At 52.6% G+C, this 102,342-nt stretch overlaps 8 protein-coding genes across 14 annotated transcripts; 6 read left to right on the forward strand and 2 right to left on the reverse strand.

The window, feature by feature from the left end:
- The first annotated feature begins 333 nt into the window (after positions 1 to 333).
- Positions 334 to 13,207, forward strand: Ecsit (ECSIT signaling integrator). The gene is made up of 9 exons (XM_026399691.2): positions 334 to 422; positions 621 to 756; positions 7,598 to 7,716; positions 9,320 to 9,737; positions 9,991 to 10,214; positions 12,113 to 12,170; positions 12,293 to 12,441; positions 12,557 to 12,662; positions 12,867 to 13,207. The coding sequence occupies exons 3-9, from the start codon at positions 7,621 to 7,623 to the stop codon at positions 13,112 to 13,114; spliced, it is 1,299 nt and encodes a 432-aa protein (XP_026255476.2). The 5' UTR covers positions 334 to 422; positions 621 to 756; positions 7,598 to 7,620; the 3' UTR covers positions 13,115 to 13,207.
- An 87-nt stretch (positions 13,208 to 13,294) lies between these two features.
- On the forward strand, positions 13,295 to 29,401 carry Znf653 (zinc finger protein 653). Its single transcript, XM_026399690.2, has 9 exons — positions 13,295 to 13,818; positions 17,898 to 17,941; positions 19,872 to 20,087; positions 25,637 to 26,248; positions 26,383 to 26,563; positions 26,662 to 26,773; positions 27,774 to 27,888; positions 28,788 to 28,887; positions 29,075 to 29,401. Exons 1-9 carry the CDS (start codon positions 13,520 to 13,522, stop codon positions 29,250 to 29,252), a joined length of 1,857 nt encoding a protein of 618 aa, XP_026255475.1. The 5' UTR covers positions 13,295 to 13,519; the 3' UTR covers positions 29,253 to 29,401.
- Positions 29,402 to 33,482: 4,081 nt separating this feature from the next.
- On the forward strand, positions 33,483 to 48,236 carry Elavl3 (ELAV like RNA binding protein 3). The gene is made up of 7 exons (XM_026399844.2): positions 33,483 to 33,554; positions 40,302 to 40,518; positions 40,750 to 40,853; positions 44,105 to 44,258; positions 44,394 to 44,619; positions 45,452 to 45,490; positions 47,906 to 48,236. Exons 1-7 carry the CDS (start codon positions 33,483 to 33,485, stop codon positions 48,234 to 48,236), a joined length of 1,143 nt encoding a protein of 380 aa, XP_026255629.1.
- Positions 48,237 to 51,744: 3,508 nt separating this feature from the next.
- On the reverse strand, positions 51,745 to 62,087 carry Prkcsh (PRKCSH beta subunit of glucosidase II). 3 transcript variants are annotated; one of them, XM_026399665.2, is made up of 18 exons: positions 62,018 to 62,087; positions 61,537 to 61,688; positions 61,248 to 61,364; positions 60,482 to 60,577; positions 60,326 to 60,383; positions 59,089 to 59,206; positions 57,797 to 57,926; positions 55,814 to 55,898; positions 55,067 to 55,145; positions 54,337 to 54,423; positions 53,921 to 54,097; positions 53,757 to 53,853; positions 53,192 to 53,261; positions 52,918 to 53,007; positions 52,652 to 52,726; positions 52,478 to 52,577; positions 52,238 to 52,394; positions 51,745 to 52,050 (listed from the first exon to the last, which is right to left on the reverse strand). In XM_026399665.2, the coding sequence occupies exons 2-17, from the start codon at positions 61,610 to 61,612 to the stop codon at positions 52,248 to 52,250; spliced, it is 1,602 nt and encodes a 533-aa protein (XP_026255450.2). In that variant the 5' UTR covers positions 61,613 to 61,688; positions 62,018 to 62,087; the 3' UTR covers positions 51,745 to 52,050; positions 52,238 to 52,247. The 3 variants fall into 3 exon arrangements, with proteins under 3 accessions (XP_026255450.2, XP_026255451.2, XP_077652504.1); XM_026399666.2 differs by having other exon boundaries at positions 62,014 to 62,076; XM_077796378.1 differs by having other exon boundaries at positions 53,942 to 54,097; positions 61,537 to 62,062.
- Positions 62,088 to 62,217: 130 nt separating this feature from the next.
- On the forward strand, positions 62,218 to 71,607 carry Odad3 (outer dynein arm docking complex subunit 3). Of its 3 annotated transcripts, XM_026399663.2 has the most exons (13): positions 62,218 to 62,925; positions 64,698 to 64,819; positions 64,902 to 64,979; positions 66,613 to 66,783; positions 66,887 to 66,988; positions 67,071 to 67,196; positions 67,369 to 67,491; positions 68,016 to 68,168; positions 69,362 to 69,522; positions 69,603 to 69,759; positions 70,364 to 70,519; positions 70,959 to 71,043; positions 71,206 to 71,607. In XM_026399663.2, the coding sequence occupies exons 1-13, from the start codon at positions 62,679 to 62,681 to the stop codon at positions 71,322 to 71,324; spliced, it is 1,800 nt and encodes a 599-aa protein (XP_026255448.2). In that variant the 5' UTR covers positions 62,218 to 62,678; the 3' UTR covers positions 71,325 to 71,607. The 3 variants fall into 3 exon arrangements, with proteins under 3 accessions (XP_026255448.2, XP_026255449.2, XP_077652503.1); XM_026399664.2 differs by lacking the exon at positions 64,902 to 64,979; XM_077796377.1 differs by lacking the exon at positions 64,902 to 64,979 and having other exon boundaries at positions 66,616 to 66,783.
- A 462-nt stretch (positions 71,608 to 72,069) lies between these two features.
- On the forward strand, positions 72,070 to 84,819 carry Rgl3 (ral guanine nucleotide dissociation stimulator like 3). Of its 3 annotated transcripts, none has more exons than XM_026399805.2 (19): positions 72,070 to 72,102; positions 72,515 to 72,628; positions 73,269 to 73,495; positions 73,660 to 73,713; positions 73,875 to 74,089; positions 78,290 to 78,429; positions 78,516 to 78,731; positions 79,290 to 79,393; positions 79,483 to 79,567; positions 80,703 to 80,759; positions 80,865 to 80,951; positions 81,144 to 81,176; positions 81,257 to 81,378; positions 82,054 to 82,149; positions 82,247 to 82,319; positions 82,384 to 82,494; positions 83,107 to 83,235; positions 83,322 to 83,436; positions 84,387 to 84,819. In XM_026399805.2, exons 1-19 carry the CDS (start codon positions 72,070 to 72,072, stop codon positions 84,503 to 84,505), a joined length of 2,130 nt encoding a protein of 709 aa, XP_026255590.2. In that variant the 3' UTR covers positions 84,506 to 84,819. The 3 variants fall into 3 exon arrangements, with proteins under 3 accessions (XP_026255590.2, XP_077651899.1, XP_026255591.2); XM_077795773.1 differs by having other exon boundaries at positions 82,247 to 82,315; positions 82,401 to 82,509; XM_026399806.2 differs by having other exon boundaries at positions 82,247 to 82,315; positions 82,401 to 82,494.
- A 4,927-nt stretch (positions 84,820 to 89,746) lies between these two features.
- Epor (erythropoietin receptor) lies at positions 89,747 to 95,288 on the forward strand. Its single transcript, XM_026399835.2, has 8 exons — positions 89,747 to 89,861; positions 90,885 to 91,020; positions 91,456 to 91,634; positions 91,713 to 91,870; positions 92,353 to 92,506; positions 92,588 to 92,675; positions 94,496 to 94,583; positions 94,677 to 95,288. Exons 1-8 carry the CDS (start codon positions 89,747 to 89,749, stop codon positions 95,286 to 95,288), a joined length of 1,530 nt encoding a protein of 509 aa, XP_026255620.1.
- Positions 95,289 to 97,036: 1,748 nt separating this feature from the next.
- On the reverse strand, positions 97,037 to 98,725 carry Swsap1 (SWIM-type zinc finger 7 associated protein 1). Its single transcript, XM_026399808.2, has 2 exons — positions 98,480 to 98,725; positions 97,037 to 97,961 (listed from the first exon to the last, which is right to left on the reverse strand). The coding sequence occupies exons 1-2, from the start codon at positions 98,723 to 98,725 to the stop codon at positions 97,458 to 97,460; spliced, it is 750 nt and encodes a 249-aa protein (XP_026255593.1). The 3' UTR covers positions 97,037 to 97,457.
- Positions 98,726 to 102,342: the final 3,617 nt, after the last annotated feature.

The raw sequence follows: 102,342 nt of genomic DNA on the forward strand, positions 1-102,342 counted from the left end.
CCGCAGATCCCAGAACGCACCTGGCATACAATAAGCGTTCAACGTTTGCTGAGTGAACGAAGGAATCCGCGTCTCTTCCACCTTTAATAATTCCTCTCCGCGTTTCAGGTGGGAGAACGAGGCTTCCCGCTGCCTCACAGAACTGCAAGAGCAACACCCTCTTCCTCCCCAGCCCCGAAGTTCCCGGCTCCGGCGCCCACTTAAAGGTTAGGGGCGTGGCCTGGCTTGTTACGAGGCGGGACCAACGTCTTTCCTCTTTCCTATTGGTGATTCTCACTTCGTGGGCGGGGACCAGCTAAATCTGCTTTCTTGATTTGCTGTCTTTCCGGAGGACCGTGACCCGGAAGCCTTCTGGGCCAACATGGCGGCGCCCAGCAGCGACACGGACCCGGCCGGGGGTCCTCGGCCTGCTGCCTGAGCAGGTAGTTCTCGCTTGGGAAGGCGAACCCGAACCATTGGGATGCCGGGCGTTCAGTTCCGGGCATGGCAGCGCGGAAGGACATCGTCAGAGAGACCCGGCTGCAAGGCCAGGGCGCTATGACCTCTTGGGGTGCGGGGCGGGTACGTGCCGGGAAAGGTTGCCGTCCTGTGCTAGCTGCCTCACTCCCTAATCTTTGCAGATGGGATAGTTGACTCAGAAGTTAAGGCTCTCGCTCGAGGTCACACAGCAAGTTGTCAGTGAGACGGGAATTGGAATCTGCGTCTGGCTGTTTCTTCAAGGGACCCTGAATCCTGGCAGCCAGCCTCAGAGTTCAGGTTTGTAAAAACTTACCGCTTATTCCCCTTTAATTGATATTTGTTGGGCATTTACCATGTGCCAGGTTCTGCCCTGGATGCCAGACACACAATAGTGAGCAGGACAGACAAAATCTCTCATTTCTTTGGGGAGCCAAACATCGAACAAGTTAGAAGTAAAGAAACGAAATAGGTGAATTCAGATATTGGTAGTTGCTAAAAATGCATTAATCAGAGTGATGAATAGAGACCTGAATGAACAGCATGGGAGACCTGGAGGAAGAAAGTTCTAGGCAGAGGGAAGAGCAAGTGCAAAGACTCTGAGACTGTAGTAAACTTGGTATATTTCCTAAACAACATAACTGGAACTGAGAGTAGTACGAGTTTTGTTTAAAGGGAAGACTCTGGCTGATTTTAAGTTTGAGATACCATTAAAAATTAAAAATTTTAGGCGTAGAGCCCTGAATTTAGTTTATATTTTTAAAAGCTCTCTGGCCATAGAGGGAGAACTGACTGGAAGGTAGGAATGGGTAGGTATCTAGTAAAGAGAGCACATCTATTGGGGCATTGGCCAGCAGGTGAAAGAAATGGGCGCATTTGGTATGGATTTAGAAATAGTCAACAGGACTAGTTGATGGCTTAATTGGGAGAGTGAGGGTCATAGTAGACTTCGAAATGACTCCTAGGTTTGTGGCCTGAGTGACTAGGAATTGTGGTACCAATGAATAGCATTCAGAGGAATAAGTTAAGCAGGGATATCAGTATGGGACACATTAAGTTTGGGATGGCTGGGTATGTGCCAGAGTGATAGTTGGGTAAGGAGGCTGGAAATGAATATTTGGGAGCCATAAGCACATACATCATCACTTCTCAAACTTTCACACACATAGGATATCTACATGTAAATGTTGTTAAAATGCAGATACTGATTCAGTAGGTCTGAGTTAGGGCCAGGATTTTGCATTTCTAATAAACTCCCAGATGATGCCAGTGCTGCCAGACTCTGGAACACATTTTGAGAAATAAGGTTTAGATTATTAATCTTAGTTGCATGATAGAGTCATTGGGGTGCCTTAAAATTCTGATGCCTGGGCTCTACTTGCAGTTACTCTAACTTAATGTATCTGGGATATGACCTGGGCATAGGATTTTAAAAGCCCCCTAGATTATTCTAATGTTAATCAAGTTTAGGGACCACTGGATTTACATACAGGAAATATATATAGAGAAGAACAAATTGAATGACATCTCTGGGTAGCAGATAGACAAATCCAGAATATGAGAATCTGTAGCCTCATTTTTCAAAATGGTCTCTAGTCCACCAGCATTATCATCACTCAGAAGCTTATCAGATGTTTAGACTATGTCTCTACCTCAGACCTGCTGAATCAGAACATGCATTTTAACAAGATCCCAGGGGATCTTTCTTGCATCTTCAAGTTTGCAAGCTCTACAGACTTCAGAGAAGGAAGCATGTCTTGCTGATTGGCAGAAAAACAGAGACCTGGGTGTCCTGAAGAGAACCAAAAATGTTAAAAGGGGATGGTCGGGAGGAAACTTAACTGTGTCAGGCACTTTTGAGAAATTAAGCAAGATGAGACCTGAGAAGTAGCCACATAGTGCTGGTAAGATGTTGAACACACAGGGGCCTTTACAAGACTGGTGTCATTGGAGTGATTGGGGCAGTAGCCAAGTTGGTGAGTAAGGCAGGAGATACAGTATGCAGACACCTCTTGGGAGAAACTTTGGTATAAGGTGAGTAAGAGGCTAGAGGGAGACTTTTGGTCAAGATGGCAGATGGTTGAGGCTGTGGCTGTGGCTCAGTGGCAGAGTGCCTACCTTGCACATGTGAGGCACTGGGTTTGATTCTCAGCACCACATAAAAATAAATAAACAAAATAAAGATACTAAAAAAGAAAAAAGCTCAGCCTGACTTTCCCATAGCCGTGCAAGTGACTTCCCTGGTCACCAAGGCAGTGCATGCATATTGGGGTTACCTTTACCTTTTCTATAAGTTGTACCAAAACATCCACTTATGTTCTTTAATTTGTACCATTCCTTCAAATAAAGAAATTTGGTACCCCCCCCCAAAAAAAAAAAGGAAAAAAGATGGGAGATGGTAAGATAAGAATGATCCAAATTCATTCTCTGAGGTTCTGATAGAAAATCTGGACACCATAACAAAATTAACCAATATTTCTTTATGAATAAAGATGTTAAATTTCTCAACGAGCACTAGAACACATACAGAAAGAATTGTACATCATGACTAAGTAGAATTTATCTCAGAAATGGAGGGTTAATTTAACATTTGAAAATTAACTAATCTAACACACTATAGAAAACAATAAGAGACAAAAACCACTGGATTATCTCAATAGATGGAGGAAAAGTCTTTAACAAAATCAATATCCTTTCTGACAAAAACATTCAACAAACTAGGAATAGACGGGAAATTCCACAATACAATAAAGGGCATCTATGAACACATGTAGCTAACATCATACATCATGTTGAAAGATTGGCTATGGGGTTGGGGTTGTGGTTCGCTGGGGTTGCAGATCACTCACCTAGCATATGTGAGGCCCTGGGTTCAATCCTCAGCACCACAAAAATAAAATAAAGATATTGTGTGTCCATCTACAACTAAAAAATAAAATATTAAAAAACAAAAAAGATTGGCTATGTTCCTTCAAAGATCAGAAGTAAGACAAGAGTATGTTTTCACCACTTCTGTACAATATTGTACAGGTGGTTCCAGCAGGGGTACGGGCAAGAAAAAGAAAAGCATCCAGATTGGAAAGGAAGAGGTAAAACTATCTCTATTTGCAGATTACTTGATCTTATATATAGAAAACTCCAAGGAACTCAATGGTGAAACTTTAGAACTAATATACAAGTTCAGCAAGATAGCAGGATATGAGATAAAAACAAATTACAATGCAAAAAGGAAATTAAGAAAAATTCTTCCTTATACAATAGTGCTCTACCACTGAGCTATATCCCAGTCCTTCCTCCTCCTCCTCCTCCTCCTCCTCCTCCTCCTCCTCCTCCTCCTCCTCCTCCTCCTCCTCCTCCTCCTCTTCTTCCTCCTCTTCTTCTTCACTAGGGATTGAACTAAGGGATGCTTAACACTGAGCCACATCCCTAGCCCTCTTTACTTTTTATTTTTATTTATTTATTTATTTTGGTGCCAGGGATTGAATCCAGGGGCACTTAACCACTGAGTGACATCCCTAGTCCTTTTTTAAAAAATTTTTATTATTATTGTTTAAAAAATATTTTTAGTTGTAGAATGGACACAATGACTTAAATTTTTTATGTGGTGCTGAGGATGGAACCCAGTGTCTCACACGTGCTAGACAAGTGCTCTATCACTGAGCCACAAACAGTGACAGCCTCCTTTTTTATTTTTTATTTTGAGTCAGGGTCTTGCTGAATTGCTTAGGGCTTTGCTAAATTGCTGAGGCTGGCTTTGAATTTGCAATACTCCTGCCTTAGCCTCCACAGTCACTGGGATTATAAGCCTGTGCCACCATGTCCAGCACCCTTTTTATTTTGAGACAGGGTCTTACCAAGTTGCCCAGCTGAGCTCAAACTTGGTGATTTTCCTGCCTCAGCCCCAAGTAGCTGGGATTACAGGTACTACTACAACCAGCAGAATAAAATTCCTAAGAATAATTTAACATGAAGCCAGGCATGGCATACTATTGTGTTCAGATGAATTTTAGACACTTTGAAGGGATTAGCTTTATAGTATGTGAATAAAAGTATTTTTGAACAAAACAATCAGAGCTCTGCCCCTTACCAAGTAAGACTAGATTTCAGTCACCACTGTTTACAATGAATGCCTTCAGGGTAGGGGGTGTAGCTCAGTGGTAGAACATAGGCCTAGCATGCAAGGTCCTGGGTTCAATCCCCAGTACTGCAAAAAAAAAAAAAAAGAAAAGAAAAAAGTCTGCCTTCAGAACATGTACCCTCTAAAGCCTCTTTTCATGCTTTTTCCACTTATGCTTGTGACCCTATCACATTGTCACTGCCACTGATGTTACTGATGTCTGAAATACTTACATTCAAGTTTATTTTTAGAGCAGTTTAAGGCAACCATTAAGAAATGTGCTATTAGGGGCTGGGGCTGGAGTTCAGCAGTAGCTGAGAATCGAACTCAGTGCCTCACGTAAATAAGTAAAATAAAGTTCTATCAACAACTGAAAAAAAAAAAAGAAAAAAGGAAATGTGCTATTGAACTGGGTGCTGTGGCTCCTGTAATCCCTGTGACTCTGGAGGTTGAGACAGAGGATTAAAAGTTCAAGGCCAGTCTCAGCAATTTAGCGAGGTCCTAAGCAACTTAGTGAGATCTTGTCTCAAAATAAAAAGGAATAGGGTTATAGCTCAGTGGTAAAAGCCCCTCTGGGTTTAGTCCCAGTACCAGGGGGAAAAAAAAAAAAGAAAGAAAGAAATTTGCTATTGAGCCGGGTCCAGTGGCCATGCCTATAGTGCCAGCTCCTTGGGAAGCTGAGGAGGAGGATTGCAAGTTCAAGACCAGCCTCTGAAATGTAACAAGACCATGTCAAAATAAAATTTAAAGAAAAGGGCTAGGGATGTTGCTCAGTAGGAGAGTGCTTGCCTAGCATGTACACAATTATGAGGTCCTGAGCTCTGTCCCTGGCATCAGGAGAAAACAAGAAATACAGAAAAATGAAGTCAGTGCTTGAGTTTAGACATGTGACCAGGATTGGTTTGGACCATAATCCCCAAAGGTACAATCCCAGATTGCCATAACCTGAAATTTTGAAGTTCAGAAAAGATAAAAATCCTTAAAGCCCAAAATTCAAAAAATAATTTTAAAAAAATCAAAAGAGGAGCTGGGGTTGTGGCTCATAGGTAGAGCATTTGCCCAGCATGTGTGAGGCACTGGGTTCCATCCTCAGCACCACATAAAAATAAAATAAAGGTATTGTGTCCTCGTGTCCTCCTACAACTAAAATATAAATATTTAAAAAAAAAAACAAAAGAGCTGGGCACCATGGCGCATGCTTATAATCTCAGTGATTCTAGAGGCTGAGTCAGGAGGATCACAAGTTTTAAACTAGCCTCAGCAACTTAGGCCCTAAGCAACTCATTGAGACCCTGTCTCAAAATAAAATACAAAAAAGGGCTGGGGTTGTGGCTCAGGGGTTAAGCACGCTTGGGATCAATTCCCAGTTACCCCCCGCCTCAAATCAAAATACATTTATTTATACTTTTAGGGGCTAGGGTTATAGAACATGGGCTTAGCATGCCCATGTTGGATGGGCATGATTGGATCCTGAATGGATTCCTGCCCCCCCTCCAAAAAAAAAAAAGAGAGAGACATTTATTTGCCTTTATTGTTGTTGTTTTTTTTAGCTACACATGACATTACAATGATCTTGGCAATTCATACATTAGAATCAGGGTATAATTTCTCTTTTTTCTGATTGTACAGATTGCAGAATCACATTGGTCATACAGTCACCTATATACATACAGCAATCATAATGTCTGTTCTATTCTACTGCTCTTTGTATCACCCCTTCCTATTTCCTACTCTTGTTTTCAGTACCAAATGGCCTATATCCACAGCCTCTTTCTTTCATTTATTCTTTTAATTTATTCTGATGCAGGGTCTTGCTAAGTTTCATAGGCTGGTCTGGAATTTTTTTCTACCTATATCAGACTCATGATTTACAGTGGTGTGGTACTTCACCCAGTATTTATTTAAAAATTTTAAAAGGGATATGTGAGCCAGTTGTGGTGGCATATGCTTGTAGTCCTGGCTACTTGTGAAGCTGAGATATGAGGATCATGTGAGTCTATAAGTTTCAGACCAGCCTGGGCAACATAATGGTTCCCTGTCTCAAAAGTAAACACAAACAGAGCTGGGGTTGTGGCTCAGTGGTAGAGTGCTCACCTAGCATGCATGAGGCACTGGGCTTGATCCTCAGCATCACATAAAAATAAAAAATAAAGATATTGTGTCCACCTAAAACTAAAAAAAATTAAGAAAAACAAACACAAACAGATATTTGAAAAACAAAATGATAGAGCCAGGTGTAATGCATGCTAAGCAGCTGCTCTACCACTGAGTTACAGCCTCAGCCCAGTCACACTACTACGTGAAAACAGCAAAAGGCCAGGTACAGAACATGTATATACAGTGTTCTCTCAGCTCGGTGCCATGGCACACACCTGCAGTCACAGCCACTTGGAAGGTTGGGGCAGGAGGATTGCAAAGTCAAGTCCAGCCTCCTCGACTTATTAAGACCCTGTATCAAAATTTAAAAAAAAAAAAAAAATTTAAAGGGCCTGGGATATACCTCAGTGGTAGAGCACCTGCCAGCACCATGGCACTGGGTTCAATCCCCCCTGGGTGAGAAGCACACTTTATAGATCTCTTTATGTAATAAAATAGGCAATAAATTAAAAAGAAGAAGGAGAAGAAGAATGTTCCAGTAGTGAGGTGAGGGAACTGTTACACTAGCAAATTTGTGAAGACAGTGAAAGGTTTGGCGCAGCAGAACCTGGACCCCTGATTATAATAGTCACCCAAGTCCATTTTTTTAAAATATACTTTTTTTTTTTTAGTTGTTAAAGGACTGTTATTTTGTCTATTTATATAAGGTGCTGAGAATCAAACCTAGAGCCTCACACATGCTAGGCTCTACCACTGGGCCACAACCCCAGCCCTTACCCAAGCCCATCTTCTGGATCAGAAAACCATTTGAAGTCACAACAGGGTCATGGCAGGGCTGGTAAGGAAGCCATAGAGTCTGGAATACACCCTCTTGTTTCTGTTAGTAGCTAGGCTGCCAGGCTGATGCATCTCTTCTGTCTTGGTCAGGTGGCTGTCCAACCGGCGGAGGTATGAGCTGGGTGCAAGCCATCCTTCTGGCCCGAGGCCTCTCAAGGGGCTGGGGAGGCATCTGTGGGGCTGCCCTCACTGGAGCCCCCTTCTCTCAGGTAACCAGCAGGTGGGCATTGCATGAGGATGGAGGGAGGAAGGCTTGGGACTTGCTTTTTTTAAAATTTGTTTTAGTTGTAGATGGACACATACCTTTATTTTATTTGTTTTTATTTTTATGTGGTAACGGGGATCAAACCCAGTGCCTCACGCATGCTAGGCAAGCGCTCTACCCCTGAGCCTGGGACAATCCCTGCCCCTGCGACTTGCTTTTAACCCTTCTAAAATCTACTCAAAGAAGTCAGCTCTGGTTGGTCTGAGCTGGCCCCTCTGTGCTGAAGGCCCGTAAAAAGTCCCTAATTTATGTATATATTTACTGGTGCTGAGAACAGAACCAGGACCTTGCATATGCCAGATGAGTGTTCCACCCTAAGCCCCCTCACTTATTTTAAGGGTGCTAGTACCCATGTGGGCCAAGCCATTGACTTTGAAATTAAGGACATATGAGCTAAGGAGATTTGGGTGATAACTATGGGCACCTCCTGCAAGCAGGTATAGAGATGGACACAGACAATTGAACTTACTTCCTATACCAAAGTGACCTGAAAGTAGAAGCATGTCAGTAGCTATAGGTCACAACAGCAATGATGGAAGGGTAAGCGCTGCCTTGATGAGCAGTTACCCAGCCTGGACCTGTGCTGTCCGCTTCACTTCCAGCATCCCATTTGTGGGGTTTCCCCTTCACTGTGCACTCTAGTGTTTCCTTTCTGATTTGTGCCCAATGCCCACACCACCTGTAGTATTAATTGGCTGAAATTTCACTTTAAATGAGTGCCTTTTTTTTTTCTTTTTGCAGTGCTTGAGATGCAACTAGAGCCTCACATGTTAAGCAAACAAGCGCTCTGACACTGAACAGATGGAGAATCACGCTCCATCCCTATTTTATTTATTTATTTATTTATTTATTTATGGTACCAGGGATTGAACTCAGAGGCACTCCACCACTGAGCCACATCCCCATCCCTTTTTTGTATTTTATTTAGAGACACGGCCTCACTGAGTTACTCAGCACCTCGCCATTGCTGAGGCTGGCTTTGAATTCCTGATACTCCTGTCTCAGCCTCCCAAGCTGCTGGGATTACAGGTGTGTGCCACGGCCCCCGGCTCCAGCTCCTATTTTACATCTGATTTAATCAGGACATGGGCTGGCTGTTGGGGGCAGCAGCAGAGTAGAGAGTGGAGAGCTGCAGTCTTCACTCTGTTGCTTTGCAGCCATGTGGTCCCAGGCATCCCACTTCATCTCCCTGTTCCTCAGTTTCCTTGTCTGTAAAATGAACATGAAAATGCTTCCTCTTGTGGACAGTTATAAAGATTAAATGAGCCTCACATTTATAACCTGCTCAAGGACTGCATTGCTTGCTTAGTATGTGTGTGGCCCTGGGTTTGATCCTCAGCACTGCAAAAAGAAAAAAAAAGTTCATAAAGAAGCTCAACAGTTCCTGGCAGGGAAGACTGTCAGTATTGCACCTGCATCGTGTTTTGTCACTCTGTATTGGTGTCTGATCTTGGGTTTGTAACCCACTACCGAATTCCTCAGAGACCCTCAAGATGCCAAGGGCCTCTCTCAGGAAAGAGATTACAGCAGCTGTCCTCTGTCCCCAGGTGCTCCCCCAGGCCTTGCGGGGCCTCCACTGTAGTACAACCACCCACAACTCTGAAATGTCACTGGTTCCTCATCCACCTGAGCCCCCGAAGAAGCCCATTAAGGCCCCGGCGCCCCATGAGGAGCTGTTTAGGCAGGAACCAGGTGGGGAGCGAGACAAAGCAAGCTTTGTGCGGGCTGTGCAGAATTTTGGGCAGTACAACGTGCGCAAGCGTGGCCACGTTGACTTCATCTACCTGGCCCTGCGTAAGATGCGGGAGTATGGCGTTGAACGGGATCTGACCGTCTACAACCTGCTCCTGGACATCTTCCCCAAGGAGGTCTTCCGGCCTCGCAGCGTCATCCAGCGCATCTTCCTCCACTATCCTCGGCAGCAGGAGTGTGGGATTGCTGTCCTGGAGCAGATGGAGAATCACGGTGAGGCCTGGGCGCAGCTCAGGGTGGGGCAGTGGTTGACCCTCACAGCAGGGCCACCTCCTGCTCTAGTTCTTGGGCCCCTCCATCACTCCCTGGCTCCACTTCTTTCTCTCTCTCTCGTCTTTTTCCTGCCTCCTCCTGTCTTTCCCTTTGATTTTGTTATCTGTCCCCTGACTTCAATTTTCTATCTTCCTCTTCTCTTTCACTCCTCTCCCTCCCTCCCTGAGGTAATGTCTGCATTTGCCTGGCACAGGAGTGATGCCCAACAAAGAGACAGAGTTTCTGCTGATCCAGATATTTGGACGTAAAAGCTACCCCATGCTCAAGTACCTGCGTATGCGGCTATGGCTCACGCGCTTCAAGAACATCAATCCCTTCCCTGTGCCCCGTGACCTGCCCCAGGACCCTGTGGACCTGGCTAAGCTGGGCCTGCGGCACATAGAACCTGACCTCAGTGCCAGGATCACAGTATACCAGGTATCTACTCCTGTCTACTCCAGCAACTCTTGCCCCTGGTTGGGTCACACTGTTGCTCCTAATAGTCCCCTCACCCACCTAAGTGACTGATTGCCTGGCTGAGCCCTCCAGTAGATTCCCATGGCCCTTACTCCTTACCACAGCTTGACCTCTTAGAATCCATTTGGCTGCTATAACAAAATATTGTAGATTGGATGCATCAGTTCATTTTCCTGTTGCTATAACAAAATACCTGAGCATGGGTGCTTTATAAAGAAAAAAGATGCTGGACTTAATGGCACATGCCTGTAAACCTAGCAACTCAGGAGGCCGAGACAGGAGGGTTGCAAGTTTGAGGTCAACTTTAGCAATTTTGCAAGATTCTAACTCAAAATAAAAAGGGCTAAGAATGTAGTTTTGAGGCAGAGCACCTCTGGGTTTAATTCCCTGTACCAGAAATAAAAAAGAAAAAGGTTTATTTAGCTTGCAGTTTCAGAAGCTGAAAATCCAAGATCAGACAGCTCCCATCTGTTTGGCTTATGGTGGAAGCACACACAGAAGAAATCATACAGCAAGACAGAAAGGCAGAGAAATTCAGGGGCCAGCCTCACTTATATTTTTCAACCCACATTAAAGAGCACCAATCCAGACCTGGGTGGAAACCAATCTGGGATATCAGTCCTGCAAGAACTACATATGGTCTTTTCCAAAGGGTGATGCCTCCAGTGACCCCATGACCTCTCCCAAGGCCTCACCTGGTTTTGTTGGTTGTTTTTTGCAGTACTGATGATTGGATCCTGGGCTTTGCAAAAGCTGGTAATTATTCTACCCCTGAGCTACATCCCTTTTAATTTTATTTTTTGAGACAGGGTAATTGCTAAGTTGCCCAGCTGGCCTCAAACTTGCCATCCTCTTCCTTCAGCCTCTGGAGTAGCTGGGATTTCAGGTGTGTGCCACCATGCCTGGTTGGGAAAGCATTTTATACACATATTCTATACCTCGCCTTTTGTTCTTTTTACTTAATGGCCTAACTGGGCTGGGGGGATATTTAGCTCCTTGGTAGAGAGACTCCCTTGCATGCACAGGGCGCTCCATCACATTCACAGCACCACTAAGTGGGGAAAATCACTACTGGGAGACATTGATCCATCTCAGCTCTTTATAACTTGAAAGGACACACAATATGCATTACAAATGTTGTTCAGTCTGGTATTTTAGTCAAAGAATTGTGGATGTTGCAAAACATTGTTTTATTTTGTTGTGTTTTTAAAATTATGTTCAGGGTATAAACTTTGAAAAGATACAAAAGGGAGTTCCTCCTCACTTTGGAACACTGTCTTTTGTTTTTCATGTCTCCTTCTTGAGATATCTGAATGTGAATTATTTTTCTTTTTTTCCTTTTTTTGAGACAGGGTTTCACTAAGTTGCTGAGGCTGGCTTTGATCTTATGCCTGGCTGTTTTTCTTTAATTCACCAGCCCTAAGCACTTGTTCCATGCCAGGCACTCAGTGTTTTAGTACCATTTGAAGAGCCATTATTGTCCTTGTTTTGCACTTGGGAGGAACGAAAGGCTGAGGTTATGCAGCTTGTGACAGAGCCAGGATTTTTAACATAAGTGTGCTGGCTCCAGGGTTCCCTTGCTGTGAAGGTCTTTGATGTTGGTGGCTCTGGCCCAATTGGATAGAAAGGAGGAGAGAATTTTATTTATTTTTATGTGGTGCTGAGGATAGAACTCAGTGCCTCACCTGTGCTAGGCAATTGCTCTAACAGAGCTACAACCCCAGACCTGAGGATGGGTTTTTAGTGACATGTAAGAGACCCCATGGAGGAGTACTGGATTTGCTGGCATCCCTTTCTTTCTCCTGGCCACCTCTGTAGAGGCTGAGGGTCACAAGCTTCTACCCCGATCCTTTTTGCAGATGCCTTTGTCTGATGATTTGACAGGTACAGAAGATCCCGTCCAGCCACACATCGTAGGTAAGGACCCAAGCATGGGGAAGCCAGGCCACTGACCTGTCCCAGCCACTTCTGGCTTCTACCAGGCCTGCTGGGTGAGCAGAGCCTCTCAGGACAGCAGGGTACATGTGTGTCCATACCAGGTATCCAGAGTCCCGATCAGCAAGCAGCTCTGGCCCACCATAACCCAGCACGGCCTATCTTCGTTGAGGGTCCCTTCTCCCTGTGGCTCCGCAGCAAGTGTGTGTATTACCACATCCTCAGAGCTGACTTGCTGCCCCCTGAAGAGAGGGTAAGAGTCTAAGCATGTACAGGGCATGGGTGGTGAGCTGGTAGAAAGGGAGGCTAGGCCTCCTTTACTAGATCCTGGGCCTCTGACCCTGCCTCTACCCTGCTTCTCGAGGTAGAAAGTGGAAGAGATTCCAGAGGAATGGAACCTCTACTACCCAATGCAACTGGACCTGGACTATGGAAGAAGTGGCTGGGATGACTATGAATTTGACATTGATGAAGGTAAAAACTTGAGCATGGTAGAGTGCTTTCCTAGCATACACAAGGGCCTATTCAACCTGGAAGAAGCAGGAGGCATGGCCCACGTGATGAGTCTATGTGAGGGACCACTTGTGCAAAGGTCTTCACCACAAAGTCCTTCAAGAGGTATGGGTAGGGAAGCCGCTACATCCCACCGCTAACTCTGAGGGCCCTCTCTCCCAACAGTGGAAGAAGGACCCATCTTCGCCATGTGCATGGCAGGTGCTCACGACCAGGCAACACTAGCCAAGTGGATACAGGGCCTGCAGGAGACTAATCCAACCCTGGCCCAGATTCCAGTGATCTTCCGCCTGGCAGGGTCCACAGGGGAGCTCCTGACATCTTCAGGGCTGGAAGAGCCACCCCGGCCCCTGTGCGAGGTCCAGGAGGAAGATGATGATCACCGGAAGCGACAGCAGCAGGGCCGGAGTTGAGTGTGAGCGGGCAGGAGGGCACAGGCAGAAGACTGGTGCGAAAGCACAAGATGACCTTTGAGTGTACAGCAAATAAAAGTTTTCCTGCTTGGGGCTGTCTTCCCTCCTTGGCTGTGAAGCAATCCCTCTTAAAGATCGCAAATGCTGGGGAGTCAGCGATGGGTCCCTCCCACTCGGCAGGCCTACAAGCTCTACTGCCAGAGACTTCACGCTCTCTAAGCGAAATTGAAAAATAACGAAAAGAGGCGGGTAGAGAGAGCGCATGCGCATATTCTGCTCTAGGTCTCCTTTTGGCGCTGCCGGTCAGTGAGGGTCCGTGAGAAATTTCCCGGTGGCGCCCAAGATGTGCGCCACTTCCGGTCGGGCTCCTAACAACGGGGGAGGCTGGTAACTAGGGTGGGGGGGATGGCGGAGCGGGCGCCGGAGCCCGAGGCGGAGGCGGAGGCTGAGGCGGGCGCAGGCGGGGAGGCGGCGGCTGAGGAGGGAGCGGCGGGCCGCAAGGCGCGGGGCCGACCTCGGCTTACGGAGTCGGACCGAGCCCGACGGCGGCTGGAGTCCCGGAAGAAGTACGACGTGCGGCGCGTGTACCTGGGCGAGGCGCACGGGCCCTGGGTGGACCTGCGGCGCCGCAGCGGCTGGAGCGACGCCAAGCTCGCCGCCTACCTCATCTCGCTGGAGCGCGGCCAGCGAAGCGGCCGCCACGGGTAAGGGGGCCCGGCCGGAGGGAGGGGGAGCGAGCGAGCGAGCGAGGGAGGAGACGCCCCCATCCCCCGCGGAGCTTGGCCCCGCCTGCTCCGGCTCAAGGACACGCCCCCGGCACCTGCGAGCTCCGCCCAGGGGCCAAACTGCTGGTCTGGGTCCGGGACTACTGGTGCCGCCACCCGCTGGGCTCGCGGCTCCGCCTCCCGTGGCTCCTGCTGCCCAATCCTAAAATGCTCCCTGCCTTTCCACCCGCCTTCTGGTCGCTCGGTCCCGCCCTCTCAATCTCTGGCTGCTCAATCCTAGGATGAGCCGCACCTCCAGGCGTTCTAACTACCCAATCCCTGCAAGAGCCCTCCCTCCCCTGGAGGCCTCGCTCGGGCTCCAGGTTCCCGCTGGGCCTTGGGATCTGTGGTCACGTTTTCCGAAAACCCACACCCGCGCTTGGGTTCTGGACATCCTGGAACATCCTGCTCTTCCCCTCAAGAGGTCCTGGTGTCCCAAATGGGATTAAATATGACCCCATCCCCTCAACCCTAGGCCCCCCACACATCTACACCTTCTGGTTCCTGGGGACAACTGCACCTTCTGGTTCCTGGGGAGCATTTCAAGTGAAGGGGAAATCCTGAAATAGTTGGTGAAATGGAGGGAGAGATTTGCAAAATCTCAAACTTGAGCAAGAGCAGTATGAATGGAGTTTTTCCCTTCCTGCCTTATAGGCTAATGTGACCATTAAGTGAGTTAAAATGTGCAAAGAACTCAGAACAGCACCTGGCAATATATTAGCTGTTATGATGAAAATATTTATTCCTGTTTTTATTGCGAAAAAAATCGCAATCAATGAAATGTTCTGCTCTGGTTTTCACTTTCACCCATATGCATGTTTGTCTAGAGCATGTTCCTGAGGGTTAAGACTCAATCAAATCCTGCTGAATTGTATTCGCCCCCTCCCTAGGGTGGCAAGACTTTTTATGCCCAAGAGTATGTTCAGAAATGCTAGGAGCTGTAACAAAAATACATGCTTCATGAAGCTGATATTCTACTGGACAGAGGGAATGGCTTATGCAGTGGCTTGTCTACTACAGACAAGAAACAAGGCTGGGTACAGTGGCATATGCTGTACTCACAGTGACTCAGGAGGCTGGGGCAGGAGTATCATAAGTTCCAGGCCACCCTTGGCAATTTAGTGAGGCCCCAAGCAACTTAGACCTGTCTCAGAATAAAAAAATAAAAAGGGGGCTGGGGATGTGGCTCAAGTGGTAGCGCGCTGGCCTGGCATGTGCGAGGCACTGGGTTCGATCCTCAGCACCACATAAAAATAAATAAAGATATTGTATCCACCTAAAACAAAAAAATAAATATTTTAAATAAATAAATAGGGTTTGGGATGTGGCTCAGTGGTAGAGCACCCTGGTGTTCAATCACCAGTACCACAAAAAAGAACATAATAAACAAATTGCACAGTATAAGAAAAAAGGAATCACGAGTGTGAGTTAGAAGTTTATTTTATTTATTTATTTGTTTGTTTGTTTGTTTGTTTATTTATTTTTGTTGTCCTGAGAATTGAACTGAGGGTCTCACACATACCAGGCAAGTGCTCTACCACTGAGCCATCCTGCTAGCCCCTAAGTTGGAAGTTTAAATAGGGCCTGAGGGTGGGCCACTCTGAGAAGATAGCTTTGAGTAAAAGACCTGAGAGAGGAGCCATGCACATATCCCAGGGAAGAGTGTTGAGCGGAGGGAATAGCAAGTGCAAAGGTCCTGCAGAAGAGAAGTCAAAGACAGAGATGATGTGACTAGTCTTGCAGTACCTTGGCAGGCCTTGGAGAGGACTCCAGACTCTCCTCCCAATGAGGAGAGCCCTGGCAGGAATTTTTGCTCTCCTTAAGCAAGGGAATTTCAACAGAGAAGTGACATGGTCTGGCTTATATTCTAAAAGAAGCGCTGTTCAGGGTGTATGTGGCAGAAAGAACGGGTGAAGTATGAATAGAAATAAGGTTGGCCAAGAGTTAACAGTTCAAGCTGGTTGTGTGTCCAAAGAGGGCTCTCTAATCTTTTCTGTGTGAGTTTTTATATTGAAGAAAATAAAAAACTTTTTTTTTTTGTCTCTGGGAATTAAACCCAGGGAGCCTCACATATCTTAGTTAGACACTCTACCACTGAGCTACACCCCCAGCCCAATATTTTTAACAGCGCCTTACACCGAGGCTGTAGGGGTGAGCATGGGAACTAGAGACCAGGAAAGCAGCCAACCCCAAGAGAAAAGTACTATTAGGATCCTATGCTGCAGGTGAGCACAGGGAGGGGATGTCACTTGCCCAAGGTCACGGAGCCTGCTGCTGTGATATAGAAGAGGAAGAACAAGGAGGCAGGTAGAGCGCTTGCCAGCACGGGCAGGACCCGGGTTCAATCCTCAGCACCACATAAAAATAAAGGTATTGTGTTGTGTCCATCTACACCTAAAAAATAAATATTAAAAAGGCTATCTTAAAAAAAAAAAAAAAAAGAACAAGGAGGCAGGTGGAGTGGGAGGAAGGGAGATGAGGGCCCCCAGAGACTCAGATAGATTGGCTGCAAGGTACTGGCCTTCAATTTATAAACCAGGTGCTGGGTGACAGTAGGGTGACCTATATGGGGTCAGGAACCTACCTGGAAGGTCTGGCAGCTATCCTTGTGCAGGAAGCTATGGGGCCCCCCGGCCTTACCTTGGGTCCCCAAGGCTTTAGAGCACAGTCATTGGGCTTCAACCTAAGTGTGACGGTCAGCAGGCAGGTGAACCCAAGCTGTCTGCAGGAGCAGACTGTGGAGGGCAGCCTGGGGCCCTTGCAGAGCAGGCTAGAAAGGTCCGAAGCAGTCGTCCAGCTGGGTCTGACACTCTTCCACCAGGACTCCAGGGGCAGCATGGGTCCTGAGCAGCTCTGAGTCCTATTGCTGCAAAACAAGTGCTTCAAATTTAGCTGTTAAAATCACACAAATCTATCATCTGGACTTTCTGAGGATCAGGAGCCGGCACTGGCTCCTCTGTTCAGGGTCTCACTGAAATCAAGGTATCCACCAGCTGTGACCTCACCTGGAAGTACTGTAGGGAAAGGTCTCCCTCCAGACTGCTTCGTGTTACTGGAAGAATTTGTTTCTTTGTGATAATAGGACTGAGGTCTTTGCTGTCTTGCTGGCTGTCAGCTGTGATCACTCAGTCTTAGAAACCACTCTTGGGTCGTTACCATATGGTACCTCCATGGGCCCCCTCCTGTCCCCATCTTTCCATTGTTGACTGCAGCAGGGCTTAGACTCTTTGAAGGCTTCCCCTGATTAACCATATTTCCTCTTTTAATTCCAAGTTACCTACCCATGAGAGGCATCCTATCATACCCACAGACCTGCCCACCTCAAGGGGAGAGGATGAGAGTGTCTTTACGTGGTATCCACAGGGATTGTTTCCAGGACCCCTAGTAGGTACCAAAATCCTTAAATGTTCAAGTCCCTTAAGTAAAATGGTGTAGTATTTGCATAGAACTTATGCACATCTTCTCATAGACTATAAATCATCTCTAGATGACTTAGAAAACCTAGTACAATACAAATGCCATGTATATAGTTAAACTGTATTAGAGAATAAAGTCTGTACCTGTTCAGTATAGATGCAATGTTTTTCCAAATATTTTCCATCCTTGGTTGAATCTAAGAATGCAGAACCCACACACACAGAGAGCCTATTGTACAGGGCATGCGCTCCCCAAGGCAGGAACCCGGAGAGTTCTCTTGGAACTCTGCCTGACACACCAACTTTCTGTTTCCCCTTCCCATTTCCTGACTGTGAGACCCAGGACAGATGTCCTCACCCCTCTGAGCCTCAGTTTCCCTGTGTGTGAGATGAGTGATGATATCAGGCCTCCCTCCAAGGGCAGGTGTCAGTGGAGGAGGGAGCCCAAGCCAGGCGCCTGCTGACATGGTGCTGGAGTTGGGCAGGGGAACAGAAGCTCACATTCTACCTAGAGCCAGACCAGTTGCTGTCATTCCTTAGCAGCTGTCAGGGCATGGCCTAGCCTTGATCCGTGTTTACCCATATTGCCTCTCTCTGTTGCAGGAAGCCTTGGGAGCAAGTCCCCAAAAAGCCAAAGCGGAAAAAAAGTAAGTGGAGCTGTAGCCAAGGTGGGGAGGAAAGGGACACGTGCCAGGGAGAGCCAAGCAGAGGGGACAGCTTATCTAAACCTCAGGGTGCCTTATGTGCCAGCCCACAGTAGAGCAAGGCGGGACAGAGCCTGGAACTCAGCCCTCCTGCCTGCTGGCCACAAGTTGGTGGGAGTCTGAACCTAGTATGACCTCCAAACCCTGGGACTGTGGGTCTCAGGTTATGTCCATCAGGGTGAAGGCCAGAAGTCCAAGGGAGAACCTAGGGTAGCAGTGAGCGCCCCCCCCCCCCCCACTTCTCTCCATTCTCTGGAGTTGGGGCTGAGCTGAGACTATGACCTTGAAATCCTAAAGGGGTAGGGATTGCCACTGATTTGGAGACCCTGGTGTAATCCCTAGACCTAAGGATCTCTTCTGGGCTGTGGCCTCATCTCCTGATCCCAAAGTTAGGGGTCACACCTCCATCCTACTGGCCAGGAGTCCTGGACCATCACCCTAGTTGCAGGTCTCATCTCAGGCACACTTTGTGCCCGAGATGAGACCTGCAACTATTCAGTGCTGCATAGATGTCTTTGCTTCCTCTGTCTTCCCTGGGAGCTCTCAGAGTTGGAATTCTTCTTAATTTCTTTATTTATTTTTGTTAGCACAGGGCATTAAATCCAGGATCACTCTACCATCAAGCCATAACCCCAGCCTTTTTTATTTTTTATTTTGAGACAAGGTCTTACCGAGTTGCTGAGGGTCTTGCTAAATTGCTGAGATTAGTCTCTAACTTATGATTCTCCTGTGTCAGCTTCCCAAGTCACTGAGATTATAGGATTGTACCATCATAGCCAGCTAGAATTCTTATTCTTCCCTGGTCCAGAGGAGGCAACTAGGATTTAGAGAAGTCGAGTCATTTGGCCGAAACCACCCAGCTAGGAAGTGGCAAAGCTGGGATTGGAACCCAGGCCTTCTGGCCCCACATGATAACCCCCTCGCAGCACCCTCTTATCCAGCAAATGTTTGCAGAGCACTACAGAGCACCCAACCCTGTGGAGACCCGCAGGAACAAAACAGATAAATGTCTCTGCTTTTGAGAAGCTGACATTCTAGTGAGGGAGTCAGACCAGCGACCTTCAAACAAGTAGCCCTAAACAGTATCTAGGTGCTCTCAGGAGAAAAAGGGAAACAAGTAAATTTGGCTAGGCTAGGATTTACACAGCCCTGGGTTCCAGCCCCAGCACTGGGAGTCGGGAGGGACTAGCTTCAGTAACCTGGGTGTGGGGTGGCCTCTCAGAGGAGGGCACATTTGGTGAGAAACCTGAGTGGAGGGAAAGGGAGCAAGGCAGGTTTCTGGAAAAAGATGGCACGGTCCTTGCAAAGGCCCTGGGCCAGGCCCACGCCAAGCTCATTTAAGGAGTAGCTAGGAGACTAAGTGGATGGAGGGGAGAGATAGGAGTAGGAGGAGCTGAGAGAGGGGGTGTGACTGAGCAGATGGTATAGGGCCTTGTGGGTCATAGGGTGGACGTTTGCTTTCACCCCCAGTGAGGGCAGCCACAGTGGATTCTGAGAGAGGGGTGCTCTAATCAGGTGCCTTCTGGTGGCTGTGGAGGAGGGACGGGCACGAGCCAAGGAGACCACTGCCCAGGGACTGTGGGTTCTAGGGCCAAGTATTGATGAGAATGATTACAGTACCAGGCAGCTAACGATTACTATGTACCTACTACGTGCTGGGCTCCATTGGGCTCATGGCTCCACTTAGCCAGTGAAGAGTCTCTCGCCAGTCCCTGTCATCTCTAGGGTTCTTGCCCCTGAGCCTCAGTTTCCTTCCCTGTAAACTGGATGCAGGGCTCATGAGGGTATTCCAGCCCATGAAGGCATAGTGCCCAGGGTCCCTGTGGACAGTGGGCATGGCTGCTCATGCCTGTCCTGGGCCCTGTCTCTTCAGGGCGGCGACGCAACGTGAACTGCCTGAAGAACGTGGTGATCTGGTATGAGGACCACAAGCACCGCTGCCCATATGAGCCACACCTTGCCGAGCTGGACCCCACCTTTGGCCTGTACACCACGGCAGTGTGGCAGTGTGAAGCCGGCCACCGCTACTTCCAGGACCTGCACTCCCCGCTGAAGCCCCTCAGTGACTCGGACCCCGAAAGTGACAAAGGTGGGTCCTCAGGGCGAGGGCACATGGTGACTGTGGCATTTGGGGACTCTGCAGTCCCTCCTAGGTATGGACCTGGGATGCCCCCCAGCCTCACGTCAGTGTCACAAATGTAACAGCAGCCGCACTGGCACTAGCTTCAGGGACAGTGGCTTGGTTGAGCCCTTCAGAGATTTGTGGTCTCTGAGTCCTTGCAGAGCCTGAGTAGAAGAGATGGTCCCCACTTGACCTGGCTGGGCAGCTTCAGTGGAACCCGGGTTCTGGGCACAGGCTCAGCTTGGCAAGGTGGATGATGCCCTCCTGGCCTCTAACACCTTTTTTATTTTCTGTGACTCAAATTTGTCACTCTGGCTCATTCTCTTTCCCTCTGTCTTGCCAGGGTTCCCATTTTCTCTCCCCCTCACTTTCTTTGCTTCCCTCTCCCCTCCTGAGCCTGCTCTCTCCGTCTCCTTCCACCTCCCTCCCCAGCTCTTAGTCCCTGCCCCTCTCCCTCCTCTCTTTTTCTGTCCCACATTGGTCCTACTGGGCCAGGAGGGAGTCAGTGTGGAAGGCCCAGTTGGCCATGTGGGGAGCAGAGGAGACCCCATGAGCAGCGAGGGAGCGTGCTGCCTCCAGGGCTTGGTGGGGCTGTGAGAGGAGCATGGGGCCTACTGCCAGGCACCTGCCAGGGCTGAGGGTGGGGTCAATCATCAGGGCTGATTCGTGCTGGCAGGCGTCACAGAGCAGGTGGCATCCCAGCTGGCCAGGAGGAAGCTGGGGGTGAGAGGTGTTCCTGGTGGGCACCCACGCCCACGGCCATCCCACTGTGCAGCGGCCAGGCTCCCAGCTTGCGGGTGTCCTGTGCTCATGACCAGCACGCTGCCCTCCTCTGCCAGTCAGAGCCCCCTCGATGTGCTCATTCCAGTCCTGCCCTCTGCCGCCCTGAATCATCCCTCCAGCCCTGTCACAACCCTGCTTCATGGTCGATGAACCCTGGACCCCAGGAGTAATGTGACTAGCCCATCTGGCGATGGATCGGGCTGGGGTGGGGTGGTACCCAGAGGAGCCCATCCTTCCCCAAACCTATTGTAACTGCCAGATCTGGGCTCATAGGAATGAGCACTGTGATGCATTAGTCACATCTGCTAAGGGCATCGGTGAGCGAAGTGACCTTGTCCGTATCCCAACCCTGCTCCCCCAGCAGTACCCCCTACCTGCTCTGCTTGGTGCCCTGCCACCTATGAGTCAGTCAGGAGACCCACTGCCCGGGCTGTGGGAAGTCAGGGGTGTGTGGCTATTTCTGTCACTAATGCTTTTATTATCTGGAGAGAGGTTCAGCATTGGACTTAAGCTGGACTTCAGAGTTAGGTGTACCAGATGCGTGTCCTGGCCCTGCCCCCAGCTTTCTTGGTGACTGCCCCCTCCTTCAGGGGGTGCTGCAGATGTGAGGATAGCAGGAGAGGCTGAAACCCTCTCTCCCCAGCTTGCTGTCAGGCCTGGGCCGTCAGGAGTGGCCTGGGTTCGGGTTGGGTGTCTCAGTGCCCATGTGTAACCAGTACATGAGGTGACCTGCTCATGAAGAGGAGGGGTCATTACACCTTACACACACACAGCTTGAGAGGTTCTTGTTCACCGTCAGGCTGACCCTGACTTTCAGACCTCTGGTGGGGTCTGGATGGCAGTAGCAGGAGTGTGTGGCAGAACAGAATCACTCACCTGATGGCCAGGGAGCAAAAGAGATCAAGGAAGGTGCCGGCGGCGTCCCACAGTCTCCTGCAGGGCATGCCCCCAGTAACTGAAAGACCTGGTAGGCCCCACCTCTGAGAGTTTCCTCCATCTCTAGTCAGGTGTAGAGGCACATGCCTGTAATCCTAGGTACTTGGGAAACTGAGGCAGGAAGATCTCAATTTCAAGACCAGCTGGGACAACTTAGCAGCACCCTGTTCCCCAAATGAAAAGGTCTGGGGACTGTAGCTCAGTAGTAGACCACTTGCCTTGCATGCTCAAAGCCCTGGGTTCCATCTCAGTACTGCAAAAAACAGACAAACAAAGAACACTCGGTGCCCTCTTTGAGCCCTCTTCTGTTGAAACCCTGTACGAATGTCTTCTCATTAATACCCCAAATGCTCATTCAAAGCAGGTGCCACAGCAATCCCCAGGACAGAGAGGATACATGAGCTGCTGTGCCCACCTAGCTAGAGGCAGGCACTGCTCTAACCTGGGAAGTCTGTACTTTCTACATGACCCTAGGGCTGTAGGACCCATGGTCTCCAAACAACATGCCCCAGCTGTGTCACAAGACTAACGAGTGCCAAGCATGGTGGCACATGCCTGCAATCCCAGCGACATGGGAGGCTGAGACAGAGCTGCATGTCTGAGACCAGCCTCAGCAACTTAGTGAGGCTCTGTTTCAAAATTAAAAAACAAAAACAAACAAAAAGGGCTGGGGATGTAGCTCAGTGGTAAAGCACCCCTGGGTTAGATCCCTAGCACCAAGGCGGTGGGGGGGGGTGTGTGACCTAGGCGGCAGTCATTTGTTTTTCTCATTCCTAGTTTCCCTGGCTAAGGTGTTGGCTCCCTGCCTTCATCACAGTGCTGGTCTAAAAGTAGTTCTTTGACTCAAATGTGCCCTGCCCAGGGACCTCTTTCTTTGAGGTATTTACATTGCAGAGGAATAGCAGACCATAAACAAGATAAGTAAATAAAATATAGAATATACTTGAAGGTGGTAGGTGTTTTGGGAAAAAAGAAAGGAGCAAAAAGGGGCTTTTTGAGACAAGATGGTCCAGGGAGCCTCCCTGAAACATCACTGGATGAGGGTGTGTTAGACATGAGGGAGGGAGCCTTCTCGTGTATCTGAGAGAAGGGAATTCAGGCAGAAGGAATGACAAGTGCAAAGGCCCTGAGACAGGAACTTGGCTAGTGTCTCTGAGGAGCTAGGGGGGCATCTGGAGAGGAGGTGACGGGGAAGGGGCATGTGATAGTGCAAGGTATGTAGCCATAGTAAGGGCTTCGACTGCTCCATCAAGTGAGTCAGGATTTTGATTGACAAATGCCAGCTGCTGAAACAGGCACACGTTGGTTGCTTCACACAAGCCCAGTGCCCCAATCCATAGGCTCTGCCTTCCACATGGGGACCCAGATTCTTTTTTTTTTCCTGAAATCCAGGATTTGAACTCAGGGTTGCTTAACCACTAAGCCACATATTCAGCCTCTATGTTGCTGAGGCTGACCTCAAACTCAAGATCCTCCTGCCTCAGTCTTCTGAGCCACTGGGATTACAGGCATGTGCCACCATGCTGAGCATGTGGGGACCCAGGTTCTTCTATCTTGTGTCTTTAGCCTCCTTCTGGGTCCTGGCTGGCTGATCAGGACAGACAGGTAGGGGCTGGGCCCTGAGAGATCACATCTACTTCTGTTCCCTTGCTGGAACCAACCAATGGGCTACATTGACATGCTGCAAGGGATGCTGAGAGATATAGTCCACCCAGGTTTTAAGAAGAAGAGCTGGGTTTGGAAACAGCTGGCTTATCCACAAGAAGTGATGAGTGGGTTCTCTGGAACCAGGGGACCAAAGAGAAGGGACTACTTTGATCCTGTCCAGAGATGATTGGAGCCATAACCAGCATTTGCAGAGGGGGGAGGAGAAGCATTTGGGCTGTGGACAGATGACTTTTGGATGCAGTGCCAACAGGTTTTGCTGACAGATTGGAAGTGGGTGTGAGAGGGAAGTCAAGGTTAGCCCAGGACTTTGGCTGAGTACCAGGAGGGACAGAGCTATCACCCTTTGAGAGGCACACACATGAGCAGTACAGGCTCTTTTGGAGGGAAGATCCAGTAAGGTAGAGCCCAGAGTTGCTGAGCTGAGTCAGATGCCTGCGAGAGCTCCCCGGGGAGCTGTGAGGTGCAAGCCTAGAATTCCACAGGGAGGTCCAGGGTGCACGTGGAGTCATCAGGCCCCACCTGGTTGTAGTATAAAAACATTTATGGTGTGCGTGCCAGTACCTGTGCAAGTGGGTGCCCTCCATATCAGTAGGTTCCTTTTCCATGTGTTCACCCAACCAGGAATCATTTATATTATATTAGGTGTCATAGGTAATCTAGAGATGATTGGAAATCTATGGGAGGTTGTGCATAGGTCTGTGCAAATATTATGCCATTTTATGTAAAAGACTTAAGAATCCTCCAGTTCTGATATTCCGGTATCTACAGAGGTGTCCTGGAACTAATCCTCTGAGGATACAGAGGGATAACTATGTTTGGTTCCCTGGTTATTTATTTCCTTCCTTCCTTCCTTCCTTCCTTCCTCCCTCCCTCCCTCTCTCTGTTTCTTTCCTTCTTTCTCAGTCCTAGGATGGAACCTAGGGCCTTTGGCAATCTAGGCAAGTGCTCTACCACTGAGCTATGTCCCCAGCCCCCCTTTTCTTAATATTTATTTTTTAGTTTTAGGTGGACACAATATCTTTATTTTACATTTATGTGGTGCTGAGGATCGAACCCAGTGCCTCATGCATGCTAGACGAGCACTCTACCACTGAGCCACAAACCCAGCCCCTTCAGCCCTTTTAATAGAGCTTCCAAAACCCTTTGAATTTCCTGAGTGATAGAGGTTTTTGTTATTCACAAAGAGTCCCTTTGGAATACCCCGGAATCTATGTTAATGAAGTGATTCAGGGTGGGCCCCTACATATCTTCTGGATGGGGTTACCCAAAAGACCAAACTTAGGATCAGAAGTGGGAACTCTCAGCCCCACTCCCCAAACTGCAGGGGCTGGAGGTCAGGTCATTAAAAAACCCTGAAGAGTGAGTTTCTGGGAGCTCCCCGCTTGATGCACACATCACCAGCTCTGAGGGGTGTCCTCAGACAGGGCATGGAACTCTGTGCCCCTCCTCAATGCCTCTCTTCCGTTTGACTATGGTTGAGTTGTATCCTTTATAAGAAGCTTGTAGTGATAAGGAGAGTACTTTTCTGAGTTCTTTGAGTCATTCTAGCAAATTATTAAACCTGAGGAGGAGGTCATGGGAACCCCTTGATCACAGTTGGTTGGTCAGACATACAGAGTGGCCCAGGACTTGCAACTGGCCTTGGAAGTTGGGACAGTCTTGTGGGACAGAGCCCTTAATTTGTGTGATTTGAGGCTATCTCCAGGTAGACAGTGTCCAAATTGTATTAAAGTGTGGAATGAAAGTAATGAATTAAACCAGTTAGTGTGGAGAATAGAGTGGCGTTTAATACCATCAGCCTGGGTGAGACCCGGGGATGAGCTGAGGGCTGGGATGAGGCCCTGGCTTGGGCCTTCAAGACATGAATGAGCCAAAGAGACTAGGAAGGAGCTGCCAGGGTAGCCCAGAAAACAAGGATGTAGAGCTAGAGGCCCAGGGAGGACAGCACATCAGAGAAGCTGGGTGGTCAGTTGAGTCAGGTGCCAGGGACAGTGGCAATTGATAAATGACCACTGTTTTTTGGCAGTGAGAGAGAGGGTTACAGTGCCCTGCCCCTGGTGGCCCTTCAACAAATACTAGCTGCTGCTGCTGCCATCATCGTAACTGCCTCCTTTCTTCTCTCATCACAGCGGGCAATGGCCAGGTGGCTGGCAGCTCTGACTCCCCCAGCTCTGGCTCAGGCTCCGACTCTGAGGAGCCCCCAGAGAGCCAGCCAGCCAAGGCTTCAGCAGCTGCAGCAGCAGTCACCCCCACCAGCCCAGTGGGCAGCAGTGGGCTTATCACTCAGGAAGGTGTGCACATCCCCTTCGACGTCCACCACGTGGAAAGCCTGGCCGAGCAGGGCACCCCATTGTGCCCCAACCCTGCAGGCAGTGGGTCTGAAGCCCTCGAGACAGTGGTGTGTGTGCCAGTACCTGTGCAAGTGGGTGCTGGCCCTGGCGCCCTCTTTGAGAATGTGCCCCAGGAGGCACTGGGCGAGGTAGTAGCCAGCTGCCCTGTGCCAGGCATGGTCCCCGGCTCCCAGGTGATCATCATCGCGGGCCCTGGATACAACACCCTCACGGCCGAGGGCATCCACCTCAACGTGGCTTCAGGCAGCAGCGCCCCAAGCAGTGGCCTGGGCGAGGAGGTGCCCTGTGCCATGATGGAGGGTGTGGCAGCCTACACCCAAACAGAGCCTGAGGGCAGCCAGCCCAGCACCATGGACACCACCTCCATAGCCGGCATGGAGACCAAGAAAGGTCTGGAGGGCCCACTGTGGCCTCTGGCAGGGATCGGGTGGGACCTGGAGGGGGAGGGGAAGGAGTGGCCCTGGAGAAGGGCTTCTAGACAGCCTTAGCCCCCCATGGACACCGCCCTGTGTCCACCCCCGTAGAGAAGGAGGATCTATACATACTCAAAAAGGAGGAGAAGGAGGAGCCTGTGGCCACAGAGCTGGCAGAGCTGGTGGCGACCGTGCCTGAGAGTGCAGAGCCTGAGGCAGAAGCAGATGGGGAGGAGCTAGACGGCAGTGACATGTCGGCCATCATCTACGAGATCCCCAAGGAGCCTGAGAAGTGGGTGCTGAGTTGGATGGGTGGGCACAAGGGCAAGAAGTGGCCCACAGTCTGCCTGGGCTTGGCATTCTGACACTAAGGGCCCCTTCCCTCTCTAGGAGGCGGCGGAGCAAGCGGTCCCGGGTGATGGACGCCGACGGCCTGCTTGAGATGTTCCACTGTCCATATGAGGGCTGCAGCCAGGTCTACGTGGCCCTCGGCAGCTTCCAGGTGAGGCCACCACCAGGGCAGGCTGGTGGGCCTGCTCCTGTGTCTGGCTACCTGTGTGCTGGTCTGGGCAGAGTGGTTCATGGAGGGCCCTGCTGTGTGCTACTGGCCTGTGATTCATCTTCTTGAGCCCATCTGGCCCCAACTGGTCTCAGGAGCTTCCTTCAAATCCTCTGTGCATCCTGATACCTTGTCAGACCCCTCACCGCCTCAGCCATCTCTTCCCACAGAGATCAGGCATAATTGCCTGCTCCCAGTTCCTCCTCTCCTGACCTCCTGAACTCCTCCCGCCTTGCCCTGGCCATACTCTTGTTCTTAGCTCCGTGTGCTTCCTCCCCGTGGCTATCCATCAGCAAGCCATTCCAGCCCCCAGGGCCAGTCAGGCCTGGGAGACTTGGGTCGCTGTACCACCAGGAGGTTGGATCTGTAGTTTGCCCGCTGAAGACTGGATTTGGAACCCTGACGGCAGAGATGGGGTTTTGTCATATCCCCACACCTGGCATAGAAGGCAGGATTAGTAGGCCTTGGATTTGCCAAGCCATGTTCTCATTAAGCATGAATTGAACACCTACTGTGTATAAGACCATCTAGTGAGTTTTTAAAAATGAAAGAACAAAGGAATGAATGGATTAAATGCCCAGGGACAGCATAGCACATGACAGCCCTGGATTTCATCCTAGTCCTTCCACTCCCACCTCTGAGACATGTATCCAACCACTGAGCCTCTGCAGCCTCCGTTTCCCTGTCTATAACTGAGCTGATGGTCACCAGGCCCTTCCCAGGGTTAACGGATATTCCAGTCCAGAGCCTGGCACAGCAGGTGTTTGGTAAACCTGCTCTGTGTCCCATGTGTACCTGTAGCAGTCTGGAAGCTGGGCAAGAGCCCCCTTCCCTCTTAGCTGCCTAAGCTGATCCTGCCTACCTCCCAGCAGCCCTCTTTTCCCCTACCTTCAGGAGCCCCTCAGGTGGCCCCAGCACCCATTCCTGCCCCTCTTGCCCCCAGAACCATGTCAACCTCGTGCACCGGAAAGGGAAGACCAAAGTGTGCCCTCACCCTGGCTGTGGCAAGAAGTTCTATTTATCCAATCACCTGCGGCGACACATGATCATCCATTCAGGTCAGGCCCTGGGCCAGCTGGCAGGACCAGCTGGGGACACAGGCAGGGACCTGGGAGCCAGGGCTGGAGCAGCCAAGGTTAAACCCCAGCACTAGTGCCTTAGACACAGGACTACCCCTCTTGGAGCCTCCATGTGCTCAGTAAGCCAAACCATAGTGGCATAGGTGGGCCTGGCAGGACCTGACTCTTCTGCCCAGGCCCCTTGACAAGATTTCATGCAGGACTTCGGGGTGGAGCAGGGACAGTGAACCAACTTCTGATGAGCCCTCAGAATGCCTGCCATATCACAGTAGTTTTTTTTTTTTTTAATCACTGTCCCCACCCTGAAAAACCCAAGTTGCTTTCAAAATAAAAGCCAATATTTCAGAAATACTAAACACCAAAGGTGATACCACCATCTCTCCTCCAGGTGTGTCCTATAGCAGCACCCCAGGTCATAGATGGGAGCCAGTGGGGCCACCCAGGCCACAGGAGGGAGGAGAGTTGGGCAGAGTCTAGGACTGGACTTCTGGGTTTACCCCAGGGCAAGATTTGATACTTCTGTATGGCTGGGGAAGCTGGAGGGCACAGCTCTGAGGTTCAGAGCCTCGAATATTTTGAGAAGCCACAACTTTGGGTTTTTATGTGAAATTACCCAAAGTTCAAACACTGGGGACAAATTCAGATCCATCTTGACATTTTGCATCCTGTGCCCCTTAGAGACCAAAGTTTGAACCCCAGCTGTGCTTGGACCTGTGACTGGGTGATGTGCTGCCACTTCATATCATTTGCTGTCATTATAGGTTGACATTTTTTGAGCCTTGGGAAGCCATGGGGTTGGGCCGGTCAGCACTGGGGGAAACCGGCTTGCGCCCCCTTCCCAGTGGCAGCATCCTCAGTCACATCTCTGCTGCCCCCAGGTGTCCGTGAGTTCACCTGCGAGACCTGTGGCAAGTCCTTCAAGAGGAAGAACCACCTGGAGGTTCACCGGCGCACACACACGGGTGAAACGCCCCTGCAGTGAGTGACAGGCTGTCCCCCAAAGGGTCTGGTCTGGGAGGTTGGGGAGCCTACCTGGTGGCATCCACAGGCTTTCCCTCCATGCAGTTCCACCTGTGCTACCACCGCAACGGCACCTTCCCTTTCTGTAGGCTGCCAGCCCCCCTAGTCCCACCCGCTGACCCACCGGTTACTTACTTTTCGCCAGGTGTGAGATCTGCGGCTACCAGTGCAGGCAGCGCGCCTCGCTCAACTGGCACATGAAGAAGCACACGGCCGAGGTTCAATACAATTTCACGTGCGAGCGATGCGGGAAGCGCTTTGAGAAGCTTGACAGCGTCAAGTTCCACACGCTCAAAAGCCACCCGGACCACAAGCCTACCTGACATACTCGACCACTGACCGCCCCTATTTATTCGTCCACTCGGACATTGCACTCGGGCCTGCCTAGGCCTGGACAGCCGCGGGGCGCCCAGACCGCAGGCCGGAAGGAGGCGCCCCCACCCCCTCCCAGGGCTGGGCCCCCTGGGCAGGTCCCCACCCGCCCCAACCCCCTCTGGAGCTGGTGCCTGGGGCTGCGCTACCTGAACTATGTGTCAAGAGAGCAGAGAAAGATTAAAGTGCGAGAAGGGAGATGCCCTTCCCCTAGGTCTGGATGATTGAGGGGGCCCTCTCTCTCCAACCTACCTGGTCTCTTCCTGAGCAAGGCCGGGTTAGGGAGATGTCCCTACACACCCTAGAGGACCCTTTCCTTTGAGCCTCAGCTCCTACTCGTTCCCTGGGCCTGGGGGACCTTGGAGGTCACCAGGCATTTCCCAGGACTCAGAATCCTGGTGCCTCCTCCTAATGTCTATCATGGAACACTCATTCCCCATCCACCCTCAGGAGGAGCTGGGAATGTGTTTAGTAAATCCCCCAAATGAAACATGTACAGCTAGTGACAAGCGCCGTGCAGAAAATGGAGTGATGTGTTGGTTTCCTGGCGTGCTGTTTAGGTGGGTGGTCGGGGAGGGCCTCCCTGAGAAGATGGTAGTTGCCCATAGACCAGGAAGAAAAGTAGGAGAGGTAAATATCAAGTCGGCCAATGCAAAGCTCCGGGGAATAACCCGCTCTGCTTGTTCCCAGATAAGATAACCACGGGGAAAAGGGAGTTGGCAGCAATTGGGTGCCTGCCTTGGTCCCATTTCCCTGAGGATGTTGCTGAAGCCACCTCTGGGAGCAATGGGGAATGAAGCGCGGCCGCCAGGTGGCGTGCGAGCTGCGTAGGCCCTGGTGACTGCCACCACGTGACTCAGGGGACGGTTGCAGCGAACCCGGGCACGTGCCCTTGGGAGCCCTGTGGCGCCACGCACAGATTGGCCCCGGCTGGGCCGCACCTATGCCTCAGTTTCTGCGTTGGACGCAGGTCTACTTTATCTTGGCACGGGAAGTGGCGAGGAAGAGCAAGTCCTGCTGAGGCTGCCCCCGCGAATCCTCTCACCCCCCTCAAACTAGTCCCCTTTTTTCTCCCTGTACGGCGGGAGCCAGCAGTTTCCATGGGAACCGCAATCGGGTCTACGCGCCCCGGAGTACCCCCATTGCCTGCACAGCTTCCGATCCAACAAGAGCCGAGAGGAACACTGGGTGGGAAAGCAACCATCGCTTGGCGTCCCCAGCGTTGGCAGCCAAGTCGTCCCAGCAAGCCCAAGGGGACCTGCACTGCCACCACCCGGATTGCGCGGGCCACTGTGATTGGCCTGCTCTCTCCATCAGCGTGGCAGCACCCTCTGGTGCGCGCGCTCTCATTGGCTCAATCTCTAGGGCATCTTCCAACAATTGGTTCTCTCGAGGGCCATTCCTGATTGGTCAAATTAGGCTCTGCTTACTGATGGCATTCTGACAGTCTGGAGCCTAAAGGTGCATATGCGAACAAGGAAAAGGTGGGGGCTGCGAATCTCCGGTATTGAGGTCTCTGCTACCTGCCAGCGTCACCCTCGAAACAGCCATGGGACCGCTGTCTGTGGTGCTGAAGTCTCGCTCGGAGGCTCCCTGCCCCACCCCAATGAAGGCTTGCTTCTGCACCTTGCTGCCGCCCCGACGTAAACACGCAAGTGTGCCCACGCACCAAAGGAAGCGGCGCTACACACATTGCCTTAGAGAGAGGACAGGTCCCGCCTAGCTGAGGGAGCATAACTCCACAAGAGGACCAATCACAAACCCAGAAAGCTAGGCCATTTACGTGGCAGAACCACCACTGGAGTTTTGTGAGATCTACAAAGGATCTTAGAATTTGAGTTGTAGCTCAGTGGTAGCGCGTATTTGGCAGGCTCGAGAACTTGGGTTCAATCCCCAGCACCAAAAGAGGGAGAAGGAGGATCTGTGATTTCCTGGTGCCCAAATCTCTTCATCCTGGAATTCCCCAGCATTGGAGTGTGCCAGTGCCCACCTTTTGAACCCCAGAGGCACAAAACCCACTCAAAATCCACAGTCTTAGCTTCCTTCCGCAAACAGATTAGAGATACCCTAGTTACCAACACCACCATGGCCCTGACATGGCTACCTGACCCCCCCCCAAAATCTGGGGACCCAAGCCTCTGTTGAAATCTTGGTTCCTGGACCCTTTCAGGCCCCTCGGTATACAGTGCCTCTGTAGGTCTTACATTCGAGTCACAATACCTCCGCTTTCTCTTTGCCCCTCCAGATCTAGGTGCTGGACGAAAGGGGAGCCCACACGGACTCCCGGGCAGAAAAACTGCTTAAGAAAGGGTGCCGACGCAGGAAGCAGGGTCCGCGGGGGCAGGAGGACAAGATTCTGGCAACCCGAGTCTCCAGGATGCGCTTTTTGCAAGTGCTGAGTCCAGGCCAGCGCGCGTTGGTTTCCACCTGCCGCGCCGTCGGGCGCCGTGAGGAGGCGGGGCTCGGTGGCCCTGGCCAATAAGCGACGCCGGCGCTGGCAGCTGCTGCTATAAAGGGCTGGGGGCGGCGGCGGCGCGGCCCAAAGCGCGGAGCGCGCAGCGCGGGCCAGAGGGAGGGAGGGAGGGCGGGCGAGGGGAGAGGACTGAGCACCCGCGACCGGGCAGGCCGGACTGAGGGGTAGCGGCAAAAAGCAGAGCGCCGCGATCTCTGTCGGGAAGCGCAACCTCCCCGGGCCCCGCGGGGCCGCGCAGGGGGCGTCCTCAAGCCCTCGCCCGCTCCCTCTTTCCATCTTCTGCCGCCCGCAGGCCACCCCGGGGCCCGGTCATCCGCGCGCTCATCCTCGGGCTCGGGCCCGTCCCTGGCCCTCGAGGGAGCCGCCGCCTTCATCGCTGCCTCTGCAGCGGCCACACCAGAGGCCGCCCAGGCGGGAACCCGGCGTGAGCATCGGGCGCCCCCCTAGGAGTGCACGACCCCCGGAGCCGCCCTCAACACGGACCGCGCCCGCTGGGCACACAAGAATGGTCACTGTAGGTATTCTCCTGTCGCCAAGAGAGAACTGGGGTGGGAAGGGGTTGGGTCCAGGCACCATGGAGATGGCGGGGGTGGGGGGGTAGGACCAGGCCTAGTTAGGCCCGGGTGGGGGGGTAGGACCGCACCTCGGGCCTGAGAGTGGGCAGAGCCGCGCCCAGAGTGTTGGGGGTGCTCGGAGTCTGGCCTGAGAGACCTTGGGGAGCCAGGCTGCGACTCAGGGGGCGTCCTACGACACCCTGGAGGCGAGATTGCACCCTCTAAGGAAGGCCTGATGGGGGAGGGGCCGCGGCGGCAAAGGATGCTTCCTCCATTCAGGCTCAAGACCCCGCAGGCCGCCCCGGCAAATGCAGGGCCCCATCCCTAGTGTTGGGCCAGGCCAAGGCGGCAGAACATCCCCTAGAGCCTTGGAGAAGCGGGTGGCGTCGGACCGCGCGGTCCGGGCCTTGGCCGCGCCCGAGAGGCGGGCGTCTCGTCCTCGAGCCCGTCGACCTTGCGGCAAGCGGGGAGGGGAGAGGAGGGGGCGCGCCCGGAGGCCCCGCGGGCCCGCCGCCGCTGCTGCCGCGTCCCTTTGTTTCTCGGCGCTTCTTCGCGGGCCGTAGACTCGCGCGGGCGCCTCGGGCTGCGGGGAGGGGGAGGGGAAAGAAGGGACCGCGGTGTGTTGGGAGGGCGCTTCCCGGCTCCTGGACCCCAGCCTCCCGGGAGATGGGATAGGGAGCTAAGACAACCCCCTAGGCCAGGTCCAGACGCCCCACCCCGCCAGGACTCTGGGCCTCGGGGTGACCTTGAGCGCGCCCGCCCGCGCCACTCGTTCCGCGCCTGATGCTTTCAGCAGCCACCGAGCTGGTCAGCTCCCGAGCGCCCAGCCCCGCCCGTCCGGCCACGCCCTGCCTGACCACGCCCTACCACGCCCATCTAGGTCCCGCCCCCTAGGGCCCCGGGGGGCCCGGCCTCGCCCTAGCCCTCGGATTTCCACTCGGCAGCCCGGGCGTGTCCCGGGGGCGGAGCTGGCCAGTGATAGTCCCACCCCAGCCCCACCCCCGCCCCTGCCGCGCGACTCCGCTCCCCGCGCCGCCGCGCGTCCTTTGTCTGGTCCCGGCGCCCGGGCCTCCCTTTTACGCTCTTCCTATCTCTCGATCGCTGCGTGTGTGTCTCTGAACCCTATGTCTCTTTCTGGGCTCCTTTTTCGAGTCATGGCCAGCACAGTGGATGTGGGGATGTTCAGCATTCCCTCCCTGCCCGGGCCTCTCCGCTCTTGGACCCTGGTACCCGCCCACCTGTCTCTGAGAAACTCAAGCCTGGCTGGCCTGCTGTGTGTCCTAAGGCTGGCTCCTTCCCCTTTCTGGGCCTTATGCTGTTTCTCCATTAGAAAAGTGGAAACTAATGCACAAAGGAGAAGAGGGTGTGGTCAGAGGTCACCCAAGGGCCTGGAGGCTTTTGGAGGCCTGGGCACACCAATGGTGATACTCTAAGGCAGAGACATACTAGGGTCCCGCTGGGAGAAGTGAGAGGATAAATTGAGACAGTGGGTGCCCAGCATGAAGGAGAAGGGCCTAGAAGTAGGAGGCTCAGTTGGCACCACGTGGTGGCCCAGCCTTACCGTGTGTGGCCACTCAATGCCCTATTGTCGCCAGTATCTTGGCATCTGTCACTGACTGGGGCCCTAGGATACAGCTGGGGGCCAAAGGGGCTGGAAGCAGGAGGGTCTCTAAAGAGTGGTCTCAGGTGTGCTCATAGCAAATCCTTATATCACATGGATGGTGCAATAGTGGGAAAGAGTTGGAAAGAGTGACACAGAGAGGGGAGGGAGCAAAGAAGGGCTTGCAGTGGGGGCAGTGGAGAAGAGAGAAATGGAGAAGAAAGGGGGAGAGAAACCAAAGGAAGGAGAAACTCAGAGGCAGAGGCAGAGCAGGAGAGGCTGGAAAGGAAGGTCCCCTCCGTGTCAACCTCTCCTCTCTGTCTTTGACCTGCCCTCTCCCTTCTAACCTCACCCCCATTTTCTGATGTGGACCAGTCCTAGATGTACATGCTACCTCATCCCAGGCCACAGATTCACTGGGGGAGGGGGGAGGAGGAGGGGTGTGGCCTCCACCTATCTGATCCCCATTATCAGCTCAGCTGGCTCAGCTGCTGAGAAGGAAATGCGACACTGGCCCTGCTAAGCTGTCACAGCTGGGAGGGAGCAGGAGTGGTGGTAAGCTTAGTGGGCTAGGCCTCAAGGCCCTGGGCTGACCCTCCCTGTCAATTCCTAAGTCATCCAAGTTGGGAACACCAGTGGTGGTGACAGCCTCCTGTAACCCTGTAGACTCTGCAATCATCAGATCAGGAGTCAAATGCTGACTCCATCACCTCCATCTCTTCCTGTCACCCTTGGTGAGTCACAGGTCCCTGTAACTGACCCTCATTTCTCCATCTGAAAAACGGAGCAGACAGTCTCCACCTTTCAGTGTGGTTGTGGGAAGTCCATGAAAACTGCACATGGTCAGTACTTGGCACACAGGAGGACTTCAAAACCTGGGATCTGGGGTACCAGAAGCAGCAGCTTATATACTACAGATTGTTCATTGGACCCCCACAGCAAATACCATCAACCTATCAGAGAACTTCACCTTGCTGAGCCTGGATGGGACTTCAGAATGCGTCTCCACTCATGGAGATGCTATACCTTCCTTGGAGGGACAGAGGCCCAGAAAAGTGACATGACTATAAAGGCAACAGTAAAGAGGGTGGAGCTAGCAGCTGGCACACAGCATCCCTCAGCAAATCTTTATTGAATGAGTAGATTTCATCAACAGAGTGCATTTATTTAATAGCAGTGCCCAGGAGCTGGCATGGCAGCTCAGTGCTAGAGTACAGGTTTAGCATTCAGAAAAGTCCTGGGTTCAATCCCCAGCACTGCACAAAATAAAATAAATAAAAGACAATGCTCAGGGCATGGCATACAGTAGGTGCTCAGTTTTGTGTCACTGTTATTTTTATTATTAGCCTTTGTGTTCAGAGTGAGCTCTGGGGTCCAAAACCTGGCTCTGAATTTATGGTCCACCGCTTCCATCCTGTGCAAGCCCCTGAGACTCACAAGAGTATGGTTTTCACTTGGGTTGATTGGGGAAAGGAGAATGTTCAGTTTGGGGAGAATTGACTAGGAAGTTTTGCATGGAAAAAAAAAAATCTTGTCCGGCAGGCTCTTACTCCATGACTCTGCTCTAGAAGAGCAGTGAGCTCAGGCTGTGGAGTGGGCTGCTTCACAGGCCAAGCCCATGGCAGACATCGCGAACCAACCACTGCATGTTCTTTTTGAGCCTGGATATGCCTTCCTAGTACTCTTCCAGGCAGTTCCCCTGAGTTGACTGGAGATATAGGGAAGTTGACCATCTGTGTTATCCTTTTGTTTTTCTCTTTTGTGCTGGGGATGAAACCCAGGCTGTCACACAGGCTAAGCAGGCACGCTACCGCGGAGCTACCTCCCCAGCCCTGTGGCATCCTTTTCATAAGAGTGAATGAGCTAGGTGCCATAGCCCATGCCTATAATCCCAGCAACTTGGGAGGCTGAGGCAAGACGATTGCAGATTCAAAGCTAGCCTCAGCAACTTAGCAAGACTGTCTCAAAATAAAGAATAAAACAGGCTGGGGATGTGGCTCAGTGGTTAACATCCCTGGGGTCCAATTCCTGGTACAAAAAAAAAAAAAGTGAATGAGCTGGGTGCGGTGGCACACATCTGTAATCCCAGTGACTCAGGAGGCTGAGGCAGGAAAATCACAATTTTGAGGGCAACCTCGGTAACTCAGTGAGACCCTGTCTCTAAAAGTAAAAAGAGCTGGGGATGGAGCTCAGTGGTAGGGTGCCCCTGGGTTCAATCCCCAGTTTGACGCCCCTACCAAAAAAATGAGTAAATGGGAGCCAGATGCTGTGGTTTGTGCCTATAGTTCAGCTACTCTGGAGGCTGAGGCAGGAGAATCTCTTGGGCCCATGAGTTCAAGACCTACCCCAAGGCATGGCCATAGTGTTGTAAAACAGCTCTGGAGTTTAACAGGTCCAGGTTTGAAATCGAGTTCCCCATTCCTATTGCCTAATGTCTGTATGCTCAGTTTCCTTATCTGTAAAATGTCAACTGTGTCTCCTGTCTTTCAAGATTGTTGGGAAAATAAATGAAAGGATACCTCAACGTCCTTTCCTCAGTGCCTGGCACATGGTAGACACTCAGTGAAGTGGAATGATAACCAATAACAGTATGAGGAGGCAGAGATGGTGGACACAACAAACCTGCTTACGTTTTCGATGATTACGCCCATGGCAGACACGATCCCAGAATGCTTTCCAGCTGTTCCCACATGTAACTTTAGATCCTTCTGCTGCCACCATGCTTGGAATTTGGAGTTTGCAGCAGACTGGAGCTGAGATCTAGAAATATTAAGTGGCATATCTGAGAACACACAGCTGGGAAATGTTAGAGCTGACACCAGTCTTGGTTGTCAGTGGAAGTTGGAAATACAGACTTCAGCTCGGGGAAACTCTTATGAAAACCCCTTGTCCACCATTTATACTCTGCTTGATCTTTGGGATTTTAAAACTATCTGTTAACCTCTGTTTCCTCCTGTGTTAGAGAGGGAATCTCCTCAGGATTATGAATAAGAAAAGAAAAATTTTGCAGGTAGAGTGTTTTGCACAGTGCTTGCCACACAGGAGTGCCCAGTATTTGGGGACAATTATGGTATTGCCTCTTGAGCCAGGGATGACTGAGGTGATGTGCTCCTGCTGTTGTTTCTATTTCTGTGGCAACAGCAGACATTGCTGAGGAATCACAGCTGCCTTTTCTGCTGAAATTGTATATGGCTTCTGAATCATTTAAAATTAATTCCTCTAAGAAGTCCTGACCAATCAGTTTGATTTTATTTTGTTTTGGCGCTGGTGATTGAACCAATTTGAGTTTTCAAGTGAGGAAAAACTATTTGCCAACTGTGCCATAGGAGATGTAAGTAAATATTGGCTACTTTACCTTCCTGTGTACATGATAGACAGTACCAATCTCTCGCAGCACTGTTTCCTACAGATGCCACTTTAAAATTCTCCCTATGGCTCTTCAGAGAGCCATTATCAATTATTTTGTTTGCTGCAAGGTAAACAGAGTCTCAGGAGGATAAGGGACATATTCAAGAGCATACAGTGAGTTGTCAGAGCCAATACTAACTCGGTTGATTGGCATATGCCATAGTAGGAGAATGGCAGAATGGTCTCAAGTCTAGAGAGGTCTGCATATTTGTTACAGTGCTACTAAAATGTTGAGATGCTGTGTGACTTCAGCAATTTCTGTAACATCTCTGAGTCTCAGCTTCCTCATCTATCCAAAAAAAAATAATATCTACATTTGAGAGAATTTGTGTATATTACATATAAAATAGAATTTCAGTATTTTTAGTTAAAAAATACTAAATAAAGAACTCTGCAAAACTTTGACAAACTGGGAGTATAGCTCAGTGGTAGAATGCTTGGATAGCATCACAATAACCCTGGGTTTGATCCCTAGCACAACCAAAAAGAAAAAAAGAAAACCAAATCAAGTAAATTTCATTTATCCTAGGTTGGTTTAATATTGGAAAATCAATTGACGTAATTTGAGGTATTAATACATTAAAGCTAAAAAGTCACATTTCAATATAGAAAAATTCAATAAAATTCAACATCTATTCCTTCAAAACAATCTTGTTAGGATATTAGAACAAAAGAAAAAAATTTTCTTTGTGTGCAGTGCTGGGAATGGGCCTTGCCCAAGCTAGGCAAGTGTTCTACCACTGAGCTACACCTGCAGCCCTGAAGAAAATATTCTTAATCAAGCTGGGAGCCGGGGTGCACACTTGTAATCTCAGTGACTCAGGAGGCTGAGAATTGAAGATTGCAAGCTTCAACAACTTTACAAGACCCTGTCTCAAAAATAGTAAAAAAGGACTGTGAATGTGGCTCAGCAGTTAAGTATCCTTGGGTTAAATCCCCAGTTTAAAAAAAAAAAATTGGGGGCTGGATTGTGGCTCAGCGGTAGAGTGCTTGCCTAGCATGGGCGGGACCCGGGTTCGATCCTCAGCACCACATAAAAATAAAGGCATTTTTACACCTAAAAATATTTTTTTTTAAATTCAAGCTGGGGATATAGCTCAGTTGGTAGAGTGCTTGCCTCCCATGCACAAGGCCCTGATTTCAATCCCCAGCAACACACACACACACACACCAAAAAAGAAAAAAAAAATTATCCAGATAAAAGTCATCTAGAAAAAAATCCATAGCAAAGATCATGTTTAGCCATGAAATGTTTAAAGTATTTCTCCTACTTCTTTTTGGTATTTTTTATTTGTTTGTTCCATTTATCTTTTTTGTTTTTGTTCTTTTCTTTCTTTCTTTTTAAAGCATTTCATTTTACATCAGTAATAAGGGAGCCGATATCACCCTGTAGCCCCTGCAATAAGACAAGAAAAATAACAGGTATAGACTGGAGATAAAGAAATAAAACTATCATTATTTGTAGGTGCTTTATGTTATACCAGAAACAAATGATAACAAAACCCCAAAACCCAAAACAGCTCAGTGAAAGAACTATGGGAGTAAATACCTAAGAAAACAATTCTACATAAAGCAAAGGAAATATTAACACATTTGGAATCAAAATTATCTTTGGCAGGAGGAGAAAAATAAACATCTTGGAGGGGCTCATGAGAACTTCAGCGCTCCTAAAATTATTAAATTTCTTATTCTGAAAAGTATTCATTTGGTTCTGAAAATGCACAGATTGATTTTAGGAATATGTATGTATATATATAGTATATTTGCCTGTTTGCTGTTGCTATAAGCAAAATACCTGAGGCTGGATACTTATAAAGAAAAGAAGCTCACAGTTTTGGAGGCTGAAAATCCAAGAATGGGTAGGCCCATCTGTTCAGACTCTGGTGAGGACCCTCTTGGCTGGGTCACAACGTGACAGAGAAGCAGAAAGGGAAATAGCTGTGTATTCAAGAGGCCAAGTGCATGGGTTTATAGCAGTGCTTTCTTGCAAACCCCTCATGCTTCAACATGTTGGAGGGTTCAGTCTGCAGCACTGAACCCTAAAACAAACCACTTTTGAGAGAACTAACTAGGGGCCCTTGAGAATACCATTAATCCTTTCCAAAGGTGATGCCCCCAGTGACCTAATTACCTCCCACTAGACCCCACCCCTTAAAGGTCCCTCCCCCAACACTGCCACACCAAGAACCAAACCTCCAGCATATGAACCTTTGAGGGACACGCTCTGACCTTATCCAAGCCATAGTATGTGACATTTATTTACTCAGTGATGCTAGGGGTGGGGTCCAGGGCCTTGTGCATGTTGGGCAAATGCTCCACCACTGAGCTGTGTCCCTAGAACACAGATGGTATCCATGAAATTTCTCACAGTAAAATCACATCAGGAGGGTTTTTTGTTTTCGTTTTTTTCCCCAGCGCTTTTCCCAGTAAACACAAGGAATTATTAAGAATAATGTGCTGTCAGGCCAGGGTTATGCCTCAGCGGTAGAGCACTGAGTTCGATCCTCAGCACCTCGTATACATAAATAAATAAATAAAAATAGAGGTATTGTGTCCAACTACAACTAAAACAAACAAAACAAAAAAAGAATAATGTGTTGGGAGCTGGAGCTGGGCCCGGTGGTGCGCAGCGGTAACCTAGCTACTTGGAAGGCTGAGGTGGAGGGGTCACAAGTTCGGAGCCAGCCTCAGCAACTTCGTGAGGCCCTTTGCTATCTCAAAATAAAATTTAAAAAGGGCTGGGGGTGCAGCTCAGTGGTCGGGTGCTTGCCTTGCTTGTGGGGTCAGTCCCTGGTACTGTTCGCGGGCGTACACACACACTCAAGCAAATAATACGTTGTCCCCTGGATGTAATCAAGTCCCCTCAGACATGGCTGACCCATGACCACTGAGCCCCTCCGTGTCCCTGCTGGCCCCTGGTGTGGGGACAGGGCGGTGAGCCGGTGTGACCTGTTGTCTCCAGCAGATACTGGGGGCCATGGAGTCTCAGGTGGGGGGGGGCCCGGCCGGCCCGGCCCTGCCCAACGGGCCACTCCTTGGTACAAACGGAGCCACTGATGACAGCAAGACCAACCTCATCGTCAACTACTTGCCCCAGAACATGACCCAGGATGAGTTCAAGAGTCTCTTCGGCAGCATTGGTGACATCGAGTCCTGCAAGCTGGTTCGGGACAAGATCACAGGTGTGGCTCCTGGCAGGTGGGAGGGTGGGAGGCGGGAGGAGAGAGGTGTGAAGGGACAGGTTCCACCCTAGGAGGAGTGGGGGCCAGTGGGACTCTGGGGTCGAAGGTGTCGTGGGGGACAGGGAAAGGTGGTTTGGGGTGGGGAGGGTCAGCCTCTCAGGCCTAAGCTTGAGGGGACACTGGCAAACCCCAGCACTGGGCAGGAAGGTCATTACCCTGGTCCTGCCACAGGGCAGAGCCTCGGCTACGGGTTTGTGAACTATTCTGACCCCAACGATGCAGACAAAGCCATCAACACCCTCAACGGCCTCAAATTGCAGACGAAGACCATCAAGGTCAGTGTCTTTATTCTCACCAGCCGACAGTCAGCGCCCCTCCCCTGTTCTCCCGTTGCCCACCCTCCATCCCCAAGGGGCCAGGCCCGAGTCTCTCCTTCCTGATTGGCTCACTGGCGAAGCCTCCCCTTCTCTGAGCCTCAGTTTCTGTACCTGTTAATGGGGAGAGTATAAGCCCTACCTTCTCTGGAGGCTGGGGAAGTGAGCCAGGCCTGGAGGTGGGGCAGGGTAACCAGGGTCCTCTGGGCAGCCCCATCCCTGTCTTTGTCCTGGAAATGGGGGTGGGGGCCCATCTGCCATCTGGGGCCTAATTAGGGTCTGGGAGGGTGGGATTAGAGAAGGCCCTTCCCCCACCTTTGTGCGATGCCCCTCCCCCATGGCCTCCACTCTCAGCAGCTGCAGCTGGGACCCTACCAGCCCAGGTTCCCTTGGGGGGAATCACCATGGAAACCCTTCTCTGAGTCCGCCTGGGGGGGTGTGGACTCCGCCCTGCAAATCTGCTCCTGGACCCTGGGGGAGGTGGGTGGGGGCTGCCCATCTGGCCCCCGGTTTGCCATGGGAACAGAGGTGCAGGAATCTCGTGCCCTCCCTCACTGGGGGCTGTGGAGATGGGGTCGTGACCCAAAGGGCCTCTCCATGGCCAACTGGCTTAGAGGTCCCTGGGGGCATGAGGGTGGACCCTGGTGACCGACTGTGTTTGTACACGTCTGTGTGTGTCACCCGGAGCCATGAAACAGGTTAGTGAGGTGGTGGTTGTGACATGGTATCAGTCAAGTGGCTGCCATCCTTGGTCTGGGTGGTGGAGACCTGCAGTGGTCCCTGTGGGTCTGTAGATCTGGTGTTATTGTGACAGGTGCTTAGTGACATACTGCAGCTCCCGCAGTGACCCGGTAGGGCACCACGGGTGTCTGTCATGGTGACATTGTGTGGGTGTGTCTACCTGTGCCCTGTGTTGGGGTAGAAAGTGTGCAACATGGTGTGTTTGTACGGTGGGCGACTGGCATGTCATTCGTTGACTCTTACTGTAGTTCTTGAAGCCTCCTGTGTCATCATGAATATGGGGATGGCCTTGTGACAGCCTCCTGCTGGCTTGTCCCTGTGCCACGCAGGGCGGTGCTTCTTGGCCTTCTGTGGGTCCCTGTGTGTGTCCCTGCCTGCGTGACGATCCTGTGAACTTGGGTCTGACTGGTCGCCCCGGAAGACTTGGACCAAAGTGTTTTGAGTGCCTCCTGTGCCAGGTCTCATCCTGGGAGGACTTTGGCCCACTCTGCCTGCCCTCGGGGACCCCAGCACCTACCCCGAAGCTCAAGCCCCTCTTCTCCCCTCAAAGCTGATCCATGAGTTAACCCTCGCCCTTCAAAGCTCCCAGCCCAGCCGGAGAGAAAGAAAACCCTCAAATTCGTGGCTGTGATTTTTCAGTTTTTATTTATCATTTGCCTATTTATTTGCAGTGCTGCAGGTGGAACCCAGGGCCTCTCACAAGCTAGGCCAGCGCTCTGCCCCCGAGCCACAGCCCCAGCTCTGCGACTATGACTTTAAAAGTTACTATTGTAGAAATGACAGTGGCCCATGTGTCTGTTGCTAGAGGACCCCAGGTGCATGCAACTGCAGTAATCAGAATCCAGCCCCTCGGCCCACCCGCACCCAAACTCATTTCATTTGTTTTCTGTTTGTTTGTTCTTATGGGTTTTGTTTTGTTTTGTTTTTTTGTGGTGCCGAGGACTGAACCCAGGGCCTTGGGCATGCGAGGCAGGCGCTCTACCAACGGAGCTCTATCCCCAGCCTTCATTTTTCAAATTAGTTATTTCCAACGAAGCCATACACCTTCACAACTCACTGCCCCCAACAAAAGCCAGACCCTAGACAGTGACTCCCTAAGCAGATGTTGATTTAGAAGAAAAAGAAAGTAGACATCAGCAGAAATAAGGGGGAGGGGAGCCCCACAGTGGCAGGTCATCCAGTGGGCCTTCGGGGGCGGGGCCTCCAGGCCACAGCTCCAAGACATGGATAAACGCGCAGTGAGACCGGGTCACACAGTGCTGCTGCTTTGTAAATGGACTTTTCTTTCCCCCACTTCACAATACTCACCACTGTTTCAGGAAAATAATGTACACGTCCACCATTTTCAAAACAGCTGAGAGAGTTTCAGTGTTGAGCTGGACTCTGATTAATGACGCGACTTGAATGATACGACCCACATGTGTAACTCACAACTGAGAAGAGCACTTTGAGAAAGAGCATTAGAAGTGGGGATGGGGACCACACTCAGATGGCAGGGGACAGGGAGCATGTTTCAGCTGAAACCTGGAAAAGAAGGAAAGGGAAGAGCATGAGGCTGGAACTTGCGGGGTGTATTTGAGAAAAATGGAGAACACTGTGTCATTAGATCAGAGCAAACAAGGGGAGGAGTGGGGGAGATGAAGGCAGATTAGTGGTAGGGCAGAGTGTGCAAGGCCTTGTGGGCTACAGGAAAAAATTTAGCTTTAATGCTGAGGAAGGTGGGAGCCATGGAGGGTTCTGTGTGGAGGAGGGACTTGACGGGGCTCAAGTGTTCACAGGCGCCCTCTGGCTGCTGTTGGGGGAACATACTGAAGGTTGAACACAGGTCCATGGTGGAGCTGGGCTAGGGTGGAAGTCGGGAGTGTGCAGATTCCAGATAATTAGGAAGGTGCAGCCAACAGGGTTTATGGTGGATTCAAAGAGTGAAGGACAGAGAGGTGTTGAGACACCCAAGGCTGGAGGGTTGAGCATCAGGAGGACATCACTTGGGTCACCCGAGGTTGGGGGCACTCCCAAGCCAGTGCAGCTAGGCTGAGCATGGGCACCTGTGAGACCCTATGTCACCCTCTGCCTCCGGGTGCCCCAGAAGTCTACAGATCAGGGGCAAGGACTTTGTTGGGGACACCTGGGAGTCTGCAGCGTGGAGTTGGTAGCCAAAGACCTGAATGACCCCAAGGAGCCAGTGTAGTGAGGGGCCCGCTCTCCAAGGGAGAGGGAAAAATCAAAGTTTGTTGATGGGGTAATAAGTATGCTTGCAGGTCCCCAGAGGACTTGTGACCCGAGCCGCGGGGCCATCCTGACGTCCTCAGGTGACAGTTTCCAGTTCCCCACTCTCCCTAAAACCACGTAGGCACAGCCACAGCCACGCCCCTCCCCCGTGCCACCTGGCCCCACAGTGACACTAGCGAGGTGTCTCCGCAGCTCTGTGAAACAGACCTTTCCTAACTGTCCATCCGATGTCCCCCACCCAGGTGTCCTATGCCAGACCCAGTTCCGCATCCATCCGGGATGCCAACCTGTACGTCAGCGGGCTCCCCAAGACCATGAGCCAGAAAGAGATGGAGCAGCTCTTCTCCCAGTACGGTCGCATCATCACCTCCCGCATCCTGGTGGACCAGGTCACAGGTCAGGCTGCGGGAGGGTGCGCCTGACGCGGAGCGGGGCAAAGGCCCTGGGGCGCGGGCAAAGCGGAGCAACCAGGAATGGCGGGGCGAGAGGTGGGTCGGCGGGACTCCCCACTGGCGCCCTCACCCCTGGCAGGTGTCTCTCGGGGTGTGGGATTCATCCGCTTTGACAAGAGGATCGAGGCCGAGGAGGCCATCAAAGGACTGAACGGGCAGAAGCCGCTGGGTGCGGCGGAGCCCATCACGGTCAAGTTCGCCAATAACCCAAGTCAGAAGACGGGGCAGGCGCTGCTCACTCACCTCTACCAGTCCTCGGCCCGGCGCTACGCAGGCCCCCTGCACCACCAGACGCAGCGCTTCCGGTGAGCCTCGGGGTCCCGGGGCCCCACCCCGAACCCCACCCCCCCACTCCCCCCACAGCCCAGCAGGCAGAAAGGTGGGTGTGTCAGGCCCGGGGCAGGCTCCACCCAGCCGTGCCCTGCGGCCACCGTGGGGCATTGTCATGATTAGGTACTGGAAAGGGAACCCCGGAGCTCTTCCCAGCCTCTTCCTTCCTTTCTGATACCTGGGGATTGACCCAGGGGCGCTTGACCACTGAGCCACATCCCCAGCCCTTTTTATTTTATATTTTGAGACAAGGTCTAGGTGAGTTGCTGAGGCTGGTCTTGAACTTGCATCCTCCTGCCTCAGCCTTCTGAGTCGCCGGAGGCACAGCAGCCTCATGAGAACAGAACTTATATTTCCCCCTTTTTATGGAAGAGGACCCTGGGGTGCAGACAGGCATCACAGGGGGACAATGGGAGCTCCTCATGGACCTGGGTGGCGGTGGCCAGTTACCCACCCTCCAAGTGCTCCAGCAGAGTTGACTATGCTGTTATTGTTGCCTCTGTGAGGATTTATCCCTCCCAGAGAGACCGAGTCCTGGGCCCAGACAGCACCCGCCAGCCAGCAGGGAGGGGGAGGATGAGGACGCTGGGGCAGGCGGGCAGCAGCAGGGCAGGCGAGAGGCAGTGCCCGAGTGACTGCCGCTCCGTGCCAGGCGGTGTCCAGCCGGGCGGGGAGCAGGCAGCGGGCGGGGGCAGGGCTCTGCCGCAGGCTGGCCTGGTGGGGGTGGGGAGGACAGGCCAGCCTGTGGCGTCACTACAGCGGGGTGTGTCCAGTGGCCACCTCTGACCACCACTTCTGCCTCCACAGGCTGGACAATTTGCTCAACATGGCCTACGGAGTCAAGAGGTAACAGTGCCCCCGCCCCACTGCCCCATCCCCTCACCGTCCCTCCTTGGACCCCTGCCCGGCTGTTCCCCTACTCCACTGCACTTGGCCCCAGGACCACCAGCGTAGCCTTGTCTGCTTGTGCTTAGGAACAGCATGGCCACTAAGAGATTGACACCAGGCAGACCCCGGTTCTGACCCTCGGGACCTCCCTGCCTCTCGGGGGCTGTCAGTGTCCACAGAGCTGCTCTGGAGTGTGGGTCCAGGGGGCGGCCCGCGCCCTCCCGTTTTTTCTTCCCATTCTGATGAAAGGCAAGCAGAGCTGCCTGGGTATGAGCTCATCCCCTGGCCCCACATGAAATCCCCGGATCCACTGGCCACTGTTGATCATATGCGTCAAGGGTCCCAGAATGACCCCCTCCTGCTCCAAAGTTGGGGTAGACCTGTGGCCCCTGCACCATGGATCTTGTGGAAGTCCCCATGGTCATTGCTCCACAGGCCGCCCAGGGCATGCTGAGAGGCGGGCACTTGCCTTGGGGTGGGAGACTAGTGTGTTGGGGTCAGACCTTGTCCCTCCTGGAGGTGAAGTGACACTGAGCTGGTGCTCAGCACATAGTGAGCACTCAATAAAAGGTGGCCATCTGACGACTACTGTTACTGTTGTTCCTGACCTTAGTCTAGCGGGGAAAGAGATTGGAAAATGAGCAGGACTGAGGCAGAGACAGAGATCAGGACTGTGCAGGGACGGCATTAGGGGCTTGGGCCAGTAGAGACCCCAACCCTCTAGGTGACCTTAGTACGGAGGCCTGGTAGTGGAGTCTCTGGCAGCAGGAGCAGGCTGGGCAAAGGCCCAGGAGAGGGAGCAAGCAGTCAGGCCCAGGCAGTCAGGGGTAAATAGTTCAGCTCTTAGGGTCCCTCCTACCCCCCCCCCAAAAGCTGAGTGATTTAATTCTAAAGGTCAGGGACAGGAAGAATGCCCGGGAGGCAATTTTGTCCTTTCAGTAGTTCATTCCTTAAGAACCTTGAGAGCGTGTCATTAATTCACTTAAACACCTCCTGAATATCTCCTGGGTGCTGTTCTAGAGCTGTAGTGTGCCAGGGAGTAGATTCTAGCAGAAGAATGTGGAGTTGATAATAGTTCAGCGATCCCCCTTACCCCCTGGGAGAAGACGCCTGGAACCATGAATAATGCTGAACCCCACATGGCCCTTGTTTTCCCATACATAGGCATACCATGGAATGTTTTCACTTAACAAGTGTTTACACACTGAGGTTGTGACTTTTGTAGTGTGAGATGCTACAGAAAAATTCGCACAATTTCACGGATAGATTTGTTTTTAGCATAGATCTTAGCAACCTCAGCAGTGTTTTTTTCTCTTTTCTTTAAGTTGAGAACTTTCACCTTTTTGCTTAAAGAAACTTCGTCATTTCTCTTTGGCATATCTGAATTGCAACATCACTACTCTTACACTTTGGGGTCATTAAGAAAAAGAAGCGTTACTTGAACACAAGTACTGCAATGTTAAGACAGCTGATCTGATACCTGATATGGTTTATTAAGTGACTAATGGGTGGGTAGTATATACAGTGTGGATACACTGGGCAGAGATAAATCACATCCTGGGCAAGACAGGATGAGATTTCACCTTGATACTCAGAACAGTGTGCAATTTAAAATTTCTGAGTTGTTTATTTCCGGAATTTCCTGCTTAGTATTTTCAAAATAAGATTGACTACAGGTACTGAAACTGCAGGAGGTAAAACTCTGGATAAGGGGGACCACTGTATATGATTTGAGTAGGAAAATGCTGGAAAGGGGCAGAAGGATGAGGAGGTGGACCACTTTATGGAGACATCGGAGGCCACCTAGAGGGGGTGCTGTCTATGCTGAGATGGAGGAGAGGCTCTGAACCCCCTGTGTTCATGTGCCAGCACTCAGCCCTGTTCTTCCAAATGGGTCTTCAGCCAGGTGAGGGTGCCTGGGGGGTGGGGAAATTGGGGCAGAGTTGCCCGAGGTAGTGTCAGAATGGAGTCAGAGTTAGGGCGAGGGAAGAAGTTGGGTGGGAGGATGGACTGAGGGAAGGGAGGCAGCGAGGGTGCATTAGGGTTGAGATCTACAGGGCCCAGGACCAGTTAGGGTCAAAGGTCATGGGGTGGCTACAGATGGAGCAGATCATGGGTTGGTTCAGCCTAATGTTCAGGGAGGGTCTGAGGCCCAGACAAGTTTGAGATCAGAGCTGGTGTCTCCAGGTCAGAGACAGAGGCCACAGGGTCACTGCAAGGTCAGGACAGCACAGGGTCAAACACACAGCAGGCCCAATGCAGAGTCCCAGTGGCACCAGGGCATCCCATGGTCCCGGCGGGGTCGGAGGCATGCTGGGGATCAGGGCAGAGCCCGCGTGACCCCCAAAGTAGTCCCCTGTCGCTCATCGCCAGGTTCTCGCCGATCGCCATCGATGGCATGAGTGGCCTGGCGGGCGTGGGCCTGTCAGGGGGCGCGGCCGGTGCCGGCTGGTGCATCTTCGTGTACAACCTGTCTCCGGAGGCCGATGAGAGCGTGCTGTGGCAGCTGTTTGGGCCCTTTGGGGCAGTCACCAATGTCAAGGTCATTCGCGATTTCACCACCAACAAGTGCAAGGGCTTCGGCTTCGTCACCATGACCAACTATGACGAGGCAGCCATGGCCATCGCCAGCCTCAACGGCTACCGCCTGGGCGAGCGCGTGCTGCAGGTGTCCTTCAAGACCAGCAAACAGCACAAGGCCTGAGCTGCCCCGCCGCCCCCGCCCCGGGCAGCAGAGAGAGAGAGAGAGAGAGAGAGAGAGAGAGAGAGAGGAGGGGCCCGAGAGAGAGAGCCCAGGCAGACCCACAGCCCTACGAAGCCACAGGGTGAGCACTCGGGGAGCAGGAGGGTCTGCAGGGGAGGGGGTGCCCGGGGGTCCCCCACTCCGCTCTCCCTGCCCCCCCATCCCAGGCTGGGCTGTTCACTCTCTCGCCTTGGTTTGGTTCATGGTGAAGGTTATTGTTTCTTTTCTCGGTTAAAAAGAAAGCAGAGACGAGCCCCCCAGTCCCCCCTCCATGGGATGGCTTGGGGGACATGGGGTGCCCTCTCAGGCCCCCTTGCCCAGGCTTCCCAACACGTCGGTGGGCCTGGAGAGAGAGGGGAGGGAACAGGTTTAAAAATCCCCAAAAAAGTGAAACATGAAGAGGGGTGTGGGCATTCCCAGCCCCCCGGAGCCCCTGGGTGGAATTCGGGGAGCAGGGGGCGGGGCTGGAAGCAGAAACAAAATGAAAAACAGGGGAGGGTGGGAGGGGAAGAAAAACTCTATTTTTGTAAAAAGGGAAAAAGACCTCGTGGAGAATTTTTACTGGGGATTCTTGAACTTGAAAAAAAAAATCACAAAAAAAGACAAAAAAAAAAAAAAAGAAACTATTTTGGCAGGTTATGTTTACCAACTGGGGCAGGGGTGTGGGGAGCAGGGCTGAGGGGCCGGGAGTCCACAGGGCCACACACAGAGGAACAGCCACACGAAGACATGCAGGGGCACATGCTTACACCACAGGGGCAGAGACAGGCACGGACACACTCAGAGGTCATTCAGGAACTCGCTGGCCAAACCCAGACACGTGGACAGGGGTGAACCTCAACAAAGAAGGAGTCAGGTTTGGGGCTACATAATGTGGACACAGACGAAGGTGGCCATACATACATGTAGGTGTGCCAGCACACCCACAGGTCCACACGGACACACGATCGTGGACACAGGTCTGCTTGGATGTGTGGATCTAGACACCTGGTCACAGAGACACAAACACCCAGGAACACATGCACAGCACCCCACAGGCCCAGCAAGAGATCCCACCCCAGCCCTGACCCTGTCACTTCCTCCAGGCTGGCCCGGCCCCCCCTCCCAGAGTCCCCTTGGCTCCAACGTGCCCCAACCCCAGGTTCTCTGCACAGCTCTCTCCTGGCTCATCAGGGGTCTCCCTGCTGCCCACCAACAGGCGTGCACACGCAGTGTCCATGCATCCAGACACACAATACCTCGTTCCACTTTGGCATCATGGTGGGCTGGAGGCAGTCCCCACCCCCCACAACACTTGAGGCCAAAGGACCCCCTGTCCCTGGGGCTCAGCCTCCCTGGGCTGAGGGAGAGGCCCAGCCCTGAGCCTCCCCCAACCAGGGCTGGGCTTCCCCAGCAGCAAGCACCCAGCAACCCGCCAGGCCCAGGGTGGATGGGCCCTGCGGCCCAGCCCCATGTCCCTTCCCGTCCACTCGTCACCCCTTTTGGTTTGTTGGGTTTTGTGTCTTTCCAGGTTGGGGAGGGCAGTGGACAAGCCCCCATCTGGAGCTCCAGCCCTGGCTTCTGTCTGGATTTTGCTCCTGCCTCCCTTTTCATTCTTTTTAAGAAATTCCAACAGAAGCCAAAGACTGGAGCCCCCGGGAGCCCTCAAAGCCCCCACCCACCCCACAGTGGGCCCAGTCAGAACTGAAAATTGCAAAGCCCCCCGACTAGTTCTAGTTGCCTTCTCCCGGTGTCCTCTGCGTTTGGTGTCTGGCCATGGCCCCATCTGGACGTCCAACTCTCTCTCCCCACCCCTCCCGGTGTTGTTCTTAAACGTCTGTGGAGCTTCTGCTGCAAGGAACAAAAAGAAAAAAAAAAAAAAAAAAGTCAAAAAATCGACAAAATTAAAAAAAAAAAAGCCAACCAAACGAGAGAAAAAAAAAAAAGCAACAAAAAGAAGAAAAAAAAAAAAACCACACACAGAAGAGATTTAAAAAAAAGGAAAAAAAAAAAAAGACATAAACTGGCACCAGTTAACTTTCTTGTACTTTTTTGCTGAATTTAGCTTCTTGTAGTTTTAACTTATTGCTATGTTAACTATTTATTATTCCTGTTGCCCTGTAAGGAGATTTGTGTATATTTCTGTTACTTCATCCAGTTTGCAAGTTAAAGGAACGATGATGTTCTCTTTGTTTCTTTAAGTTTTGCCGAGATGTGGTTATGCCTAATTTATTTATAAAAGGGGAAGTGGAATCATTAAAGTAATAATAATTATTAATAACAGTAACGGTAGCCGAGTGGCACCCGGGGGGCGTGGGCTTCTGTGGGTCAGACCCCATGGCCAGCGACGTCCGGGGGTCTCAATGGGATTATTTTTGCTCTTGTCTTGAGAATTTTTTCAGTCCTCTTAGCTGGTGAAACCCCTAGCTTGTTCATGATACACAAACCTATTTATTCTTGTGGTTTTAAGTCCTCCTTCCTTTCCCCCTCCCTTCCAGCAGGGCAGGGACCCCTTAAGGGGTCCACCCCCTCTTTCCCTGCTGTTTCTGGGGCTTTCTCCCCTCTGCCCTCCGCACATGCTGGAGGCATCCGAGCAATAAGGGCTGGGTTTGTCCCCCACCCTGGGGGGGCCAGGCTCTGGAGAGGGGGCACCTCCCCACACCCCCCACCGAGGCCTAGGCAGGGCCCTGCCACCCCCAAGACTGGGAGGGGACTTCTTTTTCTAAAACACAAAGCTCAGCCCAGCCAGGCCCCCTCCCTGGAGGCCAGCCCCTCCCCCCAGGGGGCCAGGCCAAGGGCTCCCAGGAGAGGGGGGCCTCGGTCTTCCACGTCCCTGGGGGTCAGGGGCAGGGCCAGCGGGGAGGAGGCTCAGCCCCTCCAACCCTCCCTTCATCCTGTTATTTATTCGGAAGGTTTCAAATCACGACAGAGTCCATGTTGGAGGTGATAAAGAACTGTTACAAAAAAAAAAAAAAAAAAAGACAAAAAAAAAAAAACCAACAAGAACACTTTGCGTTGCGTTTAGACTATTTATTACCGGGATTCCAGGCCTGGCCGCGGTAACAGACTTTTACATGGAATTGTTTAATTATTTGTACTTTTCATGCCAGAAAATAAAAGTTCAGAATCTTAAGGTCTCGGGTGTCTGTGCACTGGCAAACAGGGATGGGTGAGGTTCTCTCAGGCTGCTGTGTGAGAGGTGAGCACAGGCTGCTGTCCCTCTCGGGGCCAGGGTCTCGTTGCCCTGGGAGGGAAACTTGGCCTACCCATGGCACAGACAAGATCAGAGAGGATAAGACTGGCACAGATGGAAGCCCAGGGTCTACCCGCCCCCTGCTGCTGGACTGTACTCCCTGTAGGCCATCTTCATGGATCTCTTGGGCTGCAGTGTCCCCTAATGATGAGGGAGGCCAGGCATTACCTAAGGCTGCGTCCCCTTCCCTCACCCCCCCCATTCCCACCCTGGTAGAGCAAGCAGACATCACCAGGCTTGGAGAGAAGTCACATTTATTGTTTCAAGGTCACACAGGTCAAGTCATTCACTGTCCCCACCAGGGGAGAAGGGGGGGCAGGATGGGATGGAGGGGCACACCACCAGGGTGGGGGACCAATGAGGGCCAGTTCCTTTACCCCGTCTTTGGAGGCCACTCGGCCGGGAGTTGGCTCTGCCCCACCTGGGCCCTGGAGCAGGGGGAGCCCATCAGGTTCCTGCCCCACGGGAGGGGGCAGGCCTTGGTCCACAGAGCGGAGGGCAGGTGGGCGGCACTGCTGGGGGCTGGTTTCTTGCCTTGAGGTTCTAGAGTGGGAGAAAGAACAAATTAGAACGAGGGAGGGGCTGGGGTGCAGCTGGGGGGAGCAGCTGCCCAGCACGTGCGAGGCCCTGGGTTCCGCCCAGCACCGCAGAACAGAAAGAAAGAAGATGGAGACAGGAGAGCGCCATGTCCCCACACTCGGGCGGGCAGAGACCCCATCTCCCTGCCCACCTCTGCCCAGCTAGAGCTCGTCGTGGTCTCCCTCGGCAGGAGGCTCTGGGGGTGGCTCCGGGCAGGCTGCAGGTGTCGTCAGCTCCATGAGGTACTCACAGCGACTGGGCTCTGTGGTGCTGGTCACCACGGTCTCCTTCCCGCACAGCAGGCGCACCTGGGAAAAAGGCAGGTGGGAGGCTCGGGCAGGCGTGGCCAGGCATGGGTTCCCACCCACAGCCCCCTGCGGCGGGCACTCACGGTGGTGGAGCGGTTGGGGCCCTGCCAGCAGCCCGTGCCCTGTTCGTACTTCATGGCGCTGAATCTGTCGTGGTCTGGACCTGCCCACGAGCCCCAGGTGCTGTGGGAGAGCAAGGTGCTGAGGGTCTGCAGCTGGGGAGGAGGGGGGAGGAGGCCCTGGCCTGGGACACTCACCCAAGGTTGGTGGGGGAGCCACCGAGTTTGGGTTTCTGTGAGACGAGTTTGAAGGGGCAGAGCCGGTAGATGTACCTGTGGAGGGACAGGGCTGACGGGTCAGGGGTCATGGGAACCCCTGCACACAAGGGGCTCACAGCCTCAAATTACACTGACCCTGGCCTCTGTCCCCATCGATGAGGAGGGCAGCCCATCCCTGCCACCGGCTCGCTTGCCCCTGCACTCAGCCACCGCCCCCTGCGCTGGCCGATCGGCCCAGGACTCACTCGTTGGTGGTCAGCTCGTAGCACTGGCTGTACAGGTAGGCAAACTCCCCGTGGGGGCCAAAGTCAAAGGAAATCTCCTGCTCCAGGTTCCTGGAAGGGGAGGCATGTGAAGGGCAGCCAAGGACACAGGGACCACCATGGGAGCTGCCACTCGGGGACCCCCCAGGCAGAAGCCAGGCCCGCCAGTGCCCAGCTGCCTCATAGCTCCGGGATCTGCCTCATCTAGGGAGCCAGGTGGTGTGGCTCTGCGTCCCCTGGACATAGGCCTGGCTACCTGATGGACTCCTCCATGTCCTTCAAGGACCGCTCGGCCTCCTCGAACTTGTTGCGGGCCTCCTGGGCAGCTGGGGAGGGAGCAGAGGTCAGAGTGGTGACCTCCACCCAGGATGACGGAAAATGGGGTGCCACAGACGAGCCCGCATCCCCCTGCTGCCTGGGTCTAACTTGGTCAAGGGTGGAACAGACTGGACCCAGGCAGCCTAGGGAAGGCCTCTCCTGCTGCTAAGACGCCTGGCTCCTGAGGGACCTGCCGGGCTCCCGTGCACCCGCTGCTGGCGGCTGCAGGGGTGGCACAAACAAGCTGCAGCCCTGGGGAGGCAGGCAGAGCCCTGGGGCCGGCGGGATGGGCGCCTTCGCAGGCCTCAGTGTGCGGGGCTTACTGGGAGGTATCCCATCCTAGGACAGGTGACAGGCACAGCCAGGGCCTCAGCCCTTGCTGGGAAAGGAGGATAGTGGGGCTCAGCTCCGGCTCCACTCCCAAGGGGCAGGGCCAGGCTGCTGGAGGTGGCCACAGGGCCCAGGCTGGGGGCCCAGTGCCCCCCCCCAGGTCGGGGCCTCACCATCGATGAAGGCCTGCGTCTGCTCATCATAGGGTGGCATCTTGTCCTCCTCGGTGGGGCTGGCCGGCTGCGGGGTCTCCAGTGGGGGTGGGGCCTCCTGGGGAAGCGCAGCGTCAGTGGCAGCCTGGCCCCACCCCCTCTGCCCCCTGCGCCCCCACACACACCTTGGGCTGCTCCCCCTGCACCTCCTCTTCCTCCTCCTCCTCCTCTTCCTCCTCCGTCTCCTCCTCCTCCTCCTCCTCCTCCTCCTCTGTGGGCAGCAAGTGCACTGGTGGCTGCTGCTCCTCCTTGGGCTGCGACACGTCAGGGGATGAAGTTTCTGGCAGCTCCGTGGGCAGCACCTGGCAGGGGGGCAGAAGGCGGGTGCTGAGGACACGGGCACCTGCCCACACCGTCATGGCCAGTGGCCCCACCCTTCTAGAGGAAGGGCGAGACAGATGACAGGAGGGGGCCTCTAGAAGACACGCGGACTGTCCAGCTGGCCAGGGTGGCTGGGGGCCAGGACTGGAGGCCATGCCTTTGTGAGGCAGTGGGGGCAGGGCAGGGGCAGGACGGCCTCCCTTCCCCCTCCCATACTGACCTCAGACCGATACTTGTCTCTGATGGCGGCCCAGACACGGTCATAGAAGGAGCTGGCGTCCGTGTGTGCATCCCCACCAAGGAGGGCCTGTGTGGCAAGTGGGGTCAGGACTGGGCTTCCACTGCCTGTTCCCAAGCACCCGGCACTGGGGCTTCAGACAGTGGTGCCAGGCACCGGCTTGTGGGGCCCTGAGGCCTGGGGACCAGAACCAGCAAGCAAGGTGCTGTGGCCGGAAGGGGGCAGCACAGGCCTGTTGAGGAGCAAGGCAGGGCTGGGCCTGGGGACCCCAGAGAAGGACAGAGGAGCCAGAAGGAGCAGAAAGCCCAGAGACAGCTTGAGCACCACGTGCCAGGCCTCTGAGGCCAAGCCAAGGGGTGACAGGGAAGGACCCAGGAGTGGGCAGGAACAGAGAGAGGGACAAGGAGCAGCGGCCAGGCTGGAGAGTAGAGGGGAAGACGGCCAAAGGCTGGGGTGGGCAGGGCAAGCCAAGCATCCAGCCAGCAGGATGCCCGGGGTGGGGACAGAAGTGGGAAGCCGGCTCTCCCCTGCCCTGGCTCTTTCTTGGACCCCACCAGATGGGGAGAGGTGACCCTGGGCAGCCACCACCAGCTATTGTTGGGTGCCCCAACAGCCCTGGCCGGGGTCAACAGGGAGCTTTCCACCAGAGCTGCCCGTTGGCCTGCCCACTCCTTTGTCCTGATGTCACCAGGTCTGTGGGCAGGTTGAGTACCTGGGCCTCGCCTTCAGACAGCACCCCATCTCCATCCGTGTCCAGCTCTGGATGGGTCTGCAGCTCAGCCACCGAGACCCTGTGGGGACAAAGACAGGGAGCGGTGAGGCTCCCTGGGGCTTAGCCAGCTGCCCGGTGGGCCTGCCCACTCCTGCCTGCCGTGCTGTTCCCTGAGCTTCACCAAGGACCTCCAGTGGGGGGGGTCAGGAGGCTGAGAGAGGCAAGGGCTGGAGTGGGCCCCAGGCCAAAAGGAGCAAGCCCAGCGCCCCTTCCCCTGCCCAGGGCTCAAAGCAGAGATGGAGGCTGGAGACATGGGGACACCCACAGGATCCTTTTTCTGACCCTTACCAGCTTCTCCCTTCTTCTGCCCTCACAACTCAATGTTTTATCAAAACTGCCCACTGCCCAGCACCTCCACCCAGCCAGGCCTGGTACCCACGCTGGCCTGGACGCCACCCCTGCACTCTATGACCTGCAGCCCCCAGCAGCCCTGCCTCTCCCTCCCGGGCTCTGAGCTCCCCTTGGTTCCCAAAGCCCAGCCTTCACCATCTGCTGGGTCACTCAGCACGTCCAAAGGCACAGAATTCACACGGGTCTGGCTTTCGCCACTTGTGCCGGGACTAACTGGCCCTGGGAAAGCGATCCCTCCCCACAGGATGTTCTCCGGCCCAGACCCCCAGAGGTGAACCCAGCGCAGGCAGATGGGCGAGGGGACCCCAGCTGGGCAGGCGGCAGGGCCACACTCACACCCCGTCCATGTCGTCATCCAGCTCCTGGAAGGTGTTGGCTGCCAGCTCCTGCTCCCGCTGGGCCCTGGACGCGGCCTGCTGCTCTGTGGAGGGGCCAGCTCTCGTCACCCTGTGCCCCACCCACTCACTCCCACTGTCCCAAACTGGCCCTTGTCTGCCACTGAGCACCCCCTGTGTGTCCAGCGTGCTAAGGACACAGCTGTGGACAAGAGAAAGAAAGGTCGTGTCCTCTGGAGGGAAAGGACAGGTAAGAAATGAAGTGGACAGGTGAAGCCTGGGCATGTGGGGGGGACATGATGGGGAGAAGAGAAGTGGGCAGCGGGAGGGATGGACGCCGGGGCCTGGGCTTGCGCAGGCTTCCTGCGCACAAGCGCCTCTGGGATCCTACATGCGAGGGGGCGGACAACCCCACAGTGCCTTCAAGTGACATCCAGAACCCACCGGCTGCTCCCCACCCAGTCCCATCTGGCCCCAGCTCCTCACCTGCCAGGACCAGTCATCTCCAAGTTTTGGTTTCCTGGCACCTACCCTCACTCCCACCCCTCTCCCGGGAGGGACTTGGGAACCAGGGCCTGTCCCTTTGTGCTCGGCGGTTCCCACTTCACCTGGAGCAAAGGCCCAAGTCCACCCCAGAGTGACGCGGCCAGCCTGCCCCTCAGTACCCTGCCCTTCACCTCACTTCCCCCCTCGAGCCACGTGGCCGTCTTGCTGCTCTCAGGAGACAGACCTGACACCCCCCACAAAGCCGGCGCCCTGCTCCCTGCCTGGCTAGCTCCCCCGAGGGCAGGCGCTCACGCAGCCCGTGCGGGCGGTTCAGTGATGTTTCTAGCATCTGGGGCGAGCCTGGCACTCACAGGTGACCGACAGGCTGGCTGGATGAGCTATGGGTTAGGAGAGATGGGAAAGAGCCTGTCAGCAGAGGGAGGGAAGAAAGAGGGCAGCAGAGGCCCAGAGACTAGGAGACCACAGCAGGGCCTTAGAGAGGGGCTGCCCTGGTTCCTAGGGCCACCCACACCCCAGCTACCAGGATGAGCAGCCAGGACCACGTCTCCAATGCCCACCAGCAAGGCTCAGCCGCTCAGCTAGCACAGAGTGGGTTTCCTCCCCCTCCCCTCCTAGCCTGCTTCCATGGGGTGTCGAGAACTGAGTCTGAGACCCTGGACCACGGCTTTGCACCTCCAGTCACAGCAGCACGACCCAACAATCGCCAACCAAGGCCACAGGGATGGCAGGGGCAAGAAGATACAGAACACAGAAGTCATTTTTGCCAAAGGGACTTTGTCAGACCTGGCAAATTCAGATGTCTGTTTTGATGAGACTTGGGGAGCAAAGGGGACTGGAATCAAAGTCCAAGGTCAGGAGACTAACAGAGGCCCCACGGATTCAGCAAGGCTACCTGTCAGTCATAAGCTAGATCAGAAAACTCCGCAAGGGCTGAGCTGTGGCCCAGGGGTAGAGTGCTTGCCCAGCACGTGGGGGCCTTGGGCTCAATACCCAGCACTGAAAAAACAAACACAAGGACTGGGGCTGTGGCTCAGCAGTAGAGCACTCGTCTAGCATGTGCGCGCCCTGGGTTCGATCCTCAGCACCACGTAAAAATAAAAAAAGGTATTGTGTCCAGCTACAACTAAAAAATTAAAACGCACACACAAAGGGGATGGGGAGACATAATCTAACAGGTGCACATATCTCAGTTCACACGCTGCCTGAGAGCACAACTCCAATCCTGAACTTGGATTCAGGGGTCTCTGAATGGCAGCGTTCCAAGCATCAGACAGAAAGAAAAGCACGAAGTACCCAGGCTGAAAACTATTCCTGAAAATGACTTCCACACGATGACCAAAACACAAGGACAACGAGGCACACAAAGAAATGAGCTGCCACCATCAGAGGTCAGCCAAGGGACAGCAGGAGTGAGCCTCCTAGCCCAGGCCCTCCTCCTGTCCAAGAGCAGACGAGCCCCTGGCCAGCCTGGACATACCTTCCCACTGCCTCCGGTGCTCTTCTTTGGCCTCCTTCTCTGGCTTCTCAGCCTCCTCCTTCACTGCCCGAAGCAACTCCACCTGGTCTTCCAGAGACTTCTTTCCAGCCTGTAGCTCAATGAGCTTTTTCTGGGAGGCAGAAGGCAAAAAGGCCAGCTCTCCTTCAGGTCTGCCCGCTTCTTAAAGCAATCTCCCTGCCTCTAATCCACTAGAGAAGGCTGTAGCCGCGGGGCTGGGAAGGACAACGCCAGTGTGCCTTCAAGGGACATCCAGAATCCACCTGCTTCTCCCCACCCCCATATCTCCTACTTCCTGGTTTCCTGGAAAAAGAGATCTTTCAGACACCTGGGTCTCCCCCTGCCTCTGGAGAGGGGCCCAAACACCCTGATGGAGCCCACAAGGCCCTGCCTGCTCTCCAGCCCTCTCTGCCCTGCCCTCATCTTAAAACTCACAGCTCCAACCCCCTGACAGCACTCAGACCCCCACACGTGCTGTTCCTTTACCCTGGAACATTCTCCATGGCTAAGTCCAAATTATCCTAGGGCTTTTGGTTTAGATGGAGACCTCTTCTCTAGCGGGGAGAGCATGGCAAGACCCACCTCTATGCTGCAAAGCTCCCAAACTTCCCTTCTGTCTGTCTCTCCCCTGGGCGGTCCAGGTCTGGCCCTAGCTTCCTGTCCAGTGCCTGACACGCCTTGTACTCCTACGTCTTAAGAAGCAACAAGGGCTGAGGAGTTGTAGAGCGCTTGCCTGGAATGTGTGAGGTCCTGTGCTCCGTCCCCAGCGCCACACACATACATGAAAAAGATGGAGACACTGGGGGACAGGCCAGGAAAGCACCGATATCCCCACCTGCCCAACTCTGCCTCAACTAGAGCTCATCACGGTCACCCATCAATAGTGCTTCAGGGTTGGCAGGTGCTGCTGACCATTTCACCTTGTTTGGCCCAGCCCCCAAACTGGGAAGTCCCCGATCATCAACTCATTCTATAGACAGTGGCACCACAGACCAAGGATGCAGAAAGGAGGCCTCCTGTCCCTAAGAGACAGCATAGACCCTTGAAGCTCACCTCAGTCCAGTGTCTGGCCTTGACCCCTGAGCTGACTGCCTCACTTTGCCAAAGGCTAAATGCTCAGTGCTGTTCACCTGAGCAGAGCAAGGGGCAGACAGGTGGCAACTTGCCCCAGGACCCTGTTTAGGGGCAGGTACAAACCCCACGAGCACTGCCAGCCCACCCCTCTAGGCCTCAAGGCCCAGAATGTCCCAAGTCAGCCTCCAAGGGTGCCTCACCTGCTTCTCCTCCCGGGCCTTCTTCCAATCCTCAATAAGGATCTTCTTCAGGCGGAACCCTTCACGGGTGACCTCTGCCATCTGCTGCAGGGACTCTCTCTCCTTGCGGCCCTTCTCTCTGGGGTAGAGGGGACACATAGGCACCACCAGGGAGCACACAGGGCATACCCCATTGCCCTCTTCCAGAAGGGCCGAATGTACCTGCCAACCCCACACGCTCACACACCATGCTAAGGATGAGCCAACAAATGCTCCTCCATCCCCAGGCTCCCAACTTTGGTGCCCCTTATCCCTTGTCCTTGAGAGGAGGGACGGTGCACAATCTTGGGGTCAAGGGGAGGTACTAGGGAGTGTTGAAGACTGGGGGCTTGGAGGTGGTTCCCAAGAGACAAAGGAAAGAAAGGACAGAAATCACAGACTCCTAGACTGAAAGGGAACTGACAGAAATTGAACTTTGCTCAAGCCACTCTCCACTTAGAAGACCTGAAGTCAGGAGAACTTATATAAGTGTAGGAGTCTTAGCTTCTTTGCAAAACTAACCCAGCACAATGAAAAATAAATAAAAATAAAACCAAAAAATACCTGACCCAGCCTTTCCACCCACCCACCAATGACAGGAGTTGAGAGTGGCTGTTCTGGTAGATGCCACAGTCCTCCCTACTCCCCGCTGCCTCATAATTGACCCAGTTCTGTTGCTCACATCACCCACGTTTAAATTTCAGGCCCCACGCTAGCATCTGGCTATTAAAAACATGGAGCAGGAGTTCCAGTGGAGCTATCAAGTTCCAGCTCTGCGGGCTGGAGATGTGGCTCAGCGGTGGCGCGCTCGCCTGGCATGCGTGCGGCCCGGGTTCGATCCTCAGCACCACATACCAACAAAGATGTTGTGTCCGCCGAGAACTGAAAAATAAATATTAAAAGTCCTCTCTCTCTCTCTCTCTCTCTCCTTTCTCACTCTCTCTTAAAAAAAAAAAAAAAAAAAAAGTTCCAGCTCTGCTACCTGCTAACAGTGACCCTGGAGAAGTCCTTTCCCTTCCTACACTTGAGTCTCCTCATCTGTTGGATAAGGAAACAATCGCACCTGCGTTGGGGCTACAGGGAGAGCCAGGGATGGAGGGTTCAGAAAACACCTGCCTGGCACAGAGTGAGCAAAAGAGGAGGGAGCCAGCCCAAGCAAGGGGTGTGGCCCAGCAAGGTGGTGAGGGGTGACAAAGGGGAGGGTACTGTCATCACATACTTGCAGGTGTTTTCACAGATGATGCCACTGTTGTACTCATCTGTCCCGTCACAGCAGTCTGAAGTAGAGGTGGGGACCAAGATCAAGAGCTGGCCGTGCCTCCACCCGCCCTGGCCACCACCGCCTCCTTCCCCAAGCCAGGGCCTCTGCACTCACCACATATTGCATCGTTGACCCGGTTCGAGGGGATGTACAGGGCCTTGTAGCCAGTGTTGGTGCAGTGGAAGCTGCCATTCGGACAGGCAGCTGTGCCTGTGGAGAAGGCAGAGAGTGCCTAACTGTCATCCACACCCACAGCCCTGGACCCCCGGGACACAGAAAGCACCGGAAAAGTGGGAACAATCAAGGGAAGGCCAGAGCTGCACACTCGAGGCCTAAAACAACACTCTCCAGTGCTCCCTGCCGCCTCTCTCTTCTGAGGCCCTTCAAAACCCGGCCCTGCCAGCTCCTCTTCTGTCTTCGCCCCATCCCCAGCCAGACTGTTCCTGAGTCCTATCTCTGGGGGGTTGTAGAATGTAGGCTCTCCATCTGCAGCTCCTTCAGGATTATCCTGAACACTCACTTCCCCTGAGAAGCCTTTCCCGATCTCCAGAATGTCCTGGAAGGGCAGGGTTCTCTGGGCTTCCACAGCACCATCTACTGCCCTGGTGGAAACAGCAGGACCTGATTTCTGTTTTCTTTTTTCTTGGGGGCGGGATGTAGTGCTGGGGATGGAACCCAGGACAGACCTCTAGTATGGTAAACACACTACCACTGAACAACGCCCCCAGCCCAACATCGGCCAGGTTTCCGTGCCTGCTTCCTGGAAGCCATGGGAAGGCAGGAAGGACTGGGTTTCTCTCCATCATCTTATGGGGCCTTGGCGCTCAGCAGTGCTCACTAAATGAGGTGAAAGGGAGGTGGGGGGATGTAGGGAGCTCACCAGGCTCGTCTGAGCCATCCTTGCAGTCGCAGTAATCATCGTTGACCTGATCAAAAGGAATGGTGGCCGAGCCGTCCAGGCAGGTGAAAGGTTTGGACTCATCATAGAAGTGATGGTCTAGGGAGGACAGAAGGAGAGAAACCTTCTCAACAGAATACCACCTCTGCCACGCCCACCCCCTGGTTGAGCCTGCGTCACAGGTAAAGTGAGGTAAAACGTTGCAAAGGCCCACCCCAGGAGCCACGGGTAGGCTCCTCCCACGCCCGACCCCCACCTCCAGCAAACTCACTGGTAAGGGCGACGCCCCGGGGCCTCTTGACCTCCACTGCCCGGCAGAGGGGCAGCAGAAGCAGCAGCAGCAACATCCCGCAGGGGCTGTAAGGCCGGAAGCTGGTTCTGCGGGAGGAAGGAGGCTGCGGGGAGATGTACCACGTCCCCACGCTGCGGCAAGAATGGGACAACCGGTCAGCAGGAGAGGGCTACTTCCAGCCCGTTGGATTCCTCCACCGCCTCCGGGCAATACGAGCTCCGATTTGGGAGCAGGGAGCAGACGAGTCCCCAGTCCTGGCCAGTCGAAGAGTCTCACTTTGCTCAAATCAGGGGCGGGCAACTGAAAACCTCCGCTCCCTGTGCCGAGGCCAAGGGGGCAATCCGATTCCCGCCAATAGGCCCAAAGGGCTAACAGTCTCCCCCACCCACTGCGCAAACACCCCTTAGTTGCCCCTTGTACGAAATTAGACTGCCTTCCCACCCGCTAGTTCATCACCTACATGAGGCCGAGGCAAAGGTCAGTAACACCCGCACCCCCCTTGCCCAGCGGCCAGGGATCCTGCTGTAAAAAGAAAGCGGAAAAGTCTAGGAAGCATCACTTCCGGTCCCACCATGCTCCTGGGAGAACGACAGCTCAGGGAAGCCATGTTGGGTGTGGCTAACATGCGGGTGCCGGAACTGAGACGGCCATCTTGGGCAGGACTGTGAAGTCTTAAGAGACGATAGATCAGAAGCATCGCGCTTAATGGCGGCGCAGAGTACCTCCATCTTGGGAGTGGCGGCTCCTGCAACCGGAACAGAAAGTTCCTGAAAAATGCCGGTGAACCCCCAGCGGGAGAAGAAAAAGGAAAAAAAAAAAAAAAAAATGCGATGAACACGTGACTGCATCGCGGCTAGGCCTCGTCCCCTTCAGAGACCGTCCTTCTGCGCGTCATCAGCCAATGAGAGTCGTAGGGTGGAACGCAGGCGATCTCCAGGGGAACTTCGGAGGGAGGGGGCGGAGGAGGTTACCTAGCAACCGCGAGATGCTGAGAGGGCCAGCCAAGCCGTCGGAAAGTGCATTCCAGGCGCCCGAGGAACCAGAGCTGACGGATCCCGAACCGGAGCAGCGGACTCCTATTGCTCCTCTAGCTCCTAGCAGTCCTTGGCCCCAACCCAGTCATGACGTCTCCTCTGTGCAGGGCGGCCTCTCTCAACGCCCTGACTGCTCAGGACCAGGTCTCTACAGCCTCTTCCAAAGCCAAGGGCAGTAAGGCTCAGGCCAAGTATGGCTATCCCCGAGGCAAGCACGCTACGCGAGCACAGGCCTGGCCCGCACGCAGTTCCAAGGCAGAATCCCTCCGCGGGGCGGTGAAGACTTCTGTGCACGCACAGGTGGTTGAGTTGCAAAGGAAGATTCAACTATTAGGTAAGATGGCTCCAGAGGACCCAGAAGGATCGAGGGTCAACAGTGACCACCCAGTTTGACTAGGCATGGTGTGACAAAGGAGTTTCACTAGTATGAATCTAGGTGGACAAGTTTCTGGAGGCAAAAACTCACGCTTCTGTCGGGCTTGGTGGAGCAAGTTTCCAATCCCAGCGACTTGGGAGGCTAAGGCAGGAGGATCCCAAGTCTGAGGCCAGCCTCAGAAACTTTACGAGGCCCTGTCTCAAAATAAAAAGTAGAAAGGACTGGAGCTGGAGCTTAGTGGTAAAGCGCCCTTGGATTCAATTTCCAGTACCCCAAACAAAAACAAAACGAAAAGAAACACTCATACTCATTCATGGTTTTCCTCATCTCTCTTTTCAAACTTCTGAGCTCAGAACTGACTGGGGTAGGGGTTGGGTAGGTAGCTCCGTGGTAATAGTGCTTGCCTAGCATGTGTGATCCCTGAGTTCAATCCTCGGCACTGCCAGAAACAATGAGAGAGTGAACTGACTGGATTGTATTTCATATTTACTGTAATTTCGGTTCTTCCATATCATTCATGTAGTAGTTAAAAAAAAAAAAAAAACAGAATTTTTGAGATCAAACCTGACTCTGCATAATAGTTGTTTGACCTCGGGCCATTTAACATGAACCTACTTGCTGTTTTTCCATCTGTAAAATGGAAATAGTAACAGTGCAAGGTGGCTACTTGGAATGTATAAAGTGATTAGAAAGGTGCCAGGTATATGATAAAGTATTATAAAGCGAGAACTAATAGTTCTCATGGATAGGGCAATCTTGTCCTTCCTGTGGCAATGTCTGGAGACATTTATGGTTGTTACACTGCTGGAGAGCAGCTGCTCCTGGCATCTATTGTGCCAAAGCCAGGATACAGTTTAACATCCTACAAGGCACACAACAGCTTCCCACAGCAAATTATTCAGCCAAAACATCAGTTGAGCAGATATTTGGGAAATCCTTGTGTGTAAATCATTATTGGTTTTACTAAGAATATTTCTGGGGGGGGCGGTGGCCCACACCTATAACCTAGGTACTAGGGAGGCTGAGGCAGGAAGATGAAAAGTTTGAGGCCAGCCTGGGAAATTAAGCAAGACCTTGTCTCAAAATTTATTTAAAAGTGCTGGGATGTAGCTCAGTAGTAGAGCACTCCTAGGTTCAGTCCCTAGTTCTGGAAAAGAAAAAAAAAAAAGAGGAGAAGGAGATAATCTTGAATAGCTGTTGAAGGTGTGGATGCAGGAGCAAGATTGCTTGTGATGTTGAGCAATTTAAACCAATCTGAGCCTCGGTTTTCTCATCTGTGAAATGGGTATGATGTGTACTTACTGGCATGTGATATTGAGTACCTGGAAAGACCTGAGTCCAGCACCCAACACATAAATAAGGGCTGAAAACAAACTACTTTAACATGTATTTTGAGGGGATGGTAAGACATTTCAAGGCATGTGCACAATGTGTACCCGTCAAGGTAATTGGCATATTCACAGACATTTGTCATTTCTTTGGAGAACACCCAAAATCCTCTGTACCATTTTGATATGTACAATTGACTTGCTGTCAGCCATAGTTATCCTACAGTACAAGAGAATGTTGGAAGTTATTTCCCTGCGCCGGTTAACCATCTTCTCTCCATCTTCAAGTATCATTATAATATTAAGTTGAAGATTGATTGCAAGAAGATCTTCCCTCTGGGAAGTCCCATCCGCCTACCTAATGACACTGAGCTTCTGTCTGCCCACCTCACCTGCCCCCAGAGAGTGACCGGAAAGCCTTTTATGAGAGCTCCCAGTGGAACATCAAGAAGAACCAGGACACCATCAGCCAGCTCCGAGAGGAGACCAAAATTCTCCAGCTGCAACTGACGGACCTGCTTCAGGTGAGGGTGAAGAGGTGGATGGCTGGGTGCTGGGGGCATGCAGGTGGCCTGAGTGAGGGGTGACGGGCTCCTCTCCTTGCAGGGAGATGAGAAAGTGGTCCAGGCAGTAATTCAAGAATGGAAATCAGAGAAGCCATACCTGAAGAACAGGACAGGCCAGGTTTGCCTCACCCACTGACCAGCTCCCTTGACTCCATCCTGGGTACCCTTCTCACTGGACTTCCTGCTGCCACTTTCCACCTCTCCAGACCTTTCCCTACACGGGCTGCCAATCATTTACTCCTCGAAGATATCTCTATTAAGCACTGGCTCTGTGTTTGACATGGTGTTAGGTGTCAGGGACCATGCAGTGACAAAACAGATCAAGTCTCCCTTCCAAGAAGCTCATATTCTTGCAGAGAAGATGACCAACAAGACCCAAAAACGAAACAAAACCTCCTCCAAAATTTGGGAATGGTGGTACAGCCTATAGTCCCAGCCATGTGGGAGGCTGGGTGGAAGGATCTCTTGAGCCCAGGAGTTTGAGGCCAACCTGAGAAACCTAGGGACCTCATCACTTGGCGGGGGGGGGGGGGGTAAGAACAGAGGTAAGAACAAAGGAATTCCAGCAACCATAAGAGAAATAAATAAATCAGTGTCATTTACTAGAGAAGGGCAAATACTGGTACTTCAGATCGGGAGTGAAGTCAGCAAAGACCTCTTTCCAAACGAGCTGGGAATGGAACATTAGAAAAAATATGGGAAAAGAACTCCTGGCAGAGGGAACAGCAAGTGCAAAGTCCCTGAGGTAAGAAGAAGCATCGAGTGCGGAGACCAGGTGAAGACCAGGATAGCTGGGGAAGAGTGAGGCAAGGCAGGGAGACCCATCCTGGCCTCGACCATGACACGGAGTGTCATGGTTCCTTGAAGTGGAAAATAGACTTCAACAGACAGGAGGGGAGGCAAGAGGAGAAGTCATCCAGGTGAAAGATGCTTTGGCCTGCACTACTACCAAAATGGTAGAGGTTGAAGGAAAGAGATACCTCCCGGGAAACCTGACAGAGAAAGAGAGAATTTGCTAACAAATGAGATATATGTGGGAGAAAAATCTTTGATGGCATCAAAGTTTGGGAATTTTTTTTTTGTCTGTTTTTGGTGCTGGGTACTGAACCCAGTTAAGCAGACATTTTATGACTGAGCTATCCCCCCAGCAAGATTTGGGGTTTGAGTATGAATGGAGCTGCCATGAGCCCAGATGGGAAAAATGGCAGAAGGACTCGTTGGCGAGACAATCGGGTGCTTTTGGAAGGGATGATTTTGAGAGTCTGCATGTGGGATAAGGGGAGGCCTAGTTCAGGTGTGTTCAGTGTAGAGATGGCCTCTAAGCCCCTGAGACTGTGTGAGATCACCAGTGGGGAGGGCATGAACCAGGAGGAGAGTCTGTGACCACCTCTCTCCGAAAACAAAAGACACGGAGACCAGAGACTGAATGGCCAGGGAGGTGGGTGGAAATTTGGAGACTGAGTCCATCAAAGAAAATCTGCAGGGACCTGATAAGAAGGGAGTTGAAGGGGCTGTGGCTCAGTGGTAGAGCGCTTGCCTAGCATGTGTGAGGCACTGGGTTCGAGCCTCAGCACCACATAAAAATTAACAGATAAAATAAAGGCATTCTGCCCATCTACAACTACAAAAAAATTAAACAATAAATAAATAAATAAATAGAATTTTTAAAAAAGGGAGATCAAGGCCACTCTGTGGGAGAAGGGGGGAACTAAAAGACTCAGGCCCCTGCTCTCGCACTTGTCCTCCTGCAGCAGGCCCTGGAGCACCTGGACCACCAGCTGAGCGAGAAGGTGAAGCAGGTAAATGCCCTGCGGCACCAGGTAGTGTTGAGGCAGAAGCGACTGGAGGAGCTCCAGCTGCAGCACAGCCTTCGCCAGCTAGAGATGACCCAGGCACAAAACTGCAACACGGAGGAGGCCAAGGTAGGGCCTCCTCGCATAAGGAGGCACAAGGCGAGGCCTGGGGAGCTGGGGCCGGGGAGGAATGGAGGAGGGAGGGGACTCAGCCAGCCCTGCTGCCCACCAGACCTTGAGGAACCTGGAGAACCGCCTGGAGAAGGCCCGGATGAAGGCGGAAGAGGCAGAACACATTACCAATGTGTACCTGCAGCTCAAGGCCTATCTCCAGGTAGGGACTAGGCCTGCTTGGCGGGAGGAGGGCAGGTCTGCCCCGAACCACAGCCACAGACCTGTCGCACTCCCATGCCCAGGAGGAGAGCCTCAACTTGGACAACCGTCTGGACTCCATGGAGGCTGAGGTGGTGAGAACCAAACAGGAGGTGGAGGAACTGCACGTGGTGAATCAGGAGGCCCTCAACGCACGGGACATTGCCAAGGTGCCAGCCCATCTGTCAAGGTCTCCTCCCCAGAATCTGAACCCAGCCTCGCCTGAGCCGCTCTTGTCTGTCCACCACACCCTGCCGACCTGTCCCGGCAGTGTCTACCGGGGCCTGTGCGCTCTGCCTCCAGCCGACATGGGTACCAGCTGCCCCTCTGCTCGCCCTCCAGAACCAGCTGCAGTATCTGGAGGAGACCGTGATTCGAGAACGCAAGAGCCGCGAGCGCTTCATAAGTGATTGCAAGAAGCGTGCTGAGGAGAAGAAACTGCAGAACGAGCGCATGGAGCGCAAGGTGGGCGCACCCAGGGGTGCAGGGCTTCGTGACCAGCCCAAACCCAACACGACCTGGCCTTGTCCCTTCCCAGTCATGTCCCCATTAGCCCTCACCCTGGACCCTTTCCTACTCTAACCCCGCCCTCCCTGACTCCACCTCCACTTGGTGCGAGGGCTCCTCCCACATCCACCGCATCCACATCCTGCCCTCCTCTCTCTCCTTCCCTCGCACCTAAGTGCCCATTTTGGCACTGCCAGAACCTCCCCTTACTCCTGGTCTCCACTCACCCTTCCCCCTTCTGACCAGGCCCCCCTGACCTAAATCTGACCCTGCTGATAGCCCGCCCCTCTCTTGACTCCTCCCCTTTGTGCTGGCTCTGAAGCCACCTCGTGCCAGTCCTCTGATCCCCGCCCAAGTGTTCTTACCTGGCTCCAGGTCTTTGCACGGCCCCCACTCCCCAGTTTGAACCCTGTCCCCTCCCAGCCTTGGCCCCAAACCTCTGTCCACCAACGGACCCTGGCCTTGACTCACTCCAAGAGCAGACTCAGCGGGAGCACATACTGCTGCAGTCCGACGACACCCTGCAGGACCACCTGCGCGCCAAGGACGAGGAGCTGCGACGGCGCTGGAACATGTACCAAATGGAGACGATTTTCGGCAAGGTCAAGGACGCCACCGGCGTAGCAGAAACGCACGTGAGTGCCGCGGTAGCCCTCTCCCTCCCCAGACGGACCCCAGCCGCGTCCAGGGGAGGGAGACCGCCACACTCCGCCTCCCCTCTCGCCGGCCTAGGCTTCTGCGCACGCACTTGCTGTCTTCTTGAGAGACCCCCCTTTCCCCTCAGCTACCCACCCCCACCGGAGAAACTGCTGCCCTTTACACAGGACCCACGGGACTGCCTACATGCTTCCTCTCCTCCCTGCGCTGACTTCTTTGGCCTGTCCCCCCGGGGAGGACTCGTCTTGTCCTGTCTCTCACAATTTACAGTTGTCCTCTTTGAAAAATTTCTTCTTATTCTTCCTTTTTTTTGATACCAGGAATTGAACCCAGGGACACTTAATCACTTAATCACTGAGCCACATCCCCAACCCTTTTAAAATATATTTTATTTAGAGACAGGATCTTGCTAAATTGCTGAAGCTGGATTTTTCTTTTTAATGTTTTTTTTTTTAGTTGCAGACGGACACAATATCTTTATTTTTATCGAATCCAGGGCCTCACACATGCGAGGCAAGGGCTTTACCACTGAGTTACAATCCCAGCTCCCTGAGGCTGGCTTTGAACTCTCAATCCTTCTGCCTCAGCCTCCCAAACCACTGGGATTACAGGCGTGTGCCACCGCACCTGACTTGAAAAAATTTCAAGGCTCCTGTGTCCCCTTAAAGTGCCCGGTTTCCACTGAGGAACACTAGTCTGTACCCTTTGGGTTCTCTGTGACCTTGCCGCTGCTCCCAAGTTGATCCCCAGGAGGCCCTGAACTCCCAAATATGGGATCATCTGGGGCACCAAGGCAAACCCCTTTTCAGAAGTGTGTCCGGTGAGCGGATGGCTCCCCAGACGCCGGTATTACTAGTGAGAATGGACGAGATTCCCTGCAGAAGTTGCTGGCACGTTAATTTTGGAAAGCAGCTATGCTCACGGCTGCTCTGTCCCCCACTCCATATCGATTTTGGCCAGCTCAAATGTAGACAGGGGCGCAAGAAAGAGGATTTGTCCAGGATTTTGTACACTCTTGAGGCAACCCCAAGTCCGACCCCCACTGCCCCCATACATCAGTTTGCCGAAGCCACCAGCTTAGACCACTTATCCTGTGTGGCGGGGAGGAAGGAGAGGAGACGGAGCAGGCCGGTGCCTCCCTAGGCTCTGACTGGGGCTGGGTGGTCCGCAGTCCGTGGTGCGGCGGTTTGTGGCCCAGGGCGACACTTTCGCTCAGTTGGAGGCTCTTAAGAGTGAGAACCAACAGACGCTGACGAGGCTAAAGGAAGAGAAGCGGCGGTTACAGAGGGAGCTCGAAGACCTCAAGTACTCTGGGGAGGCCATGATGGTGAGGTGAGGCCAGGGTGCTCAAGGGAGGCCGGAGGGAGGGCGGGGTCGGCAGTGCTCGGTGGTGACTTCTCCCCTCCCTGCAGCCAGCAGAAGATGCAAACTGAGATGCAGGAGAACCTCAAGACCGAGGGGCAGCGACACGCTGACGCACAGGATCAGCTGGAGCGCACCTTGAGGGCGATGCAGACGACTAAGGAAAACCTTGAGCACCTGGCGAGCAAGCTGAATCACGTCAAAGTGGTAGGCCCCGCCCTCGAACGGCTCCCGCCCACAGCCTCTTAGGACTTTAGAGGTTCAGTCAAGCTTGGGGGTACCGCCGCCTAGGCCCAGGGAACCCAGGATGTCAAAAGCTCCGCCTACAGGAAAGCCCCTCCCCACTCACCGGAGTCCCCGCCCCATATCCCTGGTAAAGCCTCTCTACCCCCAGGAGGCTTAGGATTTTAGATACCTTGACCTGCCTGACTCCGCTCCCCATGGGAAAGGCCTACTCTCCCCCCACCCCAAACCTCAGAGGCCCGCCTCCAATCCTGGAGCGGCCGGAGACAGGAGAAGCCCCACCCTGTCGTTGCACAAGTCCATGTTTTCAGAAGGTCACTACTGCCTTCCTCGCGTTTCTACCCTTCACCAAGAGGCCTCCCCGCTCCCTTTTTATGCCCCTGGAGTTCAGAGGCCCGCCCTCAAGGCGTGGCCTTTGATTTCAGAGTCCGGGCGCCTGGAGTAAGCTCCAGCCCAGTGGGTGGCTCCTCCCCTCTGCAGCCGAGTCCCTGAGGGAAAACCCCAGCTTGGTGGCCCAGCCCCCAGAGGCCCAGCCTCTTGCAACTGACCTGGCTCTCGCTGGCCACAGGAGAACGGCCGCTTTGCGGGAAAGGAATTAGATCCCAACGCTGGGGACTATCTGCAGAACCTGCTGGGCCTCGTGGAGGAAAAGTTGCTGAAACTGCAGGCACAGCTCGAGAGCCACGATGTGCCGGAGATGCTGCGTCACATCGCCGACCGCGAGGTGCCCCTGAAGCCACGGGGCAGGACCCAGGAGACCCTGGGGCTGAGGGGGCGGGGCAGCCTTTAGGAGGCCAAGTTGGAGAAGCTCAGGAGCTGGAAAGGGGTCTTAGGGAAAACGTGTGGAGTGAGCCTTTTACAAACGGGAGAGGAGCCAAGAGAGCTGCAGTGGGTCTCGCGAGGCCAGAGGGCGAGACTGGGGGATTCAGGGTGGGCATCCAGAGATTTAGTGGCAGGACCCCAAAGACCCGCGGTGGGCCTGAGTGACAAGTGGGTGCAGCTGGGCATCGGAGTGTCTGGTGAGAATGAGGGACGCAGCCGGGCTGGAGTCAAAACTAAATAGGAGTGGGTAGTGGTCTCTGGAATCGGCATGGAGGAGGGGAGAGGAACTTCCCTGGGGCCCCAGCCTCGCCCTCACCTCCCTCTCTACCCCCTCCACTTAGTTCTATGCCACCTTAGAAGGAAAGCTGCCCCAGTACAACACTCGCATCCCCCTGCACCTTGCCAGTTCCAAGGACAAGTTCTTCGGTCAGTGCTGGCTGGAAAAGGGCGTGGGGTTTGGGGCGGCAAGAGGTGGTCTGAGCACGGGCTCTGGGCCAAGGTGGAGGTGGGGAGGGTGGTGATGGCTGGGGAGGAAAGTCTGATCTGAGCTTGGGGAGCCGCTCGCCGCATCGCCCCGTGCCCTCGCAGACGAAGAGGAGAGTGAGGAGGAGGACAGCGTAGTGGTGAGCCGCGCTTCTCTCAAGATCCGCTCCCAGAAATTAATCGAAACCCGCAGCAAGAAGCGCAGCCGCTCGCGGAGGTCCTAGATTCGCATCTTGCCCATCTGGAGCCTCCATTCCCCTTCAGAGCCCCCGACTCCTCTGGGTCCAGTCACGGGTCCATGGGGCCCCTTCAAGGGCTGGATGAGGCCCGGACGGGGAGCTTGGCAGGCCAGTGGCCGCCCGGAGGAGAGGGGGCCGGACTAGATGTTCCCACAGTAAATCTCCCGAGGCGGGTCAGCGCTGGCCTCAGAATCGCGCAATAAAGGTCACCGACCAGCCTCCTGGGTATTCACCTCTTCTTGACCCCCTGCACGACTGAAAAGACATCGTCCCATAAAACCCAGGGCCGCAGACAGCCCCTTCCAACCTGGGGCGTGATGACTCCTATCAGCTGATGCATAAAGTCACGAGGGATACCCCCACACCTGGGGCGGAGCAGCCCTGCCACTTGAGGACAGAGGACTCGGCCTGGGGACACATACCTGCCCTCCCTTAGCTATACACAACTTCAGCCCTCCACACCTGAGGATAGAGAAGGAAGCCCTCCCTCGGGGACAGACGCGCCCTCTCCTGAGGCAGGTTGATAGACGCCCACTGGTAGAACCGGGGTCTCTCCGAGGTGGGCCTGGGCCTTGCGGTCGGGCGGGGGGCCACCAGAGTCCCGGGTCAGCCCGCCCAAGCGAGACCGGCCGCCCCGCCCCGCCCGCCCCGCCTGCCCCAGAGCTCAGCCACTGCCCGCCGGCCCTTCCGCCTCACTCAGCGGCGCCGCAGAGCAGGACGGGTGTGGGCCATGGAGCGGTCGGCGGGCCAGGAGCTCGCCCTGGTAAGGGGGTTGGGGATCTCGGAACCTCACGACCCGGTGACCCGCCCCCGGTCCAAAAACTTAAGGTTCCCACCCCTAGGACTCAAATCGGATCTGCCTCCGTCCCCACTTCGGGACTCAGGGCTCTTGACCCAGTGAAGTGGCTGGTTCGTGGGCGGGGGTCTTTGGGTGCAGCTGAAGGAGGCGTCAGAAACATCCATGAGACTGAACCCTAGGACTCCACAAATGCCACCCCACCCCTTCAGAACCTGGGAGGAGGGTACCCAGGGCGGGAGGGCACCACCTGGGACCTGCCCTGCCGAGTCTTGTAGACCCCCGCGGGAAGCGGGAACCCCCGGAAGGCCAGGCTTGAGTTCCAACGGCTAACTTGAGCCGTGGCCCCGGGACTGTCCTGAGCCCGCCTCCCGTCCAGGCGCCGGTGCAGGACTGGGGTGAGGAGACCGAGGACGGCGCGGTGTACAGTGTCTCCCTGCGCAGGCAGCGCAGTCAGCGCCGGAGCCCGGGGGAGGGTCCTGGGGGCAGCCAGGTGAGGAAGGGGCTGGGGGGTGGGGGAAGAGGCGACCAGGTGAGGACGGGTTGAAGGGCGAGACCAGGGAGTGACCGGGTGAGGGAGAAGCTGGAGAGCAAAGCTTGGGCCGCCAGGAGCAGTGGGGCTCGAAGGAAGGGCGGAGCTTAAAAGTGACCAGGTGAGGGTAGAAGGGTACCTGGGGGCAACTTGGTGAGTGGGGGTAGATCCAGGAAATAGTGAGGCTGGGCGATGGTGCGTTCCTGAGCGGGACCTGGGGTAACCAGGTAAGGGCAGAACTAGACAGACGGCTCTGGGGAAGTCGGTTTAGTGGGTCAGAGCAGGAAAGAGCGGTGAAGTTTGGAAGCAGCCAGGTGAGGGTAGGTGGGGCCTCAGCACAGCCGGTGGAGCGTGACTGGAGGGCCACAGAAGCCCAGGGTTGGCAAAGTGAGGGACCGAGGTCAGGACTCAGGAGGACAAAGATGCCTGGAACCGGTTGCTGGAGAGTCCTTTGTGGACAAAGCAAAATAATAAATCAGAAATATTCAGATTCAGAGGAATAGATAAGATCAGATGGAATGGCTAGTGATGGCCGTGAATGAAAAGGGGCATGGGGGCTCCTGGTCTCTCACTGCCGCCCCTCCCTGCCCCCCCCCCGCAGACCCCCACTCCCGCTGCCGATACCTTCCTCCACTACCGCACCAGCAAGGTGCGGGCGCTCAGGGCCGCTCGGCTGGAGAGGCTGGTGAGCGAGCTGGTGTCAGGAGACCGGGAGCAGGACCCGGGCTTTGTGCCTGCTTTCCTGGCCACCCACAGGGCCTTTGTGCCCACTGCCCGAGTGTTGGAATATCTGTTGCCACCGCCGCCGCCCCCACCCCCACCTTCCAGGTCAGTGGCCCTCAGAAACCTGCAGGTTCTCATCCCCAGATTCCCACCTGGGTTCCTTCCCCCACCTCCCCAGGTTTGGAACCAGGAAACACTCCCCACCCCAGAGCCCTCCTTCTAAGCACCCTCTGGCGACCCCCTTTCATCTGATGAGGGCTTCTTCCCAGGGTAGAGAACAAGAAGACGGAAGGACAAGATCTGAGCTTCAATAAGAACTTGAGGTTGGCCGCCCTGAAAGGTGGGGGATGAGTGGGGTGGAGGGAGGAAAGTATTTCCAAGGTCAATGGTCAGTCTTGAGGTCTGAGGGCTGGAGGCTTGCTAACCTGAAAGGTTGGGAGCTCCCAAGCTCTGGGCCCAGCTCTGAGCCTGCTCCTCTGTCCAGGGCTGTGGTATCTGTGCTGGGCTCCTGGCTACGGGACCACCCTCAGGATTTCTGTGACCCTCCTACCCACCCAGACCTGGGCAGTGTCCTACTTTTTCTGGGCTGGGCAGCCCCAGGGAGTGCTGAGGCCCAGGAAGCAGAGAAGCTTCTGGAGAATTTCTCAGAGGAGCCTGAGGGAAAGCAACAAGAAGAGGAGCTACTGGTGACTTGGGCAGGTGAGGGATTCTGGGTACCCGTTGTGCACTGAGAAGGCAGTCCCACGCTGTCTATCCTTCCAACTTCCTCCCCACTCTCAGAATCACAGATCTTGGGCAAGGTTTCTAAACCACCTTGAGACTCAGTTCTCCCCTCTGTAAAATGAAGATCTTAACTCTTTATCAAAGAATTAGTATTTGCCTTTGCTCCCCCTCTATCCAAAGTTACTCTGCCCTTGGGCTAGGGACCTGGGTTCGAATCCCAGTTTTGTTATTTGCTAACTGTGTGATCATGGATAAATCACTTCACCTCTCTGAACTGAAAAGGGCGGGGAGCGGTGATAACAGTGTTTATTTCATTAGGCTCTTTATTCATTCATTAAATATTCAGCCACTGGTTCTGGCCATGTAACCATGGACTAGGGCTCCCAATTCCTCAGGAAAGTTATTCAGTAAGCAAGAAAACAAACAATGGGGACTTGGCCAATACTATTATTTTACCGATCCTTCATTATTAGATATCTACCACTTATAATAAAATGTCAGCCATTAGTCATATTGATATTATATTATAGACCAGATGCCAGCAAGCTGTCTGGTCCTTTATAGGAAAAAAGTTGTTGACCACTGATATTGAACATTTTTGGAGTAGGGGGAAATATCTATAAACCTCACTCAGGTCTTTGTTGACATGTCACCTCCTCACTCACAGTGGCTTTCTTTGGCCGTCTCCTAACAGACAACCCCTCCCAACCTGTGTGTCCACTTAGTCTTTCTTATTTTTCTGTACAACACTCTTGACATCCCTCCCTGGATTCTAGCTTTTGTTCATTTCTGTGGCCTGTGAGCACAGGAGAGGAGGATCATATTAGTCTTGTCCTGACTCTGCCCCCAGGAGCAGGAATCACATGGATTAGTTGACAGAATAATTGTATCCTGCTTACAGAGTATCAGCTTTCACCCATCTGTGTTTGATCTGATCCTTATCACGAAAGCTTCTATCTCCTTAATCCTTATCCTTTAATCCCAAGATTAAAGTGGCCACATTCCTCTCTGCTTTCCAAAGTGGCAGCCACTTTCTCTATCCCTGGTGACAAAATCTCAGTTGTTAATATATTTGCACCCCGCTCCTTCCCTCCCTTGCCTTCAAGGTTTAATCAGTGAATCTCAAGTCTTTAGAATCACATAGTCCAATGCGGTAGTTACTAGCCTTTGTGGCTATTTAAGTTAATCAAAATAAAATTTGTTAATTTTTTAAAATAAAAATTCACTTTTGCCATTATGCTGGTCACATTTCCAAAGATTGGTAACCACACTGAAGTGTTCAGGTAGAGCACATGTTGACCATGGCAGAAAATTCTATCTGCTGTAGTGGGACATGGTGCACACCTGCAATCCCAGCTACTGGAGAGGCGGAGACAGGAGGATCCCAAATTTGAGGCCAGCCTCAGCAATTTAGTGAGAATTCATCTCAAAAGAAAAATTTAAAAAGGGCCTGGGGTGTAGCTGAGTGGTGGAACACTTGCCTAACATGGGGGAAAATCCTGTGTTCTATCTCCATTACTGCAAGTAAACACAAAATCAACATTTTTAAAAAGCAGGGCTGTAAGCCCTTGCGGTCAGAGGAGAAAAATGAACATTTATTGAATACCTACCATGTGCTAGTGTCTGAAACACACTTTTTTTGTAATTATCTTTAGTTGTAGATGAACAAAATACCTTTATTTTATTTATTTATTTTTATGTGGTACTGAGGATTGAATCCAGGGCCTCACATGTGCTAGGCAAGTGCTCTACCACTGAGCTATAACCCCAGCCCTAACATCTTTATTTTGAGTTTACTTTTTCCTGTGGAAAACTTCAGACATATGCAGAAGTAGAGAGACTAGTATAAAAAACATTTAGTCACTTATTACTTAACTTCAACAATTTTCAATTAGACCAAAAAAAAAAAAAAGGATGTCTCAGACTTAATTACCTTGGGTATGTACTTGTAACTGATGAGGGCTTTTAAAACATAACCTTCATGTCCATAAACATTTCAGGAAATTCAGAAATACTTACCATATTTTAAGTCCATATGAGATAACCTCATTGTTCCTAAATTATCTGTTTTATAACGTTTCTTCAAATTGGAATGCAAAGAAATTCCACTCAAGGAATTTGACTGTTTCTTTCCCAGGCCTCCACTATTCTATAACAGTTCTCCCCTTCCCTTGCCTTTTCTTGGATACTGTGTGTGTGGGGGGGGTGGGGGGGTTGTCCTAAGGTGTGTCTCACATTCTTCTTCACCTGCTGGTTTCCCATAGTGCCATGCAGGTGTTCCTCTGTTCCCCCTCATTGCTCAGAAATCTAAACATTAGATTAGGTTTAGGTGCAATTTTTCCCCCAACTCTCACAAAAATTAATATTTTGTAATGCTACATGTCTAATTTGAAATGAAAGAGATAATTAAGCAAAGATAATTTTAGGACAATATGATAGTATCATATGAGGGAGAAATAATGAAAGTCACTTATACAATAATAACAGGTTTTGATGTTTGTTTTTTTGTTTTTTGTTTTTTTTTCATCAGGAATTGAACCCAGGGTGCTTAACCACAGATCCATACCACAGACCTTTTTTGGTATCTCCTTAGAGATAGGGTCTTGCTAAGTTGCTTAGGGCCTCAGTAAATTGCTGAGGCTGGCTTTGAACTTTTGATCCTCCTGCCTCAAGCGGAGCCGCTGGGATTTCAGGTGTGCAACACCAGGCCTGGCATAAAGATGTTTTTGGTGTACTAATGCCTTGGCATGACTCACTTGGACACATGATGAGGGTGTCCAGTGACACCTGTAGTAGTATCACAGTGAAGGTGACAGCCACGAATACCAACTAGTGCCAGAGAGTGCACTGACAATGCAAAGACAGCTATATAGACAATGGTGACATTGCTTTCCAAATGGTGAATAATACTTGCAATTTCCAAACAAAGTTCAGAATCTCAAGGTCCTTGCATCCTTGAAGCAAAAAAAAAAATTGCTTATGAGCAAAACAATCAGATTCTAGGTGCAAATTATAGTAAATAGATTTTTTCCCATAATACAAATCTCTGGAGGGCCACTGTCTTTGGGGAGGCTAAATTAGCTATGCAGTCATCCTTCCAGGAAGCAAGATCTTTTCCCCAAAATGTCCCCTAGGGGGCGCCACCATTGAAACCCACCACAGAAAAATCATTCAGGTTTATGGAATACTTTATAGCAGTCTGGTATGCATAACTCATTTGCTCTTTTAAAACAATTCAGATAAAGAAGTTAAGGCACAAAGAGATTAAAAGGCATGTTTTATCTTGATTTGCACAGCAAGGCTGGTGGACAAGCCTGAGTTTGAATTTGGGACTTTTTTCTTTGTGGTGCTAGGGATGAATACCCAGGCTCTGCACATGCTAGACTCTACCATTGAGCTACACCCCATCCCTAAATTTGGAACTTTCCGACAACAACCTTCCCTCTCTCCAAAAGAGGACAGAAGAGTCTGATCTTAATACAACCTCCAAATCCTGCTTTCCACTTCAAATCTCTGCTCTGCCCTTTACTGAAGATGTGATTTAGGGGCAAATTGTTCTGTGCCTCAGTTTCCCCACCTTAAATGGTGGATAAATTATAGCACCTCCTTCAATGGAGTTAGTGCCCTGAGCTAGCAAGTTAATTCATATGAGGTATTAATTTTTTAAAAAATCTTTACTTTTTAGGTTTAAGTGGGCACAATATCTTTATTTCGCATTTATGTGGTGCTGAGGATTGAACCCAGTACCTCATGCATACTAAGCGAGCACTCTACCACTGAGCCACAACCCCAGGCCCCCAGTGAGGTATTCATTATTGTTGCTATTACATCTTTTAAAATACTCAGGGAATTCACTCTATAGATGAGGAAGGTGAGGTTGAGCATAAAAGGATTAGCCCAAGATCACACAGGCAACTCTGGATTCAATTTGAGGGTTTTGATTCCCCTTCCCCCACGGAACCCAGGGCACTTAACCACTGAGCCACATCCCCAGCCCTTTTGTGGTATTTTATTTAGAGACAGGGTCTCACTGAGTTGTTAGGGCTTTGCTAAACTGCTGAGGCTGGCTTTGAACTTGCGATCATACTCCCTCAGCCTCCCAAGCTGCTGGGATCATAGGCCTGCGCTACTGGGCCTGGCCCAAGTGAGCATTTTAAACCACATATCAATTCTCAGGACCTCCCAGGGCCCAGTCCCCCAGACCAGACTCTCCGGAGGGCTTCGTGGAAGAGGAGGAAGGGCCTAGGCGGGAAGGTCCCGACCTCCTGGACTTCAGTGTGGGCGAGGTGGCCGAGCAGCTGACCCTTATGGATGTGGTGAGGACTGCAGACGGTGGCAGGGTGGGGATGTAGAGGGGAGGCGGGTTGCTGAGCCCCTACCCTACGCGCCTTCCCCTGATCAGGAGCTCTTTTCACGGGTGCGTTCCTGCGAGTGCCTGGGCTCGGTGTGGTCGCAGCGGGACCGCCCAGGGGCCTCAGGCGTTGCCCCCACTGTGCGTGCCACTGTGGCCCAGTTCAATGCAGTGACCGGCTGTGTGCTGGGCTCCGTACTCGGGGCACCGGGACTGGCAGCCGCGCAGAGAGCACAGCGGATCGAGAAGTGGATCCGCATAGCCCAGGTGTGTGCCGAGGGGCGGGAGAGAGTGAGATGGGTCAGGGGCACAGGGCGGGGCCAGGGCACCTGCGGGGGAAGGAGAGGAGTTGGGGTTAGAGATGGGAGGAGCTTGGGACGGCTGGGCTGAGAGGCTGAGAGTGGGGGAGATGGGGAGGGAAGAAGACTGGAGGCATCCTGAGGGAGGCTGGGCAGAGGTGAGGCCGGAGCCTGGAGCCTGAAAAATGAGAAGAACTGGGGAGGGGGGGTCGGGACAGAGAGGGGCATGTGTCCAGGCGATGGGAGGGGAAGTAAGTTGATACCTGTGGTGACTTGGGTTCAGGGAGGAGGGTTCTAGGTCCAGAAGAGGGGCTGTGGACACGTCTAGGACCCAGGGACCAGGAGAAGCCAAGTTCAGAGGGAGCAGCTGGCCGAGTCCGGAGAGGGAGGGGTCTCCCAGAGGAGGAGGAAGAGGCTTAGCTTGTCACGTGTGGGGAGAGACTTGGGGGTCAGAAGTCACAAGATCAAAGGTGCCTGGTGCCTGGGAATCAGATTAGGGGTGTGACCAGCACCTCCACCCCATCAGTGCTGCCGAGAACTGCGGAACTTCTCTTCTTTGCGAGCCATTCTGTCCGCCCTGCAGTCTAACCCCATCTATAGGCTCAAGCGCAGCTGGGGGGCTGTGAGCCGGTGAGCCTGGATTGAGGGTGGGGGCCACCCCATCCCAGCTCTGACCTTCTCAGCTCCTGACCCCTGACCACCCTTCTCTGTCCTTCCAGGGAACCGTTATCCACTTTCAGGAAACTTTCACAGATTTTCTCGGATGAAAACAACCACCTCAGTAGCAGAGAGATTCTTTCCCAGGTACAGACAGACTTGGAACCCAGTGAATCCCAGGCCCAGCAAGGGGACTTGGGGCCAGGCAGGAGGCATCCTCTTGTCCTTGTCACAATGTCCTTTCCCTGCATTTCAGCAGTGACAATTCTCCCGTCCATACTCAGCCTCACATTTTAATTTTCTCTGCTATTTCCATTAGAGTTCGCAATGGGCCACAACCTTATTTATTCATTCAACAATATCCAAGAAGTCATGAGGGAAGGTTACTGAAGGTCAAAGTCAAAGCCAAGTGTGAAAAAAATTGTGCTGGGGATTTACCTTGATAAGCAAGATTTTTAAATGTGGGCCAACAAGCCGGATTCGCTTTAGGCAAGAGTTAGGTTCTAATTACAACCAGGAGCTGGTTCTTAGAATCCAGATAGATGGAGTGTGAGGCCTGGAACCCTCAAGATAAGTGTGCGACTTGTTCACTCCTGCAGGTCTCGGGTACCCACAGAGGCCCCGCCGCGCCCCCTCATCTCCACATGCCCCCGCCTGCATTATTGCCCTTGTCCCTGCCCTGCTGTCATGGGGTTGGCCTGGCTGCTGCTGTCTCCCTCCCTGGGTCTCCATCAGGACAGGAATTCTGTCTCTCTCATTCACTGCTGTCTACTCAGCACCCAGGATGGTGAATGGCACTCAGTAGGTGCTCAATAAATGCCTTGTTAGTGAAGGCATATTCAAATAATGAGAGTTCAAGGGACAAGCCCTGCTTAAGCACCTACTGTGTACCAGGTGCTATTCCTGCTGTGCCACCAACCAGGCATGATCACTGTCCCAGGAGCAGGGGGACTCCAGCCCTGGACAGGGAGATGCAGAATGCAGCGCTGTCTATTCCAGTGACCGCATGACGAGCAGGCAGAGCAAGGATGAACCAAATTCCCAGTGGGCCTGTCCCATCCAGGCTGGGGACAAGGATTCCCTTCTGTGCCCCCCAGCACCCCTGCTCTCCCTCTCTCTCCACGTGCACTTTCCCCGGGGTAGCCCCCTCCTGGGGTTGGCTTGAAAACTCGCTTGTGATTCTTGAAAGAAGGAGGGGTGTACATGGTGGGTCTTGAGGCGACCTCTCTGAGGAAGGGTCTAAGGAGATCCCAGGGCCACTCAGTCCTTCTCTCCCCCCCAGGAGGAGGCCACTGAGGGAGCCCAACAAGAGGACAACCCTCCAGGAAGCCTACCTTCGGTGAGTGTTCCAGTTTGGGATGGGGGTCGAGGGGGACCCTGGGGAGGGATGGGAGGTGAGGGGGTCAGTGTCGACGGCTAGTGACTCGAGCTTTGGGGGCAGCAGAAACTGTCCCCAGGTCCTGTTCCCTACCTTGGCACCTTTCTCACGGACCTGGTTATGCTGGACACAGCTCTGCCGGACATGTTGGAGGTCTGACCCTTGACCCTTGATCCCAGCTGCACTTACCCCAGCACAGTAGGCCTCACCACTCACCCTGGGTCCTGCCTTGTACTCCTGACCCCAGCCCCCTGAGCACAGTGGAGCTCCTGACTTCTTAGCTCTTGACCTTGACCCTTTAACCTTGACTCTGATGGCTCTAGTTCAAATAAACTTTGCCCCCAGGGGGATCTGATCAACTTTGAGAAGAGGAGGAAGGTGAGTGGCATTGGGGTGGATATAAGGAGGTGGCCTGAGGTGTGGGCAGGGGGGCAGGGTCTCAGCCACTGCCCCCTCAGGAATGGGAGATCCTGGCCCGCATCCAGCAGCTGCAGAGGCGCTGTCGGAGCTACAGCCTCAGCCCCCACCCACCTGTCCTGGCTGCCCTGCGTGCCCAGCGCCAGCTCAGTGAGGAGCAGAGGTGACCACCCTGTGGCCTAGCCCTTCCCCACCCCAGCTGACCCTGGATCACACGCAGGGTCCTGCTCACCCAGTGCACTTCCCTGGCTCCTTTCAAGACCCACATCTGAGCCTGGGTCCCCACCTGTGACCTCCAGCCTAGTTCAAGGGTCACCACTGACCTGTAATCCCACACTTGACCCCCCCTGCCATTTCGACTTCCACCTGCAACCACTGTCCATCTGTCCTCTTCCCTACCTGAACCTATCTGATGATGAGTCCCTTCGCAACTTCTGCCATCTGAGTCTATGACCCTAATAACTGACCCCTGGTTCTGAGCAATGGACTAGCCTGGATGTCTTCCTGACCACTAGACTCAACTGTCCCCATTGTTTCTCATTCTCTCAAATCCATGACCTTCACTGTGGTCCCAGGAATGACCTGGTCCTGAACTTTAGCCTTGACCCGATTCATCTTATTCTCACTCTGCAAGTCCTGGTAGACCTGCCACTCAAGCCATCCCACCCCATCCCTAAAGAGCCCTAATCCCTCACTGACCTGCTTTCCTTCCTGACCCGGACTAACCCCCAGCTTCTTCCCCTCACACCCAAACTTGACCCCAACTGACGCTGACTCCTGTCTCCTCATCTCTCTCTGATGCCTGGACCCAACCCCCATCAACACACTGACCCCTTAGCTACCGAGTCTCCCGGGTCATCGAGCCACCAGCCGCGTCCTGTCCCACTTCCCCGCGTGTCCGGAGACGCATCAGCCTCACTAAACGTCTCAGTGCGTGAGTCTTGGGGGCTGCTGGGGGTGCATGGGCAGATACTGGGGGCTGTCCCAGGGCTGAGTCTGGCCTCAGCCTCACCCCCTGTCTCCGTCCTCAGGAAGCTGTCCCGAGAGAAAAACTCGTCCCCTGGCAGCAGTCCTGGAGACCCCTCATCGCCCACCTCCAGGTGGGTATCCCAGGTAGAAGACAGCCTGGAGACAGCAGAGCCAGGGGTCAGGGCCGCTTCCACCTCAGGCTCTGTGTCCCCCCAGTCTGTCCCCAGGGTCCCCCCCATCCAGCCCTAGATCTGAGGACCGTCATCTTGGACCCCCTGCTTCTCCAGGGCCCCAGGGCCCCAGCACCAAGGTACCACGCCTGCCTGTGTCTGCATGGAGGGCTGTGTGTGTGTGTGTGTGTGTGTGTGTGTACACAGGAGTGTGGGACCCATTGAGTTCTCTGGGATCCATCCAAGAGACCGTGTGGGTCTCCATAGCCACGTTGGATGGGTCACCCACCTCCTGGCACAGATCTGGAGGGAGCTCCTGCTCACCCTCTTACTCAAGTGTGTCCCTAGGAACCTGCACCCCTGAAGGGAACTGTGGGCTGGACACCGTGGGTGGCGCTGTTCACTGGCATGGGCTCGCGGGTGTACAACAGGCGCGAAAGCGTGTGTGAACACATTCTGCCTTCCTGTACACAGGATTTGCGTGTGAATGCGGGTCTGTGTGTATCTGGGTCATGTGCACATTTGTTTCTGTAACAGGGAGACGGGGTCTAGGTATGATGGGCTGGCGCATATGTGGGCCTGCTTGTGTCCCCTAATTGTGTGTCCCTGACTCTGGGGCTGTGGAGGGACGTTTGATTGTGTGTGCTGGGGAATATAACCGTGGGCCTATTGAATAGACCACTGGGGGAGGGGCCTTGTGGTCTCCCACCCATCAGCACTGCGGATGCCTCTGCCCCCCCCACTGCCTACAGCTGCCCCTGGGCCCGGACCTGTCCCTGACCAGTCCTCGCATCCCCCTCCCTGGGCAGCAGAGCTCAGAGGCCCGTGTGATTCGCATCAGCATTGACAACAACCATGGGAACCTCTATCGGAGCATCCTGGTGAGGGGCTGGGCTGGAGGCTTGCTGGGGACAGCCTGCCCTTGGGGCTGGGGCCCTCCCCCTCACCTCCTGCCCCCCTCTTCCAGCTTACTAGTCAGGACAAAACCCCCAGTGTCGTGCAGCGAGCCCTACAGAAGCACAATGTGTCCCAGCCCTGGGCCCGTGACTACCAGCTCTTCCAAGTCCTTCCTGGGGACAGGGGTGAGCAGGGACAGCTGGGAGCACCAGACTGGGAGGCAGGTGGGAAAGTAGCCGTCTGGCCAGGGCCAAGGCTGGAGCCCAGCGTTACCTGGGCTCACAGGGCCACAAGGTGTTTTAGGCACAGTTAGGGGTAAGATGGAGCAGGGTGGGGAGAGGAGGAGGAAGATACCCTGTGGGTTCAGGTAACATTGTACTATTTCCCACCCTCACGCTGAGCCAGGTAGGAGGTTGTCCTGGTCCGGTGTGATGGAGGGGGCACTGAAGTTTGGCTTCCTAGGATTTATGAGCCAATGAGATTGTCCTGGTCAAATGCAAGGAGGGACTAGAAGTTTGTCCAACTTTAAATTTGTAGGATCATGAGGTTTTTTTGGGGGGGCTCAACCTGGAGGGGCAGAAGATGACGGGGTGTCTGAGCTTAGATACAGGAGGAAACGAGGTTGTTGAGGCTCACCCTGGGGACCCTGGAGATGCCTGAACTTGGAATAGGAGACAGCCACATGCTCTTGAACCCAAGGCAGGGAGCATGAGGTTGTTCAGTGTGGAGGCAGGTCAGAGGCTGCCTAGTCTTGGACATGGAGAGGCAAGAGTCATGGCGGAAGGGTGGCTGGACATTGGGAAAGAATGTATGAAACTGCAAAGGCCATGAACCCGAGCAGATGGGAAGTAGCAAGTCATCCAAGTTCATGGTGACCGCAGCCTGAACTTGGCTGGGAAGTGGTAGGGGGAGGGGGAGGTGTGCGGGGAGTTGTGGGGTGAGCACTTTAGACCCCACTGCAGGAATGGTAGGAGGTGGCCCAGGCGCTGGGGAGTTGTCACTGTCCCCAGTGAGAAGAGAATGAGGTTGGGTCAGCACTAGCTGGAGGGACCCAAGGCTGTTGAGGCTCTAGAACAAATGGTAGAAAGTTGCCCAGGTCCTTTGTGAACCCACCACCATCTCCATGCCTGGCCAGAGCTCCTGATTCCTGACAACGCCAACGTCTTCTACGCAATGAGTCCAGCTGCCCCTGGGGACTTTGTGCTACGGCAGAAGGAGGGGACCCGGCACACACCTTCTGCCTCCGCAAGCTGAGGTGGCCCTCTCCTCCCTCCAGGTCACAGGCCCCTTGGGCAACTTGGGACCTGGCTTCTACAGCCATGGGGGCCGGGTACCCCTCTCCTGGAAAGCTGTGTCCCCTGGTGGGGCTCTGCATTTTCTGGTAACCCCGCCTCAACTCCAGCCCATCAGCCCCTGCCCCTCTGCCCTCTGAGTCCTGGACCCTCACTCCCATGACATTAGCACGCAGGGTGGCCACGATGGTAACAAAAAGGCAGAGAAAACCGAGAACCCCGAGAAAGGCATTGAGAGTTCCTGTGGATGCCAGAGTGGACCCTGCCGCACATGGAGGGAGGCTGTGGGGGACTCCCCGACTTTTGGAGGGCAATGTCTTTCCTGATGTGTACATAGGAGAGTGAAGATTTGAAATTCCATCAGAAACAGAAGGAAATTACCCTATCCCAAGTCAGTAAGGGCCGTGAAGACGGAAAGAGCACGTGAGCTCTCATTGCCTATAGGAAGAATAAGCCAGTGGAGAAAGCAGACAAGGAGCCGAGCGGCCACTGCAGAGGAGTAATAATATTAACATGCCCACCACGGGCTTCTAGTCTGAGCTGGGCATCCACTAAGCGCTTTATATCTCACTGTATTAATCAGAGTTTTTTGGCTTTAAGTAGTTGAAATCCTATTCAAACAGGTATGTACCAAAAAGAAAATTGATAGCTCATATAATTGAGAAGGCAATTGTGTCTGCTTCAGGCACAGTTGGATCCAGGGACTCAAAAGATATCAAAATTTTATTGCTGTGTCTTAGCTGTGGTTTTCTCTGAGAATGAGACTGTCTGTTATCCCCCCAAATCCAATTACCCTTTTCTATGGTAATAGAGTCACTGACTTTTTAGCTAGCCATTCTAGTTAAAGCTGCATTTCCTAAATCCCTGCAGCAAGTGTGGCCATATAAGATATAAAAGGAAAGAAGAAGGGGTAGATATCTCCCACCCCCTCCTTTTTCTGCTGGTTGGAATGAAGATGTGGAGTGGATCATCCTGCATGGAGTGGCCCATGTCCTCTGAATGACTGAGCAACAAGCTAGAAGGAGCCTGGGCCTCTGCAACCTTGGAGCTGCCATTTTAGGATGCTGCCACTGGACTATCACATAGGAGAGAAATAAATTTCTACCTTTCTTAAGCCTTTATTATTTGGTTCTCTGTTACAGTCACTAAAAGAACAATTAGTATAGCCCTACTCCAAGGCAGGCTCACATCCCACCAGTGCTTCTGACACCGGTTCTGGGAAATCAGGATTGGGTTTCATTCCCCTGGTGTGGAGACTGAACACCCGGAAATGCCAAGGCAAGAGCAAAAAGTTTTGTTTAAAGGGTAGAAGGGGAGAGAGAGGGGAAGAGGAGGAGGAGGAGGAGGAGGAGGAGGAGGAGGAGGAGGAGGAGGAGGAGGAAGGAAGGAAGGAAGGAAGGAAGGAAGGAAGGAAGGAAGGAAGGAAGGAAGGAAGGAAGGAAGGAAGGGGAAGGGAGGGGAGGGGAGGGGAGGGGAGGGGAGGGGAAGGGAAGGGAAGGGAAGAGAAGAGAAGGAAGATTCCTCTGTAGAGGAGGGGACCCAAGGCTGGTGCCCGAGGGAGGGGGTGTCCGGTCCTTCTGTAGATTTCAGATTTCCTTTCTTCTCATGCCCCCTCCTCCTCCTATCTTGCCTACTTGACCGAAAGGTGCAGTGACCCAGAGCAGGAAAGAAGCCATTCAGAGGTACAGGCAGGCAGGGAGTGACCCAGGAAGTGCTCATTAACAACTCCTTGAGGAGAGGAACAGAACCTGGAGGCAGGTGGCCTTGGCAACACATTGGAGGAGGGGAACGTGCTCTGGAGGTGTTAGCATTTTGTTTCCTTTTGAATCAGCTCTCCTTTTCCTGACTCCATCGATCCTTACCAGTTCACTGACTGTCCTTCGGCCCTGGTCTGAGGGCCCTCCTCTGCCAACAGAGCTCCTCCTTAGCATAGTGACCACAGCAAAAATCTCAGAGCAAGTTCCCACTGGACCATCTTGGGTCACATGTCTATCCCTGAACCAAATGCTGATTGGCCAGATTGGGGTCCTGTACCCAACCCCTGAGCTGGCAGAGAAAGTTCAAATCACAGGGGTGGCGTCTTGGTGGGCACACACATGGAAGTAAAATTCGGGTGCTATGAGGAGGAGGAGGAGAAATTCTAGTGAATGGGCAGAAAACAGTTCCTAGGGTTCTTTCTTTCTCTCTTTCTTTCTTTTCTTCCTTCCTTCCTTCCTTCCTTCCTTTCTTTTCTTTCTTTCTTTTCTTCTTTCTCAGTCCCTATGGTTCTAACCTTTGTCCCTGGAGAAATAGCAAGGAAAGCCCAGGCACCCTCAGGAGTAAGAGAGGGGATAGAAGAAGCTAACCTTCATGTCAGGTTGATGGAACACTGGTTACAGTACACATCATGCTACTTTTCGGAGTTGTTTTTCTTCTGTGAGTATAAAGACCTGAAGACCATTTGGATATAACAGCATCCTATTTGAACTAACCCAAGCAACTAATAATTGCTGTCCCCACTGCGTGCTCACTGTGTGCCAAGTTTTAAGAATTTCACTTAGCCAGGCTCCTGGTGCACACCTGTAATCCCAGCAGTTCAGGAGGCTAAGGTGGGAGGATCGCAAGTTCAAAGCCAACCTCAGCAATTTAGCAAGGCCCTGAGCAATTTAGTGAGACCTTGTCTCAAAAGAAAAAGTAAAAATATCTGGGGATGTGGCTCAGTGGGAAAGCACCTCTAGGTTCAATCCCTGGTATCAAAAAAAAAAAAAAAAGAAAGAAAGAAAGAAAGAAAAATAATCTAATTTAATTCTCACCATACCCCTAAGGACTGAGCACTGTATTATCTCCATTTTATACATGAAGGACTGAGACTAGCAAAAGTAAGTGGCTGGGCTGGGATTGTGGCTCAGTGGTAGAGTGCTCGCCTAGCACAGGTGGGACCCAGGTTCAATTCTCAGCATCACATAAAAATAAAAGGCATTGTGTTATGTCCAAACGGCATTGTGTTATGTCCATCTACAAAAAAAAAAAAAAAAAATCAAGTGTTCAAACCAGAATAATACAACACCAGAAGAGATGTACTTAACCACGAGGCCAGTTTGCCACTTTTATTTATAACTGAGTATCACTCTGTCTCCCTCCAGATGCCAGTTACCTAAGGAAAACATCCTCCCTGATCTATGTGTTTACTGGGTGTGGAACCAGGGCCTGGTACACATTATGCAAGTGCTGCATCACCAAGTTACGCCCCCAGCCCCAACTTCCGTGGCTTCCTTCCTTCCTTCCTTCCTTCCTTCCTTCCTTCCTTCCTTCCTTCCTTCCTTCCTGTTTCTTTCTTGGTGCCAGGTACTCAGGAATAGTTGTACGGGCTACACAAGATCCACTGTTTGTCTGTATCTCTTAGCTTGGTTCTATTTATGGGGGTGGGGGGCTACTGGGAATTAAACCCAAGGGCACTTTACCACTGAGCTACATCCACTGCCCTTTTGTATTTCAGGGTCTGTTCAGGGTCTGCTAAGTTGCTTAGGGCCTCTCTAAACTTCTGAGGCTGGCCTCAAACTTGCAACCCTCCTGCCTCAGCCTCCTGAGCTGCTGGGGTTACAGGCATCCGGCGGGCTCTCTCCTAATCTTTTACACCATAAATACTTTTACTATGTGCCAGACTCTGTTCTCTGTGGTGAGACTCAGTAATCAAGAAAAGGGTCAAATGTCCCTGCCCCCATAGACTCAATAACAAAACATTAAACATATATCAGGTGACAAGGACAGTAGTAGCCAAAAAGGAAAAAGAAAAAAAAAAAGTTGTTTAAAGGTGAAAGAGGTATGTGGGGGAGGTGATCAGAGAGGGCTTCACTGAGGAGGCAGGTGCGGGGAGAGGTCTGAATAAGGGGAGGGAGAGAGCTCGGTTAATATCTAGGGGAAAAGCCTTCCAGGGAGAGGGAAGGAACAGCACACAGCTCATGTCAACTTCACCATCTGGTTATTTCTTCCTTCCTTTTGACAAAGATGCCTCTCTGGTTACTCCATCTGCCCACCACAACATCTGCAAGAAAAGGGAGCCTCTTTTCCCAGCAAATCCAGCTGAAATCTCAGGATGGAAGCTCAGACTCTCTTGGTTAACAAGCCCACCCTGAACCAATCACTGAGTGTCAGGGAATGGTGTACTTTGATTGGCTAGTCTGGGGTAGGAAGGCTCAATGGTTACCCCCTCCCTTCTGTAGGTGTGCACCTCTATGCAGGTATGTACCCCAGTTTGAGAAATTCAGTCCTAGTGAATGGATTTGATGATTTATAATATAATTATTTCCCAGATTATTAAAAGAACCATATAAAATAAAATACCAAGTGTATAAAAATGTAAGGGGCTGGGGTCATGACAGCGGTAGAGTGCTCGCCTAGCACATGCGAGGCCCTGAGTTCGATCCTCAGCACCACATAAAAATAAATAAATCAATAAAGGTATTGTGTTCAACTACAGCTAAAAAATAAATATTAAAAAAAATGTGGGACTAGGTTTGTGGCTCAGTGGTAGAACACTCACCTAGTATGCATGAGGCACTGGGTTCGATCCTTAGCACCACATAAATATAAAATAAAGATATCGTGTCAACCTAAAACTAAAAAAGAATATTTTTTAAAAGTAAGCATTCCCCCCCCCCTCAAAATCATAAATGAAATCCCACTCCAGAATATGTGTAACTTTACAAATGAAGGACCACGTTGTACCTTCCCCCCAGCAGCCCGGCCTAGCCCTGCGCCTATACTCAATTGCTAGTCGTTATGATGATTGTTCTTATTTCCAGTCTGGGGAGAAATGCTGATTAGCAGGATAATATCAGTAGCTTACATTTTTTAAATGCTTGCTACGAATCAGGCTAGGTTTTACAGATGAGAAGAATGAATATCGGGTAAGGTAAGTTACTTGTCTAGGGTCACATAGTCACACAAAGTGTGTCCGATGTTGCTTTTGAGCTGTCCTTTGCCTCCAAGGGGCCACTGGTCCCAGGAGGGCCCCTGCCCCCTCCTGGCGGGTGCTTATCTCTGCCCAGGCTGCGTGCTGGTCCCGCCCCTTTGGGGAAGCTGCCTCTTGGAGGCTTCTGGCCGGGAAGAGCCTGCCTGGTCAGCTGTGTCCGGTGGAGGCAGCTGCGGAACCCAGCTGTGGACTGTGCCCGGGGCTGGTCCTCGGGGCAGGAGCCCTGGGCTCCCGGGGGGGCCAGGTAGAACCATGGGCCACCTCAGGGCTCCCCTTTGGCCCGGGGTCAGTCCTCTCTTTCTCCTGCTTGCTGAAGCAGCTTTGGCGCCCCCACTCAACCTGCCTAACCCCAAGCTTGAGAGCAAAGGTAAGAATGGAGTCTGTGTGGACGCCCACCCTGAGTCCTGGAGGGCAGTGCTGGGGCCTGAATTCCCACTCTGGGTCCTGGGGGCCATACTAGGTTCTGCACCTTCAGACTGGATCCTGGGGAGCAAGCTAGTGTCTGAATCCCCAGACCAGGTCCCAATGAAGCAAGCTGGGGTCTAAGTCCCCAGGATGGGTCTTGGGGAAGAAGTTAAGAGAGGGGCATAAGATTCTTATTTTAGGGCTGGGGATGGAGCTCAGTGGTAGAGTACTTGCCTCACATGTGTGAGGCACTGGGCCGATCCTCAGCACCACAGAAAAATAAATAGATACTTTGTGTTATATATATATATATATATATATATATATATATATATATATATATATATATATAATCATATATATATGATTCTTATTTTATCTTTTCAGGGAGTCTAGGACATGCTAAAGCCTAATGGAACAAGGGTGTGCTGGGTCTAGGCCTCCTGCAGTCTGAGTCCCTGGGGGGAGGGATCAAGCGGACCCTCCAATTGGGAAAAGAGGCTAAAGCCCGGGTAGAGTCAGAGAGGCCAGGCTGCAGGCGACTGTGAACATGTTTTGCTAGCGGGCGCCAGATCCCTAGCCCCATCGGGTGGAAGAAGGGAGCGGGGGACACGGTTGGCGCTATCGGGAGCCTGCTGGGGCAGATAGGGGACCGCCTCCTCCACACACACCCAGCAGTGCACACATCCAGGCCTGGAGCAGCGCGGGCAGCTGGGGGCCGAGGTCTTGAAGGTTGTGCACTGCTCAGCTGGCCACGGGGTGGGCGGGTGTGTGTAATGGCGTGGGGGACAGTAGGCAAGCAACCTGCGCTGGGGAGTTCCAAGGGCACCCCCTCTGCAGACCCCTGGAGGACCCTGCTCCGGGAGAGGGCGGGGCGGTGCTTCTTTTCTTATCGCGTCCGCACAGGCGGCGGAGGGAGGGGAAGGGGGCTGTGGCCAGGAACAGGGCTCGGCTTCCCTGACCCCCTCCCATTGTCACTTCCCAGCGGCCCTGCTGGCAGCCCGCGGGTCCGAAGACCTTCTGTGTTTCACAGAGAGATTGGAGGACTTGGTGTGTTTCTGGGAGGAAGCGGCGAGCTCTAGGATCGGCTCCCACAACTACAGCTTCTTTTACCAGCTCGAGTGAGTCAGGGCAGATGTCCCACCGGTGTGTGTGTGTGTGTGTGTGTGTGTGTGTGTGTGTGTGTGTGTGTGTCTCGAGGGGTGCGGTGCGGACAGGTAGAATTTCCCGGAGGCCCTAGCCTGAGATGTCCCCTAGAGCCTGGAGTTGGACGGCGCCTCGCGCTGTGGTCACTGGTGGAAAATCTACCAGGCCAGGGCTAACACCCCCCCTGGTGGCAGGTGCTGGAATACTCCAGTGATCGCCGCTTTCACGCGACCCCAAAACATCAGGACTGGGGCAATATAATTTCTATGCTGGACTCAGGCGTCACTACCCTGGAGCTGAGGCTCCCCCCGGTGCTAGAAACCAAAATGCCACCACAGTCTGGACAACACAAATTTCCCAGCTCCCCCTCCCAATTTGCTTCCTTCTCTCCTGGGTTCTCGGGCGCATAGGGGTGAGCCACGGAAGCCGTGTCACCTGCACCAGGAACCCACTGCCCGTGGCGCGGTGCGCTTCTGGTGCTCGCTGCCTACGGCCGACACGTCGAGCTTCGTGCCCTTAGAGCTGCAAGTCACAGTGGCTTCCTCGGGTACTGTGCGCTATCACCGTACCATCCACATCAACGAAGTGGGTATGTGCGCCGGGAACAGAGGAGGGGTCAGGGGAGGGGGTCTTAGTCTCCGCCCACCTGATCAACCCCACTCTGCAGTGCTCCTGGACGCCCCAGCAGGCCTGTTGGCACGGCAGGCCGAGGAGGGCGGCCACGTGGTGCTACGGTGGCTCCCGCCTCCTGGGGCACCTATGACGACCCAAATCCGCTACGAAGTGGATGTCTCGGCCGGTCACGGTGCAGGAGGATCGCAGAGGGTGAGGCCTGCCGGGACCGCCCAGCCCTAGCAGCTCCGCAGCAGACTGCCTGACCTCCCTAAGTCCCCACCCAGAAGGGCCCCACGGCCCGCCCTCGAGGCTCGGTCCCTCCAGCCCCATCCCTGACGGCCCACATCCCACTGCCTTGATGCCTAAGAAAGCTCCACGCTCATTTTCACGACCCCTTTGCCAATGCCCCGCTGATCCGCTTCAACCCCAACTTCTGTCACTCTTAAATCCCTAACCGCACACTTCAGCACCCAGTTCACTCTAGGCTGTCGGGCCCCGCCTTTAGGTAGCGCAGGTCCCGCCCTTTGTCATGGGATCTTTACTCTGATTGGCCTTGAGCTTTCCTGGGATACGCCCCCTACTCTCATTGGCTTAGACTCAGGCATTGCCTCTCTCTCCGACTAGCTGGATCCCTGCAGGGCCCGCCCCAAGCGCCCTTCTCTGTACATGTCCACCTTGTGCCCCTCGCCCAGGTGGAGATTTTGGAGGGTCGCACTGAGTGCGTGCTGAGCAATCTGCGTGGAGCCACGCGCTACACCTTCGCAGTTCGTGCGCGTATGGCCGAGCCGAGCTTCGGTGGTTTTTGGAGCGCCTGGTCTGAGCCTGTGTCGCTGCTGACTGCTAGCGGTGAGACCAGGTGGGGGTGTGGAAGGAGCTGCGGAGAAATGCTGGGCAAACCCATGCCCTGACCTCCTCCTTACCTCCTAGACCTGGACCCCCTCATCCTGACGCTCTCCCTCATCCTGGTGCTAATCCTGCTGCTGCTGGCCGTGCTTGCCTTGCTGTCCCACCGTCGGTAAGCGCCCCCCCCCCCCCAATTTGGGCACGTGGATGTTCCTTCCAGGAACATCTTTCTTTCACTAGGGAAAGCTAGACTTAGGAGGAAACACTCGCCCAAAGTGACCAGACCCAGATTCTTGGTTAAAATTTTCTGTCCCTGGGAACGTGCACCTGGTTTTCCTTGTACCTCAGTGTCTGCCCCTTCTTGGATTCCTTTGCTAGTTCCTTTTCCTAGTGTAATGACTTTTATCAAATCAACCAGATGGTCTTAATGGAAAGATTTAAGCTCCTGAATGGCCCTTGACCCTTGTTGTCAAGTTCCTTAGATGCTTAATGATCTGACTAGCCATTCTGAGGTCTAATTCCAAACACACACCGTGCCTTTTCACACCCCAAGTCTCTGCATCTGCAGTTCCTTCTGCCTGGGATGTCCTTCCTGCCGTGCCCACTAATTCACTTTCATGGCCTTGTTCACTTATTTGTGGGAAAGTACATATTGGGTACCAAAATGTGGTAGGCACTGAGGAGAGAGTGGAGAACAAGCCAGATCCTGCTTACAAGTCCCTGACTTTGTGGATCTTGTAGTTAAATCAACAAACAAGGCAGACAACAAACAAGGGCACCAACAAATACTTAATTATAAATTGCTATGAGTACACACACACACACACTCCCTGTCTCTTGCCGTGAGAAGCTTTGCTCTGCCTCAGGACTGCCAGCAAAGAGGCCATCTCCAGATGTCGGCCCTCAACCATGTGCCTTCAGAACCATGAGCCAAAATAAACTTCTTTATAACTCTTCAAAAAAAAAAAATTGCTGGGGCTGGAGTGTGGCTCAAGTGGTAGCGCACTAGCCTGGCATACGTGCAGCCTGGGTTCGATCCTCAGCACCACATACAAAAATGTTGTGTCTGCCGAAAACTAAAATAAATAAATATTTTTTAAAAAAATTGCTGGGCTGGGGGTGTGGCTCAAGCGCTAGCATGCTCGCCTGGCATGCGTGGGGCCCAGGTTCGATCCTCAGCACCACATACAAAGATGTTGTGTCCGCCGAAAACTAATATATATAATATATAATATATATATATATATATATAATATATATATATATATATATATATATATATTTAAATTGCTATGAGTGATATCCTAGAAACACATGACGTGGGTACATATATGATGGGATAGTTAGGGAAGGCTTCTGGAGTAGAAACCTCAGAGTTGATAGGAAGCAGCCATGTGAAAAGTGGGGAGAAGAAACTGCAAGTGCAAAGGTCCTTTGGTGGAAATGAAGTTGGGACACTGAAGCAGCTGTAAGAGATATGGCTGGAGCACTATGTGAGGGGGGAATGGTGAACGAGGCAAAGGAAATACCAGGAGGCTGATCACGCAGGACCTGTGGGGCAGGGGAAGGAGTTTGGATTTTGTTTTGTGTGTGTTGGGGATGGGACCCAGGGCCTCAAGAGTGCTAAGCATGCCTTCTACATGAGCTACATCCCCAGCCCTGGATATATTCCGAATGCTGAGAAACCACTGAAGGGAGTGATAAGAGTAGTAACGATAGTGCTCCTCTAGGCAAACCCTGGACCAGGTTCGGAGCTTGAGTCAGTCTATATTGAGCTCCTTGTCATCCTCACAAATCCGTTCTAATTAGCCTTCTGAAGGACCTCACTGATGCTTCAGCCAAAGCCCCTGTTCCCCAGTCCTGATGTACCCCTCTGTCTCCATCATGATCACAGGGACCAGGAATATTTGTTCACATGTGACTGGGGGCTAAGAGCAGTGGTGAGTGTTCAATGACTTATGTCCACCAAAATATTTCTATCAATTTTAACAGGGCCCTGAAGCAGAAGATCTGGCCTGGCATTCCAAGCCCAGAGAGCGAGTTTGAGGGTCTCTTCACCACCCACAAGGGTAATTTCCAGGTAGGTGGCCTGGTTGTCCCCCCAGAGCCTGGGGCTATCCTGCCCCTGAAAGAGGAGGCCCTGGCCTCTGAGCAGCCGGTTTTGCTTCTCCAGCTGTGGCTCTCCCAGCACGATGGCTGTCTCTGGTGGAACCCCTGCACACCCTTCACAGAGGACCCACCAGCCCGCCTGGAAGTCCTTTCAGAGCGCTGCTGGGGGGTTACCCAGGCAGTGGAGCCAGAAGCAGATGACAAGGGGCCTCTGCTGGAGCCAGTGGGCAATGAACATGCCCAGGACTCCTATCTGGTGCTGGACAAGTGGTTGCTGCCCCAGAGCCCATGCAGTGAGGACCTCTCAGGGCCTGATGGCAGTGTGGACACAGTGGCTGTGGATGAAGGTTCAGAAGCATCCTCATGCTCATCTGCTTTGGTCTTAAAGCCCAGACAAGAGGGGGCCTCAGCTGCCAGCTTTGAGTACACCATCCTGGATCCCAGCTCCCAGCTCCTGCGTCCTCGAGCACTGCCTCCTGAGCTGCCCCCCACCCCACCCCACCTGAAGTACTTGTACCTCGTGGTTTCTGATTCAGGCATCTCAACAGATTACAGCTCAGGGGACTCCCAGGGAGCCCAAGGGGGCTCCTTCGATAGCCCCTACTCCAACCTGTATGAGAACAGCCCTGTCCCAACCCCTGAGCCTCTGTCCCCCAGCTATGTGGCCTGCTCTTAGGACTCCAGCCTACAGATGCATGGGGATCCAACATGACTGCAACGCCAGTTCAGGTCCAAGACTGACCTGAACAGGAACGGACAGGCTGCCCTCAAGGCTAGGGGCATTGCTAACTTTGACTGTTTACCCGACCCATTCTGCTCAGAAAGTCCCAACTGTGCAGTATTTTATAATATGTATGTTCTTTTTTTTTTTTGTATATACATATATGTATAAAATGTTAAGTTTTTCTACTATGACTTCTGCAAACTCTCTGTAAGCCCCATATTTCCCTAGGCCATGGCCACAGGGGCAGCAGATAAAGTCCTTGATCTCACTCTGAAATTTTGGACCTGGCAATGTGAAGACTAATCATAATGAAATAAATTAGTCATGTAAATTACACTAGCTGGTGTAACAAGCAGCTCCTAGATCTTACTGGCTTAGCTCATTACATGGTTTCTCGCTGATATCCTAATTCAGACTGGTGGGAAGCCATTTTGGGATGAGTCAGAGGCCCAAAGTCTTTTGGTCTATAGCTTAGTCTTCTCTTGGGATGACCATGGGGTTCTTAGATCGATCCTCTACGTCCTGCCAGCTAATAAACAAAGGGATGCAGCAGAACAGCAGGAGATTCCACAGTTCATTTTAGGGATCTCATCTGAAGACAGTTGCTTTTCTCACATTCTACTGGTCAGAAAGTCATGTGACCCAACTAGAATCATGGGATGCTGAGAGATGTAATTTGTTGTACACCCAAGGAGAAGAAAACTTTTTAGTAACCCTCTATCTAGTCTCTATCACTAATAACAACAATAGGGGCTGGGGTTATGGCTCAGCTGTAGAGCACTCGTCTGGCGCGTGCATGGCCCTGGGTTCAATCCTCAGCACCACATAAAAATAAAGGCATTATTTACAACTAAAATAAATAAATTTTAAAAAAAACAATAAAACAGTATCTCACAGGGCTTTATTCTGAATCAGGCTTTTTTTTTTTGGTGCTGGGATTGAACTCAGGGGTACTCTGTTACTGAGCTACATCTCCAATCCTTTTTATTTTTTATTTTGAGACAAGGTTTCACTAAGTTGCTTAGGGCCTCCCTAAGTTGTTGAGGCTGGCCTTGAACTTACAATCCTCCTGTCTCAGCCTCCTGAGTTGCTGAAATTATAAGCTTGTGCGCTACACCTAGTCAGGCCATGTTTTAAAGAAAGCACTGGCTCCTATAATTGCAGGAGGCTGAGGTAGGAAGACTGCAAGTTCTAGGCCAGTCTCAACAACTTAGAGAGACCCTGTCTCAAAAATTAAAAAAACAACTGAGGATGTAGCTCAGTGGTAGAGCGTCCCTGGGTTCCATCCCCAGTACTGGGGACAAAAGGGGGTGGTGAGAGAAAGTACTGTGGTGATGCCAAATATCATTATGGCATTTAGCAGCAATTTTCATTTGGCCCCTTTTTAAAAGTTTGGCCTAATCAGAGAAAGCTGAAAACATGAATACTTTATGCTACAGAAATTCCACTTTTAAGTATATACCCTAGGTATATATCCTGGTACACCTATGTATACAGGACATGTTTACTAGAATGTTCAAGCAGTAAATAAGTCAGTCTGATGAATAAATTAGGGTAGAGTTGCCCGTGGATTAATATGCAACATCGAAAAAGGAATGAACTAGAAGATGTGGCTGAGTCTTAGTTACAATCTTAACTGGGCAAAGAAGGAAGCCTCAGATTACATTTATCATGAAACTCTTTATACAGTTCAAAACAGTAAAAAAAAAAAAAAAATCAATTGATTGGACATAATATGTACATGGTAATACTAGGGTGTTTTTGCTTGTTTATGGTATCGAGGATTGAACCCAGGGCCTCACACATGCTATGCAAGCTCTCTCCCCAACCTCTATAATGCTAATTTTTATTTATTTTTATTTTTTAGGTGTAGATGGACACAACACAATGCCTTTATTTTTATGTGGTGCTGAGGATCAAACCAGGGTCCTGCCCATGCTAGGCGAGTGCTCTACTGCTGAGCCACAATCCCAGCCCTATAATGCTAATTTTTAACCCCTATATATAGTGCTAAAGAGAAAAAGCACTTTATATTCTTTAAGTGATGAATCTGCACACGTTCCTGAAGTAAGTATTCCAGCCCCTGGAAACTGAGGCAGACAGGTTGTCACACACCAAGGTTCAGGGCTGGTCTCCAGAGCTTGAACTCTTGTCTGAGCTGGGGTCACAAGCCTGGGTGGGCCACCTGGTGATCTTCATCTCTCCATCTGGTTGGAAAGTCACACACCACTCTGTCCTGGGACCCAGCCCACTTGGCTCAAGGCAGGCTCGGATGCGGCACTCTCCTGGGCCTGGTGCATCTGGCTGCAGCCAGCACTGGGCAGGGAAATACCGCTGGAGCAGTGCCAGCTGCAGGGCATCCCCACTGTCTCCTTCCTCCTGAGTCTGGAGGGCCACCATGAGCCCACAGTCTCGGTTGGGTCCACGTCGGTGGCTGAAGTAGGCAACTGTATCCAGAAGCAAGGCAGCCAGGTAGGCGGCTTCCTGGGGCCCAGGGTCTTTTGCTAGGTACTCCTCCAGGCCATCAAGCAGCAGTAGGGAGGGGGCAGGCCCCGGAGCCTCATGGGCAGAGCACAGGAGCCGCAGAAGCTCTCCAGTTGAGGGTGGGTACTGGAAGCGAATCTTCTAGAAGATTCAAAAATAAGAAAAAAGAAAAAGAAAGAAAAGAAAAGGCCAGATTCAGCATAGGAAGTCAGACTCCCTGCAGTGGCAGCCCTGCTGTCCCAGACTCTCTCGCTCCCTAGACAGCTGGTTCCAGGGTGACAACGTGGTAAATATTCTCCTATTCATCCTTTTTCCAGCACTGCCATGTCCTAGTTAAGGGCCAATACTGCCAGAGGAAACCTGCCCCTACCATCACTCTCAGTCCGACCAAGCCCTGAAAATTTAGCTCCATTAGCCCCACCCCTCAATTAACATTGACCCCGCCCCCTGGGCCGCCTCTAACACCGCCCGTCTTGGGCTGGTTTTTCACTCAATTAAGTTCCGCTGGTTCCACCCCTCACGCACTCCTGACTCCACCCCTTCATGGCCGCTCGGGTGAGCCCTCCCGCCATCCCCGCCAGGGACCTACCAATCTATCACTCAATCCTCGACCCGCCCCACTATTGGCTGGTATGCCTCTGGTCCCGCCCCACCGTTACCTGCAGCCTCAGAGGGTCAAGCGCCGCACCGGTGCCGCGGGGCAGGCTTTGAAGAGGCCTACGAGTCAGGAAGAGGACAGGGCCTCGGCCCTCTCCTGCCGCCTCCAAGGCCGCCGCAAATAGCAGCGCTGTTTTTCCAGAGCCTGGAGCACCGAGTAAGAGCAAAGGTGGCCCCGCCTCTGCCGTGTCCTCCCCGGTCCCCACCGCGCTGCCCCGGCTTAGCACGCGCCTCAGCGTCTCCGCCATTCGCAACACGTCACTGTCCAATCGGGGGCGCATTCCCAGCCTTGATCCCTCCCAAACTGAGGCCTCATTGGTTACAGTAAACTTAGCTTCTCTATTGGTCCCTGGGGCTGTCCATCAAAAGTAAATCGTGTTTGCTAGCTCCCCCCCTGGGGACTGAGCAGATAACCTAGTCTTGAGTTTTAGAGAAATGGAGGAATTTAAGGGAGATAAGACCGTTCTCTGAGGGAGGCTGCTGGGGGAAGCAGCATGAGTACTATTACTGCGAGCTAATCAGCTAGTCAGCTAATCAGCATATCTTTTCCTATGCTTTCATCTTTAGTCTGTGCACGTCTCTAAGGTGAGTGTCTTGTAAGCAACATATACGCATTGAGTGTTGGAGCAAACAGGCCCAAATCACTGACATTACTTCAAGTCTCCTAGCCTAAGTTTGCTCACCTGTAAAATGGGTCTCATGGTGTCTCAGGGCAATATTGATGGGCTTGTGTCTGTGTGTGGTTTTGATGATGTCACCCAATGTAACTGAGAAGTGTAGAGGGATGAGTTGTGTGCTTGTGTCTCTACACACCTGAATATGGTGGCAAGTGTTTGGGGCCACAGGTTCAGGCACACTGTGTGCAAACAACAACGACACAACAAAACAGCAGCAGCTACCTAAGAGGCTCTGTGAGAAGAGGCTTCTCACCTTACGTTCTCATTGGCATGGGGGCTTCTCGAATCTTCCTTTTGCTGAGGGAAGGAGCGAAGGGGGAATATAAGACAAAAGAGGCAGGAAAGAAAGGGGCTGGGAGAGAGAAATTCAGTAGAGGTCTGGTTTGCCTTGTCACCTCTGTCACTCCAGGGCTCAGAACAGCGTTAACACATTGCAAGTCTCAAATATGTTCTTGTTAAATCAGCAAAGGAAGAAAGGTAGGGATTTTGAGAAACTGGGTGAGAGGAAGGAACGAAGTGAGTGAGCATGATCATTGACTGGGTCTCCTCACCCAGACTTTGCCCCAGAGCTGCCACTCCTGTCTGTGTTGCCCTAGCAACCTGGTCTCCTGGTAACTTCAAAGTGGTGCTGTTGCCTGGAGACCCAGGGGCAGGGCAGAACTGTGATTTCCTGGGCGCTCTCTCTCTCTCTCTCTCTCTCTGGGACCAGAAAACAGCTCCACAACATCCCCCAATACACCCACTCAAACAGCTGGGTACCCCCACACCCTTTACACACACACACACACACACACACACACACACACACACCATGACATCTCTGCATATATTTCATTTCCAGAATCTCCATCATCCACATGCCCACAGCTATATCCATCCAGACACAAAGGATCCCATACGCATTCTGTCCTGTGTTCACACACACACATCCTTTCTCTTGCACACACACAACAACACACTCTGATACAACTGTACCATAGCCACTACTTGCATGCATGCACATGCACACAAACACATACAAACTCCGAAGCACATGGTGACACAGCTCTGTCAAAAATACTGCCTCAGCACCCACCCCCACCAGATACATTACACTGCAACACATCAGTTATACAGAGTAGTTAACACTAACATCACACAATTACCTACCCAGGAGCATTCTGAGGCCCCACTTCAGGTCTTTTGCACTTGATGTTCCTTTACCCAGAGCAGTCATTCATAGACATCTGTTTGGCTCATGTTTTGGTACTGGGGATCAAATCCAAGGGTTCTTTACCACTCAACCACATCCCAGTCCTTTTTTTTTTTTTTTTTTAATTTTGAGACAAGGTCTCACTAAGTTTTTGGGAGTCTTGCTAAATTGCCGAGGCTGGCCTCAAATTGCAGTCCTCTTGCCTTGGCCTCTGGAGTCATGGGGTTATAGGTAAGCACCATCACACCCAGCAGATTTATAAAAAACACACAACTCCAGGGGTTAGGGTTGTGGCTCAGTGGTAGATGGCTCTCCTAGCACATGCGAGGCCCTGGGTTTGGTTCTCAGCACCACATATAAATAAATAAAATAAAGGTCTATCAACAACTAAAAAAAATATTTTAAAAAAAGAAATAACTCCATTTAGGTCTCTGGCCAAATAGCATCTACATGGAGTGGCTTTCTCTGACCACGTGTGAAAACTTGCACAGCTTCGAATACCATCACTTCCAACATTAAGCATTTACTTGATGACATCTCTCCTCTCTACAGTGTCAGCTCCACAAAGATAAAGTCTTTGTTTTGTTCACTGCCAGGTCCCCAGCTCCTAGCACAGCACCTGGCACCCAGTAGGTGCTCATAAATGTCGGCTGGGTGAGGACATTCAGTCGTGATGCAGACATTTGGCAAATCTCTCTGGACCACAGTTCTTTCTGTCACTTCTCAGAATTCCGTTTTCCTGTCTTCACAGAAAGGCATTTAAAACAGAGATGCTCCATGGGAGGGCACAGCAGCCCATGGTTGGGGCTGCAGAGGGGCCAGGGGTGGGGAAGTGGTGGTTCAGGGTCAGTCCCTGCTTCCTCTTAGTCTATGCCATGTTCAAGCGATTGGTTCATTACTCCAACAAACACTGTTTAAGAATCTCTTGTATTCCAGGGCCCGTTCGAGCCACCAGTGCCAGGTGCTTTGATAGAGCAGCTGGGGACCCAATCATGAGAGAAAAATAGACAAAGTCTCTGACCTGGTAGAGCTGACGAGAAGAAAACAGCCACTAAACATAAAGTGTATGAGCAGATGATTTAAAAATTGTTTTCACAGGGAAGAGAAGCTGGAAAGACCAACTGGATTTTTCAGTTTCAAATAGGGTGGTCAGGGTAGGATTTGCTGGGGAGGTGACAGCTGAGAAAAGACCCGAAGGAGGTGAAGGAGTGAATGAAGCATGAATGCAGGGGAAGAGCCTTCAGGTGGACACACACGGAAGTGCAAATGCCCATGCCACTAGGAAGTTGGCTTTTGCTTAGAAAGCCACTGCGGTCTTGAGAGAGATTTTTGTGTGTGTGTGTGGGGGGTACTTGGGATTGAACTCAGGGACACTCAACCACTGAGCCACCTCCCCAGTCCTATTTTGCATTTTATTTAGAGACAGGGTCTTGCTGAGTTGCTTAGGGCCTCACTTTTGCTGAGGATGGCTTTGAATTCGTGATCCTCCTGCCTCACTCAGCCTCCCAAGCTGCTGGGATGACAGGCATGGGCCACCATGCCCGGCTTGAGATATCGTGTGTGTGTGTGTCGGGGGGGGGGTACTAGGGATTGACAAGGGCCTCGCATGTTAGGCAAGTGCTCTACGACTGAGCTATACTCCCAGCGTGTTCTCAATGTGTGTCCTCTCTCTCTCTGTTATGGGTACTGGGGATTGAGCCCTTGTGTGATTTACCACTGAGCTACATCCCCAGTCCTTTTTAAGAGATGGTTTCACTAAGTCTCTGAAGGCCTTGCTAAGTTGCTGAGGCTGTTATGGTTTAGATATGAGGTGTCTCTCAAAAGCTCATGTGTGAGACAATGCAAAAAAGTTTAGAGGTGAACGATTGGGTTAAGGATCTCACAACCCAATCAGTGAATTAGTCTCCTGATAGGGATTGACTGAGTGGTGCCTACAGGCAGTGGCTGAATGAGGTGGGTCATTGATATATATTTTGTGAGCTGAGCTTAGTGTCTC

This window comes from Urocitellus parryii, chromosome 3 (genome assembly GCF_045843805.1).
Source record: "Urocitellus parryii isolate mUroPar1 chromosome 3, mUroPar1.hap1, whole genome shotgun sequence".
NCBI lineage: Eukaryota > Metazoa > Chordata > Mammalia > Rodentia > Sciuridae > Urocitellus > Urocitellus parryii.

Bases quoted from the DNA above. Each gene is read 5' to 3' on its own strand.
- Elavl3 (XM_026399844.2), top strand. From the start codon at position 33,483: ATGGCCAGCACAGTGGATGTGGGGATGTTCAGCATTCCCTCCCTGCCC. The intron at 40,519-40,749 runs GTGTGGCTCCTG...GTCCTGCCACAG, and splicing joins GGTTCGGGACAAGATCACAG to GGCAGAGCCTCGGCTACGGG. The intron at 40,854-44,104 runs GTCAGTGTCTTT...TCCCCCACCCAG, and splicing joins TGCAGACGAAGACCATCAAG to GTGTCCTATGCCAGACCCAG.
- Epor (XM_026399835.2), top strand. From the start codon at position 89,747: ATGGGCCACCTCAGGGCTCCCCTTTGGCCCGGGGTCAGTCCTCTCTTT. The intron at 91,871-92,352 runs GTGAGGCCTGCC...CCCCTCGCCCAG, and splicing joins GTGCAGGAGGATCGCAGAGG to GTGGAGATTTTGGAGGGTCG. The intron at 92,676-94,495 runs GTAAGCGCCCCC...CAATTTTAACAG, and splicing joins GCCTTGCTGTCCCACCGTCG to GGCCCTGAAGCAGAAGATCT.
- Prkcsh (XM_026399665.2), bottom strand. From the start codon at position 61,612: ATGTTGCTGCTGCTGCTTCTGCTGCCCCTCTGCCGGGCAGTGGAGGTC. The intron at 61,365-61,536 runs GTGAGTTTGCTG...TGTCCTCCCTAG, and splicing joins CCGGGGCGTCGCCCTTACCA to ACCATCACTTCTATGATGAG. The intron at 52,727-52,917 runs GTGAGTCCTGGG...GTCCCTCCACAG, and splicing joins TACGAGCTGACCACCAACGA to GTACATCTACCGGCTCTGCC.
- Znf653 (XM_026399690.2), top strand. From the start codon at position 13,520: ATGGCGGAGCGGGCGCCGGAGCCCGAGGCGGAGGCGGAGGCTGAGGCG. The intron at 17,942-19,871 runs GTAAGTGGAGCT...CTGTCTCTTCAG, and splicing joins AAAGCCAAAGCGGAAAAAAA to GGCGGCGACGCAACGTGAAC. The intron at 28,888-29,074 runs GTGAGTGACAGG...ACTTTTCGCCAG, and splicing joins ACGGGTGAAACGCCCCTGCA to GTGTGAGATCTGCGGCTACC.
- Rgl3 (XM_026399805.2), top strand. From the start codon at position 72,070: ATGGAGCGGTCGGCGGGCCAGGAGCTCGCCCTG. The intron at 78,430-78,515 runs GTGAGGACTGCA...TCCCCTGATCAG, and splicing joins AGCTGACCCTTATGGATGTG to GAGCTCTTTTCACGGGTGCG. The intron at 79,394-79,482 runs GTGAGCCTGGAT...CTGTCCTTCCAG, and splicing joins AGCTGGGGGGCTGTGAGCCG to GGAACCGTTATCCACTTTCA.
- Swsap1 (XM_026399808.2), bottom strand. From the start codon at position 98,725: ATGGCGGAGACGCTGAGGCGCGTGCTAAGCCGGGGCAGCGCGGTGGGG. The intron at 97,962-98,479 runs GTAACGGTGGGG...TGAATCTTCTAG, and splicing joins TTGACCCTCTGAGGCTGCAG to AAGATTCGCTTCCAGTACCC.
- Ecsit (XM_026399691.2), top strand. From the start codon at position 7,621: ATGAGCTGGGTGCAAGCCATCCTTCTGGCCCGAGGCCTCTCAAGGGGC. The intron at 12,442-12,556 runs GTAAGAGTCTAA...TTCTCGAGGTAG, and splicing joins TGCTGCCCCCTGAAGAGAGG to AAAGTGGAAGAGATTCCAGA. The intron at 12,663-12,866 runs GTAAAAACTTGA...CTCTCCCAACAG, and splicing joins TGAATTTGACATTGATGAAG to TGGAAGAAGGACCCATCTTC.
- Odad3 (XM_026399663.2), top strand. From the start codon at position 62,679: ATGACGTCTCCTCTGTGCAGGGCGGCCTCTCTCAACGCCCTGACTGCT. The intron at 62,926-64,697 runs GTAAGATGGCTC...ACCTGCCCCCAG, and splicing joins AAGGAAGATTCAACTATTAG to AGAGTGACCGGAAAGCCTTT. The intron at 64,820-64,901 runs GTGAGGGTGAAG...CTCTCCTTGCAG, and splicing joins AACTGACGGACCTGCTTCAG to GGAGATGAGAAAGTGGTCCA.